This window comes from Eulemur rufifrons, chromosome 10, assembly GCF_041146395.1.
Source record: "Eulemur rufifrons isolate Redbay chromosome 10, OSU_ERuf_1, whole genome shotgun sequence".
Taxonomy (NCBI): Eukaryota; Metazoa; Chordata; class Mammalia; order Primates; family Lemuridae; genus Eulemur; species Eulemur rufifrons.
In genome coordinates this window covers 30,036,564-30,143,968 of record NC_090992.1, presented here as the reverse complement: position 1 = coordinate 30,143,968, position 107,405 = coordinate 30,036,564, and the positions used below count along the sequence as shown (strand labels likewise).

The 107,405-nt window shown below is 42.8% G+C and overlaps 1 protein-coding gene across 4 annotated transcripts; it reads right to left on the bottom strand.

The window, feature by feature from the left end:
* Positions 1-13,742: 13,742 nt before the first annotated feature.
* Positions 13,743-93,921, bottom strand: GLRA1 (glycine receptor alpha 1). Of its 4 annotated transcripts, none has more exons than XM_069484339.1 (9): positions 93,566-93,921; positions 61,488-61,615; positions 55,893-55,960; positions 36,147-36,370; positions 33,020-33,102; positions 31,789-31,926; positions 28,727-28,941; positions 20,010-20,156; positions 13,743-14,216 (listed from the first exon to the last, which is right to left on the bottom strand). In XM_069484339.1, exons 1-9 carry the CDS (start codon positions 93,619-93,621, stop codon positions 13,905-13,907), a joined length of 1,371 nt encoding a protein of 456 aa, XP_069340440.1. In that variant the 5' UTR covers positions 93,622-93,921; the 3' UTR covers positions 13,743-13,904. The 4 variants fall into 4 exon arrangements, with proteins under 4 accessions (XP_069340440.1, XP_069340441.1, XP_069340443.1 ...); XM_069484340.1 differs by having other exon boundaries at positions 13,743-14,192; XM_069484341.1 differs by lacking the exon at positions 93,566-93,921 and adding an exon at positions 18,971-18,976 and having other exon boundaries at positions 13,905-14,192; positions 61,488-61,566.
* Positions 93,922-107,405: the final 13,484 nt, after the last annotated feature.

Here is a 107,405-nt window from a genome sequence, read left to right as displayed (position 1 = left end):
ATGACTTGTTTTGCAAACTTTGGACAGTCTCCCATTCTGTCCAGTTTCCACTTGAACCTAGTAGCTTTTTTTTTTAGTTCTCTGTAAGAGGAAAATAATATTGGGAATTGGTTCCCCTGCTGCTTTCATAAACCATGTGATTTGGTCAGTTACAGAAATCCATACATGTTTAGTACTTTGAAATGTGGCCAGTGTCCCAGATTCATAAGGGATATTCATACAGTGTGTCTTAGATGTTTTTTAAAAAAGTAAATTAGGGATGTTTGCCAAAAATTAACTTGATTTATTTAAACAAGTTCTTATTTTTCAGGAGCCCACTTATGGAAAGTTTGCCTATATTTTTGGTGGCAATTAGAAGGAAGATCATTTCCTATTTAACCTGAATAGAAACAGTTTCAACTATCCCTTAAGTTAAAACCACCTTGGTTACTAATTCTCCACTAAGCTTTGATGTCACCTATTCAACTTTGAACTTTTAAAATTTTGTTATGAAGAGTGTCTATACAATGATTTAGCCCTTTTAAGTGAAGACATTGTATCAAGAAGCTTGTATAAGAAAGTAGGGGAAAAGAGGACTTCCTTATTTTTCACATTTGGTGCACACTTAAGTAGCTTGTAGTACACATTTTAAAAATATTTATATAGGTAGATGTTAGGATTTTCTTTTCAACCTTCTGGCCAGTTTGCATAGATGTTAGATTTTGAAGAAGGATGAAGTGTACAGGTAGACTTTAGCTAATAGAATAGGAATCATTTGTGATACATACGGAGAAGAATTATATTTTTGAGTGAGAAACATTGGAATATTTCCTTAAAAGTTTTCTTCCTGGTCTCATTACTGCCACAAAGAACAGGAGAAAGTAGCAGAACATTTTGAATCATAGGATGTTAGGATTCTTTCTTCTGGAAAGGACTAAGAAGTGATTTGTATAACCCCTTCATTTTGCTAAAGATCAGAAAATTGGTTGGCACAGAGTTCTGTATCTCCTTGTGTAAGTAATATGAGAACTTTCAGGGATTACCAGTCTAGGTTTACTGTAGGAAGGCCAGAGCTGTTAAAGTTGGTCAGGATATGGGGAGAAAAGGGAAGGTACACCCTTTTATACGCTTATTACCCCTTTGCTTGTATAGTTCAGTTCTCACACCCTGGTTTTCTCTATATTCTTAGAACTCTTTGTAATGCCCAGCTCTACCAGAGCCTGTTTAAGGACGTTAACTTGTGCTCCCCTCAGGGATGGGTTTACTACTAGCTGTCAGAAAGCTATCGGGTATCCTAATGTGTTAATAGCTGAAACTCAGCTGTAATTATCTCCTAAATACTTAAGCATTTTGCATTCTATACATTGTGGTGCTTTTTCCACCTTGTATTTATAAATGTAAGCTCCCAGGGGGCAGCAATTTGGTCTTAGGCATGTACCCTGTTTAGTGCCTGGTAGTGCCGTGTATGTATCAGGGTCCCTGATACTTCCTTTCAGTTACTTCTCCCATTATTCATGGAAGTGATGGTCCAGCCTTGCTAAACTACTTGTGGTCCCCTGATAAGCCAGGCATTGCCAATTCCATGGCTTTAAGTGCCTTCTCTCTTCCCTGAAGATACACTTGCACCCTCCCACCCCCAAGATCTCTTGCCGTATAAGTAATTTTTTTCTCCCTAAGATATAGTTCAAGAGCTAGTTTTTCCCCCTAAGGAAAGATTTGCAACAAGAATGGGGATTCCCTTTTTGTGGCTGATTTGTCCAGAATTTGAAGTGAGGAAAAAATTCATTCTCGTCTACTTTTTACATTCTCTCTCCTGTTTGAGGTGTCTCGACCTTCATTTTTTAAACTATGTGTTCCTAGAGCACTTTATGTCTTTCTCAAAGTTCATAGCTTACCCTTCAACCTAGAATTAGAATTACATTACCTGTCTCACTACCTTATTAGACTGTAAGCTCCTGGAGGACAAAGACTGTACCTTCCACCAGAACGTAGTGACTCATGCTAGCGTCCCTAAATGATAACTGACATTCTCACAAGGGAGGCATGCCTAGAGATAGGCCTTAATTCAATAAATTTTGGGCACTATAATCTTTTAGGGCAGGAAATTGTGGGGGATGGGCATAGGAGGAGGAGGAGGAGGAAGTCACTGGCCATTTTGAGGTCCTTCCATCCCTGGTCTGGGTAATTAGTCGTTTCTTTCTGATTGTGCCTAGTATATCTCAGGCACTTTGTTTCTATGCAAAAGAGTTTTTTTGTGTGACTTTCATTTCTGTGCACAGACTTGTTCCTTCATTTTTCTTTCGGTTTGTGACATCTCCCATGCTACAAGTCTGAGTCTTCTGCTTCCCCCTTTTGTTACTCCCCACCCACATCCAGTCTCCAGCTAAGTCCTGTCAGTTCTGCCTCAGCAGGCTTTCCCATCTCTTTCTTCATCACCTAACTGCAGTAGCTCTCAGCTTCACTCGACCCCTTCCTACTCCAGCCTACTCTGTACACAACGTTAGATTCATCCTACAGAAACATAGCTCCGACCACGTATCCCATGTGTGTGTTCTATCTCCCCTACTAGACTGTAAGCTCCTTACGGGCAGGATCTGTGTCTGAGTCATCTTTGTATCTCCAGTAGCACCAACCAATAAATATTTCTTGAACGAATAAAAGAAATCTCATTTCTCAACATACAGTCTTGTCTAAAGTGAGATGTTTTCCAGGTTATACATAGATATCTCCCAGGAGTAATTGGAAGACTTCAGAAGTTCTCTCATATAAAGTTGGTTAAATAGTAAAAAATTATGATTTAACCACAGAGAAAATTTCAGAAAACTTTAATTTTCCATTGGAATCAGCATGGATATGTGTATATGGATGGTTCAATAAATATACTTTTATATACATGTATCACAGAAATTTTACATTCCATCTTCAAACTGCAGAAATAGATTTTTTTTTTTACAAGCCAAAAAATAACTGCCATAACTTTTATGACTTCATGCAAAAAAGGGAAGAGTCAAGGGGCAGAAGGGAAATTGGTTGTTCAAGGTTGAGTGTCCAGTAAGAAGTAAAAATGTTACATTAAGGAAGCGATTGCTTAACACGCTGCTTAAGGTGGTAGCCAAACAAATCCTTAACTGCAGCATTAAGGCCATACCAAGTTTATACATATATACAAAGAAATTTCCATATAAAAGACATACTATAACTTTTTTCTGGGAAAGAATGAGGAGCTTTGTGAGTAATTTTGACCCAGCTTTCCGGGCCTGTTGATTAAACTGTCCCTATGCTGCTGCTTAGAAATCTTCTCTCCTTTGGCTAGCCGTCAAGAGTTGCTGTGTGGGCTTGACTTCTGGTCTCTCACGTGAAAGTTGGAATCATCTTGAACTCTTCCATCATGGATGATAGAGTGCTTGTAGCTTAACTCACACTGCCCAACCAATCATATTTTTTACATTTTCCAAAAGTATTTGGAATCACAGAATTGTAACTTGTAGTTGTCTTACCTGTAACACACTCCACAGCCATGCAGGCTTTGTGACCCCAAGAATTACACGGCGCCCTTACATTCTTTGGGGTTAATATAACTTATTGAACAGTGTACTAATGAACCGAAGTATTAGGCTTCAGGAAACATCCCCTAGCTGTTGGAAGTTAATATATAACTTTTACCCCTTGTGTGATATATTTAAGTTGGCAGCTACCATTTTGGAAAAAAGGAGATGTAAAATTACTTACAGAAGAATAAAAATTTGGGATTTGCTTTTCTCCCTAAATGTCAAACCAGGGAACTTTTTAAAACAAAGGTACATCTTTTGTGCAAATATCTAAATGGGTGAAATGGGGAAAACAAAGGATAAGTCCTTTGGAGATGACTTCCAGTTAATGCAGAAGTCCTTTGCTTTGGCAAGGTTTGGGTGAGACTCTGAGATTGCACACTCTAGTTCTGTTGGCAGAAACTGGCCCATCTTAGTGAATGAATCCTGAGTCAAAAATGAAAAATGGGAAGTTACTAAATCTAAGATAAGTTGTATGAATAAAATAACACTTTTCCCCTGACTGATTTTGAGCATTTATTTTATAATCATGTAACTCATTTTGGAATGTTTTAAATCAATTTAATACAACTTTTCCATTAATGTTGTCTTAGCAGTGAATTGATGTATGTCTACAGTAGTCCTGTTCATTCTTATTCCTGTGGGCCAGTTTCCAAGTATGGCTCCAGCATGTTCAGAGAACTGTGGCTGCAAGGTAATTCAGTCTCCTTCCATAGTTAACCTGGACCAGTCCAGTTTGAGAATAAGGTCTCTGGAAATGGCCTGTCCTGGGTGAGAGGACCAAATAATTTGTGATTTGGAAGCACTGTAGTATGTTTGAACACTTGCCTTGTGAGCAATCACTGCATACTCCAATCATGCACCAAGCACTCTTCACTGTTAGTGACACTACTGGTTATTTACATTGCGGTAATTTGCATAAATTCTGGACCTAGCAGGTCGATTGTGATGCTGATCCAGACAATGAGACTGAAATACCCCTTGGCAGCCATACCAAGAGGGCTAAAAACTACTTTGTAGTTTACTTTGTCCATTTCAAATCTAAAACAACTGAAGACATTTCGTCTAGTTTTTCAAACTTATTTGGAGGCCACCAAAGTTCCTGCTATGTTTTGAAAGTAGAACTCAGGCTGTTTAGCTGGATTGATTTTTTTTTTTTTTTTTTTCTTTTTCAGAATGTTGCACTAGCCTTTGGTTTGTCTAATATTCTCAAGAATCACATTGAGTAGGCATTTTATCTATACTAAGGATGGACTCCTTTGGGATTTAATTCACTCATCTCATTTTAACTACTGTTAGTGCTGAAAATGTTATAATGGCTTAAGTATTGGAAGATCGAACCATTTAAAATATGAAATAGTATGAATTTAAAGTGCTCTGAAATGCCTTGTGGGAGCATCCAATTTTTTAGCCTCTTCTGTACCATTCAGCCTAAATTGGCATGTTGAGCATGGTATGCTTTTAAATGAGGTAGAAATATATCTAAAGTGGAAAAAGTTGAGTTTAGCAAACTGCTTATTTGATACGTAAGCACCACTTTAAAAAAAGATTTGGGGTAATTTTTCATTTACTAGGGTAGGTTTTCTAACCTTTCCTTTCCCTAAAATAATTCTTTCTAAAGAATCCTAATTTACCTTTCTTAAGTAAGGTGAAAGAAACTATTCCTTTTACATACTTCACTGGTAATGATAAAGATAAGTTACACTTCTGTCTTTATTTTTTCTATTCATATTTGGCATTTCCCCCCCTCCATACCCTTTTCTGTTTATGGACCTGATTTTGTACTTTGAACAGGGCTGCTCTCTAGGTTGGGAGAAATAATTTCAGATGCTGTTAAGGGTAAAAGAGGACATACTGTCCCCCAGGTCTGCTGTGTTTATTTCAGATCAACAAAAGGTAATATATTTGGACCACAAGCTCCCCTTTAGAAATACCTTCTTTGTACTAAGTATTGGCTTGATAAAAAGAAATAACTAGGAATAACTTTTTCAGAATCAATGTAAGCTCAGGGTAGAACCATGACTTTACCACACCTCTCTATTCCCTTTCTACTGCTACCTAGCGCAGACCAAATGCCTAATACTTACCAATGCCCTTGAAGATGTGAATTCTTAGTGGGTACTAGGTATACTTCCAAGATAAAGGAAAAGGCAGGTTCCCCCAAGATAACTACAGGAAAATTTGAGCCGGGCAGGAGGTGTCAGCTAATGGTAAGATAAGAATGAGCTGCTCTGCACATGAAGGAATTGCCTTTGAGAATTGCCATCCCCAGGATGAGTCCTGACCCTTTATTCTGCATTTAAGCTTATTATGATGTAGTCCAAATCTGTCTTTCCAAACATGCCTCCCATTCGTTACACTTTATCCAATGGATAATCTCTATCCTTGCATGTGTGTGCCCTTTATTTTTTACCTCCCTTATTTTTGCTCATGCTGTTCCCTCTGCTTGGAATCCCTTGTCCCCATCTGTCAAAGTCTCATCTGTTCTTTCAGTTATTGCTCAGATGGCCTTGAAACATCATTCCATGATTTATTTTCTGCCCTCTCCATGGCATCCTCCTTGGTTACATCGTGCCTTCCGTGTTAGCAATTATGTGGGTGCTTCTGTTATCCCCTCCTATGTTGTAGGAAAAGGGGCCGTGTTTTATTCTGAGCTCTCTGCATTCATGATACACTCATCTGTCATAATAGATTTCATAAATAGATGGAAAGAAGGCAGGTGTAGGGAGGTTAAAAATATGATAGAAAAACTGGAAGTAATATGCATATACGTGGCATTTTATTATATAAAATGTAGTCCAGTCCTGGCTATGACATTAGCTTTTGAGATCTCCCTGAGCCCATTCTGACTTAAACTGCTTTCTTCAGGCTAAGGAGACATGGTGCAGAAACATTCACTGAACCAGACTTGGGGTCACTACGTAGGGTCCATTCAAAGAGTGTCACTTTACTCACCGATGTCCAGAGCTGCACAGAAGGTGCTATGCTAACATTCCTGACATCACTGCTGCAGCTCATGGTCCTGTCATCTCAAAGACCAAGCTCTGGATGCAGCTGAAGAGACACAGGTGAGGCCAAATGGGTCCTAGGAAACACAGTAGTGGAGGCCTTGTCCTATGAACTGGTCTGGCTAATTTGTACACATCAAGTGACCCAAGGGATAATTAAGTCAGGAACGAAAGGGCTTGAAGACAAGCAGAAACAGCTACTTAATTTTTGAGGTTTGTTCACACAGTATTTTTGTAATTCCATTTTCCCACTTCATTTGGAGAGCTTAGATGGGAATAAAGAGCCATTAGAAACTCCTCCTTTACTAGAACATTGGTCAGGCTGCCACTTTTAATACTTCTGTTTCAGTGGTATCTCACACAAAGAGAAAGGTCCCTTTTTACCCGAACTCACCTGCTTGGGTGAAGTGGTTTGGGAACTAACCGTTAGGAGTTAATATTGTTTAACTCATTTAAAGGTGGATGAGACCATAATCATATAAATCCAAATAGTAAACTGCTATGGAAAATGACCTTTTGTTTAGAATTGGAGCTCAAATGTCCCATCCTCTTAAGAGACCTTGGATTGTCTCACTTGGATTCCATTGATAAAAACCATACATATATCCCTTTGGGAAAGACAGGAAGTAATTTCTGATTATTAGGAGTGTTTGTTGGAGCTACAGGCGTGAGAAGCAATTTCAGAAACATCATTCCCAAGGTGAGGCTTTGTTTGGCTGTGGGATGGAAAGAGCTGGTCCAACTTTAGCCACACCTACACAGTTTCTATTAGTGTGGCTTAGCTAATGGTATGAATTTAGACAAACCCCCTAATGGTCCAGAGTGGTCCCGTTTTTTCTGCTGTAATTATACCTAGAGTATCATGGACACGCCAAGGAAAATACTCGTAAATCTTGTTGGAAGTTTCTTGTTAGGATTAAATTGTGGGGGAGGGGGTAACAGGCAGGGAGAGGACTTGGAGCCATTGCAGTATTTCCCGAGGGATGCTCGACAGGTTCTGCTCTGATATGTTTCTCTTTGATTCTTTGATTCCAGAGGCTTTGGCAGAGAGAACTCAAACAACTGCCATGGGAAGTAGGTCACAGCCTTCATGCTAAAACATACATGCTAAAACACCAGAGTGGAATATTGTCCTGATGTGTGATGGGATTCTCAGGTGAGAAGCTAGTCTTAGAGCCAAATCCGTCAGTGCTGGGAAATACCTTGACCTTGACGGAAAAGGATTAAGATTGTGACCTCGAAGGCCAAGACTCACTCTCTTTTTTTAATCTCTACCTACCTGTCCATCAGAAGGCCTGGGATGGGGTTGCCAATTATGACGCTAAAATGGAGAAACAACAAAACTTTTACAACACACTGTATCTACCCTTTCTTGTTTTTTTCAACCCATCATAATATCTAGTATGGTTTTGAAAAATCTCCTTGAACTCCCCCTTTTTACAGGGGAGTAAGCAGGCCAAGAAAGTGAAACTGCTTACCTATATTTCCATGGTGAGCCTGAGAGGCCAGCACAAGGACCCACCTCTCGCTGACCTCTGTCTACTTCAGAAGGCAGGTGTGTTTAAATAGGATACTGGGTTTCTGGAGTTTATCAGAAAGCTGAGTGTAAAGAATAGCAGGGCCAAGGCAAAGCGGGGAATGGTGGAGCCAGACAGGTGGAAATGAGACCTGTACTTGGAATCTGTATGCAGCCAGCAGATAGGTGTCTTTCAACCCCATATTAGTCAGCTGGTCCTGCTCTGTAGCTGGTTAATGGCCTTATGTGGAATATAATTTTCATCACTAGGCTCTCTAAAGGGTATATTTTTGGCTTGCTATTCTCTACATTCTGACTTCGCGACCCAATGTTCTGATGGAAATTTTCCAGAGCAGTGAAATTTCAAAATGCATGGGCAAGAGGAGGAATAGAAATTGCAGCCTTATAGCAAATGAGACAGGAGCTACTATGCCCATTCTAGTCTTCCCCTTCCTCCCTCAGAAATAAATCATCATCTGGCAGAGTTGGGTTTCATAAAATAAGATGCACAAACTGAAGAAACAGGAGATGTCAACAGAGAGAGGACAGTGGGCAGAGTCGGGGGAGAGCAGAGGAGAAGTAATGGTCCGGATGTTAGCTGAAGAAGCCTTAATGATCCTAAAAATTATTGGGCAATAATTTCTACTTTGGAACTCATATTACTGTTCCAAAGAATGATAAAGCACCTTAATTATTGCTTTAAATAACTACACAGCTCCATCAAAACAGCATGAAATAGCACCCACATATGAGCAAACCTATCTGCTGTAGCTTGAGAAATCCCAAGGAAGTGCCAGGATGATAATTTGTTAGAGGTATCATCTAGCACAGGCCTTCACAACTGTAGGTTACTCAGGCCTGGGTGCGATGTTCGCAGGGTGCCCTTGCCGTCCTCAGCTGAGACAGGGAAAAGTCGTCGGTTTCATTCTCTTAACATTGGGCTGGGGTGGGGAGGGCTCATTTCAGGAGTTTTAAGAAATTCCTTATTTCTACAAGGATTTTAACCTATCCAAGGATGTTCACGCTCTCCATTGGGATTTCAGGATACTGTGAGACTAAAGCCTTGCCAATTTATGTGATTTTTGAATACAGGTGGCAAGCCAGCTCAATTAAAACAAGGTGTATTTCTTCTCCTTCCTTAGGTCAGGATAAGCACTTGTTTCCAGATTGATAGAATTGTAAGGAAATAGGAAGGTTTTTAATTTAAATTTCTGGGATTGATTTCTGAGAGAAGAGGCATAGAAGAAAAGAAACTAAATTATATTTTGAGAACATGCTTCCTGCTTGCCTGTTTAGAGGCTTTTTGGTCTGATTGGTTCAATGGCATATATTAGGGAGTAAAGTTCCATGCACCCTGACCAGTCCCTTAGAACGCAAGCCACCCAGCCAGCCTAGGAAACGTAGCCCACAGAGAAAACCCATTCTTGCCTGCTGCTTAAAAGTTGGGGTGGACAGTGGGTAGAATATGCATGATAGCTTCCAGAGCGGTATTCATAGCTGGACTAGGCTTCCAGCCAGTCTGGGAAATAGCTACAAATCTCAGATCTTGACCTCTGACCTAAAGCTGATACAGACCGTACCACCGCCACACACATGCTTGCCGGCTCCTGCTAAGGCAGCAGTTACTACAGACATAATGATAACCCGCTTCAGTGTCACTGTGTGGCAGTTAACTAGGAATCTAATTTTCACAAAAGACTATTAATCAGTGATGGTAGCAGCTTAGCTGGGACACCAACCTCCTCTGTAATCTAGTATCACGGAGCCTCACAAAATACCGTCTCTTTTTCTGTTGTTCGTAAAGATACATAATTTGAAGGAAAGGAACCATCTCTCGTATTTATTTTTCTTCCCACTATGAAAAAAAAAAGTCTATGGAAAATAATGGTAAGCTTCTGAGATGGATTCATTTCTTAATTATTGAAAATTTAGAAGAAGAAATAATTTGGGTCAAATGACCCAATTTGTCTTTCTAGACTCAAACTAAAAATTATTAAATTCAAGATAGTAGGCACACATACAAACATTTTTCTGTTCACGCCTATACTCCCTGTTCACTCTTGTATTTGTTCATTCCCAATAACCTTAGCCAAGAATGGACTCTTGGATATTTGAAAGGACTAGAGGATGGTGGAGCTGAGCCATTTATTTTGGCTGCTTTTGAAACAAATGAGATACATTATAAACTAACAGGCGAGAAGTCATTGGTAGCACTATCTGTCTGCTTAATTGATGCCTCCTAAATTTGGCTCTGGGATTAGCTGCTCTTTTGGAGATGGGTAAAATCACCAACTCCTCTGTCCCAGGATCTAATTCTCCCATCATGAACAAATACCACTCTATACACGTAAAGGATTTGAAGACCAGCAAACCACCCATTGTACTAAACCAGTTTTTCGGCCACCATACCACTTGGCATCTGTAATCCCAAAGCATAGTATCCCCTGCGCTCAAACTGAAGAGGAAATTAAGAAAGTATCGCCCTGTTCTTTGGAGCCACCCAAAAAGAAAAGTTGGCCTAAATTACATGGTTTGATTTTTCTATAAAGTGAAATTCATGTAATTTATTGCTAAATCCTTACTACATTATATATTGATGATGTCTTCTTGAGTATGCTTCTATTCCTAATTCATGATGACACTTTTGACTTTATAATGATTGGTGTCCTTTCCCCGCCACTGTTCACCTTTGATAAAGAGAGGGGCAAAGGAAAAATGAATCTGCAAATCTTCCAAAGAAGAAAGGCAACAAGAATTGTGTGGTCCATGTATTTGTGCGTAACGTATCCACACATCTACCTTGGAGGGTTCAGAAATCAGAGTGACATTAAATTTGTGGTTGTGTAAACTTCCTACAGACCAGTTTAAGCAAAGATTCATAGAGCAGTTAGAGCTAAGAGGGAATTTAGCGACTGACTATACCACTCTTCTCATTGTGTATTTAGAGAAACTAAAATTTAGTCATTTACCCAGGGTCACTCAGCCTATTCGTGGCAGTACTAAAATTCAGGTTCTTCTTTTCACTGCTATAATGCCTCCGCTCACAATTGATTTTCCACAAGGGACACTGAGTTTGAAATAGTCTGGGAGAAGATTTCAGTGGCATTCCCCCTTCACATCTCAAAGAGATGATTCCATTGTTTATGGATACTGTCAGCTTGACCTGGCAGCTCCCAGTGGGCCCACCAGTTAAACACGGTGGCATGATGGCACAAGTTCAAGGACCCAGCAGAGGTTGGGCAAGTGACCCAGTGATTTCTCTGTCTCAGACGGATTCCAGATACACATATAAGGCGGCCAGTTTGGAATCTGCAGATTTTTGTTTGAGTGGAGGCAGAATGTCTTAGAATAAACAATTGGTATTGTATTTAGTCTCTGTTGGAGGCCTAACACCTTTGTTGCCTGATTTATCTAGACTTTAGACGTTCTGAATTTATTTTAGTAATGAGTAAAGTAGGAAGAAGGGCTTCTTTAATTTTTTTTAATTAAAAAATGATTTTCCCCCAAATAACGTGCATAAAGTACTGGTGGAAAGGACTCATAGCATCTCCAAAGACTTACACACCACTTGAGAATTGAGGGTTTTTCCTCCATTAAATAAAGTGAATATAGTGCTAATGAAAGGTGCTAATAGCAGTTCAAAGGACTGATGTTCTAGTCTTGAACTAGAGTGCAAGTCGCTCTTTTTAACTTTTCCTCCTTAGGACGTGTTCATGGTGGGGGAAAAGGATGGTCTTAGATGAGAGACTCGCACCCACTTGGCTCCCATCTCCCAGGATTTCTTAGAAAAAAGAATTCCAGGTCCTATGCCACATCATCCAAAGCTGGAATACAGTTTAGCCTTTTTGTCAGTGTAGGTAGGGCCAAGAGAAGCGAAGGCAATGACTCATTGACCTTGGATCTGGATATAAACACCTTTATCATTCAAGCCTCAAAGCCAAATCCATTTTTGGCTGCGTAGTGTATTTTCTTTACCTAAATCACCCTAGATCTTTGTCTAGGCCTGGTTTTTTTTTTTTTTTTTTTTTTTTAGCCCTGTATAGGCATTAACTATTGTGCCACAGGAATGGGAAAAAAATCCCCTAGGAAGAAAGTGCTTTAGGCAGGAGTTCGGCTTCCAATGCCTCATCTCTTAATACCACTCCCCCTCCATCCGGCCTCAAATTAGGGATACTCTGAAGACACAAGCAAAACCCTAGGCATCGGCGCAAGCTGATTGTCGGCTGTCTCTTACCATTCTACCTACATCTTTGATCCAAAGCCCAGACACTATAGTGCAAAGAAAGAAATGGAACCCCAGTATTGTGGCCATGGGCCAAAGCAGGGAGGATGTTGCAGACAATGGTGCCATTCTTTTAGGCATAGTGGTGTTGCCAGAGAGTGGACAGAGGCCTGCTGGCGCCACCTTGCAGACCTCTCGTCTGTGCGTATCCATTTCCTTCAGCAGGACTCCCTCCCCTGACACTCAGTTCATCTCTCAGTCCTCCTCCCTTTTTTCTGGAGTGCCCTAGCTGTCCCAGGGTAATTCTGGCACTTCAGAGTGAGAAGGAAAGAGAAATATTTGTCTAAATGTTAAAGGTAAACAAAGCATCTAAAAGGAAAAAAAAAAGACTTATAAAAATATAATGGGATCATCCCCCAAACGTCCCACGTTATCTATGATATATGAAATGTCAAAAATATAATGAACTTTCTAGACATCACCACCTCTCCCCACCCATATATACCCAATCTGCAGCAGCCTCAGCACTGCCCTTTCACCTCTTACGACTTTACTCTGTAGAGCCGCTAGATACTGTATTTCATCCCACCGACCCCACCTTCCCAACAGGCACCCACTTGCAATTCCAAAGAGACTCCAAAAAATAGACATCTGAAAAAAGTACATCTGTTTTACACTCAGTCTATCTGCATATTATTTCTCTAGATTATTACTTTTTTTTTTAAATGTAAAAAAGATTGCATATTGGCAATATCATGAGAACACCCTGGCAGCTGTTTCTGGGTCGTGGTGGAGGGTGGGTGGGGTGGGTGTTGAAGCACAGAAGCGAGAGGGCTCAGAGAGGGGCCAGTGTGGTCTCAGCCTTGAGACGTGAGGATTGAACTGGGGTTACCATTTTTCTCAATCCTTGGATCTCTGAAATGTGCCACCTCTTTTATCCACTCCCCTCTTTTTTCTCCACCTTTCCCTGTCTCCACGACCTATCCGCATGCCGCACGGCCCTCTGGAAGCAGAGGCCGAATGGCTTTTTGGCGTGTGTCCACCTGGGCCAGTTTGAAGATGGGTATGGCATTTGGAGGGGTGTGATGTGGGACACACACCCGAGCAAGCTTATTTGTGACTGTTTCCACTCTGGGAAAAATTGTCCATCACTTCTGTGACTTTAAAAATTTAAGCAGTTACTAGGCTGATAGGTTAAGAAACAAATCTTTTGTTCTTGTGGGTTTGCATTAATATTAAGCATGAATATATATCATATATTACATTGCTTTCCTTCTGCTCTGGGGCAGACTGCACTCTCCTTCCGAACAGGAAAACTACACAGCCCATGGGCTGAATTTTTTGAAAGCTGTTATTCATTCCCTCACTCCCCACCCCTTCCTCCCAGCCCTCAGTTCCTATGTTAGAAAAGTCCCTCCTGTCCCTCCTCCCTCCAGCTCGCCCGAGGTTAAATAGATAGCGCCACATTCTAAAATCCATGCATCGCTGCATTTTGCTATTGCACATGTTGCAGAGAAAGAGTTGTGTCAGTGTGCCTCCTCCCTCTCTTCCCCTTCTCTTCCTTAGTCTCTCAGATTCCTGTGCTATTCCCCTGCTGCCCTCTCCCAGCCTCCCCCCACGTGCCAGACCCTTCACTGGTTGTGGACGTCCTCTCTACGGACAATCTTGTAGATGATCCAGTAGAACATGTTGAAGATGAGGAAGGCCATGGGGAAGCCAATGCGGGATATTTTGTCGATCTTCTTGGCCCTCTGGATGAAGAGTTTTCGCATTTCCTCCGGGGACTTGGACGGCGCAGGAGGGGGGTTGGTGGTGTTGTTGTTGGTGCCCTTGACTGAGATGCCATCCTTGGCCTGCAGACAGGCGGGGCCCATCCCATAGGCGGAGAAGTTGAAGCGGCCCTCTCCAGCCTCATCCTCCTGGAATAGATTCAACATGGGGCTCTACTTAAAATAAGACAGGGGCTGGGCACCCTCCCTGCAAGGCACTCCCCTGGGGGCCAGGCCATGGCCATCTGGTTCTCCCTGTCGCCCAGACTGCACCACTCCAGGTTTCTAAGGCTTTTTGGCTGGCTGGGGGGTTCTGCCTTATAGAGGGGCGCCAATTGCACGTCAAAACAGATGCAAACCAGGGGATAGGAATGTGGTTTAGGGTTTGGAGACCTGCGCTCAAGTCTCCACTCTGTCACTTGCTGGCTGTATGACCTCAGGCAAGTCACTTCCTTCTGTGAGTCTCAGGTTTTTTTTTTTTTTATTTCATTTTTTCCCCTATAAGTAGGGGATAAGAGTTACCCCACTCAACTCACAAGGTTCTTTTGACCGTGGGAGGTTACCATTGAGTAGATACTGGATTTTGTACTGGATTTTGGTTGGAAATGCAGAGGACAATTTGGAGAGATCCCCTGCTTTGCCTCTGTTGCCTCCTTGCCCTGTTCCCCACCCCACTCCCCAATTAATAACCCCCCAGGGGGAACGGCCCAGGAGGGAGCAGGAGCTCTGGGCCCCACCTTTGTTTCACAGGCCAGGGAAGCCACTGCTGCTTCTTGCCTCCATGTCCCCGCAGCCCTGGCAGTTGTGACCTCAGACAGACCTCTGGATTTTTATCAAGTTTTCATTCAAGGCCCTTCATGATCTGGCTTCAACTTACCTTTCTAGGCTTTCCCTCTCCTTCCCCTTAGCATATTCTTTGACCCCTGCCAGCTTTCTTGCACTTTTTCTCTTGCATTTTCTCGCCTCCCTGCCTGATGCTCACTGCCCAGAATGCTGCTGCAGGCTTATCCCTTTGCCAGGTCGTGGTGATCTTGCCCTTGTCTGAATGGCGGAGGCACTGCTGTCTGTCTCACCGTGTCTAGCTTTGCTATCTTTCCATGCGAGCCCAGGGGTGGCATTGAGAGCCCAGTGTTTTGGTATCAGCTGAGCTGTTGATTCAGTCTGTGGCTCCGGGGGAGCCACATTTCCCTCCTAGATAGTGAGCTTTTAGGACAAGACCCCTATCTTCTGCTCGTTCCTGTGCAGGACAGGGCCGACAGAAAACAAGAGACAGTGTAGGCTCCACCCCTGCTGCCCTGGAATGGGCTTGCTGCGAGGGTGTCCAGGGCAGTCTCCTAACTGCCGCCGCTGGACGTTCCTCCCTGCAACCCATCTGGGTTGTTATAACACAGATCTTATTAGTCATCTTTTTCTTGGAACCTTTTAGTAGACTGCAGTCGACTTCAGGATAATGAAAATCCCTACCGTGGAAAACAAGGCCTTAGATGACCCAGACCCTGGCTCCTTCTCCAGCCTCCTCATGACATTCTCTATCTGGCAGTCTGTGCTCCAGTCACCCTGAAACATTTCCATATATTTGAAGTGTCATGTTCCTTTTCTTTAACTATGGGCCTCTGTTCAAGTTGTTCTCTCTGCCTGGGACCACAATCGCAACCCCACCGGCTGCTTCCAACCTTCAAAACCTAAGTAATTCTTACTCAGAACCCTTCCCTGAGCTCCTAAGGGTAGGCTAGCAGACTCTGCTGTGTGCTCCGTAAGCCGATTGTACACCTCTCCCTCTTGTTGTTAGAGCTCTTATCACATTGTGTATTGTAATTCCTTGGTTAGTGTCTGTCTCTCCTGTTAGACTGTAAACTCCATGAAAGCAGAGGCAGAATCTGCCATGTTCCCTGCACCCTCAACACTAAACATATGAACATGAGCTCTAAACTTAGTAAATATTTGTTGAGTAAGTAAATGTTTACTTGCATATCTTCACCAGTCTCAGTTCCCCCACCCCTTTTCTTTGGTTTGTTTAAATGGGGTTGTAGTCCTAGCACCAGGAGGGTTTAAGACAAATGCTAAATGCTCAAGGAATCTTTGGCAAATGAATAAATATTTTTGTATGAGTAGGATGATAGTAGGGGGTTTGTGTCAGGGACAGGGAGGGGAGTTGGGGGGAAGTTGGCCAAATGAACTAGACCTAGTACCTACAAGGGGGTCTGAGTCCAGTTTTATTGCATTTCAATATTAATCTGCCTTTGCTGGGGGTCGGGGTGCTTGAAATTTTTTTTTCCTGGGCTCTAGTTCTGCAGTGGGGAGCAGTAAATTAACTTTCTATGCAGTTTTGGGTGACTTATTCTCTGCTTTCCTCTAAACATGGGAGAAGAAGGAGTGGAGGTGTGGATTGATGACCCCATCTGGCTAGAAGATTATCAGTTTTACTTTGTGTCTCAGAAAGGAAATTTTCTGGGAATCACTGAAAAAGGCTTGCTATTCCCATTGTAACCAGCAGGTGGCAGGAAACGCATGCTCAACTGCATCGGCAGCTGCTTGTGGATGGAGCAGGGGAAATCTGGTAGCATATTCTGGAACCCAGGAAGATTGCTAGCAGTATGCCTGCTGAGGCCGGGGCTCACAGATACGGTTTCCTAATAATTTGCTTAATGAGGCCGGCCAGAGAATTTGAGGACCAGATGCTTTCTGCCCAGCAAATGAGGTAACACGGGAAGATGGTGGGAGTTGGGGAGTCTGGCCAAGATCACAGGCTCTGAGAAATTCAGGCATGTACCTAGTTCCTCTCGACTCACCATCTGGGGCTTAGAATCCGCTCTGCAAACTTCCTGCTAATGGGAGGTTTCTGTTGCCCAAGCTTGTGCTCCTCCAGTGTATAAGCCCCATCCAGAGTGGCTTACTCCAAAGGAAGCTATTCGGTAAGCCCCATTCTGCATCTTTGTAGTTTCTGACATGTAGGCTAAGTTCAGAGCCCTCAGGATTGAGGTCACATTAATTCAAACACACACAAGGGGCCGAGCAGGAGAAATGTATGATAAAATGAGCTCGGGTTGAAAAATATCTCTGGTTAGAAGGGACAGTGCGTTCCCTACCTGAAGGCAGTTCCAATGCACCGATACCCATGCGTGCCAGATGCTGTGTTTTCTGAGTGAAGCCAAAGTGTGGTTTTTAAATGCTGACACCGTAGTCCCGATTTTACAAACCCTGCTGGCCAAATTAAAGATAGTCGCACACCCAATTTGGCCTTCTGGCTACTTGTTTTTGACCTCCATCTTGGGTTAAGCCTCTGTTCTTAAGATCTAATAAATGCGGGACTATTTTTATGTGCTTCGGGTTGGAAATGTTGATTAACAGAGGAGAACTCATGGTGTATAGTTAATGTTTTGAGAAGAGCCTCAGGTCCTTGAGCACCTCCCCTGCCTTTGCCTTCAGTGCACGTGATCCTGGTGCCCTGCTGGGCCCGTCTCCCTCATCGGATGCGTGGGAGGAGTGGATGGGATGATCTCTGACATATCTGCCAGGAGGGAGCTGAGCAGGAGGATCTCAGGAGGATCAAATCTGGATAGCGGGCTCACTCACCCTTTACCTGACCAGACAGAAAGCTTCTGTTTTCCTCTAGAGCATAAAACTAGCAGGTATTTGCAGGGGGTGGAGGCAGCCTGTGGAAACATAGAATAGGCCATAGAATAGGCCCACCATTCTATGCATCTGCGGGGGGCTCCCTTCCCATTTTAGCAGTAGCACCTCCTGGAGGTTGTGCAGTGCCCTGTCAAAAGGCCTGGTGCTAGTCAAATATTTTGGACATAATCTTCCCAAATAACTGTTTCCAGCAAATATCTCTAGCAGAAGGAAATGCAAAAAGTAGTCTATGGTGGGGGTGAGGAAAGGAAAAATAAAAAATAAATCTCCAAGATAGTTGAGTTTGGTCATATTCTTAAATTATTTTTTTTTTTTTTTTTTTTTTTAAGAGTCAGAGGCTAGGTATTCAATGGACAGTGTGGGGGTAACTGAAACTAGAGGTATTTTAAGCAGTCCTGTTAGGCTTGCTGTACCCAAGACAGTTTCCTCTTCCAAGGCAGATTTAGAAGAATGGTGATATCTTAACTCCTACGGACATTTATCTTCGAATGTCGGCTTCCTCTCTATGATCAACTGCCAGAAGTTAATTGAATCAGATTGCTGATGTTTAAGAAACATACTGATGGAAATCTGTGTATATGTAATCATTTTAATCTTTGGCACTCGTGTGGCAGGAAGAACCTTAAAGCAACTTTGGCATCCCCTGATTTAATCCTCACCACAGTCACCCATCATGCACATTTAGTTCATCTTACAGACGGGGGGGAAGCTGGTCCCAGGAAGAGGCTAGCTTGAAGTCATAACCAACAGCTAAAGAGGCGGAGTCTTTGTCACAGCACACTGGAGCTGGGTAGACAGCTATTTGATTTATTTTATTTTATTTTATTGATCTTTACTGCTTAATAGCTAGCTATTTCAAATAGGTCAGTCTAAAACCTGTAGGACCTGGTGTGTTGCACGTGTGTGGTGTGACTTAACAGGTCACAGTGTGTGGATTTTGGTGGCCCTAATCTGTCACTGGAACGACTTCAGAGCAGGCTCTCTGGAAGGCTTCCTCTTTATTCATTAGTTTGTTTACCCCTTTGTTCATTTGTCTAACGAATGTTTATTGCATGTTCACTGTATGTCAGGCATTGTGTTAGACACTAGGGATATAGTAGTGAGCCAAAACAGACACGGTCTCTGTCCTTATGGAGCTTATAATTCAGTGGAAGAGATGAGCATTAAACAATCCCATCATTGAATGTATAATTATAAATCAAGATACATTTGTAGAAGATTAGAAATTGAGTTCAATTAGTATATTGCCTTTGCTGGCACACACAGCACCTTTGTGCAAATCAGAAAAAAGGCACCTCCTTCTCTGGGCATGTGAATTGGAATTCCATCTTCTGGGCTGATAGAGTCCCAGGCCAAGACATGACTTAGAGGAGAGTGCCTCCTTGGCTAGGGCCCTTGTGGGATACAACCTGCACAACCATACTTGACAGCCTTGTATAAAAACCTTAATAAGGAGGCCAGACCTTCACTAGGGTATTTCAAGGAAAGATGCTCCAGCTGAGAACTGAAAAATGAGTGGGTGAATGCTAAGCAAAGTGCACTGGCGGAGCAATCCAGGAAAAGAGAACAAGATATCTAAAGTCCTGCGAGTATGTTTGAGGAACTAAGAGAAAAGCCGGTGCCCAGACAGCAAAGGGGAAAGTCGTGTGGACATGAAGCTGGAGAGGAAAGCAGGCTCTCTGGTGCCGGGGATAAGGTCTTATGGGGAAGTAGCGAGGGACCAGAGCATGGGGCAGTTTGCTCCAACAGGCTGCACACTCCCCAGTGGCAGTTAACAGAGGCTGGTGACTTTTCAGAGATGCTCTGCCAAAGATTCCTTTATTCAATCCCTGTAAGATGAGAGAACCCAGCTTGGGGGAGGGTCTTGCTTGTTGCCTCTTTCCTGGAGGCAGGAAGCAAAGGCCTAGAACCTGGACATTCTACTTTAAGATCTCACCTTTTGTGGTACATTCCCTTCTGAAACCAAGCCCACTGAAATAATGCAGCACTGCAGAGAAAACCAGTTGACATCTCCCAGCCTGCCATCTTTTGGGTTCATGGCTAGTTATTATCTTGACCCCATCAGTATTTACTCCATTAGTTCTGCCTTTAGGCGTAACCTGGTAGCTTCGGTGGGGTTACTGTTATGGCTGGAAGCATGACTGCCTGTAGACCTAACTAGGGCAGTATTTATGGGAGGGAAAGCTAAGACTTCTGGAACTTTAATCTGTTTCTTGGCTGGCTTACCCACTGTGAAGGATGGTCCAGTGAAACAAGTATCACAAGACAAGACTGCTTAGGACACTTCCGTTTACCACCAGCTGTCTCTCCTTCGGCAGTGACCCAAAGGCCTACCTTGTGATGTCTCCGCTTCCTCCTGAATCGGAGCAGCTCTTTGTGTTGTCGAGACACAAAGTTGACAGCGGCATATTCTAGCAGGGCCGAGAACACGAAGAGCAGGCAAACTGCCATCCAAATGTCAATGGCTTTCACATAGGACACCTGGAGTAGGGGCGAGGGGAAAACACAGGGAGGTGAGAGCAGAGGAAGTAAAATGTTGAGCACAGTGGAATGTTTTCTGCTCTCCAGTAACTCCCCCCATCGCCCACTACTGTCTGCTACTCAGCTGGGATATTTGGGTGGAGGATGCAGAGGAAAACGGAAGAGAAATGCATCAAACAGACTGGATAGAGTATTGGGGAAAATAGAATATGGTACCCACAGAGTACTAAAGAGAGGAGGGTGGTATATTTAGCATTATCATTTAGGGGAATAGAATGCTGTGTTGAGTTTAAGGATAATAGGAATAGAGTGTTGTACCAGGCCTTAAAAGTGAATGGAGGATATCAGCAAAACTGAAAAACCTGTGAAAATTCCCTCCTTCATAAAATCAACAAGAACACTGGCAAAAATTGTCAGTCAACTTTTTCAGAACTCTGCTAATTACCAAAGGCCTATAGCAATCTGAGCATTTATGTAAGAAAAGCAGCTGAATCTCAGAACAGCAAGCATTGTTTAAAACAGTTTTATCGAACTCTAATCCACATACCATACAATTTACACATTTAAAGTATATAGTTTTTAGAATATTCGCAACTATGTGCAATCATCATCACAGCCAATTTTAGAACATTTTCTTCAAAAAGAAATCTGGTACCTTTTAGCTGTCACTTCTTTATTCCTGCAGCCATAAGCTAACACTAATCTACATTTCATATGAATGGAATCATATAATATGTGGCCTTATGTGATTGGCTTTGTTCACTTAGTGTAATGTTTTCAAGGTTCATCCAGATTGTAGCGTGTATCAGTATTTCATTCCTTTTCCTGGCTGAATAATACTCCATTTATGTCTATAAAACATTTTGTTCATCTGTTCATCAATTGATGAATATTTGAGTTTTTCTATTTTTTGACTGTTATAAATAATGCTGCTGTGAACATCTGTGTGCAAGTTTCTGGGTAGATATATCTTTTCATTTCCCTTGGGCCTTTGTGGTTTTTTAACTTGCCCTATTCCTATCCTAACCTTCCCATCTCCATGGTAACCTATGAAAACCTATGGCCTGCAAGCACAGTGAAAACCAGCTGTCTGGCAGCCACTGGATGGGGCAGAATGGAGTTGAGCTTCTTCAAAGCTCCATTCCCAGAGAATTATCATCACTTAACCTATCTCCTGGTTTACTCGAAGACCTCATTCACAAGACTGTCTTTATTTGACTTGATTTGGAGCTGACCCCAGCGTGAACAGCCTATTTTCTGGGGGCATTTGTCAAAAACAATCAATGGCAATTGCTGCCTGAGGCAGTTGGGGCAAAACAATAGGAAAAACTGGGTTGTCCATGGGCCTTTTGGAAAGTTTTGACATATTCTTGGGAATCAGTGTGTAGGCTTAGGGCTGTGTGCATGCCCAGGGAAGACCTGAGAAGGTCCTAAAACTCTTACCTTTGGCTAACCTCGATGCTCTGAGCAAGCAGGAAGTGAAGCCCAAGGCAAAGTAGTAAACTACCAGGCTGACTGTTGAAGGTGTGTCCTATCACACAGGGAGCCTCTTGGTAAAGACTGGGGGTTTATAACTTCCAGGCATTTAAGGAAATCTCTAATTTTTAGCTGACTAAGAAGCTAATTGAGCAGAGACTTTAGTGGTCCCACACAACAAAGAACATATACTTTACATGATTAGTTCAGAAAAGTCACTGAACAAACAATAACAACAAATCTTGAGGAAGGGGAAGAATCTGATTTCCAAAATTGCCACATTATACAAAATGTCCAATTTTCAACAAAAAATTATAAGTCATTCAAAGAAATAGGAAATAATGGCCCATACATAGGAAAAATTAGTCAAAAGAACCTGCCCCCTGGGGAAACCCAGATATTGGACTTAAAAACCTTTTTTGTTCTTTCTTTCTTTCTTTCTTTTTTTTTTTTTTTTTGAGACAAGGGCATCATTATAGCTCACTGCAACCTCAAACTCCTGGGCTCAAGTGATCCTCCTGCCTCAGCCTCCCGGGTATCTGGGGTTATAGGTCTGCACAACCAAGCCCTGCTAATTTAAAAATTTTTTTTGTAGAGACAAGGTCTTTCTATGTTGTTTAGGCTGGTCCTGAACTTCTGGCTTCAAGCAACCCTCCCACCTGAGCCTCCCAAAGTGCTGGGATTACAGGCATCTATAGAACACTCCACCCAACAACTGAAGCGTATATATTCTTCTCAAGTGCACATGGAGCATTTGCCAGGATAGGTCATACACTATAAATGAGACAAGTCTCAATAAACTTAAAATAATCAAAATCATACAAAGTATGCTTTCTGATCTCGGTGAAATAATATTAAAAACAACAGAAGGTAAGTTGGAAAATTAACAAAAATGAAGAAATTAAAAATGCACTCCTAGATAATCAACGAATCAAAGGAGAAATAAAAGATAGATTAGAAAATACTTTAAGATGAATAACAACAAAAACACAGCATACCAAAACTTATCAGATACAGCCAAAAAAGTCCTTAGAGGGAAGTATATACCTGTAAACACCTATTTTTTTTTTAAAAAGGAAAGATCCCAAATTCCCAGAAAGACACTGACTCAAGAGGAAATAGAAACGTTGAATACAGTAATTGAAAAGCTTCCAACAAAGAAAAGTCCAGGGCCAGACAGCTTCATTAGTGACTTCTGTTAAACATTTAAAGAAGAATTAACACTAATCCTTCTCTCTCAGAAAAGTGGAAGTGAACATTTCCCAACTCATTCTAAGAAGCCAATATTACCCTAATTTACCCTAATAGCAAAACCAGACAAAGACATCACAATGAAGAAAACTACATACCAATATCTCTTATGAATTAAAAAAAATAATCCTCAAGAAAATACCACCAAACAAAATCCAGCAACATATAAAAAGGATTGTACACCATGAACAAGTGGGGTTTATCCCAGGAATGCAATATTAGTTGATTGTACAAAAATCAATTACCACGTGAATAAAATAAAGGACAATGTCACATGATCCTCTAAATAGATGCAGAAATAGCATTTGACAAAATTCAACACCTTTCATAATAAAAACACTCAAAAAACTAGGAATAGAGGAGACCTTCCTCAATCTGATAAAGGGCATCTATGAAAAACCCACAGCCGACATCATATTTAATAGTGGAAAACCTGAGAGTTTTGCCCTGAGGATCAGGAACAAGACAAGAATATCTGTTCATATCACTTCTGTTCTTCATTGTACTGGAAGGTCTAGCCAGGAAAATCAGGTTAGAAAAAGAAAGAAATGGCATTTAGGTCAAAAAGGAAGAAATATTTATTTTTCGATCACATGGTCTTGTGCAAAGAAAATTCTAAGAAATCTATAAAAAACTATTGAAGTTTTAAGAAATGAGTTCTCCAATGTTATAGGATACAGATGAACATACAAAAATCAGCTGTATTTCTATATACTAGAATGGATAATCTAAAAATGAAATTTAAAAACAATTCCATTTACAATAACATCAAAAAGAATACGATACCTAGAAATAAATTTAACAAGGTAAGTGTACACTGAAAACTAGGAAACTTTGTTGAAAGAAATTAAAAATGACCTAAATAAATGGGAAGACAGCCTGTGTTGATGGATTGGAAGGTGTATCAATAATATTGTTAAGAAGGCAGTACTCCCCCAATCCATCTACAGATTCAGTACATTTGTTATTAAAACTCCAGCTTTTATTCATGTTCATATGCACATGTGAGGGACTGAGAATAGCCAAAACAATCTTGAAAAAGAAGAACAAAGTAGGAGGACTCACTTTTCACTTAAAACTTACTACAAAGCTACAGTAACCAAAACCGTGTTGTACTGGCATAAGGACAGATGTATAGATTATGGAATAGAATCGAGAGTTCAGAAATAAACCTACACACTTATGGTCAATTGATTTTTTGACAAAGGTGTCAATTCAGTGGGGGAAAGAATACTCTTCTCAACACACGGTGCTGGTACAACTGGATATTCACCTGTGAAAGAATGAAGTTGGCTGCCCTCTCTCACACCATATACAAAAATAAATCAAAATGGAGCAAAGACCTAAAACGTTAAGAGCTAAACATTGAAACTCTTAGAAGAAAACATAGGTTTAAATATTCATGACCTTGGATTAGGCAGTAGTCTCTAAAAAATGACACCAAAAGCACAAGCAATAAAAGAAAAAACAGACAAATTAGACTTCATCAAAATTAAAAACTTTTGTGCATAAATGATGCTATCAATCAAGTGAAAAGACAACCCACAATGTCTTAGTCCATTTTATGTTACTTTAGAGGAATACCTAAGACTGAGTAATTTATAAAGTAAAAAAGGTTTATTTGTATCTTGATTTTAATGTCTGGAAAAGTTTAAGTTTGAGCATTTAGTGAGGGGCTCAGGCTGCTTCCACTCATGGTGGAAAGTGAAGGGGAGTGGCATGTGCAGAGATCACATGGCAAGAGAGGAATCAAGGCAGGGGAGGTGCTAGGGTCTGTTTTTGTTTGTTTGTTTTTATGATAGGGTCTTGCTCTGCTCCCCAGGTTGGAGTGCAGTGGTGTGATCATAGCTCACTGCCACCTCAAACTCCTGGGCTCAAGTGATCCTCTTGTCTCAGGCTCCTGAGTACCTGGGACTACAGGTGTGCACCACCACACCTAGCTAATTTTGCTATTATTTTGTGGAGACGGGGTCTTGCTATATTGCTCATGCTGGTCTCCAACTCCTGTCCTCAAGCAATCCTTTTATTTCAGCCTTCCAAAGTGCTAGGATTATGGGCGTGAGCAACCATGCCCAGCCCTAGGGTCTTTTTAACAACCAGCTCTTTGGGAACTAATAAGGTGTGAACGCATTCCAAGGAAGGGCATTAATCTATTCATGAGTGATCTGTCCCCATGACCCAATCACCTCCCATTAGGCCCCACCTCCAACAATGGTGATCAAATTTCAATATGAGGCTTAGAGGAGACAAATATCCAAACCATAGCACATAGAATGGGAGAATATATTTGTGAATCACGTATCTGATAAAGGTCTAAAATTCAGAATACATGAAGAACAATTACAGCTCAATGATAACAAGAGAAATAAAAAATGGCCAAAAGATTTGAATAGAAATTTCACAAAAGATATAGAAATGACCAATAAACACATGAAAAGATACTGAACATTATTCATTATTTCATGAAAATAAAAAGATGCTCAACATTATTTCAGTAGGAAAATGCGAAGCAAAACAACAACGAGATACCACTTCACACACACCAAGATGGCTATAATAATAAAAAAAGATAGTAAGTGTTTGTGAGGATGTGGAGACATTGGAACTCTGATGTTATGGTAATACAACATAGCCACTTAGGAAAATAGTTTGGCAGTTCCTTAAAAAGTTAAGTATATAGTTAACATATGACACAACAATTTCACTTTTACATATCTTTGAGAATTGAAGACATATGTCCACACAAAAACTTGTACACAGATACTCATAGCAGCATTATTTATACTAGCCCAATGTGGAAATAACCCAAATGTTCAACTGCTGAATGAATAACCAAAATGAGATATATCTATAGAATGGAATAGTATTCAGCCATAAAAAGGAATGAAACACAGATGCATTCTACAACATGGATGAACCTTGAAAACATCATGCTAAGTGAAAGAAGCCAATCATATAAGGCCACATATTGTATTATTCTGTCTATATGAGATGTTCGGAATAGGCAAATTCATTGAGATAGAAAGTATCTATTTATGGTTGCCAGAGCCTGGTGGGAGCAGGGAATGAGGTGTGACTGTTGAGGAGTATGGAGTTTCTTTTGGGGGTGTTGAAAATGTTCTGGAATTAGATACTATCTGTAGACAGTTATATAGAGAGGGTTGCACAGCATTGTCAATATACTAAAAGCCACTGAATTTTATGCTTAAAAAAAATGAATGAATAAAAAATGTGAATGGAGGAGAATGTGGAGGTGAATGTTAATAAAAAATGGAACCAAATACTGAGTCTAGTGTTAACCATGAGTGGAGCAGAATGTTGAGTCTAACATGAAAAACAGAAAGCAGAGTCTAATGTCTGCTGTTACAACTGAACACAGCAAATGTGTTGTCAGGTGTTAATAGCGATCAGAGAATTTGGTTTCAAGCATTTATAGTGAATGTAGCAGAATTCAAAGCCTTGTGTTAATGGTGCAGAGAGCATATTGTTGAGTTTTGTTGCAAGGGTGAAAAGAGAGTGAGGTGTCTACTGTTGATGACAAATGAAACAGACTGTTATGTCTCACATTAAAAGTTAATGGAACAATCAATGTCATGGGAAAAAAAAAACAGTGGGGAGACTGTTCTAGAGTAAAAGAGACGAAATAGAGCAACCATATCCAATATGAATTGGATCCTTAATTGGGTCTCTTATCATATTTACTGATGACTTTTTGACAACTGGGAAAATTCAAATAAAGCTTCTATATTAGGTGATACTGAATTATTTCTCATTCAATAGTAATTATTGAATTAATGTTTATTTTCAAAGACATAACCATGTCATTGTGATCCTTCTTCCTTATTTTGAGGTGAATTGCAATGTTTGTGTAGCCCTCAAATGATTCAGCAAAAATTCCATCTACGTAGTGCCTATTTATCTATCTATCTACCAAGAGAAAGTAAATGTGGCAAAATGATAATTGGTGAATCTAGATGGAGAATATTAGGGTATTTATTGTATATTCTTTCAACTTTTCTGTATCAAAACAGAATGTTAAGTGCTGCAGTAATTGGAAATGTTGCAGAACGTTGTGTTTATCCTACGGCTGAAGGAAGCAGAGTATAGTGTCTGGCATTAATAGTAGAGCAGAATGTTGTGTCTACTGTTGAGGGAATAAAGCAGAATGTGATTCAGACGATAATAGTAAATGTAGTCGAATGCAGTGCTTAGCATTAAAAGAGTAAAGTAGAATGAAGCATCAAGCAATAACAGTGAAGGGAACAGAATGTTGCACCTCAACTAGGGGTGAATGAAAGAGTATGTGGTGTCTGGCATTAATAGCAAATAAAACAGAACACTGTGTCTAGTGTTAAATGTGAATTAAGCAGAATGCGAGGTCTGGTGTTAACAGTGAAGGGAGCAGAATGTTGCATTGATTGTAAGGGTGCCTGGTGGAGAAATAGTGTCTGGTGTTAGTAATGAATGAAGTGGAATGTTGTGTCTGGTGTTAGAAATGAATAGAACAGAATGTTGTGTCTAGCATGAGGGTGAATGGAGAAGAATGTTAATCTGACATCAGTGGTCCATGAAGCAAAATGCTGTTTAGTGTTAATAGTGAAAGAAACAGAATGTGGTTTATGAGTTACTAGTAAATGTGGTGTTTAACATTAGAAATGTAAGAATCATAGCAAGGTATGTCCAAAAGCGTTAACATGGGAGGCCTGAGGCTGCTATGTTGAGAAGGGCTTGCTTGCAAGGTTGGCCCTTGGCTGGCATTTGGGAACTTGGATTTTGAGAGTGCTCCTACTTTCTCTAACTGACAAGGGTGGCTCACTGTGCCTAGACTGCTTGTGTAATCTTCCGAACATCTGCTTTCCTTGTGGGAATCTGGAGTTTGGCACATTCTAGGCAAAGGGTGCCTAAGTGACCAGCCTCCAGTTAGAACATCGGGTGCTTTCTCTGTCTGTCTCTCTGGGCAGAAACATCACACACGTGTCTCTGCATTTTTGTTGTTGGAGTAAGTATGTGCTCTGTGTGACCACTCATGGGAGAGACCAAGGAAGCCTGTACACCAGATCCCCCAGTCTCTGCCTATGTTCTTTTCTTTTTCTTTATTTCTTTTTTGTTTTTTTTGAGACAGGGTCTCACTGTATTGCCCAGGCTAGAGTACAGTGGCATCATAACTCACTGAAGCCTCAAACTTCTGGGCTGAAGTGTTCCTCCTGCCTCAGCCTCCCAAGAGGCTGGGACTACAGGCACATGCCACCATGCCTGGCTAAATTTTATGTTATTTGTAGGGACAGAGTCTTGCTATTTTGCTCAGGCTGGTCTCAAACTCCTGGCCTCAAGTGATCCTCCCACCTTGGTCTCCCAAAATGCTAGGATTATAGGTGTGAGCCGCTGTGCCCGGCCTGTGTTCTTTTCCCCTTATGGTCTAGCTATATATCTTGAATATGTTGCTGTAATAAATCTTAGCTGTTAGTGCAACTAAATGCTGAATCCTATGAGTTCTTCTGTCAAATCGCTGAGTGTGGGGATAGTCTTGGAGATCCCTAACACGAAGTATTTACTACTAATGATGAAAGGAGCAGAGTGTTGTACTTCGCTCTAAAAGGGAATGGAGAATGCAAAGTTGAGCGTTGATAGTAATGGAGAGAATGTGTGTCTAGTGTTGGTAGAGAATGGAGCAACATTGAGTCTAGCAGAAGGTTTGATGGATCAGAATGCTGGGTCCTACAGAGTGTAGTAGATAAATAAATGGTGACTAGTTCCTTATGCTCCTCATGTCTCAGGCAGGGCAAGGAAGTGAGCTCTCACCTTATCTGTCTGGGTGTTCTGTGCTCTTGGGCAGCGGGACTTACCTTGGGCAGAGATGCTCGTGAGCCAGAGCTCTGGGTGGTCATGGTGAGCACAGTGGTGATGCCCAGGCCCACACGGGCTGGTGCAGCATCCATGTTGATCCAGAAGGAGATCCACGAGAGGATGACAATGAGCAGGCTGGGAATATACATCTGGATCAGGTAGTAGCCCATCTGCCGCTCCAGGTGGAACCGGGCCTCAATGCAGGTGAATTTACCTGCAAGAAATGATAGTGAGAGGGCATGTAGCCTGGTGGGTAGGAGCAAGAGCTTTAGGTTTAGAGCAACCTCAGCCGGAGTCTTGGTTCAGCCTCACACTAGGTGTGTTTAGGCAAGTGTTTGAATCATTCTGTATCTCGGGTTCCTCACATACAGTAAACTGGGGATAATAATAATACTTATCTCGTGTGGCTACCTCTATGGCTACTGCGAGGAAAAAATGAGATGATGCTTATGAGGACCTTAGCATGGTCCTCACACATCACAAATTCCCAGGATTGTCAGTTGCCATTGTCATCATCATCATTATCATCATCACTTTGTTGCTAACAATGGGCATGGCTAAATGGAGCTGTACCCTTCTGCCAGTTATGGTCCCCAAGCATGTCTTGGTCCTGTTACTTCTTCTTGTAAAACCTTTCATTCCTTCCTTCCCTCTTCATACTTCCCAACTTCAAGGAAGTTCCCACTACCTATAGGGTAAAGTTCAAACTCTTCCGTCTGCCCTTGGCAGTGGAGCTCTAACCAGTCTTTCTATGTCCTTCCCCTTCTGTCTCCAAGCTTATTATGACTCCCTGTCTTCCATCCCTGCCTTGAGCATTCCCGGCTCTTTCATACTTCTGAGCTTTGGACCTTGCTCATCCCTTTACCTGGAATGCCCTTATTCCTTTCCACAACCGGCCTAAGAAATGCTCCTTCTCCCCCATGCCGGTGTATATGTGAAGTCTCCCCAAGGCAGGTCCCTCTCTTTTTTCCTGTGTTCCCTCAGCCCTGTTCACATGATCATCAGAGCCTTTAAGGTGTATGTACTGCAGTGAGTGAGTGGGCATGTCACGCTGTCTGTCTTCTGCACTGGACTGCGCAGCCTGTCTCCTCCCTGTCCGTGTATCCCTGGAACTGGGACAGGGCCAACCCCACAGTGTGGGTCTCAGTTCCTGTCCACTGAAGCATGGTAACTAGGGGGTTTCCTGGAGACCCCTGGATTGCAAGCTCCACGTAGGCAGGGCCTTGTCAGTCTTTTCTCCTCGTAACCACAGAGCTAGCACGGAGCTCAGCGCTCACGTAAATGAAAACGGTGAAGAGCAAATGAGAAACAAATGAGAGAAGGCTGTGTACGTTTAGGTTGTTTCCATTCTTGGCTACTGTGAATAATACTGCAATCAAGTGGGAGTGCAGATGTCTCTTTCGGATACTGATTTCATTTTTTTTTTTTTGGATAAATATCCAGAAGTAGGATTGCTGGATCATAAGGTAGTTCTCAATGGATGTATGGATAAAGAAAGTGGAACATGATTCATCCTTAAAAAAGAAGGAAATCCTGCCATTTGTGACAACATGGATGAACCTGGAGGACATTTTTATACTGAGTGAAATAAGCCAGACACAGAAAAATACTGCATGATCTGGCTTATGTGTGAAATCTACAATTGTCAAACTCACAGGAGCAGAAAGTATTATAGAATGGTGGTTGCCAGGGGCGGGGGTGGTGGTGGGGAAACGGGGAGATGTTGGTCAAAGGGTACAATGTTTCTGTTGTGCAAGATGAATAAGTTCTGGAGAGCTAATGTACAGCATGTGACCACAGTCAACTATACTATACTGTATACTTTAAATTTGCTCGGAGAACACGAGTTCTCATCAGACATACACACATATACACACATGGTAAGTATGTAAGATGATGGATATATCATAATAATTAGCTTGATTGTGGTAATCATTTCACTGTGTATATGTATAGCAAAACATCAAGTTGTCCACCTTCAATATATACAATTTTTATTTGTCAATTATATCTCAAGGAAGCTGAAAAAAAAAAAAGAAAATGCTGTATAAATAGTAAAGGTTGTGGTAGGTATGTGAGGTTCAGTTGTGATGGTTTGATTCATGGGGAGTCACCGTTCTCATGGCAGCTAATGGGAATACCACCATCCTTGTGAGTCTCAGCCTGTCCAGGAATGAACAGAGTATCTTTGAAATTCTGAGACCTCTCTAAAGTGACCCAGAAAGGGACAGCCGTCCCAGACACACCAGATCCCAGCCTGCCTGCCCTTTCACTGGGCTTTCTCCTTGCACCAGAGCCTAGAATGGTTTCTCTCGATCGCTCTCCTCTCCCTCTTCCTCTACTTGGCCTGTTCCCAGCCTGTTGCTTGCCTCTGCTCAGCTGGATTGAGACAGCAGCTTCCTACCCAGCCTTCCAGCTGGCGTACCAAGCCACTGACTGTCTTCCACAGTGCTTGCACGAGCTCGTTCCCAGCCCGAGAGGGACATGCAAAGCCAGTCTTGGTCCTGCCCCAGGGCATTCATGTATTCAGTTTTCCAACAAAGGCCATGCTAGGCATAGGAGGTAGACGGCTGAGCTAAACAGTTGTGGTTTCTCTGCCCTCTTGTAGCTCACAGGCTGGCGGACCCTTTCCAACTATCTACTAACCTTCCCTCTTGCCGAGCTCCAATGTGAGCATTCTTTACATTTTTGCCCTATCAGAAATGCCAGCCGTTCTGTGACAGAGATTGCCAGGTGTCTTCCCAATGTCAGTTCTTCCCTTCTGCCTTAGGAGTAGGATCCATTCTGCTACCTGGACAAAAGACTGTGTTTACCAGCTTCCCTTGTAATTAGGTATGGCCTAAGCTTAAGTTACTCACTCCAGAATTCATAAGGAGAAAATGTCAGAACTGATTTTTGGTTTCAAAACCTGTTCTCTTAACCACGAGGTAATAAATACGGAGCTGTGCCCATCGTGGGTACTTCATAAGATCTGTGGCATCAATGACTGAATGAGTGTTTGAAATGACCTCTGGTCCTGGTCGGGGGGTGGGATCTGATGAGGGTGGCCCCTCGCACCTACCTGTGTTGTAATGCTTGGTGCAGTATCTCAAGTCCTTCTCCTCCTTCAGGATAAACTGAGGCAGGGTTAGTCCATCTGCCACCTGCACAGCTCCCTGCTCCTGCCACTCAAAGATGAGGTCGTTCATGGTGTATCCAACTGGGATGGGATCAGAAGAAGGGGCAGTCACCACCCAGAAGCACTTGTTTGAAGCATGTCAGGGTTGGTTAGGGTTAGAGGCTGAGAGGGGCATCAGACACTCAATGGAACTCATGAGACACTGTCACTTTTTTTTCTCACAAAGGACGTTGAAACTCATTTAATTGTTTATGTCTACCCTGTAGCCCTTCCCCATCCTGCCTTAGCTTGTCCTGTCGTCCCCACCCGCACCCCCCTGGTGCAATGCAGCTGACATCTATCTTTACCAGAACACCACCCTTCCCAGCCTCCTTTTTTGCTTACAATAGATTGTCCTCTGGGGAGCGACTCTATTGTGCGCTGTCTTGGTGGCACTAACTGTGGGGGTGGGGACAAGGTGTGAAATGGTGACTCAAATTGGGCCAGTCAGATTCTCTGCCCCAGGACTTTGGCTCTTGAGTGAAGTACCAAGAGGTTCAGAATCGGTGGGTGCTGATTCCTCCCACAGGCCGGGCTCCAGGGAAGTGGTCTGTTAGTTCCTGCTGCCTAGATGCTCCACCCGGTTCTGTACTTTTAAGTTAGTTTGGTTTCTGTGTTTGCAGTCAAAGAAGTCAGCTATCCCATCTGTCAAAACCTTGGTCCTCCACGAAGCCTTTTCCAAGACCCTCTCTCCTTCCCCATCAGAAGAAAGCACACCATCTGCCTTGAGGCCACAGCATGTTGGACTCTAACAACACGCCGCTGACCACTGCCTGCCCTTTGTTAATTTGTGCAGTCAGTCCTCTTTCTCCCCTGCTGGAGGAGCCTCCTGTGAGTTCAAGGACCGTGACTTATTCGAGCTATTTCTCCTCCATTCCTGGTGGAGGGACATGGAACATGCCTCTTTGGAGAATGCCTCTGGCTCTAAGCTTCAGCCTTAGTCAGACAATATAAGGGACATTATATTTCTAATCCATTTTCTAAAAGCAAAGCCCTTCATCTAGTATTATATTTTGGGTTATTACAGTAATCTCCTGGGGTCCAGCAGTTAGGAGCAGCTGTGTGGGAATTTCTGCCTGTCTCGCGGGTAAATGGGAGCCTGGTTCTTTCGAGAGGACTCATGCAAGGGACTCACAGCTTTCCAGTTGCATGATACACGTCTGGACGTCCATGGGGAAGTTCTTCAAGTCCATGGGGCAGGCCAGTGTCAGGGTGATTCTGGGAAGAGAAGGGAGCTGAATGATGCTGGATCCACAGATCAGGGAGGCTGTGCCTCCATTCTAGTGACTCTCAGAAAAGCAGTTGTCTAGGATAGGGAAAGGAGGTCAGGAAACTAGTGTGTATTGAATAAATGTGTGTATGTTTCCAAGTTCCTGATACCGAACTTGGTAAAGTAGTTTGCCTAAAGTCACACAGAGTCAGTGGAACTTCTGGGTTTCTTTGGAGTCTCTCTGGCTTTGAGAGACCTGTCTTTAACACGATGCCTGCAGGCAGGCGCTGCCCACTTCCCCACACTTCTGCACAGCCCTAAGACAGAGACAGAGGTCGAACTTTACGTTGAGCAGCACCAGGCCTCAGGCATCCCCAGGTGCACCTGCAGCAGATGCTGCACGTGGTTCTTGGCTTCCTCCCTTCACACACTGGGCTCATCAAAAGTGATTTCAAAGAGCCCCCCTGCCTTCTGGGTGTCCGAACACAGCTGACTCATATCAGTGGGCTCCTGCTGGGGTCAGCTGGAAAGTGTCAGGCTTCCCGGGATTCTGGGCTAGCTGTTTATTTTGGCTGTTCCATCCTTGCAGAGGCCACAGACTCAGAACCAGAGGGAGTCCCTTCAACAGAATCTGAGGCCTGCAGCCCAGGCTGGGAGACCAGACTGCAGCTTGAAAGGCTGAGCCAACATCTGAGCACCTCCTGCAGGGAACAGAGAAGAAAGGGTCTCGGAGCCCAAAGGAGCCATAGATCATCAAGCCAACTCCCTCCTGTGACAGGTGAGAAGGCCAGGGTGCAAAGAGGGGTAGGGTGAGAGTCACCTAAGGTCACACAGCAAGCTGATGGCTCAGCCAGGATTCAAAGCCACGCCTCTTGGCCTTTGGATTCTGAGTCCTAGTGGGGTTGGCTCATGTGTTTGCTGGCAGGCTTTCTAGCACTGCTGTCATGAAAAGCCAACACCCTGAGATACCTAGTTGGTGGTGTTCTAGTGCTGTGGTCCCCAACCCCTGCGCTACAGACCAGTACTGGTCCGTGGCCTGTTAGGAACCAGGCTGCACAGCAAGAGGTGAGCAGGGGGCAAGTGAGTGAAGCTTCATCTGCATTTACGGCTGCTCCCCATCTCTCACATCACCTCCTGAGCTCCGCCTCCTGCCAGACAAGTGGCGGCATTAGATTCTCATAGGAGAGCAAACCCTACCATAAACTGCGCATGCGAGGGATCTAGGCTCCTCATGAGAATCTAATGCCTGATGATCTGAGGTGGAGCTGAGGCCGTGATGCTAGCGCTGGGAGCGGCTGCAAATACAGATTATCATTAGCAGAGAGGTTGACTATATAATAAATGTAATTCTCTTGAATCATCCTGAAACCATCCCCCACTGCCCCTGTCTGTGGAAAAATTGTCTTCCATGAAACTGGTCCCTGGTGCAAAAGGGTTGGGGACCACTGTTCTAGTGGAACTTAGCTGCACATGGCAAGGCACTCGGCCCTTTGTGACTTTCTCCCTCTAGCGTACACCCACAGCTCTGGATGTGGCCCCTTTAAGCATAAGGTAGAAGTAAGAGGGGAGGAAGGGAAGGGAGAGGGAAAGAAAGAAAAGGGAAAAGAAGGGAGTGGAAGAAGGCGGGGGAAAATGAATGCAGTTGAATTTCTGAAAATAAAAGCTCCAAAGTGGGGCAGCTGTCACACTGGGTTAAATTCCTTGCGTTGAATGACCTTGGAAACATCACTTTCTGCTGATTTGTCCTTCTGTCATGCTGCTCTGGGACTTAGCTTCCTGGAGATAGGAAACTAGCCTGGCAGCAGCAAATCCAAACAGGGTGACCCTGCCCTTCCTCCAGCCGGTCAGGGCCTGCATGGCCATTTCTTAAGCCCATCACTCTTCTGGTCTGGATGTGTGCAGGGTAGGATGGGCTGCAGGGTGGGGAAGGCCACGGGGGCCTCTGGTTCCTCCAAGCTTGCCCCTTGGAGGTGAGGTTCCTCAGCTCTCTCCCCACCCAGCTGCTCTCTGGAGACTCTGAGTTCAGTCTCACCTGAGGGTTAGGACCCGTACAGCCTCCTCCCTGAGCTTGGACTCCTTGGAGGGGACTCATTTAGGACTAATGCCCCTTTAAGTTCTTTGAAATAAAAACATATTCATTCATTCATCAAATAGTTGAGTGCCTCTTGAATGCCATGTACTGTTCTGGATTTTGAGAGGACGTCAGATCTACATTAATACAGATTAGAATCTAGGCTCTGCTACTAACTCGGGGACTTTGCCAAGTTACTTCCATTTTCAGATCCTCACTTGTCTAATCTGCAAAATGGGCATAATAAGACCTACCTCGTGGGGTGTTAGGAGGATAAGATATAATACATGGAAAGTACCCAGCGTAGTGAGTAAATTCCCAGTAAGTGGTAGCTGTTATTATTACATGTGTAAGATCATTTCTTCACCTCTTGGACATTGGTCGTTCTCCCCAAGTCTCTTTTGGGGAGGAGATGAGGGAGTAGGTGGGGAGGGGTTGCAGGAGATTCTGAAGGCTTTGCCCCTAACCAGTACCTGAGGGACACCCCATAGCTGGGGAGGACGTCCAACCTCCGAGACTCGATGCAGGGTATGGAGGGTAGAAAGAGTTTATAGAAGGAGGGGGCCCTGGCGTACGCTGTGAGCAGCACCACCCACCTGGCAGGCCCATTTACTTTGGAGTTGCTGTGATTTTCCAGGTTTTGTGCCTTTGCTGCTGCGATTGGTCATCATGTTTGAATACTCTTTCCTGTCTTGTTTAATGGAAATGTTGGGTAACTTAAACCGCACCGTCTCCAGGATGCCTTCCCTGGTGTCCTTGGTTGTATTCATAATAAACCACTTGCTCCTAGGAGTCCCCACGGTATTTTATTCTTACTTGCTGAGAGTAAGTGGTAGAGCTAGGTCTGCCTATTCTGCAAGGGCCTTGGGTCACCAGGACCCCCTCACCTCTGTCTGGGCCCCTTGTTAGTGTCTGCTCCCAGAAGGCAGTGGGGCAAGGTGCCTTCTGAAGCGGGAGCAGGCGAACCTGTACGGAACTCACCTGATGCTGTAGAGCACGTTGCCATTCCGGGAGATCCTCAGCAACTTGTTGTCTGTGGTGATCTCGTGGAAGTGGGCGCCCTTCTCGTTGGCGAAGAACAGGTCAGGTTTCCAGATGGAATCTAACATGGATGGGTCCAGGTCCAGAGAGTCATCAGGGTATTCGTTGTAGGCCAGCCGGGGGTCATTCCACTGCTGCCTCAGGAAGATGTTGACCCTATAGTCCTACAGCCGGGACAAGATGCAGCGTGAGACATTGCGCCCACTCCAGGGGGACCCAGGTGCTTTCGGCCAGTGCTCTCCAAAACCTTTTCTGGAGGACGTTATTAGAGTGCGGTTGCATCTTATATGGGGGTGAAACAGAAAGTCTGTGCATCAGGCAAAAACCAGGGGAGTCATAATTACCCCTGAAAATCCTCTTAAATGGCCCATGAAGTATATTCAACGCTGAACTGAGATTATTTAAATGTTATTCCTTTTTTTGAAAAGAGTTTAAAATAAAGTTCAAAGACTGATGTAATCAACAGCTGTTTTCATAATCTTTTATTTATTTATTTATTTATTTTTTGAGACAGAGCCTCACTCTGTCACCCTGGCTAGAGTGCAGTGACATCATCATAGCTCACTGCAACCTCACACTCCTGGGCTCAAGCGATCCTCCTGCCTCAACCTCCCTAGTAGCTGGGACTACAGGCATGCGCCACCATGCCCGGCTAATGCTTTCATAATCTTGTTAATGTTTTGTCATGTTGGCTGCATTTTTTTAGATAAGAGAAGTAATATATTATAAATAAAGTTGAAATACCCCTTTCACCATCAACCCCAATAGTACAGAAATTCTTATGCACACTAAGGTTGGAGAGTCACCAATCTAGACAGACTGAAGGAATGAAAGGAAAGACTGAAAGCTGATGTCTGAGCATTCAAACTATTCTGCCTAAAAAAGAACAATTGATTCCCAAGCAGTGAAGGAAAGATGGATGGAAGAATTCTACAGTGTTCCTGCTGGTCCTAGGGTGCATACTACTCTCTTTTAATACCAGCCTTCTATAATTTTCTATGACATGTGTTAATTTGTTTGCAAAGCTTTAATAGATGTCATTAAATAGGAGTCACATGTTACTGGCTTCTCAACTCAGTGCTAAGTTAATGTTTCTCTGATAGAATTGCAGTGTAGTTAATCCACTAAAAAAATAAGTCACAGATCAAATCAATTAGGGAAATGTTAGACGAGATGAGATGCAGCAGGTTTTTTAAATTGCAGGACTTCTCAGAGACCTGAATATGCTAATGAATTTTGTGCATCTCCAAGAAGGGAATAGAATATGCAATATTTCCCTGGTTTATTTTGGCCATGGAACTCTTATTTTGTGCATGATGATCATCTTCTACAGGATGCAGGTTAGGAATTTCTATCCTAGTCAAAACTCCATCCCCACTGCCTCCCCCAACTTTTTTTTTTTTTTGTAACAGATGAAGAAACTGAAGTCCAGGAAGAATTGAGACTGGCTCAGGGTGACTTAAAATGCAGGGGCAAGGCTGATTCTGGAACCCAAGTGTTCTGACTCTTAGCTGAGGGATCGTTGAACTTCCCCTGCTGATCCTAGAGGAACTGAAAGAGTCCGTTTAGTTTCCACTCACAACGTGAGAAGCAATTATGGTATGGGTAGGTCTCCATGGCAGAAAACTGGGTCATGCAGTAAAGAAATATTTCCATTAAGAAAAATTTCTTATGTTGTTAGGCATTGTAAACCTGGGGTCCATGAATATTATGACACTGCAAGTAGAATTCAGGGTCTATTTGTGTTGTGCAAGGAGGAAGGGCATAGCTCTCTCTGTTGGATTCCCAAAAGGGTCTATAGTTCTTCAAAAGATTAATAACCTCAGCTTAAGTTCAACTTTAAATGCTCTCCTTCAAGGCATAATCTCCACACATGAGGGGCTGCTATTGCTCTTTCCCTGAGGGTCCTGGATAAATGAGGTCATGCCAGATTTTCTTTTGGGGTGCTGCTCCTAAATCCTCATCAGTCTCGATCTGTCATCAGCAGGGGGGACTAAAACAAACAACCTTCCTCCTCACTCTCATCTTCACCCTCACCCCTCCCTAATTCCTGCCACAGCACATGCCTCATTCTGTTTGCCTACAGAAATATCAATAGCTTTATAAAATGTTCCAAGGTATTTTATAGGATTGTTCGATAGTTTAATTGCAGCCTCTCCTTGTAGCCCCACAGAAAGTGACATTTGGTCTCAAAATCTCATGTCTTACAAGTCCCGTGGTGGAGGGAGACTTCAGGCCAGGCCTGGGTGTTGGATCTTTGTTTGTGCTCTCGATGGTAATGGACCGCTCTGAATGTGGCCCCATCTGGTGGGGGGTTGGAAAGAGCTTCCTTTTCCCCTTGGATTTTACACGAAGCCCGTGTGTGTGATTGTGTGTTATGACGAGGCATCGGGCAAGTCATAGCAGAGTGGACAGACTATGAATGGTTGGGCAGAAAGAGCCGTTGGTCCCCAAGCCCCAGCTGCACTTCTGATGTTCTTGCCAGTGACATGTCAAGTTCATTTATATGGCTGGAAGGAAGAAAAGAAAGTGGCATTTCTTAAAATGGTCTGTTAGGCAGCAGGCGCCATTCTAGATACTGTCACATACATTTAATCCGTGTCCCCTGCAAGCTAGACATTCAGATTCCCCTAGTGAGGGTAAGGACACAGGTTTGCAAAGGTTGAGAAATGTGTCCAAGGCAAAGGGCTAGTGAGTGGCAGAGCTGGGATTGGAATTAGCATCAGCCTAAGCCTCTATTGAGCACTTGTAAGTTACGTCACGTGGTGTGGCCAGCCCATTCTGTGCCAGGGACACTTTCTCAACCTCATTGCCTGGGCAAATTCTGCCTACTCAGCTCAAGCCTTATCTCCTGCAGGGGCCTTAATGCCCCCAGGCTTCCCTGACCTCTCCCTTTCTCATCTCCTAGCAAGACCAAATCACCAGAAACATTTGATTGAGCACGTCCTTGCTGTATCTGTCTTATCTCCTTAACTTGATTGGCAGCAAGTTGAGGGGGTGAACCAGACATTATACTTCTACTGCACCATCCTACGGAGGTACCCAGTACCCAGGAGGAGGAGGAGGCAAAGTCAGAAAAAGCTGAAGCAGAATGGGCTTTCCTCATTTTATAGCTGGAGAGAATGAGACCCAGATGGCGAAGGCATTTTCTAGGGTCACACAGCAGTTCAGGAAAGAACCTCAGATGAGAACCTGGCTCTGCTTCTCTGGGCCTCGTGTAGAAAGAAGTTAGGCTCGATAGTCTCTAAGAACCCTTCCAAATCTAATGGCTAATTGTTTTTACTTCTATTTTTTCCAACAACATTTAACTGAGTATCCACTAAGTGTCAGGCACTATTCTAGGCACTGGGAAACCCACTGCGAACAAGAAAGATATATTTATTCAGTTATGTTGAGATAACGGCTGTGATAAGGTTAAGTGCAGGGTGCTAGGGAAATATAGAAGACAGCTTCCCATCTAGACTTGGGAGTGGTGATCAGGAAGTCTCCAGGAAGAGTGATATTTAAAGTGAGGTCACATATGGTTGAGCCAAAGAGGAAAATCATTTCGGGCAGTTGGAAGTGCCTATGTGAAGGCCTAGAGGCAAAGTGCGAGTGTGGCACGTTGGAAAGCACAGCAAGTAGATGAATAAGGAGGGGAGCAGGAGGAAGCACACAGGGTCTTGCAAGCCGACTGAGGAATTCGGACTTCACCCGATAGGAATGTGGAGCCTCAGAAGAATTTTAAGTAGAGATGGGCGTTATTACATTTGCATTTTATTACTGATATTTAATTATATTTTTGGTTTTTTCTTATTGTATAAGTCAAGCATGTTGACAGTAAAAATGTAAATGTGGCCGGGTGCGGTGGCTCATGCTGTAATCCTGACACCCTGGGAGGCTGAGGCAGGAGGATGGCTTGGGCTCAGGAGTTCGAGACCAGCCTGAGCAAGAGTGAGACCCTGTCTCTACCAAAGATAGTAAAAAATTAGCCGGACGTGGTGGCACACAGCTATTCAGGAGGCTGAGGCAAGAGGATTGCTTGAGCGCAGGAGTTTGAGGTTGCTGTGAGCGAGGCTGACGCGATGGCATTGTAGCCCAGGTGACAGAGCAAGAGTCTGTCTCAAAAAAAAAAAAAAAAAATATATATATATATATACACATACACACATATATATATTTAAATGTACATCGTCTAAAAGAAGAAAAATAGGCCAGGCATGGTGGCTCATGCCTGTAATCCTAGCACTCTGGGAGGCCGAGGTGGGAGGATCACTTCAGGTCAGAAGTTTGAGACCAGCCTGAGCAACAGCGAGACACTGTCTCTACCAAAAATAGAAAAAAATTAGCTGAGCATGGTGGAACATGCCTGTAGTCCCAGCTACTTGGGAGGCTGAGGCAGGAGGATTGCTTGAGCCCAGGAGTTTGAGGTTGTGGTGAGCTGTGATGATGCCACTGTACTCTACCAAGGCCAATAGAGTAAGACTCTATCTCAATCAATCAATTAATCAATAATAAAATAAACTAAGAAAAATAAAAGCCATAAGGTCTCATTATGAAACGACTAATGAACAGATAGCTCGAGAGACAGGGAAGATGTATCTCCGTATCCTCAGGTGGCTTGGCTCCTTCTACCTGCAGCTCCTGCCCTCAGCAGCTGCTACCCAAACAAGTTGTCACCATTGATTTTCTCCCCCCAAGTTGGTAAACAGCAGTGGGAAATGCAGCTTGGAAGAGATCAATGTAATTGGTGTAATAGGCTGAAAGCTAAATGCTGTTTTGCTTATTTAGCCCTATACTTATGTTGGTTGATGTTTGACATGCCGAGGGTTCAGGTTCAAGTTCAGGGGCTGGAGGAGCAACATTTGAATTCTCCACCTTAGCACCTCAGGATCCACCTCTGGTAGCTGGTTTCTAGGTCTTACACTCTCAAGGGTAGCCCATAAACCTGAAGCAGGAGGGATTTCCAGAGCTCCAGTTCAATGGTCTTCAGCATAAACTCACCCATCCTGCCTCTGAGATTCCCTGATGATCTGATTTCTGGTAACTGGGCAATCAGCTGCCTTGCTTGTAACACCAAGGTGGAGCATTAACTCATTCATTCATTCATTCCACCAACATTTACTGAGGGTTTCCTGTGTGCCACCTGAAGTTGGATCTGTCCCCCTCCACTACTGTGCCTCATTTCTGATTCTAACATAGCTCCTCTAAACTCAGTATTGTGGTGAAACAGAAAGCATGAAGTGTTTTAGCAGGAAGGAGCTAAGAGCCTGTTTGAGTGTGTTGGTGGCAAGGGGTGTGGAGGGTAAGGGGCGTGCCCACTGTGGTCAGAAACAGGAGACATTGTATCAAGAGGTGAACAAAAGAACCAGATTCTCAGACCTTTTTAAAACTTAGCTCTCCAGCTCTCAAAGCAGTGTCTTGTCTGTAAACTCAATCCAACTCTACAAATGTTTATTAGGCTGATTGGGAGTACAGTGAAGGTAGAAGCACAAGATCTCGGTTCCCATACTCACAGAGCTCAAATTATCTAGCAGGCAAGGTGTGATATGGACACACATATCTACTGTATAAAAGTGAAAGTGACGAAGGCTGTAAGGAGCCCTAAGAGATTTCTGTTGACTATTGCTTTCAAGTCATAGGCTTGGATCTCGAGAGGCTTTCAAGGAGAAGGTGGCATCTGAGACAGACCCTTTCAGTTTGTTCCATCCTCCTGAAGTTAGCATCTCTAATCTGGAATTGTTCAGAGCTTGAGCAATGCCTGGTTTCTCCTGGGAAGGAGGCCAGTGATGTGTGAGGAGGAAGGACGGAGGTGAGGAGTACAGGCTTGGAGTGGGACAGGACATGAGGATGAGGTTGCAGCCTCGGGGAATTTATTGTAGAATTAGGATATATGTAGTTGGGAGTAAAAGAAATCTCACGTAGAAGGAATAACACAAGCAATGGTGTGTAGGCAGGGGCATTCAAATGGTTCAGTTTAGCTCAACCATTAGCAGCACAAGTAATAACAATTCTTTATCGAGGACTTACTACATACCAGGCATTATGTCTAAGCATGCCACACACATCAGCTTATTTCGTCTTTAAAACAATCCTATAATGTATAATAGTTATCTTCAGCCTAATTTTATAGATGAAGAAAGTGCAGAGAGATTAAGATTAAGTACTTTGTCCAAATCACACAGTAAGCAGTGGGGCTAGAGTTCAAACCTGTTTTTCAGATTATATAAAGTTTATGCTCTCAACCACTCCGCTGGGAGAAGGCTGTGAAATGGATCGATTTGAGGCTATGGGTATCCTTCACTGCCAGAACAAGGTGTTTGGATTTTGTTCTGTAGCCAATTTGGCACCACTGAAGACCTCAGCAGTGTAGCAATATCACAGTTTGACTTCAGGAAGATCCGTTTGTTGGGAACAACCGTAGGGTGTTGGAAGCGAGAGAAAACAGCTACAGAAAGACCTGTTTTGAGGCTCTTGTAACAGTTCAGTTGAGTGTAAGGAGGATCTAAACTAAGATAGTAGGAGTGGAGAGGGGGAGTAGATGAGAGAATCATAATTCTTTATCATTATCATCATCATCTGCATCATTTTCATCATTAAATATTACAGTTAGAAAGAACCTTGGAGACTTCTGTCTCCACTCGTTCATTTTACAGGAGGCCAGAGAGGGAAAGAGACTTTCTCAGAGCCACACAGCAATTCAATGACTACGGTGGGACTTGCATGCAGGAATCTTGACCCCTATCCCACTTCTTTTTTTTTTTTTAATCCTTTGAGGGAAGCCCCAGGGCCAAGAGGACAAGAACCAAGTTCATCTGCCATCAGGCAGTCTCGGCTTCCCTGGAGAAGCTCTAAGGTGGGTTTGGCTCTGACAGGGTTTGGGATTAAGATGCACATGAGCTGGATCAGTCTGCCAGAGGCCTGGGGGCCCCTTCAGCGTGGGGGATGCTCAGGTGTGGTTTATGCGTGCTGCTTCCCTTCCCCCAGCTCTTTTCTTCTCAAGCATTTTCCCAGACATCCAAGAAGCATGATAAAATGAAAGAGTCATAGATGTTTCCTGCAAATGTAAGAGTCAGCCTCAGTGTCCCTGTCGTCCTTTGAAAGTGTGGACCTGGCTCGGTTGGCACATGTAGGGTTTACTAAACCCTGGCTGAGTGCCAGGGACTGTGCTAAGTGCTTTGTATGAAACTTCTCACTGTATTCTCACTGTGACACCATTTTACAGGTCAGCTGAGGCCTGGGGATATTAAGTACTTTGCCCACTGACAGAGCTGAGACTCAACTCCAGGATTATTTGACTTCAAAGTCCTGTGCTTTTATGTAGTGTGCTCTATCAGCTAATTTACTAATAACGTCATATTTATTTGCTGCTTTTTACTTTCAAAGCACCCTCACATTAGATTTTTTTCTATGAGGTTTGGCATGGAAGGGAAGATGCTTAGTCCCATTGGACAGACATGGAAACTAATGGCCTAAAATCTTAAGTTCCCACCACTAGTTACTGGTATATCTAAAATTGGTAATAATAATGCAAATAATACTAATATATTGAGACTTTGCCACACGTAAGAAACCATGCTAAGAGCTTTCTGTGTGTTACTTTACCTTCATGGTAGCTCTGTGGTGTAGAGTCTATTATCATTCCCAGTTTATAGTTAGGGAAGTCAAAGCACAGAAAAGTTAGGGTACCATTCCTGATATCACAAACCTAGTAAATAGCAAAGCTAGGATTTGAACCCAGGATGTTCATGTCAGAGCCCACGCATTCAACCAGTAGGCTACACTACTCGGGGGCTCTCAGAATTGCATTGAGTGAGTTTCATGACACCTCAATGCCATCAGCTACTACCTCTGGCTGCTGTTATGTACCTGTGGATTTGTAGATGCCCACAACTAGCGGGAAGTATTAAAAAGGGCAAAGGACAGAAAGCTTCTGTCCCGGTTTAACAGTTGACTGGTGCCTTATTCCTGACTTGGCGCATGGATTTGGCCCATTTCTGCTGCCCATTCAAGTCCAGATTTCCCAGATCCTCGCCTGTTGCCTGCTTGGCCCCAGATGGCTGCTTTGTGCCTTGACCCTCTCCTAAGTCACCACGCTGTCTGATGCATTCCCATTTGGATATCACACCAACAGAACTACATGTGTTGCAAAGTGTAGACGGTTTAGACCAGTGGAATTGAGCATCTTTGTCTGTCTTTAGGGGATCACTAAAGCTCAGCACGAGTTTAATAATTATGTAAAAATGCTAATAGCAGCTACTTTTACTGAGTAGGTAACATTTGCTAGAACTTTGTAAGTATCGTATCTCTAAACTTTTCATCAACCTAGCATACTGGGTATTATTATACTCATTTTATGGGGGAGGAAACTGAAATTCAGCAAAGTTAAACAGAGGTTAAGTGTCTTGCCCAAGGTCACTTGGCTAGTAGGTGCCAGAGCAGGGATATGAATTTAGGACGTCTGGTTCCCAATCTCACATTCTTTTATAATTGTATGCTATCTCTTTATTTCCTCTTTTTAGAAAAAAAATTAAAATCAAGCTTCATCTATTTTAAATCTATTGAAAATATTTACTTTTATTAAATATTTTTAAATATTTAAAAATTAAATATTTATTTAAAATGTTATAAAATATTTTAAATATCGATTTTAATTTTTTATTAAAAATTAAATACAGTACTTTAAACCATCTATTGTATAGAGGAAGGAAATATGGCAGACATAGTGTACTAGGACCCCACTGACCCCATGTGACAGGTTGGCTCGTAAATATCCTTATGATCAGCATCAGGCTGAGAACTTTGGACTGGGATATTAAAGAGTGAGGCAGATTCATAACTGGTTGCTAAAAGGTACAAACTGAAGGGTGGATGTTAACCTGGAAAGAAGAAAGCAGACAGAATTGGCAGCGCGGGGCACAATGGTGGGCCACACCACTAGCAAACTTGCAAATGTGGAAAATAAGGTCACCCTCTGTGAGTTAAACTAACAACAGAGATGAACGTGCAATTGAGGGAATTTGGTGAGGCCCAGCATCAATCTCAACCACCCATGTGTAATCACAATGATTTCGGACAGGCATGTGCTTGTAATTTAATGGGGGGAACCCTAATTTATTGTATGGCCTCTTGTTTCGAGAACTAGTTTATAAACATACGTGGGACATTCATTCTGTAGTATTAGAAAGGGCAGTTCAAGAAGCAGGGGTTTGGCCATTGGTGACCTTGCACCACCTGGGGGATAGTGTCACTGTGTTGGGGGAACAACTTTCTTGTCACTGGAGAGAGGGTTTCTGTGTGGGGAGGCAAGGATGGTTTCTTAGACCTTTCCCTGGCCTGGATGAAATTTCCCTCAATTTCATCTCACTACCTCCTTTTCCTCCGATTCCAGTTATCCCCAAAGCACCTTTTGCTTGGCTTTCCTGGTATTTGGACAGTGGCGAGGAAGCGGGCTCGTGGAGGACATGAGCGTTTCCATTATTAGAATGGAAATCTCCGTTGTCAGTTGAAAGAACTTGGCAGACTGATTTCCTCACTTCAGTCTTTTGTGGGTTTGATTGTAAAGAATTGACCTTCCTGAATTTGATCTGGTGGAGAGCCACAGTCCTGCTGTCATAAATTCTCCATTGTCATACCTCCCTCGGTGGCGTATTTGGGAGACAGTCATCCAGCAGATGATACCACAATCCCACGTTCTGCCTGTAACAGACTCTAAGGGCGTGTCTGAGGGCTCTCTCCTCCGTGTTCTCTCAGTCTTCAGTTTACCAAGGCTTTGGGGAGTGTGTACCGTATCTAACTGGATGACATTTCATAGACTTTCTCTTGGATCCCCCAAACTCAAGAGTATAAGAAGTGACCTAGCATAAACTGTGTAGAATGACAGAAAATGTAATGGAAAAAGCATCTCATCCACAATGACAACAAATCTCACAAAATATCTAGGAATTGGGCTGGGCGTGGTGGCTCACACCTGTAATCCTAGCACTCTGGGAGGCAGAGGCGGGAGGATCGCTCAAGGTCAGGAGTTCGAGACCGGCCTGAGCAAGAGCGAGACCCTGTCTCTACTAAAAGTAGAAAGAAATTATCTGGACAACTAAAAATATATATAGAAAAAATGAGCCAGGCATGGTGGCACATGCCTGTAGTCCCAGCTACTTGGGAGGCTGAGGCAGGAGGATCGCTTAAGCCCAGGAGTTTGAGGTTGCTGTGAGCTAGGCTGATACCATGGCATTCTAGCTCGGGCAACAGAATGAGACTCTGTCTCAAAAAAAAAAAAAAAAAAAAAAGAAAAGAAAATCTAGGAATAAACCTAATAAGAAATGCGTGAGTCAATATATTTTAAAAAAACCTCTAAAACTTTACTGGAAGGCATAAAGGAATACCTATTTAAATGGAGAGATATAGTGTATTTATAAAATACTATAAAGATGTCATTTATTCCAAAATTAATCTATAAACTCAATGTAATCCTAATCAAAATGAGGGGATTTTTTTTTTTTTTTTTTTTTTTTTGAAATGAGGTCTTGCTGTGTTGCCCAGGCTGGTCTTGAACTCCTGGGCTCAAGGGGTCCTCCCACCTTAGCCTCCTGAGTAGCTGAGATTATAGGTATGTGCCACAGAGCCCACTTTACTGAGGAGATTTTCTAGACCTCAACAAGTTGATTCTAAAGTTCATATGCAAGAGAAAATGGGCTGGAAACGTTAAGAAAATCTTTTAAAAGAAAAACAGAGGGCTCTCTAAAAGACATAGAAATATAATATTAAGTCATAGTATTTAAAGCAGTGTGATATCAGTGCAAAAACAGAGCAATGGAGCAATAAAGTAAGTCTAGAAACTAGAAATGTATATATGGGACTTTATTTTCTGAGAAAGATAGCATTTCAAATCAGTGGAGAAATAATGGCTATTTAAAAAATGGTATTGGAATAATTTCTACCCAATCAGAGAAAAATAGAGTTAAACCACCACCAAATACTTTATAGAAAATTAAAGAACAAATAGATTAAGGAGGTACGTATAAAAAAGAATCCTATAATATTATTCAAAATGCCCAGTCAACATAGGCAAAGATGCTCAAATTCAGTAGGAATCTGGAATGCAAATTAAAAATGACAATGAGATATCATTTTGAAAGTCTCATTTGGTGACAATGAAAAACCTTGATAATATTTTGGGTTGGCAAGGATGAAGAGAAATGAGCAGTATTGTAGGGAATGTAAATTACTGAAGCTTCTTTGGAAGCAAGTTGACAATAATATCTGTCAAAATATTAATAATTTTTAAAAAGTAAATATTATTTGATAAAGCAATTCTACTTCTTGGATATATCTCAAGGAAATTCACAAAAAATTCTGCACAAAAATGTCCATGATGGTGCTGATTGTCATCGTGTAATGCATAACCCTAAAGGTGCATCAGGAGAAAAGTAGTTAAATACTGTGAATGACGAGTCCACACATGCTACGGAATTTTACAGGGAGGCTATAAAGTCTGGAAACAGATAGTTTCATTTTGTTCTATATTTTATGTAACATTAATAAACAACTTAGGTATTCTCTCATGTTTCCAAATTTGGGAATATATGGAGAGTTCAAAAGAATGAAGTAGGGCTGGGCGCAGTGGCTCATGCCTGTAATCCCAGTGCTTTGGGAGGCTGAGGCAGGAGGATTGTTTGAGGCCAGGGGTTTGAGGTTACAGCGAGCAATAATCATGCATTGCACTCTAGCCTGGGCAATAGAGCAAAACTGTCTCTAAAAATAAAAATAAAAAGGATGAGGAAGACCTGTATGTAGTGATGTAGAGAGAGAGGCCAAGCCATGGTGGAGGTGGAAAACGCAAACTGTAATGCACAATGTTATTTATAGCAAGATGTGCATGTGGGCCTAAATGTATGTACAGTCAAGGAAAGGAGACTAGTAGGGTAGACACGGAATTTTATTTGTAACGGTTAACTCAGGATAGGACAATGGGACTTGGAGGGGAGGGCAAAGTGGGGACATTCTTAATTCTTATTCTCTCTTTTCTTTTTTACTGGACTAATTACAAAAGCGTATTTTCATGTACTACTCATGTACTTATAAAACTGTTCCAGGGTGTTGCCGTCCACAATGCCGTGAGTCAGCATTGTGACATGGCCACTGAAATAGAAAGGACTTCACGGTGGGGTGTGTAGCTGTGGATTTGGGGCCCTGAAGAGTTCCCTAAGGGCTCCCTGGGGGAGGCGGGGATTGAGAGAGAGGCCAGGAGAGCGAGATTCCTGACTCCCTCTCCACTGCAGCCAGAACATCCCATTTTTTTTTATCTGTTTATGAAAGTGCTGCAGAAACAACTGTGGAGGCCGGGCTGCTGTGACAAACAGTGCTTTGAAATTCGCTAACCCAGAATAAGGATGGTGATGCCCCCACTTTGCTCTTCTCTGAACACTCCTGCGGGGATCTGAGTTTATTTCTTGTCCTTTCATCTCAAGAAGGAAATCAATGCATTTGACGCACTTGGAGAAGAGCACCCCGCTGGGGAAGGGACTAGGAACTAGAGAGAGGGGTTGAGGAAGCCAGGCTCAGGGGGTGGGGAGAAAGCCAGCCTCAGTTATGTGCACTGTCAGATGAGTGGATTGGTTCTATGTGGCACCAGGGTCAGGACTGAAGCCCTGGGGAAATGGAGAGTTTAGAGTTGCCCAAAGATGAAATGGGCTGCACCGGGAGGTGGTGTGTTCCCCATCCCTGGAGGTGTGCAAGTGGAGAATACTTGGCCGTGATGTTTGTGGCAGGGATTCCGACCACAGATGAGGAATTCGTGCCCACACCACAGTGCAGAAGACAGGATGCGGTTGTGTCCCCGCGTGGTCACGTGATCCCTCTCCCCTCATACTCAGCCAATGGACTGGCCCAAGAACGGGGCTCCAGGGGTCAGGCAGTCTGGCGATAATAACTGGCTGCACCATTTATTGGCTGAGAAAGATTGGATGAATCGTCCTCTCTGAACCTCAGTTTCCTGGTCTATAAAATAGGATGGTTGTACCTAAAATAATCCCCATAATTCACTAACCACAATTTCCTGGCTTTCAGAAAAGTGCTCAATAAATGCCAAACACCAAAACCAACACCGCACATTCTCTTCAGAGCAGAGCTTTTCAAAAGACTTATCTTCACGCCGTCTTTGTTTCCATCTGCCTTTTGTTTCCTCCATGCCCTGAAGTCCTATTCCCTAATTTCATGTGTGTTCCCTCCCTTTCCCCAACCCCCATTGCCAAATCTGCTGGATGCTACTCTCTTTTCTTACTTGACTTCTCTCCTCCTTTGGCACTGTTTAACACACCCCAGTTTCTTGTAACCCCTTCATCCTTTGGGTCATCCCATGAAACTGTTCTCTCCTGGAAGGTTTTAGCACAGAGAGTACTGTGATCAGATTGCTGCTTTAGAAAAATCACTTGAAATCTCACAATAGTGCATTCACAGTGCCTGGGACATACGTATTCAGTTAAGTGTTAGCTAATATTACTATTGGTTATTATCATCCTCTGTGTTCCACAGTGCCCTGTGTATACCTCTGTAATAGCACTCATCATGCGGTGGCATTGTTTGATTTCCTTGTCCAATAGACTCTTTGAAAGCACAGATGCACTTCTCACTGATGTCTGGTTCCTGTTTACTTCTGGAAACACAGGAGGATTATGATTTTCTTCAGGCAGGGCCATGTGGACTTCCTTTGGACAGTGAAATGTGAGCAGACATGGTATATGTCACTCCTGGGTGGAAAGTGTCTACTTGCCAGTGACTACAGGTTGGGTGTATCCCCTCCCAAATTCGTATGGTGAAGCCCTAACCCCCAGTGTGACTGTATATAGAGACAGAGTCTTTAAGGAGGTGATAAAGGTTAAGTGAGGTCATCAGGGTGGGGCCCTAATCCAATAGGATTGGTGTCCTTATCAGGAGAGGAAGAGACACCAGATCTCTCTCTCTCTCTCTCTCTGTGTGTGTGTGCACAGAGAAAAAGCCATGTGAGGACACAGTAAGAAGGCAGCTGTCTACAAGCCAGGAAAACAACTCTCACCAGAGAACAACTCTGATGGCACCTTGATCTTGGCTTCTAGCCTCCAGAACTGTGACAAAATAAATTTCTGTTGTTTAAGCTGCCCAGTATGTGGTATTTTGTTATGGCAGCCTGAACTAATATGCCACTGTTCAACCCTTTAGTGTATTGTTCCCTTGCATGGCAAGTGTGACACAGAAATGCAATGCTGAGCCATTACCTGCAGGACAGTAGCCCCAGAGAGCCCCTGGCCCTGCAGCAGAGTTTAGATGAGTGGTAAATGAGTCTGTGTTGTTTGAAAGCACTGAGATTTTGGGGGCTATTTGTTACTGTGGGAAAGCCTAGCCTAAAATGACAAACAGAACTCTATCCCTAAGGCCATATTGAGCATATGCAGGACCTTAATTAACAACTGAAGTGGAAAGAATAAATGAATAGAAAGAACTGCAAAAACAAAACCAACATATAAACAAAAAACCAGAAAAGCATTTTCTTATTTTTGTGTGTTGAAGTCTTTGGCTGCTTAGTAGTTAATAATCTTTTACATTTGTGTAGCGTTCACAAAAGACTTGCATATCTATTGCTCCGTGTGATCCTACACACCATTCTTGGAACCAAGCACCTGGAGGAACTGAGCCTCAGAGGTGTTAACACGGTGTCAGAGCTAGAAATAAAACCCTCGTCTCTTAACTCCTGGTTCAGGGCTCTGTCCATTGTCCCTTAATGTCTACAAATAAGGCCAGACTTGTAGACTATGTTTGCATAGACTGTCATCAATCAGCAGGGGTCCTGGCCACAGTGTGCCTGTCTCTGTGCCAGGCTAGACTGACTCTTGGCAAAAGAGGCTGGAACACATGTCCTAAAAATGGAAATACTGGGATTCATACCCAAAGATGTCAACACACACATACCCTCTCTGTCTCTGTGTATCTTTGTCACATGTGTTTACATATAGTTCCACATGAATTCCAGCTGTACATGCCCCTGTATGTGCACACTCACATGCATGCCTGCACACATGTATAGACATATTCTCACATACTGATATACATTTAAATATTCTTTCAAATATATACACACGTTCTCATGTACTTGAATATACACACATGTAAATATGCTGACTCAAATGCTGATACATACTTAAATATCTGTTTGTATATTCATAAACATCCATATACAAATACATAAATGAAAATAATATACTTTATGTACATTCACTCTTTTTAAAAATTTTGTTTAAATAAAAATAAAAAATGGTCTTGCTCTTTTGCCCAGGCTGGAGTGCAGTGGTGTGATCGTGGCTCACCGCAGCCTTGAACTCCTGGGCTCAGGCGATCCTCCTACCTCAGCCTCTCGAGTAGCTAGGCCTACAGATACATACCACCATGACTACAAAATTTGATTACAACATTTTTTTGTAGAGATGGAGTTTCACTATCTTTCCCAGGCTGGTCTCGAACTCTGGCCTCAAATGATCCTCCCACTTATGCCTCCCAAAATTCTGGGATTACAGGCATGAGCCACCATGCCCACCCTACAGTCATTCTTAAGTACTTTTACATATCCTACATATATACAAACTCACAGGTACATGCATATATACACTTAAACATTTTCATGTACATATACAAACACAGAAACACACATTCTTTTTTTTTTTTTTTTTGAGACAGAGTCTCACTTTGTTGCCCAGGCTAGAGTGAGTGCCGTGGCGTCAGCCTAGCTCACAGCAACCTCAAACTCCTGGGCTCAAGCGATCCTCCTGCCTCAACCTCCCGAGTAGCTGGGACTACAGGCATGCGCCACTATGCCCGGCTAATTTTTTTCTATATATATATTTTTAGTTGTCCATATAATTTCTTTCTATTTTTAGTAGAGACGGGGTCTCGCTCTTGCTCAGGCTGGTCTCGAACTCCTGACCTTGAGCGATCCACCCGCCTCGGCCTCCCAGAGTGCTAGGATTACAGGCGTGAGCCACCGCACCCGGCCAGAAACACACATCCTTATATCCATACCTATTCACGATCATACATATTTCTCTTTGAGGTTACATGTCTAAATATATTCAAACCAGCCTATACTACACACATGCCTATATGCACATCTGCACAGTCCCACAATGCACCCATGCACATACATACTACACGGACACACTCATGCTGCAGTGCACACACTTACACACACTTATAAGCACACATGTCCAGACAAGCTGGATGGATTTCCTCTGGGTTCTAGCCCTAGGTTTTTCTGTTGTAGCCTGCCAGAAGGGCTGCTCCAGAGCAGGACCTGCTTTCCTCTTCTCCCTCGTTCATTCCTGTTTTAACTTCTACCTTCCTCTTACTGCACAGACTCCAAGAGAGTCCCTGGAAAGGTCAGATGAAGGACAGGCAGGCTCAGCCCTCCCCTTGTCGGGAATGGATAGAGACCCCTGTTGCTTTGCTGGCTGCCTGTCTCTGCTCTCCGTCTATTAGCTCTGGTGAATAAAGCCAGGCCCTGGGAGGCAGACAGTTAGGCCCAGGGACTCCAGCTGTTTATAGAGCTGCAATGCACTCCTGCTGTTTCGGGAGAACAAACACAGCCTGGAAGGTTTCTGACACCAGGACTATGTCCATATTACCTTGTACCCATGGGGGCACAACCAACTCTTTGTGTGGTTGGAGAGGTACAGCCCTGGGCTGGAAGTCAGGGATCCTGGGTTGACTGTGCCACTAATTAGCCATGTGTGCGTCAGTGGGCAAGTGCAATCCTCTCTCGGGCTTCCAGTTTCTATATCTGTTCAATGAAATTCCCTTTCAGCTCTAATTGCCTATAATGAAAGGAGACAAGCAAGGACTGGGTAATCCCAAACATCTAGGAATTAAATATTTATATTTGGCTCAAGAGACCATGTGCTGAGTTCCAAGTCTACCTCTGACACTTATTAGCTGTGTGTCCTTAGGAAAATAACCTAGCCTTTCTGATCCTCAGTTTCCTCATCCATAAACTGAGGATAACCTTTCCCACCTATGGGAGTTGTTGTGAGGCCTAAATGAGATGATATATACAGAAGTGCTCTGCACGCTGTCTGGCACATAGTAGCATCTAGTGTGTTCTTTAAGAACAAGTTGTTATTACCAAGTCCAGTCTTGCTCCTAAGAACATTTGAGTGACAAGGAAAGAGGCTTGCATAGGAAGGTGGTGCAAAGGGTTTGGTTGGTGGGATGCAGGGGAGGGGAATCTTTGACTACTGCAGAGAGCACTGGACTTGGGTTTCTATCACACCCGTTTCATGCTGTGTGACCTTGCTCAAGTGACCTTACCAATCTGGCCATCAGATTTCCTCTCTGTAAAAGAGAGAGCCGGACTGGACAATTCCTTAAGGCTTTTTCTAGGTCTGAGATCTTAGTGTTTTTTTTTTTTTTTTTTTTTCTAAATCATTTGCAAAGTAAATTAAACACATGGATAATTAAGAAGTCAGTGAAAAAAATCACAGTAGGGTAAGTCCTTACTTCATATTGTCAATAGGTTGTTGTAACTGAGACTTTAAGTGAAACAAAGTACAGCAGGTTCTTGAATACCATCGTTTTGTTTGAAATCATTTTGTTGTAATGTTGTTGATAAAAAAATTGCTTATGTTATAGTCATTTTGCTTAAAGTAGCAGGTTCTGAGAACCTATTGACGGGGTTACGGGAGGGCTTACTGTACTGTCCAATGTGCAAGCTGCAAAATGCAATCTGTACCCTACTTTGTAGTAATGTTCATAAACAGGTAGAAAACTACATCATCTGCAAACCATTCCCGAGGAAGCACATCATAGCTGATCTTTCCTTTCCTGTCTGAAGATTGTTCATTTCCCCCCCAGGGGGCCATCTCCTCTGGGCTCCTCCTCTTGGATATCTCCATTATCGTTACTCTTTTCTCCTGAGGTGTGCTGAGCCTGGCATGGTATTGGGTTGGATTTCAACTTTTGATAACACTTTGGTTGTTGCTTATGTGTGCTTTGTAGGTCCCAAGCCCCCAATGTCTTGAGTTTGTGCTCTTCGGAGTTATGGCCGTGTGGCACAGAACACTTATCTACGGGTTATGAGAATTGGGCCTTAATCCCCTCATGGTCATTAACTAGCTTTGTGATGTGCTCTGTCCAAATTTCAGTTTCCGCAGCTGTACCGTGGGGAACACAGTGTGTAACATCTCTTCATTGCAGAGTGGTTGTTGGGCCACGTGTTTGGTGAAGAAACCAAATGAGATAATGAATGTGAAAATGTGCTTAAAATTATAAGCGGCATTTAGTAATAGCTGACATTCATTGCATGCGTGCTTTGTGGGAGGCACTGTGTTTAGCACTGTCTATGCTTTGTCTATTAATCTTCACAATAGGCCATGAGGTGGATGCTGTTGGTATCCCTGCTTTGCAGATGAGGAAGCCAATTTAGGTTACCTTGCCTAAGATCATAGAGCTTAGCCTTAAATTTTGTCTGGACATTGAAGACTGTATCATGATTACTTTGCTACACTGTCTCTGTGGAAAGCAAAATGTAGCAGGAGCAATATCTGTAAAGGTGGACAGAAGATACAGCGGGAAGAGAGGGAGAAACCAAGGCTCAGAGAAGTCTAGGGATTGCTCAAGATCACACAGGAAATCAATGATAGTGTTGGGGCTTCAGCGTCCAGAGTCTCCATCCTCATCACCATCATAGAAAATGTTTAGTGAACATTTACAAAGCATAAACACTTTCCTGCACATACCACACATAATACATTAATGAGGTCAGTATGGTAAACTTTTTTACTATGGAAAGTTTTAAAAACATTCAAAAGTAGAGCAAATCATACAATTAACCCAATATGCCCATTTCAGCTTTTATAATCAGCAGTCTTCTGCCATTCTGCAGATAAATTTTTATTTTTATTTTTAGAAATGGGGTCTTTCTATGTTGCCCAGGCTGGATTCAAACTCCTCGACTCAAGTGATCCTCCCACCTTAGCCTCCCAAGTAGCTGGGACTACAGGAGTATGCCACTGCACCCAGCTAGTACAGTTGAATGTTAAACTTATGAGCCGTTCTTCCCATTTTCTTTTTCTTTTTTTGAGACAGAGTCTCACTCTGTTGCCCAAGCTAGAGTGCTGTGGCGTCAGCCTAGCTCACAGCAACCTCAAACTCCTGGGCTCAAGCGATCCTCCTGCCTCAGCCTCCCGAGTAGCTGGGACTACAGGCATGGGCCACCATGACCAGCTCATTTTTTCTATATATATTTTTAGTTGTTCAGTTAATTTTTTTCTATTTTTAGTAGAGACAGGGTCTTTCTCTTGCTTAGGCTGGTCTTGAACTCCTGAGCTCAAATGGTCCTCCCGCTTCAGCCTCCCAGAATGCTAGGATTATAAGTGTGAGCCACCGTGCCTGGCCCTCACTTTCTTTTAATCTAAAAATTTAGCCTGTTGTATAATTTTGTTTTTTGTAATTTTGGGTGTTTGGCATGTGCTAGTCTGCTAGATCTTTGGCCATTTACAGATGTTATGTCTTTACCCCAGATATTGAATAGGACAGTGAAAACATAGAAGCCTCATGGTATACCACTGGAGACCTGAAAAAAACACCTGATTCCCCACCTCCTTGGGAAAGACCAATGCAGAGGATAAATATTTCAGGGAGAGAGATATCCCCAGCAGGAAATAACAGCTTGTGTTTTGACTTACTCACCATGGTTGTCTCAGCAATGGAACCAAAGCTGTTGATGAAAATGTTGCAGCTCACGTTCACCGGGGGACCTGCCAATCAAGAGAGATTTCTGCTTAGCTCCATGGCCGTGAAGAAACTCACAGGATAGGACCGTTCCTGGAACACTGACTTCAAGGGCAAATCCCCCTTGGTGGAGGACACCCCTGCTTGCCTCCACCCCACTCCCAAGCACCTGCGATTCCGGCCACCATTTTACATTTTCATCCAGATTTCCTGGTCCCCAAGTGAGCGCCAGGTACAGAACACCAGAGGCTGAGCTGAGATGTACTTTCATTAACACAGGATGATTCATCATCCTGCCATATGGTTGAAATCTTTTCCCCAAACCCCATCGGCTGCCTTGTAATTTGTGGCTGAGATATATTTATGGCTACCACATTTGGAGGCCATCTTGGGAATTGCAAGGAACAGCAAGTTCCTTGCCTTGAACTTATGAACCAAGAATGATTGCCTGAGAGGCGTTGATGGGAATTACCCCCTGGGGAATCCAGAGGAAACATCAAGGGAGGTTCACAAGTCTTTGTTAAATACTTTTCAGGCAAGTTTTTTGAATCTTACTGCAAAAGATAGGAAGGAAGGAGAGGATTATTCAGTGCTTTGGTATCTCATTGTGCTGTCTAGTTGAAGCCCAGTGTCTTCATTTTATACCATTAATTACAGCAGTTACCATTTATGAAGCATTGCGGGGTTTGCTGCTGTGTTGAGAATAGTACTAACATCATCTCATTCCATCCTCTCAACAACTGCATGAGAAGGTATGGTTATTATCTCCATTTACAGATGAGAAAGCAGAGGCTCAGAGAGGTTGTTTGTCCATGGCTACACAGCTAGTAAGTGGTCGAGCCAGGGTTTGAGTTCAGATTTGCCTAACTCCAAAGTTGGTCATCTTGGTGGCTACACTGTAGGAAAGAGGTTCAGAGGAAAGAAAGGGCATACTCAAGGTCACACAAACAGTGGCGGAATCCAGAATTTAAGCCCTGGACTTCCACATCAACTGAAAAAGAGCCAGCATACACTGACCAGAAGGGAATGTGAGACCCTGGGTAAGAGTGATGGAAGCAGTGGGAGTCCAGGGAGAGAGGCTCTCGAGAATGGGACAGGAAAGGCCTCAGATAGCTGATGACCTTGAAGGTGGGTAGAACATGGATAGAAGGTCATAACCCTCATGTGAAGATTGTAATTTGCAATTTGTGAATTTTTTCAGGTCTACTTTCTTGACGACCCCCAGGAGGTACTGAGGTAGGCAGGGCAGAGTTACTGTTCCTACTTCACAAATGGAGCACAGAGAGTTTTACTAACTCATCCAGGCTCATTTAACCAATAAGTGGTAGAGCCAGGACTTGAACCAGGGTTTTCTGAGTGTGGAAAGAAGCAAGTGGATATCCTTGTGTCTTTTGGTACCCACTCCATTCCGTCCCTCTCGAAAGAGTAGCCCAAGCATTTCGCCCAAACTCAGCTGAGATTTTCTCCTTTTCAGAAATCATGGCATATAGCAGGGGACTCAGTCTTGGGGTGATAACCTAGGTTTTTCGTCCAAGGCAGTGTCAGGACCTCTGGGGTTTAGACATAACTCTAGCACTCACTGGCTGTTTGACCTCAGGAATGCCACTCTCCTTTCTTGGCTTTCAGTTTCCCCATCGGTCTGGAGGGAGAGTAGTTCTTGAACTAGGCCGTCATTCTCAGCTTCAGTGGCTTGGAATTCCTTGGTGGAAGCTATCCATTTGAATTTCAGGGTTATGGGATTTCAGGGCTGGAAGGTTTCTTAAAGGTCACCTCTTTGCTTTCCAAACTAACATGTAGACATGACTATCTGAAATTGAATCACTTGGGGAACTTGTTAAGCTGCAGATTCCTCGGCCTAACCCCACATTCAGTGAACCCAGATCTCCGGAGGTTAGCCCAGAGTCTATTGTTTAAGGAGCTATTTGGGTGATTCTCCTGCACAGTTAGGTTTGGGGACCATTGCTACAGAGCTGCTACCCATTCAAGGCTGAGTGCCTGAACACCGCCAGCAGTGGGAAACTCATTTGATCTTGAGCACAGCCTTTGTCATAGTTGGGTAGCTCTGTCTGTTAAAAAAATTTTTCCGTTATACTGAGCGGAAATCTGTCTCCCTGTCACTCCCACCGAAACAAAGGCCCATTCAGGTTTTCTTCTCCCTCATTTAGACTCAGACACAGGCTTTTCTTTTCATGTAGCCTTGTACCATAAGATGCCCCAGCGAGTTACTGCCTGCGCCTTGAAATGACGTGCACAGGGTTCCCACGCAGGCCCCACAAATGCCTGGCGCTGGGACACTCATATAAATGAGATTCTGAGTGATGGGTGTGAGAGGGCACCAGCCAAAAGGACCCTATGGGGAGGTGTGGCTCACTGAAATAAATCTGAAATTAAATTATTCTTCAGCAAATTACAATCTGGCTGCCTTTGGCAGCAGGATAATGTATATATTTCATTAAATATTAAAGTTTAATTTTGCTTTTGTGTTATGTGTTTGCATAGGGCTGCTCCCCAGATCCTAGCAGCCATTATAATACACAAAATCTGAGAAAAGACACAGAATAGCAGCACTGATGGTCTTACTGGATCATTTTACAGATGCGGTAACAGAGGCCCGGATGAGGTAACAGAGGCCCAGATTTAGCAAGCGATTTAGCACGTGTATCAGGTAAGTAGAGGGACGCCTGGAACCCAGTTTCAGGGCTCTTTGCTTCCACACTACGCCATCGTGCTCTGCAGAGTGTGCCTGCTGTCCCCGGCCACCCCTGTCTTCGGGAGGGTCGGGAACAGGGAGAGTTTCTGGTGCTTCAGGAAGCTGCCGAGTGATTAATCATTCTCGAAGTTTTCAAACAATGCAGGCCTCGTCCTGTCGCGGGGTCGGGGCGGGGCCTGATCTGCACGGCCGTTTCCTGAGCTCTGTGGTTTGCGTGTGGCTTTTGGGATCTTACTTGTGCCTGGATGGAAGTGTGAGAGGGACTCAGGAGCAGGAGATCCTTGTGGGCAACTTTTCAGCCCTTCCCACGACGGAAGGTAGAGAAACCTTCCCAGCTCCTGCACCTCAGTCTGAGTCAGGGGGTGTCAAAGGGGTTGGAGCCAGTGCAGGGTTGGGAGAGGCCCAAGAGATCGCCTAGTTCTGTAGATTCGGGGTCCAAGTGTTCTGAGTAAAGTTCTCAGAGTGAAAAGGGGAAGGGCCCTGATTCAGTGGACAGGGTGAGATTTTATTTCTTAAAAACCTCCACGGCTAAGTAAGTAAATAACTAAATGAATAAACAAATAAATAAATCACTAGCATTGGGCAAACAATTGAGTTAGAGTTGCTGGGTTAAAGTCCCTGGTCTTGATAGCATGATTTAGGAAAGTCACTTAACTGCTCTAAACCCTAGCATATTTGCTAGTCCATTCATTCATTCATTTATTCATTTATGAAAGCTTTCTTGAGAGCTTTCTATGCGCAAGTGCAGTGGTGTATGCACACAGGACAATTAACACATGGACCCTGGATGCACCACCTTCAACAGATGCAGGAGTCGGTCCTTTCTCAGGAGAGCGAGGCCCTGGCCCCTCTTCAGGATGGAGTTCTGAGAGAGCCCACCAGGGGGCGCGGTGGACTGGAATTCCTAAAAACTGCCAGGGGCAGAGAATGCAACCTGGTGGCCAATGGCCATAAGCAGTCCTTAGGCGTGTTTAATTTGAACAACAGTGTTTTGAAAAGAGGTGATTTAGGTGTCACTTTGGAAGATTGCACGTGAAACCGCAGACTTAATCTTAGAAGGCCTTGCTGTCCAGGGTCTGCCTCCCTACCTGGCAGTCATCGGCAGGAACTGAGAAGTGGCTGCCCCTAGACAAGCCCGGTGTCTTCTGGCTTTATTTTCTTATCTCATCCTGCTTGATTCCGGTACCACAGCTGCCTGGCCCCTCTGGGCGTTTGCGACTGTGACCCTGGTGAAGGGCTTGGGCAGAGTGCTAGTGCGCCGTGGCAGCAGCCTTGGTCCTGATTTACCTCTTCCTGGGGAACCAAGGTTGTGCTAATGATGTTGGGAGATATGGCCTCAAGCGCAAGGTGCAAAGGGGAGTGAAGGAGCCACGAGGAAAATGGGGGTGGGCGGTGGCCCCAACGCAGACCTGAGTGCATCTCGCAGACTGTTCTGTATCTGCAGAGCCAGGCAGAGGGAGCACTCTGAGAAGGCGACTTGAAAGCAGGGCCAACGTGAGAAAATATTAGGAAGCTGTTACCAGCTGTCACATGCCTTGTTTGGTCTTGGACTTGAGCCAAAGGAACAGTGAGGAAGGGCATCGGGCATCTAGAATCAAGAATTGATTAGGAGGCTGGCGGCAGGTGTTTGGAATAGGATTTTTGCAGGGGTGCTGGGAGGAAGGTCAGAGTGCACAGGAGACCAGGGAGGGCCTTAGCAGTGCAACTTCAGGATTGTGCTCAGCGGCTTGAGATGGTTGCAGCCTCCCTAAGGCATCAGTGAACAGAGGGAACTGGTCTCTTCTTGTTATAGACATTAAGATCCCACAGGACTATGAGAGCTAGAAGAACCTTCTCAGGTCGCCTGGACTAGGGTTTATATATTGGCAACCCTCAGGCATGTCTGGGTCACCAACATGTTTTGTTTGAATTTACATGTTTTAGCAATTGGAAAGTCTTAGATAGATCTTGATTTCTGGCTCTTGTTATAATAATTGATGATCTGGCAACATGGGGCCCACATTCCTATAGGGCAATGACAGTCTGGGGCTAAGGAGAGGCTGCCCTCTTTAGAGGAGCCTGTACCTCTATTTCTCCATAGTCTCTACCACTCCCTATTGCCTTACTATTGGCTCACCTCACTCATTTAAGTTACCTACCTAACCCTGGTAGGCATTTGAAATTGTGACTCTGATTTAGACTAGAAACTTTCAAAATCACCTGTTAATCCATGGGAAACTTTTAGCAGATGAATTTTAGCTGGAAGCCCCTTATTTAAAATAAAATAAAGTGGAGCCTCTTGTCAGGAAGCAGGGGTAGGCATGCTCATTATGTCCTCTGCTTCTCTCTTTTGGGGCACCTGGTAGAAGCCCTGAGGCTCCATGAAGCATATGTTTGAAAATGCAGATGTAGCCAAGCCCACTACTGCAGAGATGAGAAAACTGAGGCCCAGAGGAAGAGGGAGGCTTATTCAAGCTCAGAGAGTACATTTGTGCCTCAGCCAAAACTTGAACCCATTTCTCCACATTCCACGTTGTGCCTCAGCCAAAACTTGAACCCATTTCTCCACATTCCACGTTTATCCTTTTGCCCATTATACCAGAGGTAGAAAATAGGTTTTAATTCACCGACTGACTCCTGGCAACCAGAAGTAATGTTAAGTGGGATCATCTGAGGCTTTGTCTGGGCTTGGTGGTAGGGAAGACTGAATTGATTAACAATGTCTGCTTAGAGGAAAGAGTCATGGAAATACATGGATTCGTACCATGTATTTCCCATCTGCATATAGTAATGTATTGCTCGCGTCTATTATATGATCTGGGAAAGCACTTCCCCTGTGGATCTGGAGAGAATGTTTTCTCTACCTTTAAAATTGGGCCTGATCCTGGCATCATATCCAGAGGTTCTGCCCATTAGCTTATCCAGGAAATCCGAGGGTGACATAGGCTTGGGCGCGGAGCGGGCTGCTTCAGCCTCCTTAGAAGCGGCAAGGCTAAGAAGAGAGAGAGGAAAGAAACAGTTAGTGATGGCCTTTCTCATGCTGTGATCAGATCCCAGCCTTGTCCAACCCCTGTAGAATTGCTAGAGTGTCCTCAGCCTGAGAAACAGGTGACATGGGTCTTTAATGAGGTAAGGCCCAGGCTGAACTGTTTACCCAGCTCAAACATCAGACAGTGAGGGACCCTGGCAGGCAGCCGAATGTCTGATAGACTCTGAGAAGCCGCTGATTCTTAAGGCTTCATCTCTGGGATTCTGAGTAATCACACTTGGCTGCTGGGTCTCCCTGGGAGAGGAGATTGAAGGGTTAACCTTCTGGGATACCCAGCCCTGTGTTTTGGGTACCTGTACTCTCACGGGTCCGTGGAACAGCATAGCTAGAAAGGACCTTAAAAATCAAATAATCCAGCTTCTCTTCAAGGTTTCTCTTCAGGATCACGGTCAGTAATTTAAAAAAAAGTTGCCCAAGTCAAATGCATTCTAGAACACAAATTTATTCAGGCCTCTTTACCTATGGTCTCTCCAGACCCTTTGGCAGGCGTGGATGCTTATACTTATGAGACTATTATCACACACTGTAGAAACCGCTCAGCTGGGAAAGTTGAGGCCCAGCTGGCGGAGGGGACTGACTTCGGTCCCGGAGTAAATCGGTGGCCGCCTGCCTCATTGTATTGAGTCACAGGATTTGAAATCAAAGTCCTGGGGATGCTTCACACTGTTTCTGTCACCTCTACACCCCACTCTCACTCGACAAAGTGGTTTTAGGTCCTCATTCAGGGCCCAGTAGGAATTCCTAATGTCTGAGAACAATGGCCCCCCCTGCTGCCAAACTCTCAAAGGTGTGCAAATCTCAACAAGAGTCAAGATTGGAGGCTCAAGGGCTGAAGAACACTCGTTTGGGTTGCTTTGGGCAACTGAGATTTTCTAGTTCTGAAATTTTATGTAGGAGATAGCGGGGATCTATGTGCAATTCTGTCGTGTGCTTGTGGGGCTGGTATGTGGAGAAAATGCATGGATAGAGAGGTGTGTGTGTGTGTGTGTGTGTGTGTGTGTGTGTGTGTGAGATGGAAGCTTCTGTCACCTAGCCAAGCAGGACATGGTGCTCCCCAAGGATTTGTCCTTGACCTCTCTTGTTCTTCCTCTGGCCTTTTCTGATTTCATCAGTTGCAATTGCTTAATTTATAAATCTATACCTCCACCCCAGCCTTTCCCTTAAAGCTCGTCTTGTCATCTGCACACACCTGCAGGGCATGTCTATCTCAGTGTCCTGCCTGTGCCTCAAGTCCATCTCGCAAACCGAGTGCCACAGCTTCCTCCCCAAACTTGCTCCTCCAGATCAGTTTCCCAAGATGACACCAACATATTCCCACTCTCCGGGATTAGAAGGCTCAGAACCAACTCCTCTCCATGCAAACCCACTCACTCGCCAGGTCCTATCTAGCCATGGGCCCTGCTACCTTGCAATGTAGTTATTTGTGTCTATGTTTTAAGAGCAGGAATCATGGTGGTTTGATTTGTTGTTTATTTGTTTGTCCTTTTAATCCCCCACCGTGTCTACCATGGTGTCTCAAATTTAACTGGTGCTCAGTAATTGCGCAGTAAATGAAAGAATGAATAATATGCTACTTTAATTAATCAAATACCCTGGCTAGTAGGAAGTGTTCATAAATATTTATATATGCATTAACAATTTTGAAATAATTAGACTATTATACACAGTAATGAAAAATACTGAAAGCAATCTGGTATTCCTGTGAAGATTCAGAAGGTATTCTAGGATTATTTAGGCATTCTTGCTTAGTAACCTGAAGATCTCTTACTCATACCTTGAAAGGCTGGTTTTGATGGACAGGATGAGGGACAAATGCATTTTACTGTTTCTTTGTGTATGACTGTGGATATAGGTGAGTTTGTGTGATGTATATGTGTGTTATGTATACAAATGGATGCATGTGTATGGATGTATGCAGGGGTTAGGGTGTGCATGGGGCATTTGTGGATGCATTGTGGATTGTGTTACATAGATTTAATGTGCAAAAATGTTAATACCAGAATTTATTTGAAAGTATTAATACATTGATAAGTGTAGCATTTAGTACGGGTATTTTTGTGTGTATATGTGTGGTGTATATATGCATGGGGTGTAGGGTATGAATGAGTAAAATGCCTTTGTAAATGTATGTCTATGATGTGCATATTGCATGGGCTTGTTGCTGAAATGTACTGTGAAATATAATATAGTGCAGAAGGGAGAAAAGAACAGATGATTTGGAATCAATCCTATCACCGTCATTTATTAGCTGTGTCACCTTGGGAAAGGTACTTAACTTCTCTGAGCTTTAGTTTCCTCAACTATCAAATGAGTTTTGCCCAAGAAGTAACTGAGATAGCACAGGTAAAAATACCTGGGACAGTTCATGAAACACAGCAGGCACGCAATACATTGTCTTCCTTTTGCCATGTGTGTGTGTGTGTGTGTGTGTGTGTGTGTGTTTGAAGCAGTTCAGAGCCTGTTTGGGGGCTGCTTCTTGCCTCACACTGCTTTCAGCTGTACCATGAACCCCAAATGGCCAGGAAGTCCCCCCAGATGCTTTCCATGGCCCACGCTTAGTTCCACAGTCCTGGCTTTTCTCCATTCCACGCCAGGCTCGTGGCTGCTGTGTGGCTCTGGCGTGCGCAAAGGGGACCCCAGGCACGCGACTGGTGATTTACAACTTTTCTGCTGCTATAATTTACTTCTAGAACCTCTCTAGGAGTGGCAGTTATGAAGCTTTCATAAGCTCCTGAGCTCTCTCCAGCCCCTCCTCTGATAATAAGATTTGGGAACATCGTGCTCCCTCCCGGCAGTTACTACAGCGCAAGCAATCTCTTGGCCCTGGGCTTCTTTCCTAAGCCTGAATCCTATTAGACGGTACAGTGGGAGAATGAATTCACCCAAATTATCCCATACCATGTGCTATTAGCATAACGTGCCATTTAATACTCGCATCCTCCCCAAAGCTGGAGTCCTGCGGTTATTCTAGCGAGCAGGTCTGCAGCGAAGTATTTGCAGTCTGAGCTCTGGCCACTGGCTCACCTAAAACCCTGACGCACTGAGCTGAACCAGAGGGAATGAAGACTGCAGAGGGTGGCTAAGGAACTGGCCTCAGGTCACACAGCACTTTAATGAGAGAGGGGCTTAGAACTTGAATTTTCAAGTGTTAACATATCTGGATGGGAAAGCCTTTTGTAAATCGTGAAGAGTATAAATCATGATAGTTGCTATTATTACCGTTTGTTTTTGAAGCTTACTATATCCTGTGACAGCCAAGAAAATCAAAATATGTGTCCAACCTCCAGCAATCCTGATATACACAGCCCTGAATTTACAACACTCAAAAATGGAGAAGAAATTGGATGTTGTGGATTACCAAATGATCCTCAGTTTTGTCAAATGATCCACAGCAGAATTTTCTGAAATTTTGAGATTCTCCAGTCTAGCCTCTCCCATGTACCATTTACCAGGGATTTCTTAGGTATCACTTTTATAATTTTTGCCCTGTTTGTGTACCATCTCTACTATCGCTCACTTAATTTCTTTCATTAAATTATCTCACTTCTTTTAAACTTACACTTAAGAGGAAACCATATTTCACTACTCACAAGTGGAAAACTAGTATTACTGGCCATAATAGAAAATATCCATAATAGTGAATCCAATGAAAACAAAACAAAGAGAGGAGAGTTTCTAATTCTAGTTGTCTGCTGTTGCTGGCCCATGTTCTGAGCCTGAAGCCTGCCCCGAGTTACAAAGGAAGATCAGCAAGTGTTGGAAAGGCATTAGAGACATATCAACACCTCACCCAGGGAGACTTTCTCCTTGAGATAATGAGAAGGATTGGAAGAAAATTGGTTCAATAATAATCCAATGTTATTGTATGTGAATCACTTAAATCAGCCCCCATCCCTCAGTGCTCTAGTCCAAAAGTTCATTAATTCTTTTCCAAATACAAAGGCTCCATTTTAATGCCAAAGTAGCCATGCTTCCCGCCACTCGATAATCCTTGTTCATTTCTGTCTATATTTAGACAGTACAATTTGCACAGGATTATTTCAAGCTCCCTCCGCCCAGTGAATCTGATGCTCTGTGCAATTGTGTGCAGCAAATATGCATCAAGGAGCTCTTTGACGCATGTTTAGAACCACTGCCTCTGGTGAGCTTGAGCATTTGCTTGTAGACTGTGAGCTACTGGACAGAGAAGCTGGAAATGAATCGGAGAAATGAAACACACCATTGTCTGGATTTTCTGACTTTATAAAAGTATTTGGAAATGTTGCAAAATTTTTTTCAGGGATTACTAAAATGTAACAGGTGAATCAGACTCAGTTTTGACAGATTTAATTAATAGTAATTTTCAGAAAGAGAGTGAGGCCTTCGGAGACCAAGTTCTCTGTCCGTCACTGAAAGGGCTCATGGCAATAGGTACACCGACTGGCAGGACATGAGACTGTATCACATCTGATCAGAAGATTTGTCACACTAAGAGACTTTGGTACTTCAAGGACCTCAGTTGTGACTCCTAATGGCAGAGACCACAGAAACGTCCAGGCAGAGAGTTCAACAGAGGGGTGGGGGTGGGGGGTAATGTACTGCCACGGAGGCTGAGTGACCTTCAGCAAGTCATTTCTTTCCTTGGCTTCCAGTTTCCCAAGATATAAAATGAGAGGATTAGTATAATCTCTAAAAGTCCTTCCAGCCCTAAGCCATCATTTTATGAGTCTATAATATGCCTTCTTTTTTTTTTTTCTTTTTCATGTATGTGGTCTGGGAATCTGAATTTGTTTGGACTCCTTTGGGGGAATGTGAGTGCTTTTCTGTCTTGGTTCTTCCTCATCCAGTCTCAAGATTTTTCTCCAATGGGCCAACCTGTTTCTCAAGGATTTGTTGGAAGAAAGGCCAGATCAATGCTCAGATTGTCATTCTCCAGTTGCAACATCAATTGGAAATAGGGAATCAATATGGAGTTGTCTATCTGAATTTAAAACGTGCTAGGGTTGGCAATAAGACTGGGGAGAAACAATTTCAACTACGTCTTGCACGGCACCACACCCTGCAGAAACAACAGAGTCCATCTCCCCAGTTCACCATGGGCAGAGAAGTCCAGGAGGTCAGGACGGAAAAGGGGGAGGAAGGACGAGGAGAGGGACAGAAGAGGCCCTAAGAGGCTGAGGGTAACCAAGGAAGGGGCCTTCAGGGCTGGAGGAGGAAGCCGGAGGTGCAGATTGAGAAGGAAAGAGAGGTGGGAGGTAGGAGAGGAAGAGGAAAGTGTGAAGGCGGAGGTGTTTGAGCCCCGGTCAGTGCTGTAATCGAGAAACTCAGTGAGCACAGAGGATGGACACCCCACTGCACTCGGTGAGAGGATGAGGAGTTTCCAAGAGGCTTTGTGGAGAAAATGACTTTTATAGTAAAACTTGGAGGTTGGGTATAGAGTAGTCTGGAAAAATAGGGGAGAAAGAGTGTTTCGGGTAGAAGTAGCAGCATGTATAAAGTCTAGAAGTAAGAGAGAACTTGGAGAACTGAAAGAAGTTTAATTTATATATGAGTGAGGGAGAGTGAGAACGAGCGAGAGAGAATGAACAATGACAAGAAATGAGGAAGGAATGCTTGAGTCCATGGGGTTGGGAGGGGCAGGGATTGAACCCCCTGCCCTATGTCCTTATGTCGGGTCTGAAGGTTAAGAGAAGATTATCCTTCCCCAATCCCTCTACAGTAAAAATAATGTATCTGATTTCTCAGCTATTCTGGGGTTAAATTATGGCCTGGCCAAGCTTGGGTAATGGTTCCTCCAAAGATACCTTCAAATGGTGGGTGTCTTTGGCTTCCAGGCAACTTGTCCCCTGACTTGGGCCAGAATATCTGCTTTGCCTTGGCAGGGAGGTGACCCAGTGACCTGGTATTTATTCTGTGCAGAAAGTGCCTGGTGAACTAGTCAGAGGTTGTGTAAATGTCTGCTCTAGGTTTCCACGGACGTTTTCTTAATACTGTGGAATAGAGGAAAGAACATTAAGACAGGAGCCGGGAAACCTGGGTGCTAGTTTTGGCTCAATTTCTAACTTTCTGTGTAATCTTTGGCTACTTCTTTTTCCTAGATTGTCTTCAGTTTCTTCATCTGGGAAATGGCAGTTTTGCATTAGATCAGGAACAGTAAACAGTTTGACCTTGGGGGCCAATGCCATCTGACTGGTGGTGGCTGCTCAGAGAAGGGTTCTGGGGCCTGAACCAGCGGGAAAGACTAGCAGGATGGATTATCAGCCTCTGCCAAGATACTATACTATACTGCAGAGTGATGGCTTTTCTGATTTCTATAGACACCCTTGCTTTAAAATCCTATGATCCATATGATTTATTAAGCATCTACTGTATGCATAAGGCACTGTGGAAGAGATACAGATAAATATGTCACTGCCTGCCAGAAAAAGCATTTCATATGGGTAGGGCTTGTGTCAGTCTTGTTCAGTGCCTGGCCTGTAGTAGCAATCAATAGTTACTCGTTGATGAATGGCCTTTGCCCACTGATTGATTGTTTATTGTCCAGTGGATAGGCTAGACTGGATACTTCAGCAATTGTAATAAGAGATTGCCATCCGGCTTAGGTGGCATAATTGGACTACTATGGAGCAAGCCAGTATTGGAGGTGGGGTGGGGATTAATCAGAGAAATTTTCTGAGTTTTATGAATTTTAGCCTCTGTGTAGTTTTAGAAAGACCCAACATTTGCCACTGCTTAAGTTGAGTATTTTGGGGAGAAAGCTTTCTCCTGCCCCATTGCTCGTGCGTGGGCTGTCCTTGGGGAAGAAATGGAGGCTGGTGGGAGGGTGTGGCGTCCTGGGCTCCTGGGAAGAAGTGTGGGGCTGAGCCAGGCTTGCAGTCTGGGCCTTATGGACTGGATCAGTTTCCTGTCCCTGGCTCTGACTTTGGGCGTGTTGTGCAGCATGAGTCCTGCTGGTCACCCTCAGTTTTGCCTGGGTTGAATCATCAGGTCAGCGTCTGGCTTTACCCGGCCAGCTGTGCAGTTTAGATTTTATTTGATTGCAGTAAGGGGCTTAGGCTGGCTGGGGAGGCCTGACATTTTATTACTCTCACTTCATGATCTGCTAAGCACCCCTGGGAGCAGAATGTCCCAGTTGGCATGCCCCAAGCCCAGTTCACCCCAGGGTCTTACGGAACAAGACACCCTTCCCCCTTCCTGTCCCAACTCCCACAGCTAGATCTGTCTCCTCTAAGGAACCCTTATCTGGGGAAGAAGCACATGTATTTGAGTATGATTCTCTTCTGCCAGTGAGATAAAATCCTGGATTTTTGGAGCTGGAAGGAACTTTGAAATTTTATCAGGTTCTGCCCCTGCCCCTAAGAAAGTCTGATTCTCTAGGCATCCCTTATACTCTTTATCATTGATTCCAGTCTGCTCCTCTGCATAGCCTGCCATCCACCAACTCTCTTGCTTTATTTTATGTGTTCCCAAAAAGCAGGGCTAGAACTATACCTAGGTGAATGAGGTGATTAGCAAAATTTAAGGAGGCACTCACTCCCAGGGTCATGTAAGTGCCAGTCCTGCACTTGCAGGGACCTGAGTGTGAGCGCCTCCTTAAATTTTGTGCCTCGGTTGCCTCAGCCTTGTCCTGGCCCCTGCTACAACCTCTTAAATCCTGGAGACCAGTCTATCTAGGGTAGGATTTCCTGTAGAATATTAAATGTATTCACCTGAAGAGGGAGTCTTTATCTCTCACAGATCCTGTTTTATTTCCAAAAAGTGTCATTTTTGTTTTTCTTGTTTGGTGGCAAGAAACAATGTGAGTGGATCACCTACTGTCCCTAATGTGCACTCTAAATTGTACAACGTATTTTATCTCATTTTATCCTCCAAACAGCATGAGAGGTAGGGATGTCTGTCCCCATTTTACAGACAAGAAAATTGAGGCTTAAGGAGCATATGACTTGATCTAACTCTGGCATTTCACACCGTATTTGCTTAATTCATGTCAACATTTCTCCCCCCTCATCTCCCTTCTCCTTATGCCGTGTGCATGGGTCAAGGCTAGAGTTATGGCAGCCATTGGTCCTTTCTGGTTCAAGTTCAACTTTCAGCTCTATAACCTCTTTTCCCTCAGAATTGGGGCAATCACGGTGTCATATAGACAAGTCCCCAAAAGCATGATTCTCACGACTTGGTTTTCATGAAGTACAGAGCCTGGCACATGATCAGTGTTCAATAAATATAATATTTGGTAAATGGATGATATATGCCTGGAATTCCAGAGGAAGTTTAATTTAGCTGTGCAGCCACTTGGCATCAGTGATGTGATTTGATTGGAGTTTAAAAAGCCCTAAGCTGTGGCCCTGATGTCTTTAGTCATCCTCTGGGGGAAATACCTGATGTCCTTTGGGAAAATCCGAGGCAGAAGAACAGGGGAGGAAGTCTTCCCTTTTTCTTTCAGGAGCATTCACAACCTTTCTGTGGAGTGAGTTGGACCCCGGGCCCAGGTCAAACCCAGGTCTGTGCATAAACTCCGCATTCCTGTTTCTTATGTTACTATTTATAATTCTACCACAGCCCTCTCGCTTTGCCCTGACCGTGCCTGTGTGTCTCACTTGGGGAAATTTTCCCTTGCCTCTGACCTTCAGTGTCATTCTGCAGTCTGGTCCCACGGTGAAAGAACTCTTGGCTTAAGCCTCTGGGCGTCAAGTGGCCCCCAGATGAGTTACAATGTGAGGAATTCTTCAGAGGCTTGAGTGCCGAAGAACAGGCCTATGGGATTTACCCTGCCCGAGTAAAAGCTCTCAGCAGGCCCTGCATAATCAGCATGCATCCCACGAGCTGGACAGGAGAGCAAATGGCTCTCATTACCTTCAATGCAGCTTTCTTTTTAATCAGATAAATCTCACTGGAGAAAGGCGTCTTTGCAGAGAGTGGAGCTCAGGGCTTCTGGACAAGAAGTTTTGGGAAAAAAAGATTGCATTGATCAGCAGGGATTGGTCATTTGAGGTTACAAAGGCCTGGTAGTATAAATATTGGGGAGAAAGAGTGATAGGATTTAAACAGATGAAGACATGATATTAGCTAATGACAATAGTTACCACTCACTGAGTATTTACTATGGGCTGAATGTTTATGTTACCGTATTTAATCTTCTCAACAATCCCATGAAGATGACATCATTCATCACTACCCCCATTTACAGATGAGGAAGCTGATGCTTCCATTTTCAGGAATTTAGCTAAGGTTGTACAGTTTGTAAATGGCAAGCCCATGAGTCAACTGGTCTCTACAGCCCGTACTGTTAACCACTACACTCTAAGTTAACACTACACTTCCAGGTGATAGTGATTTGAAAAGTCCCTCTGAGGAGCATCCTTGGTTCATGATATCAATGTTTTCTTAACTCTGGAATTACAAGTGAGAATTTTGGAGCTCTCGGAATTGGAAAATATGGGTTGAGAACAATGTAATTGATTATCATTTGCACACATGTAACACTTGCAGTTTATTTGGCACTTCCAAATCCATCACTGTGTTTGACCTTCATACTGTCCCCATGACAGCACGTCCATGTACAGTGATGACACAGAGGCTCAGTTCAAAGGTAAGAGGCTGCTCAGGGTCTCCGATAGTAACACCATAATGTAACATCTTCTGCTAGACTATTTGGCCATTCCCAAAAGACAGCAAAGGGATTGAGGAAACCTTCTTGACTATTTATTAAATCGTCTCTAAGAGAATTTCTCTGCAGTCAACTCGCCTTTCATTTTAACCTTTTCTGTCTCATTTCACTCATCTTGAAAATACTACCTGCAGGTGTTGTTTGAATGGCAAAAGGTCAGTGTTTTTTTTTTTTTTTACAGCTGCTGTGAAAATAAACTTTCATTTCTCAAATGAGTCAACATTTTTTATCCACTATGTACTTTGAGGTAATGGTCTTCTCATTGGAGATAGCATTGGTTTTATTATTTCATTTGTTTACTTATTTATTCAAAATAATTATGCTGTGCCTATTATGTGTGAGAGATTGTACTAGGTATTAGAGCAGGAAATAAATAATAAAATAATCATAGCCCTTATTGAGTGGTTGTAAATTACTGTACCAGGAATTACACTAAGAGCTTTATTTGCAATATTTACTCCCCTTGAGTTTGATATAATTACCCCCATTTTACTGATGAGGAAAGTGAGGTACATAGAGATTACATAACTTATTCAGATTCACCTGCCCTCAGAGACTTCTCTCTTAACTGTATCAGTGATGAATACTCAGTAGCTCTTGCTGTCCAGAAGCTCTCCAACTAGTAGAAGGAAAGTTATGTGAGAACAAATAAGTGCTTGAATATCTGGGCCTATTAGAAAAAAAATACCACTTTTCCGTCTCAAATCTATACCAGTTCAAACTTACAGTAGGAAAAAAGCCAAGTTGCAATCAATGCATAGGAAATGCGTCAGGGAAACCGTGCCATTTACCCCAGAGAAAACAGAAGTTTTCATAGCCATGGAGCTTGGATGTGTGTGGTCTTCAAGCATCTGAAAGACTATGATTTAAAGGCGGGTGTTCAGAAAATAAACAATCCTCACCAGGCACTGAGGAAGAAATGATCTTAAATTGTAGAAAGAACAATTTGGATTAAAACCTGAAGCTGCCTTTAATAAACTGAGTGGTCTTCGGAAAGTGAGCACGTAACTGTGAGTTGATAGGGTTTAGTTGAAGTGGGTATTTGTATGTAAATACGGAGTTTTAGGGAAGCTTCAGGGCTCTAATAATGCTCTCTGAATCTAATGGGAGTCCTCTAAGACAGAGTCAGAGCTACAGCTATGCTTGGTGGGGTGGAACTTCTTTGTCTCACTCAGCAGGTTCCCAAGTCTTGGGGAAGAAGTGGGTAGAGGCATCATAGAATATGGGACATGGGCATCTTATGCATTAGAAAAAAAGACATTTATTGACTACCTGCTATAAATCAATGAAATTACACCCCTGCAAAGTCAGTAGGGACTATCAACTCCATTTTATAGATGAGGAGACTGACTCAGAGATTAACTAAGAATAGCAATGGCTGCCAATGATCAAACACGTTCTAAGTGCCATGCAGAGCTAAGAACTTTTCCATACAAGCTTTCTAATCTTCCCGACAACTTTATGAAGCATCAACCATTTTCTTTTCTATTTTTCAGATGGGGAAACTGAGACTTGGGGAGGTCTACTGTCTTAACCAAGGTGACTTGGTGGCAGCGTTGATATATGAAACTAATAGAGGTGGAATTTTGGCATGAGCTTTGGAGCAGCTGTTCAAATCTTCTAAAACAGCTCACTCAACTCAAATATGCCTTGTTTTGAGTCCCTGCTCTCTTGTGGTTTAGTATAAGCTTCTGTAAGGAATATGCTATACCCAGGATAAAAGGTCTCAAGTGTCCTTGCTGAATCTTTCTTTTCCTCTTGGGGTTTCTTTCTTTTCTACCCTGCACCTCCAGGACCTTTCACAGGGTCACCTCTTTGTGGCACACAGGGGGAGCAGATGGGAACCTGAGTCCCACTGCCTTCTGCTTCCTTCTTGCTGAATATCTCAGAAGCAAAGAGTAGCAACCTAGGGAACGGGACAAGCTGTGGATGTGGAGTCAGAAATTTGTGATTCTTTCTCATATGATCTTGGGCAAATCCTTTACTACAGATAAGCATCAGCTTCCTCATCCATTGAGTGTAGATACCTCAGGTCCTAACTTTTGAATTACTATTTGAAATTACGTTGAAGAGGCCATGTGTGGTGGCTCATGCCTGTAATCCTAGCACTTGGGAGGCTGAGGCGGGCGGATCATTTGAGCTCAGGAGTTAGAGACCAGACTGAGCAAGAGCGAGAACCCATCTCTACTAAAAAAATAGAAAGAAATTAGTTGCACAACTAAAAATATATAGAAAAAATTAGCCGGGCATGGTGGCGCATGCCTGTAGTCCCAGCTACCTGGGAGGCTGAGGCAGGAGGATCGCTTAAGCCCAGGAGTTTGAGGCTGCTATGAGCTAGGCTGACGCCATGGCACTCTAGCCAGGGCAACAGAGTGAGACTCTGTCTCAAAAAAAAAAAAAAAAAAAAAAGAAATTACGTTGAAGAAAGCATAAGATACTACGCAGAGAAGAACTCATTTTTTGGCTGAAATAGGGTGTGCTCCAGGGTTAAGCACACGGACTCTGGCATCAAATCCAGGCTCTGCCATTTACTAGCTGTGTGGCCTTGGAAAAGTTACTTATCCTGTCTAAATCTTTGTTCTGCATCTGTAAAATGGGGAAAATAGTAGTTATTGCTCATGGGGTTGTTGTAATGAAAAATATTCTTTTACAGTTCTTACTTTGGTGACTGGCACATTGTACATGTTCAATGAAATATTAATTTATTCAAAGAAAGTTGGCTGATTTAGGCTCTATGATGGCAGATGAATCTATGAACTTCTAGAAGCTTCTTTGTGCTTTACACTGGAATCTACAGGGCCACCCACTCTGACACCTAGAAGAGTACCACAGCACTCTCAGGTAATTCCTCTGCTGTGCTCTTAGTAATTTATCCGTAAAGTAGTAAATTAATAGCATTACTTGGGCATTTCAATCAATAGGATTAAGATGATCTGATGGTAACAGAGTAGTAATTGCTGCTGCACAGATGGAAACTGTCCAGTGGAAAAACTGTACTTCCCAAGCTGGCTGGTTGCCCTCAGACCAGATTCTTTCAACCCTTTTTAAAAAATAACATTTCCTTTGATAATTAAAGCAATAAATACACATTAGAAAAATATAATGAGGTTCAAATAAAAAAATAAAACCTACCTAGACATGCCATTATCTATTTATCTATTGCTAACATATTGATAAATTTCTTCTAGGTTTTTTTTTTTCCTCTGTAGGTTATAATCATTTTTGTTTCCTGTTTTATTGTTTAACTGAAGACTCTAAATGAGCATTTTCTCTTGTTATGAAACCTTTAGAAACACAGTTTTAAATGACTGCCCGTGCCAGGGTGTGGCTGTATTAGTATTCCTTTAGCTATCCCCCTATTGAGGGGTATCTAGATTATTTCAATTTTTAGCTATTATAAATTATGCTGTGAAAACACCCCTGGGGCATAAACCTCTGTTCATGTCCTAGAAGCAAAATTGCTGAGTCAAAGGGTAGGACTATTTCTGAGGCAGAAAGGCTGTACCAGTGGAAAGGAAGCCCCTCTTCATTGACCCCCTAGGACCAGCAACTTTAATTCTTCCTGAGGCAGAGTCTACCAGGGGCAAGGGCTGAAGGCAATGTGAGTAAGTAAAAGTTAAAAAGAAGAGAGGTTGACTCATATTGCCCATGAAGCTGTAGACATTGGAATGTTCTGGAAGAGAGAAAGGATCTTAGTGACAGATTGTTCAGAAGACCAGCATTGCTTGGTGCAAAGCATTTCCTTTTATATTAAATTCCCCTGCATATGTCTCTGCCTGTTATCCCCAACCAACACTTCCATATTGGAAGCATCCCCCAAATGCTTGAAATGGGGGTTAGGATAGCATGGTGGACTCAAATCGGATTATGCCATTTATTAGTTGTGTGATCTTGAGCAAGTCACTTAACTCTTTCAAATATATGTTTCCTTATTGGTGAAATAAGGTAATTATAGAGCTACTTTCTAGAGCCGTTGGGGTTAAATGAGAAAAATACATATCAAATGAGGACTATAGTGCCAGGCACATAGAAACCACTTAGTATGTTAATCATTATTACAAATAAAAATTAAAGTTCCTGTTTATAAAGTTTAAATATTCTTCACTAAAATTTTATGCCGGCCAAGGTTAAACCTAATAATTCTAAAGAATTTATGAAAAATCTAAAGACTGAAAGAGGCAGGAATGCAGGCAATAGTGGATGTGGGTTGTACTTCAAATCTTGGCTAATTTATTATATTCAGTTGTAGGCTCTGCATTTTAAGAGGGACATTAACAGGCTGGAGCAGGTCCAGAAAGGAACAACTGGGCTGGTAAACAAACTTGAAATTGACCTGTAAGGAATAATTACAGACTCTGTGGGTGTCTGGCTCAGAGAAGTCTTAGGCAGAAGGGATCAGCCTGTTGGGCTATTGTGGGAACAGGGACTCAACTTGATAAAGTAATGTTCTTGAGTAGTTACTATTAGGTTATTAAGTATGAAATGTCCATTTCCCTTAAGTACTAAGTTTGACAGTTGATATCTCTGACATTTCACTTTGACACTTCTTTTTTTTTTTTTTTTTTTTTTTTTAATTGTGAAGGTACATCCTCATTCTTTCAAGTGCATGTTTTGGCTTGTGATTATCTTTCAATATTTTTTTTACAGCAGTTTTTATGAAACCATGGATAAGTAAAAAATTCATGTTATTTTTGAATATGAGCTCCCTTGTGGAACCAATGCAGCACAGACAGCTCGAGATATTAACAAAGTGTTTGGGAAGGATGTGGATAATGAACACACATGAACACACAATGGTTCGAGAAGTTCCATTCTGGTGATTTTAATCTTGAAAATGAGCCACATGGGCGACCTGAGACCAAGGTGGATAATGATGAGCTGAAAACTTTAGTGGAAGTGAATCCTTCTCAATCTATGTGTGAATTAGCAGAAAAGTTTGCATTACTATTCCAACAATATTGGATCATTTGAAACAAGTGAGCAATGTAAAGAAGCTGGATAGGTGGGTACTACATGAATTAAATGAGCATCCGAAGAGAAATTGTCTCGAAGCTTGCCTTCCTTTGCTGTCACGACAAAAAGGTGAACCATTTCTACACTGTGTTGTTATGTGTGATGAAAAATGGATTCTTTTTGACAATAGCAAGCATTCGGCACAATGGTTGGGTAAAGACAATGTGCCGAAACACTATCTAAAACCGAATATTCATCAAAAAAAGCTAATGGTGTCTGGTGGTCCAGCTCGGGTATTGTCCACTACGGCTTCATGAAACCTGGTCAACTGATTACAGCCAATGTTTACTACAGCCAATTGGATGAAATGATGAGGATGCATGAGATTAAGCAGCTGAGATTGGTCAATAGAGGCAGGGCAATCCTCTTGCAAGATCACATGTTTCAAAAAAAAAAAAAAACAAAACAAAAACGATGCTCAAACTACAGAAGCTGGACTTGGAAACTCTCTGTCATCCACTATATTCACCATACCTTGTACCAACTGACTGCTGCTTCTTCCAGCTTTGGATGACTTCTTGCAAGGAAAAGCATTCAATTCTCAACAAGCTATGGAAAACGCCTTTGGCAATTTCATTGTCACTCGCTCTCCAGGCTTCTTCGCTGCTGGCATAAGCGAGCTACCATTAAGATGGCAAAACTGTGTCAACAGTTTAGACACATACTTTGATCAATTGTACTGTTTCTTGTTTGAGATATAATAAACTAAACTTTTGATTCTAAATCGGACATTTCATATTTAATGACCAAAATATTTTCCAGACACTGAGCTGCAAATATTATTTATTTTCTCTCCTCAAAAGCATTTTATGAGGTATGCATTGGTGTTTCTGTTGTATAAATGCACGGAAGCAGAAGTGACTTGGTTGAAAGTTACATGGCTAATAGGTGGCAGGGTAGGAATGGAAACAGATCTTACTAATTTCTTAGTTCGGGTGCCTTCTACAGCCCACTGACTTGTTCCAAGTGACCAAGGAAGGTTGGTAGGACTTTCAATGAGGGAGGCAGCTTCCTGATGCACGTGAGGAAAGAATAGTTTGGCCATTAGAGCTACCCAGCAATGGAAGATTCTGCCTAAGTAGATGGTGAGTTTCTTGTTACTGGAAGTGTTCAAGTAGAGGCTGAAATTTTACGCAGTAGTCTGCTGTAAAGATGACAGCTGATAAGTGGGTAGGAACTGTGACTTTACTACTTACTTGTGTGTTCTTGAAAGTTGCTTAACCTATTTGAGCCTCATTTTCTTCATCTGTAGACTGGAAATATTGTCTAATTTTAGAATCGTTGGGAAGATTTATAAAAACACAGATAAGTTGCTTAGCCAAGAACTTGGTATACAAAAATGGCTCTTTATATATTAAGTGAACAATTATCTAAGATCTTTCTATCTGCATCTGTGGCTCTTATTTATATGGTGACACTATCTAATCACTTCTTTATTGGGATCAATTTTAAATTTAGAGAGGTCACTTCTGGAGTGAGTATTCTACCTCACTTCTGCAGGGGCAGGGAGGGACATGCTAGTTTCTTTCTCTTCAGGCAAACAACAGGTTGGACTTTAAAATGGGCTCAGTGGAACCAACAATAGGAAGGATATTTAGAATGAAATATTAAGCAACAGAATAGATATTACTGGGAGATAGATTAGAACCATGTCACCCTATTGTTCAAATATCAGATGGGTTTGAAGAGCCCACTGTTTGCCCAGTCCTGTGCCATGAAGATTAAGGGATGTTCAATCAGTTGGAGGCATTGTCTTTGTCTTCAAGGGTCCCAAGGCCTGGGATGGCTCAGACAACTGAAAAGCTGATAGGACTCAGTGTCATTCTGTGTTAAATCTTTTGGTTTGGATTCTAGCCCCCAGGCAGTCACAGAAGGGATGCTCAGAGGCAGGGGCCTGGAGAAGATGACCTGGGAAGATCTTTTACTGGCCTGGCATTTTTCTCCTTTTAATGGTTCCCAGGATTCTTTCTAGTGGGCACAATGCAGTGATACTGCAGTTGTGGCTCCCATGGGCACATTCTCTAGCTATTTCCCCAGGACACCCCTCAGAGCCTGGGAATATGCTAATCATTGTTGCCCATTTTCAGGCCCAGAGGAGAAGGAGAAGGAGGAAGAGGAGGAGGATGGGTACAGGAAGTGGGGAGGGGGTACCCCTGTGAGGACTCTCCCAGCAGCCGTCCTTCCTGGGCGTCCAGAAAAAGGCAGCATCCTGCCTCCTCCCAGGGCTCTGTTCGGCCCCCGATCTGCAGACATCAGCCCAGGCTTCTACCAGCATCAGCCATGGATCCCGCTAGCGGGAAACGTGGAGTTGGCTGCCTGAGGGGAAAGCGTTTATTGTTGGGATCTTTGACACGATCCCAACAATCCTCCTCCTCCTCCTTCAACAAGATAAGCAGATTCCACCTGCTTTGGAAGAATGCCTTCCTTTCTTTTTTTTCTAGTTTCTTCCTCCTTAACCTCTGCTCCTTCCCTCCTACATCCTTTCCCCTTCTGGTTCCTCTTCCTTCCTCATTTTCCTTCATCTGTTTCTGAGTCCTAGAGTGATGGAGTTGAGAGAGAACTTAAAAGTCATCTGGTACAGTCAACTCATCCATTCTACAGATGAGAAGACTGTGGTCCAGAGAGCAAAAAGGACTCAAGCAATGAGTTCTTGGCTGCACCCTAAGTAGACCGGAGTCAAGTGCTTTTCCTTTTTTGTTACTCTGCTCATCTCCCCCTTTCTCTTTCTCTTCTTGTTTCTTTTTAATTTCTATTTTATTTCTTGCCCAATATTCTTCCTTATTCTCTTTTGTATCTTCATAAACCCCATGGTGATCGATGGAAAAGAAATCTGGACTTTGGGTGGCAGAACTGAGGGGCAAGTGAGTGTCACTTGTTCCCTGCCTCCTTTTCCCCACTGGGAAAGACTGTGATCTGGGGTGAGATCCTCGATTCTCTTTCTCAGAGACTCTGTCTACTGCCTCCACCCTATTCCACCACATCTCTGGAGGGATTTGTACAATGTCTTTCTTCACATGAAGACTTTGGACTTGGATTGGCCAAGTACCCTAAAGGGGTTCCAGGTTGATAATATCACTGCCTTTGTCTCTTCATCCACAAAATGGGGATGATAATAGCACTAACTTCATGGGGTTGCTATAAAGATTAAGTAGTTAATACATATTGAGCTTTTAGAAAATTTCCTGGCATATAGTATTTTCTAAATACATGTTACTTGCTAATATTATTTTTTCTACTTGCTCTGCTTTCTTGCTAATATTGTTGATTATAAGTATTATTATTTAGAGAAGTGTTTGTCTATAAGGAGAAGGGTTGAGAGTCACAAATAACATTCTAACATAAGGAAGGACTAGAACACTATGAATATAGCTCAAATAGATACTTGTTGGCAAATGGGACAGTGGGTGGCCTGATCTCAGCTGTGTCCTGCCTGCTGAATGTGTCCACTTTTTACCCAAATGTGCCATATTTCCTCCAACTATCTGAATTCAAATTGCAGCCCATGTCCATGACTCACCCTGAGAAGCTATTTGGAACTTAAAGGTAAAGTTAAGCCTTGCTCAGATATGACCGAGTTTCATAATTCCTTCTGTAATTTCCATTTTCTCCAATGACGGTGTCTAAGCTAGAATGATAGAGTACAGTATTCTCGAAACCGAAATCACTTGCATGTCCTATGATGAGTTTTGCCCAATTTATGTACTGTTATTTAATTTATTTTTAATTTGAGTTTTTAGCTTAAGCATTATCAATATTATAATGGAACTGGTACATCCTGGTACCTGGTAAAGTAACATTCATGATGACTAAAATAAAAGAAAATTATCCTGCATCATTGCAATGCACCTCACACACTACCAGTGGAACATTTACTAGCTTTTAGGGGAAGTGGACATGGTGATGAGAGACTTGGTGTTCTTAGTCCTTGTCTGTGCTGGTATTAATTTACTGTCAACTCTGGACAAGTTCCTCTCCCTCTGGCCTCAGTTGCTCCCCCTCCGGGAACTGAAAGAATTGGGCCAGATGATTCTTTCCATCTCTAACTTTTTTTTGTTGTTGTTATGAGCAGGAGGATTTTATGAAATTGCACACTGGTAGGGCTCTAGTTGCTCTGATGAGAATATGTCCCATCCATCACTTTGTTCTCAAAACCCAAATCTATAATAAAACTCTAGCCTTCCATTTTCCAATGACATTTTACTTCCAGCACAATGACTTCAGTGGGGAAAGCAACTTCCATTTGCTCAAGAAATTCCTCTAAATACACCGAATGGTTTCAGCCTCTAGGCTGGTTTGTACTTAGAGAAAACACAATCAACTCAGCACTGGTCTGGATCTCTCCAAATGTCTTTTTTCCCTACCTGGTGCAGGTCGCCTTTCATTAAGTTGGGTTCCAGGTTTGATTGTATGCCCCGTGCTCTCTGATATCCTCTTTTGTAAAAAATGCATTTTTCAGCTTTGAAAAGGGATATATATTTTTGTGAAACATTCAAGCATTACAGAAATATTTAATGCAGGAAATAAAAATCCCCCATAGTCTCATTCTCAAGAGGTAATAACTATGAACAGTTTTGGGCCCATTTCTCTAGACATTTTTTTTCCCATATGAGAACGTTAATACATATTAAAAAATAAAAATGGGATCCTGCTATAAAGACTGTTTTGTTACTTGCCTTTTTTTTTTTTCTCCCCTTCCATTTAATCATTTATCCTGGTCATTTTTTTACTTTTCTGCATGGAATGAGGTCATCTGCTGATGGCACTTACTGGCCGTGTGATTTTGGATGAATCATTGCTCCTTTTGGGGTTCGTTGGCTCACCTATAAAATCAACAGCCTTCGCAACCTGCCCATCTCCTATGAAAGAAGGCTGATAACAGGTATGTATGAAAGTGTAGGCACCCTAGGGGTGGACTCTCGTGGGCTGTTATTTGTCCCATTATCCTGTTTTATTGGGTTTCTAGCACTTTCCAGGCCCTGAAATTTTATAGTTCCCCAATTTGTTTGTTTGTACCCGCCTCTAGAAGTTAAGGTGCATGAGAGCAGAGAGCAGGACTCTTCATCAATGTATCTATCCCCAGGACTTAGAGCAATTGCTGTGAATGGTAGGAATTAATAAATATTTTTTGGATGATGAACAAATTATGCACTCTTAGCTGGGCTTCTAATTGATAGAAGGTCCACCGGAAGAGAATAGGGCAGAGCAGACTGGGCTGAGCCTAGTCGATAGGGGGGATGGCTGGCCCACCACCCTATTGCTTGAGTGCAGCCTCCTTGGGCTTGCCTATTCTGCAGGCTTTCTCCTCTGCCTGTATCAGTGTCTTGGCACTCTTTGCCACCTGGTAAATTAGTCATTCTTTGTGGCCCATTTTTATTGTTCTGAGTCCTGGGAAATTTTCTTCTGTTTTATACTGTCTCCCCACCTCCAGACAGTTAGTCAGACTTTTTAATGCTCCTACACCACTTTGCATTTATCTCCCTTTACTTGTAGTAATAATGGTTTTCCTGCTTTTTACAATTGCCATATGTAGTGCTAACATAACACTCCACATGCCTTCTCCCATTTAATATTTATGGTCATCTGTCAGAAAGGGGTAACTATTGTTCCCATTTCACAGATGAGGAAAACCAAGGCTTAGGAGTGTTAAAAACAATCTTGCTCTAAAGCATTCACCTAGTAAGTGGTATAAAACAATTCCAAAATATATCAGATTGATTCCCAAGCTACAGTTTTTAACTGCTGGGCCCTTTATAAGCAAACTTAATTTAAGAATTAATAATTATGCAGTAATATCTGGGAGTCCCATCTCATTTGAGGCATGAAAAAACTGAGACCAGTTCCAAAGTCAGAGTAGAGCTTATAGAGGGAAGAAAATCTTGCTCTCATCGCTAGGCTGTCCAATTCTGAGGCAGCATGGGACAGTGTATCTTTTACTTAGCCTTGTAGCCCTCTTTTTCAGAAGCCGTAGCTTTTTATGTTCCAAGGCATATTCAGTGAACTCCTTGGAGCCCCCCGTCTCTGGGCACGAGGAGGAGCTGGTTGGTTTGCCTTTCAGGGCCTAAATGAGGGGAGGATTTTTGTAAGATTTGTGGAGGGGATACGGAACAGCACGAGTTAACTTACGGAGGTGAGACTTATGGCCATATTACTCATGGACAATGAGAAACCCATTTTGGGTTGGAATTTGATTTGTGTGGAGTAAAGGAGCTGGAAATAGAGTTGGGGGGTTGAATGAGGCACTCTGAGAGTTCTGTGCCGTACTAAACCCGGCGTTCTCAACAGAGAGCAGCAGGACTGCAGAAATGAGTGAGCTAGATCCGCACGCACACTGACAAGGTATTGCTGAGTGATAAACGGGGAGGTGCAGAACATGGTGTTTAGCATAATCCCGTTTTTGTAAAACAGAAGCAGATTACTACTGTAGCACAGCAGTTCAAGGGTCTCTGAAGTCAGACTGCCTGGGTTCTAATCCAGCGCTGCCACTTCCAACCTGGGTGACACTAGGAGACTTATTTAACCTCATCTGTCACTTCATCTGTACAATGGGCTGAATAATAGCATATGCTTTATAGAATTGTTCTGAGGACCACATGGGTGAATACATACTCAGTTCTTGGAAAGGTGACAGGCACATAGTAAGCACCTATGTTTTTGTTGTTATGTGATTAAGATCATTTGGAAAGAGGCATATCAAACTGTTAAGTGACTTGTCCTAGGAGTAAGATTTCTGTGTATTTTAGTTTTAAACATAGCTCCCTATGTTGTTTAAAATTTTACAACAAATATTTACAATGTAAAAAATAAAACAAAGGAAAACAAAACAACAAACCAGCAGATCTATTTCAAAAATTGATATCAGGAGACTTTATTTCTACTGTGTTCTTTTTCCGACTAGCAACAGGCCTGCTAGGGACACATTGGGAGATGTCTCTGGTGTCGTCATCTGGAGGGCTGTTGGGAACAGGTGTCTGAGACCACATGGTATGGGCTGCCCATGGGCCACATTAGGGGTGACCCAATGGTTATTGGGGGGGTGGGTCCAGTCTTTGCTTCAGCTCCCCATTCTGCTCCCCCACCACTCACACTGCCTTGAATGGACTGGGTGTGGTTTCCTTGTCTGGAGATGTTATGAGAAGCCATTTGGGTCTGCATTGGAAGCTGCAAATCTGTTGCTTTGTGGTGGGACCTCCAGTGCTGGAGGTTGGGCGCCCCTCCAACCTTCCATACAGAAGATAAGGAAGCCTGGGGTTACTCAGTCTGGCACGTTTGGGGGTTAGAGGGTGTAACTGAAAAGGTCCTTGGTCTGAGTACAAGGGACCAACATTTTAAAAAATTCTGTTCCTGGGCCAGAGATTATGCTGCTCTTCTTCCTGACCTCCCAACTCAGTCAGAAATTCTCTCCCATATTCCTAGATAGCTCTTTCAAGTGAATGATTTTGGTCATTCACTAGGCAGGTGGGACAAAGAAGGAAGGATGATCCGTGGCAAACCACCTCTGCCCTCTGACAGAGCTGTAACCACGCACCTTTATGATGGGGGTGGACGGTAGTGCAATCTCCCTCCTACGTGAAGGCTGGAGATCGAAAATTCTTATCTATTTATAGATGCATGCTCACTTTGTTACTATCCAGAACCACCTGCAAGACATTATCTCGATTATCTGAAGAGGCAAATTTGTCTCTTTCATCTCCCTCATCCAGTTCAGTCTCCTCCCTCCTCCTCCCTGGTTCGTTCTTAGAGCAATAATGGCAGTGGAAGGGTTAAAGGAGTGTTTTCTGCAGTCACACCCAACTTTGAATCCTGGCTCTGCCTCTCACTAGTTGTCTTACTTTGGGCAAGTTACACAACCTCTTTATGCCTCAGTTTTGTCACCTGTAAAATGGGGATATAACAGTACTTGCATCTTAGGATTCTTGTGAGCATTATGAGGCATAGGATATCATTAGCCTTATACCTAGCATTCAATAAATACTCAATAACTGCTAATGATGATTATGAACGAGTTGTCGCAGTCAAGGCTGAGATAGGTATCATGAGGGAGGCAGAAGGCAAGGCTGAGGAAGAAAGGGATATGTCTGCAGTATCTGTTAACATAGAAGTGCACGTGCTCTGTGCCCCGGCAGTTCCATTTCTTTTTCTTGTTATCTGCCTGGAGAAATGCCACATGTGTTCACAAAAATGTAGTACACTGTGATTATTGCAGCACTGATTGCGGTGGAAAAATTAGAAAAAAGTGTTAAGTGCCCATCAATAGGAGAGGTCTAGAAAGCAATGGGGCATCCATAACGTAAGATGCTCTGCAGTGCTGAGAAGAATGAGGGGGGACTGTGGGCCTCCACAGGTAAGGCTTCCCAAGACATGTTGCCGTGTGAACAAAACAAATTATAAAATTTTATGGGCAATATGATTCCATGAAATGACAGTACGTGTATTTCAATAGTTACACACACACAAGTGTATGTGTATGTATGCATTTATGTAAAGTAATCAAGAAGGATAAGAGCTGGAAGGGACCTGGAGGTCATTGTCAGAGGGGCTTTTGGGCTTAAGTCTAGTATTAGAATTTCTTAAAAAGAGAACGATGCATATATTGTACAATTGAACATGATCAAGGACAAAGAAATGCCTATCTAGCCAAGAATAGGAAGAACCTGGCTCTGTCAAACCAAAGGCCTGATGAGAAATTCCCAGGTTTTCCTTTCTAGGCTTCTTCCTGTCCCTGTGGTCCACTAGCAGAGGGGAGGGCTGAGACCCTGCCATCTGCACTAGCCCACAGGGGCTGCAGCTTAAGAGGAGTGAACCAGTGTTGTGGGCTGGCAGCAAGGAGCTCTGTATTTGAATCCTGGCTTCACTCGGAGATCGACAACATGGTTACTCGCTGTTACCAAAAGGCTTTCCCTCTCCAAGCTTCAGTTTTGTCAGCTCTAAAATGGGGATACTAACCACTGTCCTGTACCTAATTTTTAAAGTGATTTCGGCAGCCCATATGAAATTGTGGCCGTGAAACACTATAAACCATAAAGCACTTTTTAAAGAGAGTGCTGCAAATCTGCCTGGCAGCCAGGGTTGCAGTGGCCTTGCCGCATTCCTCTGGAGCTGGGAGTGTTGCAGAGCTGAGCACACAGCCACAAACACGCAGCTCTCAAAAGGCTGAAGATCATAGCAGTTACTTTATCTGGGGTAGAAAATACTAACATGCTTCGCAGGAAGGCTGACGGGTCAAAGGGATAGAGAAGAAGGAAGGACATGGTCCTGAGGTCAGACAGATGGTAGAATGGGGCAGCAGTCTTTGAACATCTGGGAGTCCTAAGCAAGCCTCTAGTTATGCACGGTTGATAGCACAGTGGGCACAGGAAGACTGGTAAGTGAGACTGTCTTTGGAGAAAGAAATCACAGATGCCCTCCATCTGACTATCTGGATTCACCTCCTTTATCAATCTGAACAGATGCTGACTGCTGTGTCCCGGGGCCCCTGGGGGCCAGGATTCAAGCCTCTTCCTTGGGTGCCCCCTCTCTCTATCCCGCATCACATAGCCAGAGTTCCCAGCTGCGTGAATGAGAGCTGTTGGTGCAGTAGGACTTCAGGGACCAGGCCACCAGTTTGGGGACTGGGATAGCTCCCTGAGGAACCTTCCTGAAGTGCAAGTGCAGGAACGTTTATGAGGGAGGACAGCGTGTGGGAGGATCGAAGGAAGGAAAGTGCAATGGCGGAGTCGGGGCATGTGAACTCCATGCACGACGTGGGGGGCAATGAGTTTGGGGAAAGTGCAGACTGTGCACAGCTTTGGGAACTCTGTCCCTCTATAACCTTGAGGAAGTCGCTTATCCTCTTCACATCTGCAAAATAACAGGGTTGACCTATGTCAGGGGTTCTCAATCAGAATGATTTAGAGCCGTGCTAATCAAACTTTTGGTCCCAGGAAGCATTGACATCGGAATGGCCTGGGGGCTGTTAGAAATGCAGATTCCCAGACCCATCCCAGACCTTCTGAATCAGAATCTGCATCTTAATGAGATCCTGGGGCCAAGTCCTCTGCACCCTGAAGATTGAAGGGTGCTGACTTAGAGACTGTTGCTGACATGACAGGTTTCTGGGTCCCCATCCTGAGAGATTCTATTTCAGCAATCCGGCATGATATTGGAAACATGCATTTTATTTAATTTTAAAACCTCTCTTTAAAAATCACTATTTTATTGAGGTATGATTGACATACAAAAAGCTGTACATGTTTAATGTGTACAGCTTGATGAGTTTGGAGATAAATATACACCTGTGAAATCATCATCACAATCTATCCCATAAACCTATCCATCATCCTCCAAAGTTTCTTCCTGCCCTCTTATTGCTATTGTTATTTAATAACGATATTTATTCTTATTGTAATAAGAATATTTAATAAAAGATCGACCCTCCTCGCAAAATTTTGGAAACCCATCTTTTTGACAAGCCCCTCATAGCTAGGTTTGAGAACTGTTCAATTCTAGAACTGCTAAGAGCCCTTCTTGTCCCAAGATTCCACAATTGTGTTGATACTCAAGACGCTACGAAGGGAGCATGATTCTCGGGGGGTGAACGAGTGGGGAGTTGAGGATGTGCTTGCAAGGAAGAAAGCAGAGCCTTGTTCTCTAGGTGCCTGTGGGTTGCCCAGAATATGAGGTAAGAGAGGACACTGCCGGGAGCTGCTGCCCATTTCACCGCTAGGATTAATGATTGTCGGCAGCTCCCCGTTAAGACGGTAAACTAATTTAGCAACGGACACTGAAAAACAGCTGAATTCAAAGGCAGAGAGTGGTAATCTAATTGCACTGAATTAGCCTCTGGAGACTCGGAGAATATCAACTTCAGAAAACCACAAAGGGATCCTTTATAAGGAGTTTCAAAAGCTTCGGGGCCTCAGCACCCCCCATAAGGGCTTGCATTACAAAGCACAGGCACTGTGTGGATAAACCCCTCTCCCTAGCATCTCAGGGCATTGTTCCCTTCTAATGTGTTTTCTGAATGAATCTGCTGGCTGGCTCTATGGTGTTTTCAGTTGTGCATTAGGCTTAACGGGAGTTCGTTTGGAGGAGACTGCTGAGTTCAAGGCTGAGAGTCCTGTGAGCACCACCATCCATGCCTGTGGCCTTGTCTGTGGACATGGACATTTTCTGGTAGGTTCTTCTGTCTTATTCTGTGGCCCTTCTCATTTCCTAAAACAAGGCTTTTACATAACCAAGGTGATTTCCCCTTAATAATTCTTTGTCGCATAGTGAATGTGTGTGTGTGTGTGTGTGTGTGTTCATTGCCCAATTTATTCGCTATCCAATCCATTTCTAAGAAAGAAAAGATCCCAGTGAGTTGTGTTCATGGCATGATTTGGGGAGCTTACAAAGATGAGATGGTAATTTGGGAATCAGGAAAGGAGGGAATATAGAATTGTGAAGGTTTGTCTCTGACCTGCATTTCATTTACTCTTCTGCAGCAAATTACAAAACTCGATCTACAGAATAAGCTTGAATTTCTTCTACATCCCTCCTGGGAGGTGGATTTCCAGTCTCTGCTTGCACACCTCTAGTGACAGGGACCATCTCTACCACCGAGGCAGCCCACTGCACCATTTGACAGAGCTGCCAGAAAGTTCACTGATTTACGTAATTGAGTCAGAATTTGTGTTTGTGCATTAAAAAAAAAATCTGCCAATTATTCTGATTCTTCTCTTGGAGTTATATATAGAATAAATCAAATCTAATGTTTCCCAATATGGGGTCCCTGGGTATCTGGGAGGTTCATGAAATAGTAATGAGGGCTCAGAATCCACTTTAAACATTTCAAAGACTCTAACAAATTGCATATTTACATCTGACAAGGCTCTGTGGACTCACTAAAAAGCATCACTTGTCTTTACTTTTGTTTTTTTCTTAGGTCAGCTCAGTGTGGCAACATTGCTTATCCCACGATGTTCAATATTTCTGGCAGTTATGTATGCCTTTGATTAATAAAGATGGGAAAAATATATTAATGATGAATGGGGTTTGGTAAACAAATTTTTTTTTTTAAACAGACTTTATGAGGGAAAAAAAGACCAAATAGAATCACTGATAAAAAGTATGGAAATATTTGGTCTTTCTTATGCCATGTTTCATATCTATCAGGATAGTGATCAGGCATCACGTTTTCTCATCATACTAAGAATTTCTTGGGGGAAATTGACATATTTATAGGATCTGTCAATAATCTCGTCCAGGTTGGGGTAACTTTTGAAAGAGAAAAGTTGCTTTGTGAGTTCCTCAATTCTTTTAGACCTTTGATCCTGAATATATCTTAATGTGGCTATTTCTTGTAATAGTTGTACTAGTTGAAATATGCTGCAATAGCTATAAGCCAACTATGCTATCACGGAAGAGAGTGGGAGAAGACAATCCTGAAATGGCACAGCTCAAAATGATTTTAGAGAGTGATTGGTCGAGTCCCTTCATTTTATAGCTGGAGAAAGTGAGGGCCAGAAAGGTCACAGAACCCTCTCAAGGTCATGTCACTAGCTGCATTTTGGACCCCGGGTCTTCTGCCCTTTGGACCAAGGCCACTTTGTCTAAAGCATGCTTTAAAACCTGCAGAATAGCATCACGGTGGTCAGGCAGGGAGACAATGCCATCTATTCTAGAAAATCATGCTGGCTTCTGCCAGCTGATGAAGGAAATGAAGTTAATGACGCCCACATAGATGTGACACTGTCACAGATGTGCACACTGGCTGCCTGGAGGGGAGCTATGTGGACCCTCTGAAGGAAAAAAAGATTTTTAACATACCTTTAAATGGAATAGTGTTTCCCCTTTCTGCAAGGACAGGGGCTGTGGCATCTGCCCCTGTGGAATGCTTAGTTTTGGACCGGACACGTAAGCACATGATAAACAAGTGAAGAAATGAAGACGGAATCGCCAGTGAAGTTAATTCATCCTAAGCCGTTATGGGCATGTATGGGCCCCTATCTTCGACAAAGATCTTATTAGAGGCTGAAGAAAATTTAGAAGAGTCGGATTCAGTGATCTGAGTTGATTGATTGGTAAGAAAACTGAGTCCCACGAGGGGAAGAGACTGGTTATGGCCATGCTGCGGGATGGACGCAGGGCTGACTGTAGAAGCAGGGCTCACAAATCACAGCCCAACTTCTCTTTCCCCTGTACCACGTGGTTACAACCTCTTTCAGAAGGTGGTCTCAGATAAAAATTTCCTAAATATCCTCTGATAGGTAATTTCCAGTTTTGCAAACATGCGGAAGTTATATGCTGATTCATAACTCCATTTACCGGCCTAGGGTCCCTGTTCAAACTGTCCCTCAGGAACAAAAACATGACATTTTCTTTTCTCTCTCTTAAGGTTCCTAAGCCTGAAAAAGGGGTGGACTGATTGACATTCTGATTAGCCCTAATGCAAAATTGCCCAAGGAGTATTTTCTTCCTAGGAAAAAGTCCTTGGCCCACTTTAGAAGCTCCTAGACATGTTCTTCAGGGCCTAAAATGGAGCAGGTAAGATTTGAGGCAGACTACAGCTTTGCCACTGGGAGGAAAAGGCCAAGGTGGCCATCTGCCCCACTTGACAAGTTTGGAGACCAGGAAGCCAGAGGGGCCACTGCAAGGAAAAGCTCATTTATCTTTCAACTGGCTGGTTTCTTAGGACAGAGATATGAAACAATTTATTTGTCATGTTCCTTTTCACCCTAGTGTAGGTAGAAACATCTTCCCTTCAAGGTTTTGATGACCTTTCTTAGCAATGGAGTGGCATATTCAGTACAAAACCCTGTGCAAGGAAGCATCTACTTGGACGAGAGATGGAAATGGCACATAAGAAAAACTGATCATTTTTGGGGAAAACGTCCATGGATTAGATCTAGTTTATCTCCCTACCTCTATTCCCTTTTCAAGCACAAACTAGGCTCCTTTTTCTTTTATTGAGGTACTTTGTGTGTTTCATTATGAGCATTTTCTCAAAGAAGCTAGACTTTTCTCCTCATTATAATTAGTACATCAAAGCAGCTGATTAAAAATGTGGTCATTCTGTACTGTGGCTTGAAACTTTGTGCAATTTGGTCTTTCTCCCCCAGCCCCGGGTGGATATTTGGCAATGTATGGAGACATTTTTCGATTGTCATGACGGTGGGGAGGGAGTGTTGCTGGTACTGGAGATGTTGCTAAGCATCCTACAATGCACAGGACAGGCCCCATGACAAAGAATTAGCCAGCTCAAAATGTCAACAGTGTGGAGGTTAAACAAACATGGTTATATACCACAGGTCTGTTTGAATTACTCAGAAGGCAGGAGAATTGGGGATCATACTGGGCCCATCCCAGCCAGAAGCCTCTGTAAGGACTCTGGATATCAAAGCCAAGTTCCTTTTGGCTTGAAAGGAGGCTTGAAAGGAATGTGCTTCTACCATTAAAAAAAAAAAAAAAACTTTGCCCATTTTATTTTTGACAAGTCTGGTTCTAAGGCCCCATACCTGATTGAAAACAAGACAAAATTTAGGTTACTGAATCCTAGAATGTCACTTATGGGATTTTAGAACCTCAGGCTTTTCAAATTTCAGAGTAGGAACTTCAGCCAAATCACCTCATCTTACTCATGGGGTTGCAGTTGATGAGCACTGCAATGCTCTTGTCTCCCAGGACCTCCTGTCTTCTTTGCAAGGCTTCCGTTCCTCCTCTGTATTGGCACCGTATCGGATCTCTGCCTCACTCACTTTGATTGTTGTTTTGTGGGTTGTGCTGTCGTTGTTGCCATTTTGCTGGCTACGTGCTGATGCAGCAGTGCGTCTGTTACTTAGAACCTTTCCTAGCCCCCAGATTTTCTCAACAAGGTGAGCAGCTGGCATCATTTAATCTAAGGAGTACCTGGGTGCCTGAGATGATTGGATTGGCTCATTCCAACACAGTGCCTGTCCCTTGTGGGAGGGAGAAGGGGTCATTCATATGGAACCTGCTAGGGAGTTGCCAGCTTCCTTTTACCCCCACATACATTCTAATAAGCCCCCCCAGATTTTAACACTTCTGTATTTTCACCTAAAATTAAAAAAAGAGAGAGTTAGTAATGAAAATATCAATTGAATTAAGACAACCCTACTCACTCTTGCCTCCTTGTGACTTTCCTCTCGCCTCATCTCTTTGAAAAATTGCTGAGGGTATTTCCTGAGTTCAATTATTATTTGTATTATTATTTTATGTTTCAAAAATGAAAAATTTCCTTCTCAAATGAAGTAGCCACTTCTATGTTTTGAAAGCGCAATGGTACGACCCCCTTTCCAGCTCTCCACAGTCATGTCTCTTCTTGCCTTATAAACACATGGAATTACATTCCACATCCATGTAGCTCATGTGTGCCTTCACACACATAGGGGAAAGAGATGTAAAGTGGTGTTTCCTGATAGGCCACCACCAGTTTACTTGAAGAATGAACACAGTGGATTCATAACCTTATCGAAATGACTAAGACGCAGACCTTTTAGACTGTCTCCCTTTTGTGAAAGACAGTATCTGGGAGAGGAAAATCAAGCATTGCATACTGTTCATCAGGAAGAAAGGCGCTGGGGGTGGGGAGGGGGGAGAATGATGTGCTTGGTCCTATTAATTTGCTCTTTAATCTCTCTGGTTCAGTTCTGTCTCGTGTAAGCCAAACAGAGAATCAATTTGCATACAAATATTACCAAGTACCCCACCACTACGGCATTCTATAGTTCTACTAGGTATGTAGGGAAGAGAGGATCTGGTATGATTAACAGGATACTTTCTGCCCATTCCCCCATAAAGTAACCACATTTTGATACATTTCACAAGGCCCTGGACTGTTGTACTTTTTTTTGATTCTATCTGACTCCCTGTCTATTTGCATTCTGAGCTGTGGTCAGGATTGTGGCCTATCAAACAATTATTTGAACTGGAGATTAGAAGCTTTAGCATTGGGTAATTTCAGAAAAGGAAGGGGGGTCTTTTCATTATCTCAAGAGAAACACATGAAGAGAGGCTCCCATACAGAAACTTACTATTTGGAGCGGAGGTGTCATTCATTTAGCCAGTGGGTTAGTCAAACCAACCATCCATATGTAGTATAATAAAATAAGAATTATTTGCTGTTTTATTATGGAAGAGGATAATACTTGCTGGTCACTTATTTTTAAAAACAAGCTGGATTGGGTTTCTCAGTGACTATTAATCCAATGCCACAGTAAAACATGAGAGGCAGGCATCTAAAATGAGGAAGATTAATGATCGCTGCTGCAGGTCATGGAAGAATAATTTTTTTCAATTCATATAAATGAAATTTGTCATAACCATCATTGAAGATGGCATGATTCACCCACTTACAAAAGGACTATCTATTTCAGTGTTTCTTGAAGAGGTGATTTTTCACTTTTCACTTGTACTAACATAAGAATGCCAAGCCTGTAGGCAGAAAATTTTAACCTGGGAGACAATGGATGGGGGAACTCCGCTATTGAGTCAGGTATAGGCATGAATTAAGAAACAAAACAAACAAGAATTGTCCATCAGTTCAGGATCTGCAGCTAAAACAGTAGAGTTTGGAAAGGTGGGAGGGGGAAAGGAGAGAGTCAAAGTTTCAGAAGGGAAATGTTTCCTAGTATCTGTTCCTAAATACATCCAGTCTGCACTCAAGTTCAGGGCTTTACAAACTGAGGTCACAACACTATTGTTTCCAAGCACTAAGCCTTAGTAACCCTCTCCCTCGCCGCGGAAAAAGAAAACAACAACAGAAAAGGAGAGAAAATGAAATCTTCTGGGTCCAGCGAGTTTGAGTGCAACCTTCCCCGTCACCGCTAGTTGTCACTTGGCTCCCAGACGGGAGAGCTGAGGTTTTCGGCACTGCGGTTAGAGAGAATGCAGTCCTAATTAAACTGAGTAACTCCTAAAGCTTCCCCTTAAAGTCCTCAGCCCAGTGAGAGCCAATATGCAGGGGGGTCGGGGACCAGTGGTGAGGGGTGTAGCAAGAGGAAGGACAAACAAACCGCAAGAAACAGGCCAACAGCTGCCAGAACAGCGACTGTCTCAGACCTCCACGCACAAGCCAGACACCCTGCGGGCGGGGGGATGGGGGTGGGAGGAAGGGGGGCGGAGGATGGAAGGACCCGATTGCAGCGGCATACAACACCTCTCTCCCCCCAAATGGTGGGCGCATGGACAGAGTCAGCCTCCGTACTCCTTCCCCCCCATTTCCATCAGAGCGATGTGGTCAGTAGAAAATTGCATACCTGAATAATACAATGGTCTCCCAAAGGTAGAGTCGAAGAGTATTGAAGCTGTACATTTTTCAGGTCCTTGTGCTTTGTAGTCCACGAGTTATGGGGGCAAAAATGTTTCAGATTGGCACTTACAAAACCAGAGAGCGCTATTGAAAAAATAATCCAGATGTTAAGGGAAGGCGGGGAACAGGGGCGCAGGAGAGCGCCCCAGGGGAAATTGGAGCGAGGGGGCTGTCGATACCACGGACAGCGGTGGCTGCGAAGCGTTTCAGCACCACGGAGAGCGTCCAGCCCTGCTTTTCAGGAGCGCGAAGAGTATTGCTGTTTGTTAAACTCCAACGTGTCTGGTGGCTCCCTGCGGCGCTGGGGAGGCACGTTTGGGGGTGGGTATATTTCCTTTTTTTTTTTTTTCTCCCCCTGTTTTTCTGTTTAAACGGCCAGCTCCATGCAAGGAAAAAAAAATCTTCTGTTGAGATCAGAGCTCTGGCGTCGGACCGTTAGATTGGGCGAGCATCTTGGGTAGAGAGAACAGGGCTTTACGGCTCTGGGCCGGCCTGAGGGGGCTAGGGGCGAGGGGAGAGCGGTTGACGGCGCTGCCTTCAGTTAAATCTCAGAGAATGTGCCAGGCTGGCGCATCGCGATCAAGTCCCGGAATCTCATTCTCCTGCCTCCGTGCTGGTCTGCTGTCGCCTTGTGATTCCTGTTCCCTGGTCCCCGCCGAATAAGTTATGATCGCTGCAGGAAAGGTGTCCCATTGCTCGGGGCTGCAGGCGTAAGAGAGCCCAGGGCAAGTTTCAGGGGCTGCCGGGGTCCATGGCTACCCAGCCGGGCTCAGGAGTCCAAAGCTTCAGATGCGTCTCGGTTTTGTGAGCTCGCCCATCTTCCTTCGGTCAGGACTCCTTCAGATCTTCAGACTTTCTTACTGCATTAATTTAACAAACTGGTGGCATGGGGGTTGGGAGGACGATAGCTGATGGGAGGGGGTTGAGAGGGGAAAAAGGGGGGAAAAACTCCTTAGTATCTTCAAACCCTCCCACTCGAGGTGTTCATTGGCCCGCGGCTACGAAAACCAGATCTTCTCCCGGTATTTGGCCAATAGCATGTTGGACTCCGGGTTGAATTTAACCCTGAGAGTGCTGGACGAGAACCGCGTCCCCCGCAACCCGCCCCCAGCTTTGCTGCAAGCGGTGGAGGGAGGGAGGTTATGGAGTTCATCTCACTAGATCTTTCAAAATATTGCCTTGATTTTTAAAGACTGAAGTTGTATGCGAGTAAAACACCATGGATGCTGGTTCAGACGTGCCTTGGGCTCCATTTATCATTTAAAAGGGAAAAGTTAAACCAGATTTCTGAATTTTTTTTTAGCTCTGAAGTTATAATATTTGGCTCTGAAAGGAAAGGAGAGGTTCTCAAAAAGGAGCCTGGTGGACAAAGGAAGACCCCTTCAGGGACACTGCAGCAGGGAAATACAGGAGAAATTCCTTGAGCAGTTTCCAGGGTTAAGAGGGAGCTGTCCTGGCTGGCGCTTTTATTGGAAGAGAAGAAAGATATGCTCTCTTCCCACTGGATGAAAGACAGTTTCATTTACCTTTTATAAGCTGGGGAAACTGAGCCTCATAGATCCTGTGCCTTGCTCCAAATTAATGGCAGAGCTAAGTTGTACACACAGGTATCCAGTACTTAATTACTTACATTCCCTGTTTTTTCTACCTGTTTTCCCACCTTATTTGAGTCTTAGAAACCAGCTATATATTTCACTCTAGAGCCCATCTGGGTAAGTTAAGTTAATCAGATTTTCTCCAAGATACAGGACTTTAGTGGATAAATAGACTCTGAAGGATTTTCTGGCTGATTCCAACTCACTGGGACTCTCTCTACCTTACTGAGCGAGGGCAACCCCTCTACCAACCCAGTAACTTTAGGAACGCCTTTGGAGTGTTTGGAGGCTGGTTCTCTATAGAATAGTTCTCAACAGCTCAGTTCTCTCTCCAAGTCCAGGCCTCCTCTCAAGCAAAGAAATCTGGAGAGCTTTGTTTACCAGCCTCTTACCAGCAGGGTTTCTCTCCCCTCCCCCTGCACTGTAAGAGCACACCCCACGCTACTCCTTCTTTTATTGGCTCCCACATCCCAGAATTTCCATGAGGTTTTGAGGAGTGACTGAAAAGGCAATTTTGCTTTGAAGGTGGGTATTAATATGAATCTGATAAAAATTTTTATATAATATATATGTATTTATATATATGTAATCAAGAGCTAACCTTTATTAGCATACTTTCCATGCCAGACACTATTGTGCAGTCACATACTCTTGTTTACTTTGCACAGTCACACCTTGTGGTAAATGTTATCTTCAAGCATGTGTTTGTGTACATGTATGTGTGTACATTTGTAAGTATGCTTGGGTGAAACCAGCATGTCTTTTACTGCATATGCACATTTATTTGTGGTTTGTATCCTGCCTAATTCTGAAGTGAATTTCAAGTGCATATGTGTATTTATACATTTGTGTTTGTAAATGGGTCTCTCTCCACATAGGCATATATATATATATATATATATATATATATGTCATTATGGTGTCTCAAGAGGTACTGAAACAAGCTGTGAGCTAGCAATTTTGTCCTTGTCCCTCATCTGGCCAGGAAGCACCTGCACAGTTGGGCATGGATGCAGTGTGTAGAAGTTTCTTTTTCCTCTTTTTCAAGGTATGATGATGATGATGATGTGTGTGTATGTGTATGTGTTTGTGTGTGTTGCTGTTCACGTGAATGGCTCCAAGGCTGTGGTCTGTACAGAAGATGAGAGTAATTATTACCTGGGGGGGGGGGGGACCTGTTTTCTAATAGCCTTATGAGAAAAAACCCTGGAACAGGCAATTACATCAGAGGTTCAGTGGGAAAATCCCTCATGGTTATTAATCTATACTTTTTCTATACTTTTTACATCATACCTCACATATTTATGCCTAATACAGATCTTTCTGTTCTTGTATAGGTCACTATTGAAAACAAACAACTATGGGCTTGGCAGTCAGGGATTTATGTCCTTATTTTATCTCTGCTTCAAAAAGTCTGGATGTATTGGATAAATGACTAAACTTCTTTGCACCTAAGTCAAATGATGGTAGTAATGCCTTTCTTCCCACTACAAGAAACTGCATAGAGTAAATGGTATTAGGTCTAATCTGATTGTAACTCACCATGCTATGAAACAAAAATATTCATAGAATGGAATGGATTGGCTTCAGCTAATGGTCCATTTCTTTGGTAAGTATTCTGTATAGCCTGATTCGAAGTGTAATTTCAGTATTTGACTGGTCCCTTACAGGTTCCAGTAGCCAGGTTTGAGCCCCACTAAGTATGAATAAATTTTGGCACATAGTGAGACTAATTTTATTATTAGAAAAGATTCATTCTATTAATTCAAGAAACATTAATTGTGCATTTATTGTATGTCAGATGCTATTCTAGGCACTTTGGGATATAGCAGGGAAAAAACAGGCCAAGATCCTTATTCTAATAGAATGTATCTTCTAGGGGAGGGAGGCAGAAGATAAACAAGGAAATATACAATGGGTTAGACAGTTAAAAAATTAAAAAAGGAAAAGGGCAGAGAATGACATGGAGGTGCTATTTTATGTAAGGTGGTTGGATCAGAAAATGCTTCCTGAAAAGAAGACATGTGAACAAATAATTGAAGAAAGTGAGGAAATGAATTATGTGAACCTTAGAAAGAGAAGGAGAGGTTTCCAGGTGGTGGGAAGAGCAAATTGAAAAGCCCTGAGAGAGAAGTGTGCTTGGAATGTGTAAGAAACAGCATGGAGGCCAATGTGCCTGGATGGAGCGCGTGCAGGGGTTAGTGATAGGAGACGAGGTGAGAGAGGTATTTGGGGACTAGACCAGGTACCGCCTCTAAGACATAGTGAAGACTTTGGGTTTTATTTTGAGTAAGACAAGAAGCCATTGGAGGGTTTTAAGTGGAGAAGTAACAAGATCTGACTTAACATTTTAACAAGTTTAGTCTGGCTACTGTGTTTAGAAAATGATGTTGGGAAGGGGCAAAACGAAAGCAGGGAGACTAGTTAGGCGGTACTGAAAAAAAAATCCATGTGAGGCATTCTTGGAGACAGTCTTGTTCAACACTTTTATTTACTGAAGAGGAAAATTACATGCAGAGGAGTCAGTTGATTTACCCCTTAGACTAGTGGCACAGCTGGGACAAGAACACAGGAACTCTAATCACAGATAAAGGGTCTTTCACTATTTTTTGCTCCAACTAAGATAAAAATGAAGGAAGAAAGAGGGTCAAGGAAATCTGCAAGGGAAAGGATTTTACCTGTCTTATTACTATTAAATATATAAGATATAATTGTATATCTAATGTCTAGCACGTAAGAGGTGCTTGGTAGATATTTCTTGCAAGAATGATGAATGAGGGAATAAATGAAAGAAGAACAAAAAGATTCAGGCAGAGGGCCTGAGAGAGGTAAAGGAGAGGAAGGAATAGTGTTAATCAGGTGAGATTACATTGTCCTGAGCCAGCTAATATAATTAACATAATGCCAAGCCTCTGTCCATAATGACGTTCACAGAGGAGAGTGCTGTATGTTTCAATACTGCTTTGACAGGCTTCAGTGATACTTTGTAAAGAGAGATGGATATTTCGATCAACTGAGCGCTTGCCTAATTGTGCTGAAGTATTATGATGAATATGGGTCTGAAAACGGGACCGTGGAAGAGCCTTTCCTCTAAGGAAATGGAGGCTTGCTGCCAGCCCTTCCTAATCCAACTCAGTGAATGCTTTTGTTACTGTTTTTTTTTTTTTTATTGCAAACCAAGAGTCTGTGCTTTAAAGAAGGGACCTCAGAACTACCTGGGAAGTAACTACTTGAGAAATCTCAGTGGCACCAGAGGAATTTTTAGTTGTAGCGAGTAGATGCATAAAATGCTAAGCAACCTTTCCTCCCATTTTACTGATTAGTTAGGGCCCAGGAAACTGGAATGACTAGCTTAAGGTATCACCACAAAACTGCATCCAGATCTCAGGTCATGGCTCCCTACTGTTTTTCTCTGAGACTTAAGATAAAAGGAGAGAAGGTAGGATCCGTGAGGAAGAGATGCCTCATATCAAAGCTGATCTACCCAGAGAGGTCCCAATTTTCTTTTGTAGTGAGTGCTCTAGCAGCTTGGCATCCGTCTGAGACGTTTCTTGATCTTTCCTTCAAACCATCTATATCTCTTTTAAAAAAAAAAACAAAAAAAACACTTTCTTCTCATTTTGCCCTTAACTGTTATTTCATGTTTATTCAGTCAGTTCCTCTTACTGGGTCTCTCATCTCCTACTGCCCCCACAAGGGTTTTGGGGATTAAGAAGGCTTGGCAGAGGATACACTTTTTTCTGAGTTTGTTCATTCACTCACAGGTTCATTAATTTATTTTAAAAAGTACATGTAGATTGAACACTGGCTGTGTGTCTGACACTATGTTAAGGTTTTACATGTCTAATAAAAGATGTGTTCATCCTGTTTTTAACAAATATTTATTGATTACTTTCTATGTGCTAGGAACTATGGAAAATGGTAGCACAAATGAAGCAAAATCAGTGTTGCTGGAAGGGAGGAGGTGATGAAAAGGGATTCTTGTACTGCATTTTAACAATTATATTAAAATTAGGCAGGATACAAATCACAAATAAGTGTATATACACAGTAATGTATTTAAAAAGCATTTAAAATTAAAATACATATAAATACATAAATTTGGATAAATTATTTAAAAAATGAACCCTGCCCATATCACTATATAGAACATCACCAACACCCTAGAGGCCTGCCTGACGTCTCCTCCCAGTCATTTTCAGCCAAAGATATCTATTATTCTGATTTCTATTACTTTTATTTTGCTTGCTTTTGACCAAATGAAATTATTTTTGTTCTTAAGAAGGATTGACCTGTAACTGTCCTTTTCTTGACATGTCTTTTTCAGGTTTTGGCATAAAGATTAATGGTGGCATCATCAAGTTATAGATGTTTTCTCTTTTCTATTCTTTATAAACATCCTTGCAAGATTGGTGTTATTTCTTCTTTAAATGTTTGGGAATCAGCGTTGGGTGGTGGGGCCTAATAAAAGGCAGAGCCCTCATGAGTGGATTAATATCTTTATCATGAGAGCGGGTGAGTTGTTACAGGAGTGGATTGTTATAAAATTACACTAAACCCCCTCTTGCTCTTGCCCTCTCTTGCCTTTCTGCCTTCTGCCATGGGATGACACAGCAATAAAGCCCTCACCAGATCCAGGCCCTTCCACCTTGGAATTACCAGCCTGCAGAACTGTAAGAAATAAATGTCTTTTTCACAAATTAACAACAACAACAAAAAATGTTTGGGAGCATTCACTGGTGAAGCCACCTGGGCTTGGTGGTTTCTTAGTGGAATGTTTCTATTTATAGGTTCAATTTATTTAATGGATACAGGACTATTCAGATTGTAGGTCTTCTTGTATTTATATTAGTAAGTTGTCTTTTTCAAGACATTTTGTCCACTGTGTGTAAATTTTTGCATTTGTTTGCATATAATTTTTATAATCCTCTTATCTTGTTAGTCTGTAAAATCTACAGTGATATATTCTTTTTTGTTTGTCATATTGGTAATATGTGCTTTCTCTTTTTTCTTGATTATTTTTTCTAGGACCATTAGCCATTGTATCAGTCACTTCAAGTAACTGACTTAAAAATTTTTTCTATATAATAAATTTGGTTTCTATTTCATTTTTTTTTTCTTTTTGCTCTCAACTTATGAAATCTTTTGGGTTTAATTTGCTTGTCTTTTTTCTGGCTTCTTAAGGTGGATCCTTAGATAATTGATTTTCAGCCTTTCTTAAATATATATATATTTATATGGCAGATATATATATATATATATGTATGTGTGTATGTGTGTGTGTGTGTGTATGTATATATAAAACTTTGTATTTTCCCCCCAGATTTGATTTAGCTGCATTCCACAAGTTGTGATTAATTATATTTTCAATATTATTCAGTTCAAAATATTTTCTCATATCCATTCTGCTTTATTTTTTAATCCTTAGAGGTATTTAGAAGTGTACTACTTAATAATCCTATTCCATTGTTTTCTGACTTCCATCATATCTTTGAAAAGTCAGCAGTAAGCATTATTTTTGCTCCTTTTAAGGTAATTATTCTCCCCTCTAACCCCTGACCCCCTGTGGTGGTTTTTAAGATTTTTCTGTCTTACGTTTTTATCACTTTTATATGATGCATGTAGGTTTGGTTTTCTTTATGAATATCCAGCAGGGGCTCATAGAGCTTTTTTGAATTTGCGTCTTGATGTATTTCATCAATAGTTAGCATTTATTTCTTGCTTTTTCTCAATTCTGTCCTCGCCATCTGGGACCCTGATTACTCATATGGTAGACTTTTTCATTATGTCTCCTGTGTTGCTAATGCCCTTTTCTGCATTTTCTATTTTCTTTTTCCCTCTCTGCACTAATCTGTATCTTCTCTACTCTTTTCACTAATCTTCTCTTCTGCTGTGTTTAATCTGATTTTATACTTACCTATTGTATTAATTTCAATTGTCTTAATTTTCAGCTCTAGCATTGCCACTGTTTCTTTAATTTTCTTTTCTTTTAAAAATAGGTTCCCAGTCTCTGGTGATATTCTTCCTCTTTTTACCTATTTTCTGGGTCTAATATTGGTGTAAAATTGTAAAATTGGTATGTTTTTGTTACCTGATTTTTTTCCTTAAATTTTGGTTATTTGTATCTGTTTACTGGAATACTTGGTATTTTTGGAGTGAGTATTTTAAATTGTATATAAAAATTGTAGTGTACTGCATCATGTTATCTTCTAGAAAGGATTAAATTTCCTTCTGGTTGGTAGATAGAATATGGACAGATTACCTTGATCCAGTCATGGATTGAGATGATTTGGAGCTGTGTTTCAGGCTTTGTGAGGGTGTCTGTTTCTGATTTACCTTTTTCCTTGGGTATATATCCCATCAGGGTCTCAACTGAAAGCCAGTTCTCTGGCTTTCTTTTTTGGTGGGCCCTGAACTCCAATTTTTGTTTCCTCAACTCTGTGAGATTGCTGAAATCATTGCTAAGCTTGTCAACACTTTGCAGTTGCTTTTTCAAAAAACACTTTTGTAATGAAGCCTTCCCTGGCCATTCTCCCTGAAGTATCCTCCCATCACTGTCACTCATTTTGTTTTATTGTTAGATTTACAGAAAAGTTCCCATATACCCTTCACCCAGTTTTTCCTAATGTTAACATCTTACATAATATGGCACATTCATCAAAACTAAAAAAATCAATATTAGTACATAACTATTCATTATATTACAGATAGGATTTTTCCAGTTTTTTCCTTATTGTTTTTTACTGTCTCAGGATCCAATCTAGGGTACCACATGACATTTAGTCATTATGTGTCTCTAGTTTCCTATGAACTGGGACAGATCCTCAGTCTTTTCTTGTTTTTTATGACCTTAACAGTTTTGAAGAGTACTGATCAGGTGTTTCATAGAATGTCAATCAATTTGGGTTTTTCTGATGATTTTTCTCATGACTAGACTGAGGTTATGAGTTTTTGGAAGAATATCACAGAGCTAAAGTGCCATGATATCAACACCTGATATTGGGGGTACATGATATCAACGTATCACTTTTGATATTAACCTTGATCATTTGGTTTGGTTAGTGTCTCTGCCGGATTTCTCTAATATAAAATGTTTTTGGCCGGGCGCGGTGGCTCACGCCTGTAATCCTAGCACTCTGGGAGGCCGAGGTGGGCGGATCGTTTGAGCTCAAGAGTTCGAGACCAGCCTGAGCAAGAGCGAGACCCCACCTCTACTAAAAATAGAAAGAAATTATATGGACAGCTAAAAATATATATACAAAAAATTAGCCGGGCATGGTGGTGCATGCCTGTAGTCCCAGCTACTCGGGAGGCTGAGACAGGAGGATCGCTTGAGCTCAGGAGTTTGAGGTTGCTGTGAGCTAGGCTGACGCCACGGCACTCACTCTAGCCTGGGCAACAGAGTGAGACTCTGTCTCAAAAAAAAAAAAAAAAAATGTTTTTATATTCCACTACTCTGTTCTTTGGAAGTGAGTCATTAAGTCCAGCTCACACTCATGGAGAGGGAAATTATCTACATCTCCTGGAGGAGGCTATCAGCTACATTTCCTTGACTTCTCAGCCTCTGATCATGTATAAGTACAGCTGAGAATATAGCAAATGCATTGATAAGACATTACATGCAGATTGTTAGGCTCACTTCTCTGTGGTTCCTTATTCTCTGGGATCTTGGCTCCTCAATTTCCAGCTGCATTTAACTAATTTTTTATTATTCTACCTCAGTGAAACCACTGTAAGCTATAGGCCACTGCTTTGTGTTTTGCCTTTTGCTTTGCAATGACATCAGAATGTGTCCTGTGTGGAGAAAGAACCAATTTAGGATCCACTTCTATGTATAATGTTTTCCTTTTTCCTGGCTCTTCAAGTCATGGTTGTTCCTCATTGCCTCCAAACATCTGATTTTATTATTTATTTATTTTGAGATAGAGTCTTGCCCTGTTTCCCCAGGTAGAGTGCAGTGGCATCAGTATAGCTCACTGCAACCTTGAATTCCTGGGCTCAGGTGATCCTCCTACCTCAGCCTCCCCAGTAGCTGGGACTATACCCTCAGGCCACAATGCCTGTCTAATTTTCCTATTTTTGGTAGAGATGGGGGTCTCAATCTTGCTCAGGCTGGTCTTGAACCCTAAGCTCAAGCAATCCTCTTGCCTTGGCCTCTCAGAGTGCTAGGATTATAGGTGTGAGCCACCATGCTCGACTCCAATTTTATTTTTGATTTAGTTGTTATGGTTGTTCTCAGTAAGTGGGTTTGTCAGATACAAACTACTGCTTCATAGCCAGGAGTCAGTGGGGAGCCACTGAAGGCTTCTCACCATTACTCTGCACTCTATTCACCTTACTTTGGCTCCCCTTAACTGGCTCACTTTTGGTCTTTTTGTCTATCTCATCTTATGCTTTCTTCAGGGATCAGCTATTACTTTTCTGCTTATTTTCTTCTACCAAGCATTTTTTTCTTTTCTAGCTCTCACTTCTAGTTTTACATCCAACCCATAGTTCATTCTTCACACAGCAGCCAGAGTAATATTTAAATATTAATTTTTAATATTTGCTTTGAATTCCCTTTGCACTTAGAATGAAATACAATTACTGACATGGACTTATATGATCAGCCCTGAACCCCCTCTCTGACTGCACCAACTGGCATTCTCCCCTTCTCTCATCAAGCTGCAGACTTTTGCTTACTCTTGTTCCTAAGCTACAGACTTTTGTTCACTCTCATTTTGAATCCAGATATTCACTTGGATGTTTCTTCTTGTCATTCAGATCTCAGTTAAAATGTTACATCCTCAGTGAAATCAGCATGCAGAAAGTTATCTACGCTACCATGTTTATTGCAGCATTATTCACAATAGGCAAGATATTGAATCACACAGAGTTCTTAATTTCCTAGAAGATTTAAATGAATTCCAAGCTTTGATCTATTCAAGATAGGGACTGTTAATGGGTACTTTAGAATATATTTTTACTTTCTACATATATTAGGAAGATGTCTATTATAACTCGGAGTCCTTTTTCCAACATTTTCAAAATTGTGTGGTGTCTAGCTGCATGACAATGATATGAGGTTGTAACCATTCCTGAGTTTCAGTTTAAAATGAGTCTCATTCTCTGCAGTTGACTTATTTATGTTCATTCAGTATGACTGAGTCTGGGTAAGTAAATATACATTTATTGACCATTACAAAAAAATTAAAAAAACATGTTACCTCCTCAATAAAGCCTTCTTTGACTACCCTCCCTGAAGTACTTTTCCCCCATTACTATCATTCATTCTGTTAATTTTTCATCATAATAATTATGCATATCTATGTTTTTTGTTCATATATGTATTTATTTATTTTTATTTTTAAATATAAGCAGCACAATGATAAGGACTTTATTCTTTCCCAATATATTGCTAGTGTCTGTAGCAGTTCTTAGCACATAGTAAGCATTAAATAAATGAATGAAATCCTACAAGATTTATTTACTATGTGATTTGCACTGGATTTCATGCTTCTGATATACTCTCTCATTAAATTACCACAGTAATTCTATGGAGTAGAGTCTATTATTATCCCCAGTTTACAGAGAAATAACGTTTATGGTGCAGAGAGAGATCAAGTGTCTTGTTCAGTTATAGCAGGTAACTGGTGGTGTTGGGATTTAACTCCAAGCCTTCACTTTTAACCCCTAATGTCATTTTTTATACTTCTGATCTGAATTGTATATTTTAGGATATTTTTTATAATCAATTAGGTTTTTTTTTTTTTTTTTTCCAGAGACAGGGTCTCACTCTGTAACCCAGGCTGGAGTGTAGTGGCATGATCATAGCTCACTGCAGCCTCAAACTCCTGGGCTCAAATGATCCTCCTGCCTCAGCCTTTCGAGTAGCTGGAACTACAGGTGCGTGCCACCATGTCAGGCTAATTTTTTGAAAATTTTTTTTGTTGAAACAGCATCTTGCTGTGTTGGCTAGGCTGGTCTCAAACTCTTGGCCTTAAGTGATGCTCCTGCCTCGGCTTCCCAAAGTGCTGGGATTATAGGCGTGAGCCACTGTGCCCAACCCACCAAGTTTTCTATTAATTTTACATGGGGAAAATCCTCTCACTTAAAGAAGAATTTCCTTGATGACAAAATATGACCTTATTGTGGACTTCCTTTTTGAGTTTCCACCCCAACAGTTTTAAAAATTGACATCTGCCCTGCCCCTAGCCTCCATTTGTCATTTCTTTGATAACAGCACTTGGATTTTCCTTGAAGAACACGCCTCCCTTTCCCGCTGTCAGTCCAGGTGGTTTGGGTGGGGTTAGCCCAAGATCCAGGTAGGGGAAGGCCTGACACACGACTGCTCAATCAATCCAATCAATCAATCAATATACTTCATCCCCTGAACAGAGACTTGCTCAGGAGCAAACACATCACCTGAATCTATCCAATCACAGTTAATTCTGAGTCTTTTACTGGAAAGAGGCTCAATTTTTTATTATTTTTCTTTCAGACTTAACACTTTAAGCATGTAAGTAGGAGAGCTGACTGACTACCCAAGTACCCACCCCCTTACTAAAAACAAAACAAAAAGAATGAAGCCAATGCCGAGGAAATCAGAATTGCAAGTTGGAGACAGAGGCAGATTCCTGATGATATTGTCTGAGCACCTGCATCCAGCCAGCCTCAAACCATGATCTCCTCTGGCCTTTTTGGTTTAATGAACCAATTAATTTATTTTGTGCTTAGGCCAGTTTTAGTCAGATTTCTCTCCATTACACCGAAAAGGGCTGTGATTCATATGATGCTTCATAAATGCCTGTTGATGGCTGATTGACTATGTGGACATGCAACTTGTACCTAACTAAGAGCATGTCTGTAGAGTCTGATCAGAGGCAAAAGGGTGTCTTGTATGACCTTGACAAAAATCTCAGCATGCACATCCTCGGCTCTCTGCGTTGGGCCCATGACTCTGCACGAGGGCGTCTCTTGTTTCTCAGGTGGTGGCAATAATGAACCAGCTGGAGTAGTTGCTGATGCTTGGATATCAATTAGCGAAGCTCTAACTTCAGGATAATCTCTCAGATATCTCCTAAGTGTCTTAATCTCTCAGTGGGCCTCCTCCTCTAAAGGCTTAGGTGGCTGGTAATATGTTTGAGCTGTTGATCCTTTCTTTGATCACGTCTTATAGGATTATTCTGTAATGAGATGGTGCCGAGGAAATGGGGCTGGAATTTGGTTGTCTTGGCTTTGGCATTTTTCTTCTTCCTCTGCTTGTGCTGGAATGGAAGCCTCTCAATGGGGCTCTCTCCAAAGCATGTGTCTTCTGATCCCCCAGCTCTCACCACATTATGCAAGTGTCAGGGTAATCTTCAAATCTAGGAAAACAAGTTTTAACAATTCTCTCATCACTGTCATCTGCCTTAAACTCTCGCACCTGATCTGTTTGGCAACTCAAGGATAGGTGGGGAAGGTGTTGTAAGTTCCGTTTCACAGTGAAGAAAATGAGGTGCAGGGAGAGCAACAGTGCAGCAGGTCTGTTCCAAGGTCGGTGCTGTTATGATTATATCACCTCCTAACCCTCTGATTGTCCAGTTCTTTGCAACAGCAAATGGCCAGAAATGCTTCTGATTCTTCACGACCCAGCCCCAAAAGCACCTCTTCTGTGTCCTCTTCACGTATCACCCAGCTGGAAAAGAACTCTCCTCTGAACTTGCACAGCACCCTTTCAGGTATCCTTATGGTTTCATAATTTTCTAGTTTGTAATATCATTTGTGTATATTTTTATCTCCTCTCCTAGAGTTTAAGCTCCATAGTTCCCTCAGCACGTACATGGCAGAGTGTTGATCTGTGGTAGGTGTTCAGATATGCCCACCACGGGCAAATCATAATTGCTTACTGAGAGTATGAACAAGTCTATAAATGCCTTATTTTTTTCCCTTTTTGGGGGGGAAGGTAAGGGTAGTATATTTCAAGGGACCAGAATTTCTGTTTCCAAGACACCTAGAGGGATGTTATGTGGAAGAAGGGTTGATTTGTTTCTGTGCCAACCCAAACAGCTGAAATAAGACCAGTGGGAAGATATCTCAGGGAGACGTATATTAGCTCAATATACAATTTTCTGTAACCAAAGCTGTCGAAAGCTGCAGGGGATGATTTCTTAAGATAGTTAAGGTCTGTGCCACTAAAGGTATGAAAGTAGGTTTTGGGTGATAACCTGACAA

Bases quoted from the DNA above. Each gene is read 5' to 3' on its own strand.
- GLRA1 (XM_069484339.1), bottom strand. From the start codon at position 93,621: ATGTACAGCTTCAATACTCTTCGACTCTACCTTTGGGAGACCATTGTA. The intron at 55,961-61,487 runs GTAGAGAAAACA...CTTGATTGGCAG, and splicing joins GATCAGGCCCAATTTTAAAG to GTCCCCCGGTGAACGTGAGC. The intron at 31,927-33,019 runs GTGAGTCCCTTG...ATCCCATCCCAG, and splicing joins TATCATGCAACTGGAAAGCT to TTGGATACACCATGAACGAC.